Source organism: Dendropsophus ebraccatus, chromosome 4 (genome assembly GCF_027789765.1).
Source record: "Dendropsophus ebraccatus isolate aDenEbr1 chromosome 4, aDenEbr1.pat, whole genome shotgun sequence".
Taxonomy (NCBI): domain Eukaryota; kingdom Metazoa; phylum Chordata; class Amphibia; order Anura; family Hylidae; genus Dendropsophus; species Dendropsophus ebraccatus.
Genome location: NC_091457.1, coordinates 44,612,831 through 44,718,839, shown reverse-complemented (window position 1 = coordinate 44,718,839; position 106,009 = coordinate 44,612,831). Strand labels below are relative to the sequence as shown.

Genomic DNA, 106,009 nt, shown 5'->3' with positions numbered 1-106,009 from the left:
TTTACCAGAGCAGAAAGCTGAGCTGTGATTGGTTGCTGTGGGCAGTTTGCACCAGTCAAAATATTACACCCTTTAATAAATCTCTCCCATAGAGTTCAGTTGCTCCTGTATGCAAGATATGAAAACTTAAAGTCCGAGAGAGGCCATTGCTAGTGTAGGACCAACTCTCTGAAGTCACCTTAACGTGGTAAGTTGGTACATTTTGTTTGATCAAATGGTTTGCTAAGAACCGAACCTTTTAAAAAAAAAAAAAAAATTATAAATGGCACTTACAGTTTGCTGCAGCAAATTTTTGCTTTTGTCTATTTGTTAATCATGGCTGCGTGCAAACTGCACAATGTGATGTGATGGCTTTTGATTGCTTTTCTGTGTTGAGCAGGGACACTGCTTCAGCCGCTGATAGGCTGAGCTGACACTGGGGCATCATCATCTCAGCCAATCAGCAGCTGCAGCTCCAGGAAACTCCGTGTCTGCCACCTGCTTCCGCAAGGAAGGGGTCACTTAACCCCCTACGTTTTTGGAGCAGGTGCCCTTTTGACCCAAACACGGACGTCAGCAAAAAAAATGCCCGAATTCTCAACAGGAATTTCACACATAAAGTCAAAAATGGCAGAAAAAAAAACGCCATGCATCGCATTGGCATTTTTTGTGGAGTTTTTTTTTTTGCCATAAAAAACGCCCAAATGCTGGTACATGTCCTCATCATTTTCCACTTGGACTACTGCAACATCCTCCTCTCCAACCCATCCTCAACTCTGCTGACCAACTAATCCTCTTGCCCCCTCGCTCCTCCTCTGCCCTCACTGGCTCCCCATTGCCCAACAAATTCAGTTTAAATTGTTAATCATGACATACAAGGCCGTCCACAACCTTCTCGTGATACCACAGCTCTTGTAATACCAAGACCTCCGTTAATGCCCTTCCAATGTCCACTTTTCACTGTCTTCAAGATTTCTCCCGAACTTCCCCCATACTCTGGAGCTCACTACCTCAACAGGTCTGTCTCTCCACAATCACATCTTTTAAAAGGAAACGAGAAAGCCCATCCCTTCAGACTAGGCTTCAAACTACAATAAGGGTACTATTACACGGCCCGTTAACAAATGTAAACGAGCGCGGATCTGCTAGATCGGCGCTCGTTTACTGGGCCTATTATACGGCCCAATAATCGTTTAACAAGGGCTGCAGGGACATTGTTACCTATGTCTTTGCAGCCCTTGTTTAAACGTTATACATTACCTATCCATGCTGCAGGGCTCCTCTTCCTCTGTGCTTTTCCCCGGGTCAGCGCGCTCCAGCTTCAGAGTGTCTGTGTCAGCTGACAGGCCACTCTGAAGCTGGAGCGCGCGGACTCGGGGAGAAGCACAGAGGAAGAGGAGCCCTGCAGCATGAATAGGTAATGTATATCGCCAGTCGGCAGCCGCGCACCGCTATTACACGTAGCGGTGCGTGGTCGGCGCCTGACAATTATAGGTCAGGACCTATATCATCGGCTGATCATTGTCTTTATTACACAGAATGATAATCGGCCGAATCGGCCGATTATCGTTCCGTGTAATAGGACCCTAACTCTGCTGCCATCTCACCCCACTATGATCAGCTGCTCACCTCACTTGCTGTTTTCCTCTCCCTGTAGATTGTGAATCCTTTTAGGAAGGGTTCCCCCTCTCTTTGTACCCGTCTGCCATTTACTTTATTCATGTTGTTTGTATTTGATTTCTGCTTACCATTTGTTAACCCCTTAGCATGTTACAGCGTTCTGGAATCAAAGGTGCTTTAAAAACAATAATAATAATAATAATATTGAATGCAGAGGAAAACCTACTTTTTTATAGTTTATACATACAGTATATGCCAGTATTTCACCACACATATGTTACATACCCATGCTAGAGCCTTCAGATGTGTGCCTCAGCAAGAGGGCCATACAATGCCCATACAAGATACTGACAAAGAATGTGTCATTAGAGATCATTGTGACCCTTAGGGACCTATCTCGCGGAGCGATATTCAGCTGAATCAGATCGATTTTGCTGATTATCGTGCTGTGCAATAGAGACAACGATCAGCTGATGACTAGAGATGAGCGAACCTGCCGAGGTTCGGGTTCGTATGAACCTGAACTCTCGGCTTCTGACTGCTGCTTTCTGCCCGCTCCGTGGAGAGGGTGGATACCGCCGGAGGACCGCTTGGAAAACTGGGATACAGCCTATGGCTATGGCTGTATCCCAGTTTTCCAGACGGTCCTCCAGCTGTATCCACCCTCTCCACGGAGCGGGTAGACAGCGGCAGTCAGAAGCCGAGAGTTCAGGTTCATACGAACCCAAACCTCGGCAGGTTTGCTCATATCTACCGATGACATCCGCTAATTGTGTCTTTAGGTGTAGACCTAAAATCATCAGACACTGACCATGCATTGCTACGTGTAATAACGATGCGTGGCTAACGACCAATGATGAATAAACTGGCATACATTACCTCTTCATGCACCCGGTCTCCATGCTCCTGCTCTGCAGTTTCATAGCAGTCTTTGAGCTGACAGGCTGCTCAGCCAATCGAAGGTCCAGGCCAGTGATTGGCTTAGTGGCCTGTCAGCTCAGACAGGCTGCTTTGAAGCTACAGCTGTGGCACTGGGAGTAAAAAGAGAGGGCAAGAGAAGGCCGGAAGCGTGGAAAGGTAATGTATGCCAGTTTAGGGCATGCTAAATGAACATTGAGCCGTGTAATAGGCTCAGTAAACAAGCGTCGATCTAACAGATCAGTGCTCATTTACATTATTGATCGGGCCGCCATTGGCTATATGCTACAGTCAGAGGAGGTAAAACTTTTTTGAGGGAAACTTGGTGACATTATGTTGTCTAGTAGGTTATAATATGTTTTAATAAATGGCACTACTATTTATACTTTGATTATTGCTGTAAGTAAATATAGTTAATATAAGTGTAAAATAAGTATAAAATAAAACTGCAGTCCAAAACTGAATCTGTTCGCTCAGCCATTGATTTGCAAAGTCTGCTATATTTTAATTTTTTTTAGAAATTGTCTGTTTATTGAATTTTCCATTTTCAAGAACAGAGAAATAACAAAAAAAGAATAAATAAGAAAGGAATGAATGCAGAGATCAAATAATGCCTTTCGGGTATATCATGACATGATGGGACATCTCATGACAAGGCAAATCACCATTTGGTAAAATGATCTTGCATGAGGAATGGTGGGGTCCATCAGAGACACATCAGTAGAGCCACTACTAAATCACAAAGAAAGGAGGGAGTTATAGAAGAAGAAAAGAATAAGAAGAGACAGAGAGAAATGGGCCTAGGCGAGGGAGGGAAGAAAGCAAATAGGGCTACCTTGGATGCCAATCCCAGTACACATCCAAGGGTCCCATACATTGTTACATTTTTCCAAAATATTATTTAGAGTGGCCGTGAGAGATTCCATACTCCACACATCCCTGATCTGCTTAAGCATATTCATGGGAGACAAGGGAGAGGGGCTTTTCCTATGTAGGGAAATGAGACACTTGGCAGTCATAAGGCTGTGGAGGAGTATTCTGGTAGCATGACTTCCAACATTCTTGGGGGGGACACTCAAAAGGAATTTAAGTAGATTCATGGGAATTTGGATGTCCCAAATATTTTTGATAGTAGCTTGGACCATTATCCAATATTGGGAAAATCAGGGGGCAGATCCAAAAAATGTGGAAAAGGGTGCCAGGAGTGGATTGACACCTCCGACATGTGCTAGGAAAGGCGGGGTTAAATTTATGAACAAGCAGAGGAGTATTGTACCAACCCATTATTAACTTATTTTGTATCTCTTTATACTGGCTGCATAGCAAGGACTTTCCACTATGTTATCTGCCAGATGGAAGCGGGAATTGAAGTGCCATGTCCCACTCCCACTTGCGCATATAACCATGTCCTGGGGTGTCAGCTAGAGATGAGCGAACTGCTTGGACTTTTAGCAGTTCGCTCTCTCGTCATGCCTGTGATTCCGGCCGCATAGTTGCACTCCCGGGAGTATGCGGCCAGGATAGTCCAGGGAATCGATGTTGAAATCCCTGGAATATCCTGGCCGCATATTCGCGGGATCGCAACTATGCGGCCGGGATCACAGGCATGACGAGAGAGCGCCGATGCTGTCGGACCAAAAGTCCGACGGTCCGCTTATCTGTAGTGTCAGCCAGGAAGAACAATCAGTAAATATCCTGAAATAAACGCTTTGAGAAAGCACCCCTAAGGTCAAACAGGGTGGGACAAGGACAGGTCACCGAGCCCAGGTAGGAGCAGAAGTAGTCACAGATCTGCAGATATGAATTAAAAAAATATGAGATGGGAATCTGTGTTTTTCTTGCAGCCTAATGGTAGGATTAACCAGGTCATAGAACCAAAATAGTCCAGCGGCAGACCAGGAACAAGTCACAGGACGTTAAGCTGTCAGGGAGGTCAGGGGTAAAGAGAAAAGGCTCAAGAGGAGAGGAGGGAGGCAAATTTGCTTTTATTGTGCTGCAATTGCCCTGGGTGCATTGAAAGCAGAACTACTTTTTTGGATACTGAACAAACCAATGACAAAGCTATCAAATTCAGTTTAAGGCTATGTTCACACTACGTATATGTCCGGTCGCATATTTTCGCGGCTGGACATAAACGTGTTAAACTCCGGCCGGGGATTTACATAAGTTGCGGCTGGCTATGTACGGTCCGCAAACTTACGCCCATAGTCTACTTACGCTTCCCGAGCGCCCTACGTAGCGATCTGACAGCGGTCTTTTACTTGGAAATCTTCGCCTAGCCCCGGACACCCCACAAAACCTTTTGGATCGGCAAAGAAAAGTGCAAAAATGAAGAAATCACCAATACATACGGGACCGCATGTTACGCTACAGGCGTAAGGCATTTTCGTCCTCAAACAATGGTCTGGTTCATTTTTTACGGCGCCGCGTACGATCCTGGCGTAAGTTCTTACGTAGTGTGAACTGTGCAGCCGTACATCGTATACTTTCCATTGTACGCAAACTACGTAAATCTCCGGCCGCTTATTCAAGGAACGCGCTACGTCCGGAAACTTACGTAGTGTGAACATAGCCCCAGACTGAAGTTCTGTAGTTTTGTTCACCTTTGGTTATTATAAAGCTGTTAAGTTATATGGTAACAGAAAGGAGGTTGTGAAATTCGATATTTTATTTGATGTTAACAGGAGTAACATAAAAACTCGAGGACCTCTGGACCTTGGCCTAACCAGAGACAGCTTTCTGCCAGAAGGGCGGTCACCACTCCTGTCTCTTTGAGTAAATACTTGCAATGTCCATGAAATAACATTCCGAAGCATCTTAAAGCTCTGTGTGTGGCATTCTTTCATTATTCTTAGTAATGTTTGACTCAATAACCAACTGGGTGTTACCAGTCATAGGTATCCAATCAGAGCTGACTGTGTAGGGAGACACCAACTGGTAACATCCTGTTGCTTACTCAGTCATAGATTTGTAGTAAGAGTAAAAGAGGAACAGCAAAAAAAAGTGCCCAACAATTGTTATTTCATGGGGAAGTATTTACTAAACCAGACAGGTCAAGAGTGGTGAAAGGTCCTCTTTCATATCTGGACACCCTATAAGTACATGTGGTTGTAACCCAACCATATCCCCTAATTTAATAACCTAACCCCCTTTCTTAGTGATGTGTTCATTTGTAGATATATAGTGTGATGTGTTATATAACAACCTATAGTAACCAAATAATTCTACCCTAAGGTGACTACAATCAAGGTAATATGCCAACTGTGAAATAGATACACCTGTCTTGACGAATCCCCATGCCTTATCAAAGAAACATAGAAGATTGTTGGCAGAAAAAGACCACCTGGTCCATCTAGTCTGCCCTATTAGCAGGGGCGTTTCTAGGGTCTAAAACATCTGGGGCAGGGGCCCTCTGAGTTGCATCAATTTGCCACAAGTTTTTTCCACTAACTATTAAAAATAGAAAAAGGGCAAACTGATGCCTGATCTATTCTAGCCAATTTCAATTATATCTAAATTATAGTTCAAGACACAAAAACAAAATGTACCCTATAAAAAAAAGAAATTTAACTGAAAACCCTACTAAAATGAACAAAATAATACCGCCATGCCCTGACCACCTACTGACTAATACTAGAGATTAGCGAATTTACAGTAGGAAAGTAGCGAAGCCCTTCCTATCTGATTCAGCTCAGCATCATATGCCTAGCGACACCCCCGCCTATCAGTATTTCCTTTCTTATTATCTTAGGATAGATATATATTTATCCCAGGCAGGTTTACATTCAGTTATTGTAGATTTACAATCCACATCTGTGCAGATATTGTGCAGATGTCCCTCAAACTAAGAGAGAAATCACACATTCCCTATTTCTTGGAGAGATGTAAAGCTGAAGGCAGCTGATTTGTTGGAGGCTCAAAACACTTGGCGCAGCTGGGGAACAACCATTTGCCTGCATCATGTCAGGGGTGTAACTACCACTGTACACTTTTGGAATTGACCATTGGACCATACATACAGCCACGTCGCAGGACTCACATAATAACTGCAAGGACCTCACAGGTGTCCATCTTGGGCGTTTATTCACACTAGGCTTAAAAATGAGTGACGCGTTTCGGTGTCGGACTGACACCTTTATCAAGCTCCTATATACAATAACATACATTACTTAATTACTGAAGGAAGAGGGTGTTGAAGTCGGCACTCCTGGACGTAGAAGTTTAAAATTTAACTTTTATTCATGCATATTAAAATCTGGCGGTTAGCATAGCAGTACCTACGCGTTTCGCGCTACTGCACTTAATCATGGTTGAGACCATGATTAAGCGCAGTAGCGCGAAACGCGTAGGTCCTGCTATGCTAACCGCCAGATTTTAATATGCACGAATAAAAGTTAGATTTTAAACTTCTACGTCCAGGAGTGCCGACTTCAACACCTTCTTCCTTCAGCTAAGCTTTGCATACGGCGTCTGGCCAACGCCCTGAAGATCGAGCACCCTCCTCAGCCTTATCTGTTGTTGCTGCATCTACTAACTGGTGAGCTGTATCTCCCTTTACTTTTTTTCTACTATTACTTAATTACAAAGACAAAGATCCTCTATATAACTAAGAAACAACATAAAATGAGTACTAAAATCTATCATGCAGGACTGAACAGACCGTATGGCATAGACATAAACATTGCTAAGGACTATGGCTCAAATTAAAATGACTGACACAGTTAGCCAATATCAGGTCAGTTATGTCAAAAAGGTATAAACGGCTATAGAACACTCCAAAAATGAAACCAATTGGGCAGACTCAATACACATGACTCAATTCCTAAAGGTCAAATCGGCTATAGCAATAAAATCACAAAAATGCTGTGTGTTAGATTGGTTGTAAACTACTTGTAGCAATGTGCCAGCAACTTACCTCCTCACTGCTAAACGCCAAGGCTTGCTCTGAGAGCAGCAGCAGCCCCATGACATCACTTCCCCTGACGTCACCTGACTGACATCACCTGACACACATCAGGAGCTGTTAACCCTCACAGCACCGGGGCCTATAGCGGGCAGTGGGAGAATGTGGAGGAATGTTTATGTGACAACATTGGATAACCGTCTGGAATATTCATAGAATCCATTTGCTTTAAATGAGAGGTGTAAAGAGTGTATAAGATCATAAAATGTATATACAAAAGATATATATATGATTAAAATATCTTTGTCTATAGAGTAAATAAAGTACATATAAATAATTAAAAGGCTTGCTAGAATATAATAGTGGCCTGCTGATTTGATTAAAAAACAATTGTGAGATACACTGGAAAAGGTACAATACAAAAAAAATAATTTTTTACATGCAGAATACATATGCCCAATATTGGTGCAGAACAATAAACAGTTATATCCCAGATTCAAGTGCTTCATTTAGGCCCACTGGCATAAGCGTTTTCAACTTGAATATCCAAAAGGCTTCTCGCCTATTGAGCGTTTTTTGTCTATTGGCCTCTGTCGTTGGGACCTGTTCTAAGGGTATCACTTTAATACAGCTGAAGTCGCTGTGGTGAAATTCAAGTAGGAGCCTCGACACACTGTGTTTGGTAAAATGAGAATTGGTGTTAAAACAGTGGCCAGTCAATCTCCTTCTGAGTGTTTGCGTGGTCCTCCCAACATACTGGAGGCCACACTCGCACTCGAGAAGATAGATCACATAGTCCGAACCACAGTCGAGATCAGATTGGATGTTAAAAACCTCTCCTGTGATATTAGATTTTAACCCTTTAAGGACAGAGCAAATTTCGATTTTTGCGTTTTCGGTTTTTCCTCCTTGTGCATAAAAGGCCATAGCACTTGCATTTTTCCACCTAGAGACCCACATGACCCCTTATTTTTTGCGTCACTAATTGTACTTTGCAATGACAGGCTGAATTTTTGCATAAAGTACACTGCGAAACCAGAAAAAAATTCAAAGTGTGATGAAATTGAAAAATAAAACGCATTTTGTTTATTTGGGGGAAATGTGTTTTTACGCCATTCGCCCTGGGGTAAAACTGACTTGTTATATATGTTCCTCAAGTCGTTACGATTAAAACGATATGTAACATGTATAACTTATATTGTATCGGATGGCCTGTAAAAAATTTAAACCATTGTCAACAAATATACGACACTTAAAACCGCTCCATTCCCAGGCTTATAGCGCTTTTATCCTTTGGTCTATGGGGCTGTGTCAGGTGTCATTTTTTGCGCCATGATGTGTTCTTTCTATCGGTACCTTGATTGCGCATATACGACTTTTTGATCGCTTTTTATTACAATTTTTCTGGATTTGATGCGACCAAAAATGCGCAATTTTGCACTTTGGGATTTTTTTGCGCTGACGCTATTTACCGTGCGAGATCAGGAATATGAATAATTAATAGTTTGGGCGATTACGCACGCGGCGATAGCAAACATGTTTATTTATTTATTTATTTATTTACTTTTATTTATAACCTGGGAAAAGGGGGGTGATTCAGACTTTTATTAGGGGAGGGGGATTTTTACTATTAACAACATTTTTTTTTTAACTTTTACACTTATACTAGAAGCCCCCCTGGGGGACTTCTAGTATAAGTGCTTTGATCTCTCATTGAGATCTCTGCAGCATAGATATGCTGCAGAGATCCATGAGATAGGCACTCGTTTACTTCCGGCTGCTGCAGCCGGAAGTAAACGAGTGCCGAGCCGGGGACGGCGCCATCTTGGAGCGGTCCCCGGCCGGCTTCATTTACGGAGATCGCTCCTCCGGGATAACATCCCGGAGGAGCGATCTCCCCACTAGACACCAGGGATGACGCTGCGTCCGGTAATCGGATGCAGCTGTCAACTTTGACAGCTGCATCCGATTACTGTATTAGCGGGCACGGCGATCGGACCGTGCCCGCTAATACCTACGGTCCCGGGCTACACGCGGCACCCGGGACCGGCGCGGTTCAGAGCGGGGCCGCCGCGCAGCCCCGCTCTGAACTCCCTTACCGGCATCAGGGCGTAAATTTACGCCCGATGTCGTTAAGGGGTTAAAGATCGGGATTGGTCGGTTATCGTCTCACAACAGAGACAACCCCTGCTGCCACATTTACTCACAGTGCCCTTGTGTCCTCGTAATGGCTTGCTTGCCATATTGCTTTTCACCCGGCTGGGGGCCAAAATGTTTTTTAGGGTTTTGCCCCTTCTGAAGGTAATCTTTGGTCGTTGAGGGATGACCGTCCTGAGAATAGGGTCTTTTAGAAGAATTTTCCAATTTCGTTCTAGACTTTCCCTGATATTTTTGTTGTGTGTATTGTACCTTGTGATGAAATTAGATTTGAAATTCCCACTGCCCTTCTGTGTATGTTTATTTTTTGGAAATAGGATTTCGTCCTGATTTTCCGCCAGGTTAGACTTGAAAGCTGCAGATAGAATAGCATTGGGATACCCCTTTTGTTGGAATCTGTATTTTAAAACTTTACACTGTTTTTTATTATCTGCAGTAAGGCTACAGTTTTTTCGTATCCGCCTGTACTGACTGAAGGGTATATTTTTGACCCACTTTCTATAATGGGCGCTTCGGTGGTCCAGGTAGCCGTTTGTGTCCACCTTTTTAAAATGGGTTCTAGTGATGATTTTATCACCAGTGGTGCTTACTTCCAGATCAAGAAATATCATTTTCTTGGTCAACATGTGCTGTGAACTGTATGCCCCATGTGTTATGGTTAAGCGCTATTCGTTCAGCAGATGTTAAATGTAAAATGTATGTTATTGTATATAGGAGCTTGATAAAGGTGTCAGTCCGACACCGAAACGCGTCGCTCATTTTTAAGCCTAGTGTGAATAAACGCCCAAGATGGACACCTGTGAGGTCCTTGCAGTTATTTTGTGAGTCCTGCGCCGTGGCTGTATGTATGGTCCAATGGTCAATTCCAAACTGAATTTTCGTGCTTTGGCATCAGGACGGGTCCCAGGAGCAGAGAACCAGAGGCCAGGCAGCGGACTAACCCAACAAAAACGCCGACTAGTGTTGTGCTTATGATTTGCACAACACCACCAGGTTAGTTTGGTCATCTTACAAGTAATTTTCCCACTGTTATTGTTTATGCTACACTATATTAGCGCCCCTCTTTGTCCATATATGTTGTTCGTCTGCCTTACCACTGTACACTGAAGCAGCCATAGCGGCTGCTATGGGGCCCACCGCATTAGGGGGCCCTGTTGCCTGCTCCTGCAATACGCTAGGCCCCCTGAGCTGTCATAATTTGCAGCATCAGAAGGCCAAGCAGCCCTCCCAGACTCTGCAAATGTCCCTTTAACTACAAGCACTCCTGACGAGCCCTTACAGATATGACTAGACTTGACGGCTTAGTGGTCAGTTGGAGGGGGGGGCACCAATCTAAAGTTTGCTATGGGGCCCAGCCATTTCAATTTACGCCCCTCTATCACGTGTAACAGGGCCCTTAGGATGTGCCTTCAAACATGTCTCCAGCAGTAATTGTGCCCATATGCAGGGCTCCCTATACAATTTTCATTCACAACAAAAAAAGAAATGGCAAATGATGAGGAACCAAAATACAAACTTTATTACATAAGACCAGATGACCTTTTTATGCTGGTAGATAAAAATACAAAGGCTCATTTACTTAAGTGCATAGACCTTATATAAGGTGGCACACAAAATATAGACCAGTGAGTGCTGCTGTACGGTACCTCCATGGGGGCAATTATTCTTCCCTGGATGCAATTCTATAGGTGATCACACATGCATGATATCATATGTAATAAAGCATGCAACAAATCTGTTTCTCAATACAGAGAAATGATATGGCTCCATAGCCACCTACTGGCACCATATAATGGATCCCTATGACATACATTAATATGAATGAGGCCAAAGAGCAAAGCAAGTTAAACATATGGTTTAAGGCCTCACACTTCTTATAGTGTTTGCAGTGACTGTGATTTCTGTGGCTGTACAGGCTGTAGAAGTTGCTGGGATTGTGAAGAGTGGCAGTAACAGCAGAAGCTGGCACTCTAGTGTCTTGCATTTAGCGATAAGTGGGAAGCCTCACATTTACTACGTAAAGGCCCCACAGGCTGATTATTGCAAACAAGCTTTCCTAGTAACGCTCATTTAACCCAATAATCGACGGGCAGTAAAATCATTGTTATTGAACGGACATCTCTGTAAACAGGGGATGTGCAGCCACTTACTGTATTTAAATGGGCACATGAATAATACAGCGGCCCAAAAAGGCAAGTGAGCGCCGATCTCTAAGCTATACTCTGCTGTCAATCAAGTCACATAAAGGGAACTCTAAGGCTCTGAGAGTCCACAGGAATCAACTCACCCTGTCCCACCTTCAAAACAGTGTCTTCCCTTTGTGCCAACATAGTTTACCGATTAGCCACTGGCTTCACTGTAATGCAGTGTGCCTACGTCCTCCAATGACTAAAGTTTTAGTAGAAATTTCACCAGGGGGTTAAAAAAAAATATATAATATATATAATAATAATTAGATAGATAGATAGATAGATTCCCCCTAGGTACTGGACCACCAGGGCTTAGTAACAAATACAGCCCTGTATATTCATTGTTCATCACAACCAATCACAAAACCAAGAACATATACATTTATGAAAACTACCCCCTGTGCATATATCTCAATGCTCTCAAAACCATCAGTCTTGGGCAGATCAGATCCTAGAAAACATAGAGATGCTATGTTTTGTGTTACAGTTTTTACATCCCCAACCAGCCCCTAATAGTATTCCTCAGGTGAATGAGATTGAAATAAATGATGGTTATTGTGATCAGGAACCAGACTATGGTCAGGACTGAAGATGCAATGTTTAAGGAACGGGCCGTGGCTCCATAGCTTCTGGCTCCATTATGATTTCCAACCAATTTCTGATCCCGAGACTGCAGAAAAATGAACAAGAAATACATAATTTATAAAAACTATACAAAGACAGTATTCCATCCACTCAGTCCCTAGTAAACCTCATAGCTCAACAATATATGCCATTGTTGGGTATGCCGTAATGGGCATCTTGTTTCAAGGGACTTATTGGTGCCCTCTTTATCAGGTCCTGATGAAGAGGGCACCAATAAGTTCCTTGAAACGCTTTGTCCATTTTACCAATAAAAGAGTTGCTGTTCACTTTCTGTTGGATTCAGCCTTTTCTAGATCCTAAAGGGTAGGAGCGCCTTTGGAAGCCATCCATTTGTCTACTTCCATCCTGTTGATCTACTTACCGGCCCCAGGAGGGTGTTCCGGAGGGTGGTGGCAGCTCCCCATCTACCTTAACGCTGTATTAATTACTGATGTTGGTGAGCAATACAGAGCTGTATTGATTCTTAATAAGTTTTTAAAGGATCTCACCGCACATGCAAGCGTCCCTGCTTCATTTTTTTTTTTATATTATAGGGAGCATATTGCTTATATCAAATCAAATCAGCAGCAGAGAAAGCAGATTCATTTTTGAACCTAGTTAAAGTACTTGAGAAGACAAAGAAATCCTTAAAGAGGATGTTTAACTGTATGCAATTTTTTTTAAAAAATGCAGGCGTAGTAGCTGGAGCATACATAAGTCCCCCCTGTCAATTTTTGCTGTGATCCGCTAAGTTTTGGGGCCACCGTAGACGGTTTTCTATTCAGATGCCCAGATATTGAAATTAGCCCTGAGGAAGGGGACCAATCAGAAAAGACTCTCACTGCCAGGTCTGCCCAATGCCATGAAACGTTGTGTGATGTATTGGAGGACAAAATGGAGGACACTATTGTGTATTAAGACAACACAAATAGAATTTTTTAGAAATAAGGAACTCACTGGAGAGGGGGTCAAACTCAGGGAAAATGACCAGACAGGAACTGGAGGCACTTGGGTGGTATGTATAACTTTGGGAAAGGGACAGCAAGGGAGAAAAAAGTTTTAAACTGTACAACCCCTTTAAGGCTAAACCTATAACTATTATAGAAACCACAAAAGAGGTTAAGAAGTGCCATGATAATTCCTCCACAGACCATTTAAACCAGGGGTGTCAAACTCAAATACACAGTGGGCCAAAATTTAAATATTGAACAAAGTCGCGGGCCAACCTTGTTAATTATTGAAGCGCGAATTCAGCGGTCCTGGCACTGTCAGAGCAGCATGCAGTGTTCTTGGCACTGTCAGTAGTGTACGTCTCCCAGCCCTGTGCACATGATAAATGAAATGATAAATTGCTATGATATGATTAAACCCAAACCCGTGTAATAGCCAACCCCCCCAATATTGCCCCATGTTGTAGCCAACCCAACCAAAATTGCCCCACATATTAGCCAGCTGTCCCAATAGTGCCTTAATAGTAGCCAGCCCTCTCCCATAGTCTCATATAGTAGCCAGCCCTCCCCCATAGTCTTTTATATAGTAGCTAGCCCTCCCCCATAGTCTCTTATATAGTAGCCAGCCCTCCCCCATAGTCTCTTATATAGTAGCCAGCCCTCCCCAGTAGTCTCATATAGTAGCCAGCCCTCCCCCATAGTCTGTTATATAGTAGCCAGCCCTCCCTAATATTCTTATATAGTAGCCAGCCCTCCCCCGTAGTCTCTTATATGGTAGGCAGCCCTCCCCAGTAGTCTCATATAGTAGCCAGCCCTCCCCCGTAGCCTCTTATATAGTAGCCAGCCTTACCCAGTAGTCTCATATAGTAGCCAGCCTTCCCCCATAGTCTCTTATATAGTAGCCAGTCCTCCCTAATATTCTTATATAGTAGCCAGCCCTCCCCAGTAGTCTCATATAGTAGTCAGCCCTCACCTGTAGTCTCATATAGTAGCCAGCCCTCCCCCGTAGTCTCTTATATAGTAGCCAACCTTCCCCCATAGTCTCTTATATAGTGGCCAGCCCTCCCCCATAGTCTCTTATATAGTGGCCAGCCCTCCCCAGTAGTGTCATATAGTAGCCAGCCCTCCCCCGTAGTCTCTTATATAGTAGCCAGCCTTCCCCCATAGTCTCTTATATAGTGGCCAGCCCTCCCCCATAGTCTCTTATATAGTGGCCAGCCCTCCCCAGTAGTGTCATATAGTAGCCAGCCCTCCCCCATAGTCTTATAGTAGTCAGCCCTCCCCATAGACTCCTATATAGTAGCCATGGCGGGCCAGATGTAATTCAAACTCTGAATTGCCTGGCGGGCTAAAAATAATGGCACCACCGGCAAGATTTGGCCCGTGGGCCAGAGTTTGACATGACTGATTTAAACCATATGCTTCCCTTTTCATACCACAGTGGTCCCATTAATAGGATGGTGCCCCATCTACCGATACAGAATGCATTGCAAGTTTGAAATTTTTATCCTCCCCAGGATTTCCTCCCCAAACACACAAACCAATGCTCCTATTGGGATCTGCAGCTGAAGGATTCAGGATATATAGAATAAGACGCTACTTCAGAAAAGGCCAAGTACAAGACCAGAACATATCGCTAATATCAGCTGGAGAAATACGGACTGTGGACAAGAGTCGCAAGCACAAATTTTTTTGCAGTAATGTTGGTGTCCTATAAACTCCATGTACCAAACATATTGTGAGAGGCCATACTTCTCACACAAATAGCACATCAGTGAAAATTAAGCTATAAGTCATAAATGTGAACATCAATTAATCAACACAGGGAGGGTGTGGGGTGGAAAAGGTCTGCATGTTGTGGCTCAGCATCACTTCTGTGGCCCTTGAGCCTCCAAGGAAAAACTGAAGTTAATAACAGTGTAAAGGGCCATCAGCAAAGACAAAGGCAAAGACAAATCGTTTGTTTTATCTCCATATCTCCTATCTGCCTGTGTCTGCATCTCTGTACCTGGTACGGACCTGACAGATTCCCTTAAAAAAGGGAACCTGTCACATTGTTTCTTCAGTCTGATTTATTGGATATTTCAACCAACAAGTTACATTGAAACTTTTCCTCCAAAAGATATATGATTAGCTCTTTCTGTTCTATAACATGATGCTGATAGATTAGATGGCATTTGCATGGTGAGAGATTCCTTTTAAATGGAAACCTTCAACCTGCTAATAGGCCCCTTTAAACAGATCATGATTTTACCTTTAATGTGTATCCTGTGCACCATTTTTTGGTAAAATGCTGTTTTATAAATATCAAAATTAGGGTATTTAGTTCACAGATGGAGCTACATATCGGATGCCCACAGCCTCCCAAAAAGACAAACCTTGTCATTAGAAAAGTCTAAGGGGGACATTTATCATCCTAAAAAGGTATTTTTTGTCAGAAAATGGCCAGATGTGAATAAATTTTCACATCGGGACATTTTCCGCCTGATGCGCCAGGGGGGTGGGGAGTGGTTGTGGAGTGGGTGGAACGGTGGCGTGGAATCTGGGTCCGCTTAATTTATATTTTTTCACGTCGAAAAATGATAAGGAAACTCTGAGCTGGCGTAGGTGTCCTCGGTGCACACATTGGTGTGCACTGTATTTATGTAGAGGCAGTGCGTCTCTATATAAATCAACAAAGTGTTGGCGCTGGGGGGCATTTTCAAGCCTGACGCAGGAAACGCCGGACTTAATAAATGTCCACCTTAGTGTTTATGGTTGAATGGTCTGGAATTTTTTATGAATGACCAAAGAATAGTTCACTAAGTTGAAGATTCAGAAACAAGCAGCAGAGATTGGTGGCCACTCCTTGGTCAGGCATTGCTTGCCAGAAACACAATCTGTGATCTACTGTCATTAATCTGCAGGCTACAGCCTTGGCTAAAACCTGATCCACTGTTTATAAAGATATAGGCCAGTAAGACGCTGTTACCTCGCTTCATGAAAGACCTCCAACAAGGTTAGTAAGAGAGATTTTCTTGGCTGTTGAAACACCCCTACTGAGAGGCCATCAGCCCCAGGGACTTGTGGACAAGGTTTTACCTAGTTTCCCTGATGATAAATAGGGCCTCTAACAGCACTGGTGAGCCGAGGAAATTAATGTGGCATGCAGGTTTTTATGGAAAGCACCCAGAATCTCTACTGAATAAAAGATGGTGTCACCCATTTGATCTTTAATGCATAAAATAGATAAGGTGTTTCCCAATTCTCATCTGTCTGAAGAGAGAAGGATCGGACATGTTGGATTTCAGCTGCTCGATGCCTTTATGGCGCCTCTCTCTGTTGAGAACACAAAAACACTTGCCTGAATCAGGATAAAAAGATGCTGGCTGAATGAGAATGAATATATATATATATATATATATATATATATATATATATATATATATATATATATAGCCAGCTTTACAGAGTGTCTCTTAGCTCTGGCTTATGTTCCTACGAATCTGAAAAGATTGAAACAGTAATGGAAGGGAATAAACACAAGAAAGGAAATAATAATAACATAAATACCTATTTATGCAAAGTAAAATTGAATATAAAAAAGTATTTTCTGTAAGCTCATGCATGCGAGCAGGGCCCTCACTCCTCATGTATGGATAACTATATGTATCTCTGTAATGTCTGATTTTTGTATGTACCCCCAGAATTGCAAAGTGCTGCGGAATCTGTTGGCGCTATATAAATAAAAATTATTATTATTATTATTATTATTATTATTATTATTATTATTATTACCACACCCCGCTTAATATGCCCCTAATTTTGGTTACAAATCTAAAATGAAGGGCACATACATGCATTTTAAAGAGTTTTTTTTTGTAGTAAACAATTTTTTGGGGCACATTACACTTGGACAAATGTCAGTATGAAACCCACTCTTAATAAAAAAAACTCCCATTAAGTTTAGGTGAGGCAATTATTTTGTGACATGTATAATACAGATGATGACTGGGCATTGAGAAGTGGCACATATATTTTCAGAGGACATGCATTTTCAGATCCTGTATAATTTGCTATAGATTTTTTTCAGCAGATGTTGGAGAAGGTGAGACTGGGCCATACATGATTTTGCTTTTCCAAATATATATGGAGAAATATACATGCATTAAAATCCACTAGAAAGATTTATTAAAATCGAGCAAAAAAAAGTTGTGAATGCTGATTGGTTGGGATGGGAAACTTCTCCACTTTTAATAAACCTTTTCAGAGCTACAACTCCCAGCATAACCTGAGATCAGCACTCTCTAGGTTGTCACTGTCTATAGTGCTCAATATAACCTGGCACTGTACATGTAGTCAGTCAGGGCAAACATCTGGTTCTCTCATATAATCATGTTGGCAACCATAGTTGTGTTCTACTCACCTTGACAGAAAAGATAAGTGCAACAAGTCCGAGGCAGCAGAAGTTCATGTAGAAAGTGTTAAGTATGGACCAGATAACGTGATCTCTTACAGGAGCTTGATCAGGTGCAACGGTCACCTTGGTGGACTCCACTTGTATGAGTGTTTCTTTAAGAGGCATCATCTCTACCTTTAGTGACTCTTCATCTTTGCTGCCATCATAATAAAGGGACGACTTCAGTTTTTCAACCTGTTGAGTGGAAAAATCTTCCTGGGTTTCCATTTTCCAAAAGAAAAAGAGTGTCTAGCGACTTGATAGTGGCGATACTGTCGGTGAAGCTGTGGAATTAAACGGTTGGAGGAAGAGGAGGAGTAATTGACATAGGTTATTTTACTTTCCTTTTTGGATTTAGGACTTTCCAAAGCCAATAATGACACATGAAGTCATTCTCTGTAGCAAATCCCTGTTTTCCAGATAAAAAAAGGAGATTGTTGTGAAATGGAGCAAAGGCTAAAAGATAAGCTAATAGGAGAGGAGCCAACGGAAGACAAACAATAGGTTGATCATTAATGGATGAAGGTAAGGGCTGTCGATGCCATATTTACACTACATGAAAGATAACACAGTTGTGCTATATAATCAATACTGCAATAACTTACGAAAATCTATCAAGTTTCATTGTATGACATCTACATTCAGGACAAATAGATCCCTCAGACTGGTCTCTTCTGTTGAGATGGCCATAGACCTTCAATATCGCTCCCATCCTCCTTATACACAGGAACATTCAGCACAGCCACCGACAAATGATATCGGTGGAGATAGGGGTCAGGCATGATGGAAAATCACTGCCTGAGCCCTTTGATCTGACAGAGATAAGCTGCAGCCAGGTAGGCTGCCTAACAGAGACTAGAATTAATCAATTTCTAAACCTATATTTTTGCAGCACTTATTAGTCAGGTCATGCTTTTAAAGCGTAACTATAATTTCAGTAGCCAAAAAATGAAATTTCTCAATTAAAAAGCCCACGTGTTACCCTTTAAAAAGAGCCCTAAACTGAGATATCCCCAGTTGTTTGGCTCAGAATAATAAATGAATTTTTCTCCTGGCTGAGAGATAGTGGGCGTGGTCTCCTCCTGTCTGAAAGTGGGCGTGGCCTCCCTATCTCTCTCATCTTGCTGGGTACCTCCATCCACTGGCTGCTGACCAGCGCCATAGCAGATGGTATCGCACACACTGGACGGTGGGATTAGGTACAGCATCATAGCAGATGGTACCGCACACTGGACGGTGGGATTAGATACAGCATCATAGCAGATGGTATCGCACACACTGGACAGTGGGATTAGATACAGCATCATAGCAGATGGTACCGCACACTGGACGGTGGGATTAGATACAGCATCATAGCAGATGGTATCGCACACACTGGACGGTGGGATTAGATACAGCATCATAGCAGATGGTATCGCACACACTAGACGGTAGGATTAGATACAGCATCATAGCAGATGATATCGCACACACTGGACGGTGGGATTAGATACAGCATCATAGCAGATGGTATTGCACACACTGGACGGTGGGATTAGATACAGCATCATAGCAGATGGTATCGCACACACTGGACGGTGGGATTAGATACAGCATCATAGCAGATGGTATCGCACACACTGGACGGTAGGATTAGATACAGCATCATAGCAGATGGTATCGCACACACTGGGCGGTGGGATTAGATACAGCATCATAGCAGATGGTATCGCACACACTGGACGGTGGGATTAGATACAGCATCATAGCAGATGGTATCGCACACACTGGACGGTAGGATTAGATACAGCATCATAGCAGATGGTATCGCACACACTGGACGGTGGGATTAGATACAGCATCATAGCAGATGGTATCGCACACACTGGACGGTGGGATTAGATACAGCATCATAGCAGATGGTATCACACACACTGGACCGTGGGATTAGATACAGCATCATAGCAGATGGTATCGCACACACTGGACGGTGGGATTAGATACAGCATCATAGCAGATGGTATCGCACACACTGGACGGTGGGATTAGATACAGCATCATAGCAGATGGTATCGCACACACTGGACGGTGGGATTAGATACAGCATCATAGCAGATGGTATTGCACACACTGGATGGTAGGATTAGATACAGCATCATAGCAGATGTTATCACTCACACTGGACAATGGGATTAGATACAGCATCATAGCAGATGGTATCACACACACACTGGACGGTGGGATTAGATACAGCATCATAGCAGTTGGTATCACTCACACTGGACAATGGGATTAGATACAGCATCATAGCAGATGGTACCGCACACACTGGACGGTGGGATTAGATACAGCATCATAGCAGATGGTATCTCACACACTGCACGGTAGGATTAGATACAGCACCCCTGTAGGTGGTATCCCACACAGTGTGATTAGATACAGGGTTGCATTACAGTAAGGTGTGGGACACTATGCAGGGGAGTGGGGGCTGGGGGAGCACAGCACTCTTCCCTCTATGTGATACCTGACAGGAGCACATAGGACAGCATTGCTCTCCTGCTTACTACAGGAGAGCACCAGCACTGAAAGGGTGTCAGACTGACCGGAGGAGGAGGGAGGGGACCGGAGCCCTCCTCTGTCTGTGTGCTCTTACAGATAGCAGAGCACATAGAAAGAAAGTGCAGGAGTCGGGGGAGGGGGCCATAACACTCAGAGATACCAGAGAGGAGCCTGAGCTGCAGAGGAGGGGGCTGCCGTCCAGTGCTCCGGTGTTTGACCTGTCACCAGACACCAGGACAGTTTTGCACAAGTAGCAGAGAGACAAACACACAGCTAAGGGGACATTCTGCTTCATATATTTAAAAAACGGTTCAATTTACGTAATTAATCTAAATTGCAAAAATTCTTATAATGGCCTAAACTAACTAAAACTAAATTGAAAAAATATTTTATAGTTGCGCTTTAAGTAATATCCAACACAACCTATCAATGAAAGAAAAAAAGTGGGGAGGGGGAGGGGACACGGGGAAGGGGGACATTCACACCTTCTTCAGATACACTGCTCAAAAAAATAAAGAGAACGCTTAAACACCACAATGTAACTCAAAGTAAATCAAACTTTTGTGAAATCAAACTGTCCACTTAGGAAGCAACACTGACAATCAATTTAACATGCAGTTGTGCAAATAGAATAGACAACAGGTGGAAATAATTGGCAAATAGAAAGACACACTAAATAAAGGAGTAGTTCTGCAGGTGGGGACCACAGTCCACTTCTCAGTACCTATGCTTTCTGGCTGATGTTTTGGTCACTTTTGAATGTTGGTGGTGATTTCACACTTTTGGTAGCATGAGACGGACTCTACAACCCACACAAGTGGCTCAGGTAGTGCAGCTCATCCAGGATGGCACATTAATGCGAGCTGTGGCAAGGTTTGCTGTGTCTGTCAGCGTAATGTCCAGAGGCGCTACCAGGAGACAGGCCATTACACCAGGAGATGTGGAGGAGGCTGTAAGAGGGCAACAACCCAGCAACAGGACCGCTAACTCCACCTATGTGCAAGAAAGAACAGGAGCACTGCCAGAGCCCTACAAAATAACCTCCAGCAGGCCACAAATTTGCATGTTTCTGCACAAACAATTAGAAACCGACTCCATGAGGATGGTATGAGGGCCCGACCTCCACAGATGGGGGTTGTACTCACAGCACAACACTGTGCAGGACGCTTGGCATTTACCAGAGAACACCAGGTCTGGCGAATTTGCCACTGGCGCCTTGTGCTCTTTACAGATAAAAACAGCGGGTTCAAACTGAGCACGTAAAAGAGTCTGGAGACACCATGGAGAGAAATTTGATGCCTGTAACAGCCTTCAACAAGTCTGGTTTGGCAGTGGGTCAATAATGGTGTGGGGTGTAGAGATGAGCGAACCGGGTTTGGGTTTGAGTCCATCTGAACCCGAACAATCGGCATTTGATTAGCGGGGGCTGCTGAACTTGGATAAAGCTGTAAGGTTGTCTGGAAAACATGGATACAGCCAATGACTATATCCATTTTCCACATAGCCTTAGGGCTTTATCCAACTTCAGCAGCCAGCGCTAATCAAATGCCGTTTGTTCGGGTTCGGATGGACTGGAACCTGATTCGCTCATCTCTAGTGGGGTGGCATTTCTTTGGAGGGCTTCACAGCCCTCCATATGCTCGCCAGAGGTAGCCTGACTGCCATTAGGTACCAAGATGAGATCCTCAGACCTCTTGTGAGACCAAATGCTGGTGCAGTTGGCCCTAAGTTGCTTCTAATGCAGGACAATGCTAGACCTCATGTGGATGGAGTGTGTCAGCAGTTCTTGCAAGATGAAGGCATTGAAGCTTTGGACTGGCCTGCCCGTTCCCCAGACCTGAATGCGATTAAGCACATTTGGGACATCATGTCTCACTCTATCCACCGTCGTCACAACACAGACTGTCCAGGAGTTGGCGGATGCTTTAGTTCAGGTCTGGGAGACGATCCTTCAGGAGCATGCCCAGGTGTTCTAGGGAGGTCATACAGGCACGTGGAATCCACACACAATACTGAGCCTCATTTTGACTTGGTTTAAGGCCATTACATCAAAATTGGATCAGCCTGTAGTGTGTTTTTACCACTTTAATTTTGTGACTCTAAATCCAGGCCCCCAATGGTTAATAAATTTGATTTCTATTGATTACTTTTGTGTGATGTTGTCAGCACATTCAACTTTGTACAGAACAAAATATTTAATGAATTTCATTCATTCATTTCTAGGATGTGTTAGTGTTCCCTATTTTTTTTGAGCAGTGTATATAAGTGACAGGAAGATGATGAATAGCAGCAGTATTACTTTATTGATTTAGGTAAGCCATATGAATAGCTACTTCTGCTCAGTGTTTTCAGAAAGAGGCCTTCACAATCACAGTATGGGTTTAGCCCCAATGTTTTGAAGAGGAACTTGTCTATTTAAAGTTGAATAAAGCAATGGACCCAGATAGTGTCCACCCCAAGGTTCTTAAAGAACTCAAATCTGTGATTGCTCTCCCTCACAGATCTGTATAACCAATCCCTCCTAACAGGAGATCTTCCTGATGATTGGAAAACAGCCAATGTTATACCCAGCCTCAAGCAGGGTAGTAAAGAGCCAAGTAACTACAGGCAAGTTAGCTTAACATCTGTAGTAATAGTACAAATTATGGAAACTCTTCTATTGAGGGCAGATCATGTCAGACTAATGTCATTGATTTGTTTATGTCACAAAAGTGCTGGATGAAGGTGGTGCTGTGAATATCGCCTATATTTACTTCAGCAAAGCCTATGCTACAGTTCCCCATAAACCGCTAACAGAGAAGTTAGAGAAAATTGGACTTAAAATAAATACTCCAGCAAGGGCTTTTTTTCCAGTAATTGAAGCACATTACAAAGTTATATAACTTTGTAAAATGCTTCACTAACCTATCTGACCTCCTTCCCTGTCTTTTCTCCCTCAATCCCCTACCAGGAAGTGATGTAAACTCATTCTTACCTAATGACTGTTGACCACAGGCTGCTCTGTGGCAGCCATTTTGTGACAATGACATCATCAAGAGGTAGGCAGGTCTAAGCCCCGTTAGGCCAGCCTCCCTTTGTCAGATGATACAGGTTGCTCAGCTCTGATTGGCTGAACAAGATGTAAACCATCTAACAGTTTTACAGAGTCAGTTACACATCACAGGAGACAAAGTGCATCATGGGAAAGCCCAAACCAGGAAGGAAAGGGGGGGGGGAAGCCTCAGGGACCTGCAAACAGCAGAAAATTCGAATGGAGACAGACTCTGGAGGGATGGTAAGTGTAAAAACTATGTTTATGGTTTTTTTTTATCAGCGCCAGAGTACGCCTTTAACCCTTAGACGACCCAGGGCGTATAGTTACGCCATGGAAGTCTGTCCCCAGACGACCTAGGGCGTAACTGTACGCCCTGGGTGTTTCTCACGCTATGAAGCGCGCTCCGGAGCGGAGCGCGCTTCATAGCAGGTGGGGGCCGGCTGCAATCAGCAGCCGGGACCTCACCGGTAATGACACGCTGCAGCGATCGCGCTGCCGCGTGTCATTAAGTCCTTAAACGCCGCGATCGCGGCGCGACCGCGGCGTTTAAGTGTAAGTGACAGGGGGAGTCCCCTGTCACTTACCGATCGGGACCCCCGCAGTGTGACTGCGGGGGTCCCGATCGGTAAAACGGACCGCCGGAGCTCTCTCACCTGCCTCCATGCGGTCCGATCGGCGATCTGCTACACTGAGCCTGCACAGGCAGGCTCAATGAGCAGAGCGCCGATAACACTGATCAATGCTATGCCTATGGCATAGCATTCATCAGTGTAAAAATCCAAGTAGTGAATGTAAAAGTCCCCCAAAGGGACTTCAAATGTGTAAAAAAAAAAAAGTTAAAAACACTAACACACTACCCCAAAGCCCCTCCCCCAATAAAAGTTGAAATCACCCCCCTTTCCCATTATATAAATAAAACATATAAAAATAAATAAATAGATAAACATATAATATACCGTAGCGTGCGTAATTGTCCGATCTATTAAAATATAACAAGCGTCATTGCGAACGGTAAACGGCGTACACGAAAAGAGGGAAAAAAAGTGCGCGGATTACCGATTTTATGTTACATTATATATATAAAAAAATTAATAAAAAGTGATCAAAACGTCCGATCTTCACAAATGTGGTATTAATAAAAACTAGAGATCATGGCGGAAAAAATGACACCCCATACAGCCCCGTAGGTGAAAAAATAAAACCGTTATAAGCGTCACAATAGTCCCATTTTATTTATAATTAATTGCCAAAAAAAAGGATTTCATTTAAAAAAAAATATATAACATTAGAGAATCTGCGTAAACCTGCATATGGTTGTGTTCGTACTGACCTATAGAGTAATGGTATCATGTCGCTTTTACCATATAGTGCATTACGTAGACACAGGAACCCCCCAAACGTTACCATATTGCATTCTTTTTTGCGATTTCACCAATTTATATCTTCATAAATAATATATTTGGAATTCCATCATACATGTTATGGTAAAATGAATGACGCCATTACAAAGTACAACTATTCCTGTAAGCCCTTACATGGCCCTGTAGATAAAAAACTGAGAGTGCTGGAGCTCTTAGAAGGGGAGGAGGGAAAACCGGAAACACTAAGATCAAAATTTGCGCGATCCACTGGGTCATTTTGGGCCTGGTCCTCAAAGGGTTAAAGAGTCACTGTCGTATTTTTTTTTTTTTGCAGAAATCAATAGTCCAGGCGATTTTAAGAAACTTTGTAATTGGGTTTATTAGCCAAATCTGCCATTATCTGCATGTAAAAAGCCTTTTCCCAGGTCCCCCCCTCCTTCCTCTTTTTCATCCACTCTGAAAAATCTGAAAATTGTGACTTGTTGCAGGAGTCGTACCCTGTCTGCTCTAGGGAGAGGGGAGGGGGGAGGAGGAAGGAGGGAGTTAGCCGGCAGCAGAAAGCAGATAACAGAGGATTACAGGCACGGAGCTGGGTGACAGCTGTAATCTGAGGTCAGTGGTGATGGTCAGAACAGATAACGGGTGAGGGATTTGTAGATTAACTCTTTGTTGTCCTGTTTTGGTCTTTTCTTTAGCTCTCTCCATAGGAGAACAATGAAGACAGGGGGAGAGCTTCAAACTGCTTTTTCATGATAAAAATGCATTTTTCGGATAATAAACCCAATTACAAAGTTTCTTAAAATCGCCTGGACTATTGATTTCTGCAAAAAAAAAAATTCACGACAGTGACACTTTAAGCTCCAGATAGTTCAGTGGATTTGTTGTTGGCTGAAGGATAGATAGAGGTAGAGATAAACACATCATTCAGCTCAATGCAGCAAAGCACTCCACCCTGGGTGCTTGGGAAAAGTTGGAACCAATTCTTGAAAACTGGAAGTAGTTTTCCAGGATTAGATTCAGCTTTTCCCTGGAAGGAGTGGCAAGGAGCTGAGCACTGATCAAACAAAGCAATTCGCTCATCTCTTATCAGAGAGGAGTTGTTAATGGTGTTTCTTCTGGGCAGATCAGTTTTAAGTGATGTGCCAAAAAGGTCTGTTCTAGGTCCTATTTTTAATATGATTGCAAGTAATATAGGCGGTTTGGTAGGTAACTGATAGTACATTCACTTTAAGGATATGAATCTGTATAGTTTGGAGGGTAAAAAGATAAAGGAGAACATGATCAAAACCTTTAAAGGATAGACAAATGTAACCTTCTAATCTGTCCCTATTGCATAGGAGATTAAGAGGAAGGTATGTTTCTTACCTTCTTCCTCAGTGCCGTTAGTCGTGTGCTCCTCAGTCCAATGAGACCATTAGTAGCACTGCCCACTCCTTTCTAATGATAATGAACAAAGCAGGCAGGAGTGGTGTTATGGAGACTGGCAGTGCTAACAGCCGCACCAGACCATGGAACACACAACTAACTGCTCTGAAGATGAAAGTAAGAAACATTCCTTCATCCTTAGCATCTCCTGTGCTGTAGGAACATATCAGCAGGTTAGATTTGTCTAATCTGCTGATGTTTAAAGGGGTTATTCAGCATTACAAAAACATGGCCACTTGCTTCCAGAGACAACATGACTCTTGTCTCCAGTTCAGGTGTGGTTTGCAATTAAGCTCCATTCACTTCAATGGAACTAATGTGCAGACCCCACCCAAACTGGTGACAAGAGTAGTTCTGTCTCTGGAAGAAAATGGCAATGTTTTTGTAATGCTGAATAACACCTTTAAAGGGAAACACTGTTAAAGCACTTAATAAGGTTCAGGAAGGAAAAAAAAAAAAAGAAACCAAACTCAAAAACAAAAAAAAAAAAGACAATTAGAGGTTAGTTGGGGAAAAGACCAGAAGCAATGTGAGAAAATATTACTTTCCTGAAAAAGTAGTAGATACTTGGAACAAACTTCCAGCACACATGGTTGGTAACTTTAAAGGGGTAGTGCTACGTTTAATATTTATTCACTAAATAACATTACAAAGTTATACAACTGTGTTATTTAAGTGAATAGCCCTCTTCCCCGTGTCCCCCCCCCCGGGAAGTGTGGTGCATCACACTTACGTATTCGCTGTCAACTTCGGAAGGCCAGCCAGACCTCTCCAGCCATCCCTCACACCCCCCGGCCGCCATCTTGGGTCGATGACTTCGTCAATCCAAGATGGTGGCCGGGGTTGACAGCGAATACGTAAGTATGATGCACCACACTTCCAGGGTGAGGGAAACACGGGGAAGGGGGCCATTCACTTAACACACATTACAAAAGTTGTAGAACTTTGTAATGAGTTATTTAGTGATTAAACGCTGCACTACCCCTTTAATAACAGAATGTAACCATGCACTGGATAAACACTACTAAGGAAATACTGAAAGAGCAGACTAGATATATCAAGTGGTCTTTTTCTGCCACCAATTTTTAATGTTTCTGATGCTAGGGACAGAATTTCCTTAACAGGCAGTGGACAGCAGTTTAGAGGGAAGTGAGACACCTGGTGGCCAAGATTTTACCTTTTTTTGTCCTGGGGTAAGGTGGAATTTCATTTCTGATTGCTTATTTGATTTACATATATTAGAAATCAAACAGAAGAAAATAGTTTGATTAATGCGGTCATATTGTTACTGGTATTTCAAAGACTGCTGGAAAGGCTTGAAAAGGCCAAGACTTTTGAACTTATTTCCCTTGAGGCCAAAGTCTTAGATTCAACCACTACTGAATGAAGAAAAATGAGGACAGTTTTCTTAAAGGAGCATTAACACGTCCGCAATATTGCAGATGGGGAAGGTGAGTAATGGATTCATTCCCCACCGGGGAAGGTGAGTAATGGATTCATTCCCCACCTGGCCTGATGTGTCAATATCATGCCATCAGCAAGGAAACTCTTTGAGTTGTCATTGCTGTCATTATAGTGCCGCAGTACAAAGTTTTCTCACTGCCGACATGATATTGACACACAATGCCGGGTGGGGAACAAATCTATTACTCACCTTCCCCGTCCATAACGTGCACAAAAAGGCTCCTGCTATGTTATAGTGTTGCTGCACAGTGCTAAAAAGAGCAGGATGCTACCCGCCATGTACTGTATATTCTTGCAGACACTGGAAAGAGGGTACCTTAAACAATTGGTGTGTCCGGTAGACCCCCCCCCCCCCCCCTCCTCATATACTATATATAATGTACAGTACATAGGCGGCATCTTGCCCTTTTTAGCCCTGTGTAGCAGCCCTAGAACATACCAGGACAACAGGAACTGCATTGCTTATAGTCCTGCAGTTTCAAACACAAACTGTGGTGGCAGCAGAGGGGTCGTGTCACCCCCTTATTGCTGTCAGGCACCAGAAGCAAATAGAAACCCTTTAAATGGCATTATGGTACACCCAGCCTCATGGTGACTTTAAAGTTTTAGTGGGCCATGAGGGTAGCTGGAAAAGAAAAAAAAAGCCCTTGGGAGTAGTTTGAAAGAACAGCCACCATCGTGGAGGGGGTGATTGTGGAACAGAGGGGCTACAAAGGGTTGACAGACACTTTCAAAAGATATCCAGGATTTTGTAAGGGACTGACAAATTTAGGAAATAACTACATGCTGTAATGAGTGCAAACAAAACAAACTTTGTAATATCATGTGATTCAAAAGTTATCAACACAAAGTTGCAACTACAATTGGGAACATTCCCTTCCCCATGATCTACAGCTACTTAGCATGTTCTTCATGGTGCTGAACACAAAGCAACTTTCTGTTGATAGATTTGCAATCTCTCCTGTGGTTCAAACGTTAATTGCTCCTATTGATTTTAGAAACAATTCTGTCTGTCATATGCTGCATGACCACCCCTTTGCTTTCATAAGCAGCGATACAGGCCACATGGCTAAATACGGAGCCTCACAGTAGCTCTACACTGTCGCAGAGAACCATATCAGCACAAACATGCTGATTTTTTTTTTTTTTTTTTAAAGGAACAAACATTACAATGCAAAAATAAAAATATATTTTTTTTTTAACTTTGCTTTGGCAGTAGTAGTTAATGGCCCCAACCGCACTAAAACAAAAGGAGCAACTCCCCTGACCCACACTGATCCCCCAATCAGGCTCAAGTCCTTCTGACATGAATCATGTGCCATACTGAGCAGTGCTCATGCTTGGAGCTATGTCCTATAAATTGACATACTGGAAAGGAGTAGGGCATGTTACCACTCCTTTGTTAAACTAATATTAGCACAAGGCAATTTATTTATTTATTTTTTTTATTAAAATGTTTTCTTGTGATAAATTCTTGCCAACTAGATATGCTAGACACCAATTGTGACAACCACACTAAAATGAATAAACCATGGTTTTAAAAAGGGGAATTTGTCATGCTGGTAGCCTTTTAGACAGAGACAGGAAACCAACTTACTCAATTCTGTAGTGTTGCACATTTCAAACCCTAGCTGAAGCAGTCACTACACGCACACATGTTGGTCTTGTGGTTTTATTTACATTGACTTTGGGAAGTCTATAAAAATAATTTACATCTGAAGAGTCATCTGCACAGTACTCCACTTACTTGCATGCAGTAGTGCAGTACAGTTAGTACCGTAACAAAGGACACCACGGGGAGCAGAGGAAGGCAATAGAACCAACCACCACATCTTAAGTTTTTCTTTAATTATGTCTGAAAAAAAATTCTTGTTGTCTCTTGCACCTCCTTTATATGGTCGCATCTCAAATCTCCAGCATGACCTGAGCTCATGGTTCACCAACCTAATATATACCTCATTTTATAAAGGTGTCCCTTCCTACAACAGATTAGACAGAATCCATGGTGGATCTGGCAATGACATCCTGCCCTAATACAGTGAGGGGCGCGCACACGTTTCAGAAACCTGCAAAATAAATACTGTTATTTCTTTGTTCAGAACATTAGCAAGTGCAGTCAGGACACTGTGCCTACAGTAGGCACATCAAAACCATATCATGTTTTTGTGCCTCTTTTTGTGCAAGACTTTAGTGTTGGTCTTGCAGAATACGCCAAAGTTCGTCAAGGGTCTGTCAAGTGAAGCGAACATGTATAATTTTTCTTCCACCTTCCCATTCATAGAAGCTCCTAACGCACATCCACCCTGTGATTTTGAAGGCCTGTCAGCACTCCTGATGTTTCCAAATAAATACTTGCATTCTCCAGAGAACTATTCTAGATCTCGCCACTAAACATCCTCTTGCCAAGGGGAATGGTAACACCTAGTTGTCGATATAGCCATACATTTACAGGAGGAATAACAGTCACAAGAAACATGTGTAAGAAAATGACGCTCCATAACTATGTTAAAGGGATCGTAAAAAAAAATGACCGAAAACAGACATGAAAGTTCCTTGAAACACTTGAATACCTTCCCCATCACGTAATATTTAGGGACAGTCAGAAACAGACACAGTATAAAGCAGTACTGTATTGTTTGTACTTTATGAATACTGATATAAAAAAAAAAAAAAGGCAAATTCATAAGCATGCAACCCAAATACATCTTAAAATGAGGTAAAAGGAAACAATGCGCATATTTTCCTTTTTATTGTAGTATGCAATGTAATGCTTAGGCACGTTGCATGGGAGACTACGCCTAAAAATTATTGGCCTCAGTCTAGTTTTATTTTTTCTTTTAAAATAGCTGTCTAGGAGAAGTCTCACAACCCATAAGAATCTATTCATGAAATTAGACAAGATTTACATCTACTAAAAAAAGGTGTGCAAGAGGTGGACAACCCTTGTATCAGACTGGCAACTCAACATTACTTTTTTTCCTGCTTTAAGAAGGCGGACTGGAGTTTACAGGAATATAGAAACATTATAAATTACATAGAATTAGCTTTCATAATTACTACCTATGTACAAACCAGTTTCAGACAAGGAGGTGACGGGGGCTTGGGAGGGAACTGGTTCTGGACTTGTATATAAAAATAATTCACAGATCAGCACAAACAGATGACATGCAAATTTAAATTTGATCTGTATATTAAAAAATACAAAATTTATAATAAAATGCCAGTGCCGTTCTAAGGAAAAACGGACAAGCATTTTATTTCACATAAAAAAAAATAAAATAAAAATAATGTGCATAAAAATAAGCTAAAATGGGTAAAATTTCTAGGGGGAAGTCTTCGTATGAAGATTTTACCTGTTGCTTACGCAAAACAAGACCACAAAGCATATGGCTTTACATTAAATGTCAGAACTGTAGTAATAAATACTTAAATCTCTAATAGACTTTTCATTTGAATTGAAAAAAAAAACAGCAAAAAGGATTTCCAATAAACTTGCTGGTAGGGGGAAAAAAAAAAAAAAAAAAAAAGACACTGGACAATGTCAATGTGACTTTTGATAACCTAAGTACAATATGAACATTTACAGGAAGTTTTTATCAAAGAATATTTCTATTTTAAAAGGAAACAAATGTGGCTATTGTACAAAGTGGAAAACAAAAAGTAATGCATGAACTGGTAAATACTTTGGTCACACTAATTGTCAAATAGTTATGCTTTCAAATACATTAGATCTGTGTGTATACACTTTATAAAAACTATTTTTACAACCATTTTAACCATAGTATCACTATTACTGAAGTGGTGAGTTCTTATGTCGTAGGGCACCAGTCTTGTTTAGAATACAATACAATATAAACATACACAAAAGTCTTATTTCTCAATGTGCAATTTTTTTTTTACACTTTCAAGTCTGTACAACACCTTAAAATCTAAGGGGGGAAAAAAAAAAAAGTTGCTGGTCCTGATCCCTTGCAAAGTTAGTGCAGCAGTGACTGGCGTCGACAGGCTTCTGACGAAATCCTCAAGTAACTCCACTTGAAATCCCAAAGGGTTGCAGTCCTGCAATCTTCAGCTAAACATTAGGTATCACATCATACTGGTCCATTGCTAGAGACTCCATCCAACACAATTTGTTCAGATGTTCTTTGTACATAGAAGACAAAAACACAGCTCAGAACTGCTGACAAGTATGACTTCTATGACTAATTAGCTTTGATATCAATCCGCAGTTTTATTTTTTGCCTTTATAGCAGTAAACACACCTATGCACGCAGTCTTAACCCCCTTAAAGACCGGAGCAAATTTCCATTTTTGCTTTTTCCTCCTTGTGCCTAAAAGGCCATAGCACTTGCATTTTTTTTTTTTTTTTTTGGGGGGGGGGGGGGGGGGTAAAACTGTCTTGTTACATATGTTCCTCGAGTCGGTACGATTACAACAATATGTAACTTGTATAATTTTTATTGTATTTAATGGCTTTAAAAAAATTTAAACCTTTTTGAAAACATATGTCCCTTAAAATCGCTCCATTCCCATGCTTATAGCGCTTTTATCCTGTGGTCTATAAGGCTGTGTGAGGTGTCATTTTTTCCGCCATGATGTTCTTTCTATCGATACCTTAAATGTGCATACGCGTTTGATAGCTTTTTACAAGTTTTCTGGATTTGATGCGACCGAAAATGCACAATTTTGCACTTTGGAATTTTTTGGCGCTTAGGCAGTTTACCGTGCGAGATCAGGAATGAAATAAATTGTTTGAGCAATTAGGCACACGGCAATACAAAACAAGTTTATTTTTACTTATAAAATGGTAAAAAGGGGGGTGATTCAAACTTATTAGGGGAGGAGATTATTAATACACTTATACTAGAAGCCCCCCTGGGGGACTTCTATATACACACAACACTAATCTCCCATTGAGATCTATGCAGTATAGTAACACTGCTTAGATCAATGAGATAGGCACTATTGCTTTCGGCTGCTGAAAACAATAGAGTGCCGAGCCGGGATCAGCGCCATTACAGCACAGACTCCGAGACGTGGGGATCGCTTTTCCGCAACATCGCAATACCCCCCACTAGACACCAGGCATGGGCAAAAGCTGCTTTTTAAATGCAGGTGACAGCTGCATTTAGAAAGCCAATTAGCGTGCACGGTGATCGGACCGTGCCCACTAATAGCCGCAGTCCAAGACTGCAGAAAGCACCAGTGATCGCGGCAGTCCCCCTCTGAACTCCCTTAAGGACCTCAGGGCGTAAATATATGCCCGTGGTTGGTAAGGGGTTACTACTACTAGAGCACACAGTACATGGCAATACACCAGTACTGCAGTGTACGGTACAGGAGGCTGCAATAGTGGCCCAAAGAGATCTGTTGGCCATGCAAAGTAACTCAGCTCCAGGAGGAAAACAGATTGCTCTCTGGTGCCACATACTGGAGACAGCCAATTACACAGCCCCGATGTTCTGAGGGAAGCAAGCACCAACCTGTCAGCTCAGCACTCGCTTCCCCTTAGATCTAGCAGCCCATTAAAGTCAGCAATGGTCTGCTGCTACTGCTCCTAATAAACAGGGCTATACGTTGCAAACCATTGCTGACAAAATAATCTTTCAGCATGTTGAAAGACCACGATCGGCCTATATGCCAGCAATAACCTTTGCACAATACCAGTAGTCAATCAATAAAAAGAACTTACTTCTGTTCTGGACTGCTACTGTTTGGCTGTGAAGCTGGAGGATTTTCCATAGTAGAATCAAAGTTCTCTACCACATATTTACAAGCCGAGTCATTAGAGGTAGACAATTTCCCATCCTCACTAAAAATGAAGCAGAGAAACAAAATGAGAAACAAGACTTGAGTATAACAAAGTAGTAGACAGTAAACTCATGCACTGGGTGCAAATGATAGGAGGGACATAAAACAAAGTAATCTGCTCTGCACATTGCAGCATATTCACAATTAAAAAATGGTAAGTGTATAGCACAGATGCTTTTGACAGAAATGGGAGGGGAGGATTTGGGGGGAGTGAAAAAACAAGGAGCTTTAGGCATACAGGGAAACGTATGGAAAACCTGCACAGTGAGGATCTTTAAAGATACATACCAATAGGATTTCAACACTCTGAAGCCAATAGTGCGCAGTGGAAAGGGAAAGGAGGAGAAGCAGGCATAAACAGAATGCTACTTAGTATATGTGGTGTTGAGCGGTGCAGGAAGAGCTATATAAACACTACACATTAAAATCCTGCTATAGGTACAGCAGTGAATGAAAGTATATCAGGAAAATTTCAAAGTTTTTACTTAGGTAAAAACTAGGGATGAGCAAACAGTCGGACTTTTGGTCTTCACTCAATTAGTATGCCTGCGATCCTGGGTGCATAGTTGCGCTTCCGGGAATCTGCGGGCAAGATCTTCCAGGGAATTTAAGATACATTCCCTGGAAATCCAGCGAATGTATCTTGAATTCCCTGGAAGATCCCGGCCGCAGGTTCCCGGGAGCGCAACTATGCTCCCAGGATCGCAGGCATCGCACTGGAGTGAGCGGCTTTCGGACCGAAAGTTCCGCTCATCTCTGGTAAAAACTGCCCTATAATAGACAATGTGTATCCATTTAAAAAACAAAAAAAACCCCTGACCATAGAAAACATAAGACAGTTAAACCTAATGATCACAGCAGAATCAGCAAGCAATCTTATGTGTATGAGGTCTACCACCTGCCCCCTGATCGCAGATGTCAGGGAAAAGAGCAGATATGCTATTAACCTGCCACCATAGGATTGTGCATTTTATCTCCAGCAGGAACAGAAGCGGCTGGCAGCGGCTTACTTCCAGCTCTAAAGAGCATGTTCAGCTGACATGAGCATGCATATTTATTGTAGAATCAGGAGAAAAAGCTATCAGCTAAAGATGTACACTAAGGGCCCTATTCCACAGGAGCGATAATCGGCTGAATCTGCCCCATTCAGCAGATTATCGCTCGGTGGAATAGAGAAAACGATCAGCCGATGATCGTGTCATTGGCTGATCGTTTATCTAGGGCCAGACCTAAAATCATCGATCCCCCACTGCGCATCGCTACGGTGGAATAGCAGTGCGCGGCGGGCGACCAACGATTTGAGAAGTACCATATATTACCTGTCCGGGCTTCTCCTCCACTCTAGCAGATCGGCGCTCGTTCACATTGTCGATCGGGCCCTGCTCGGCCCGTGTAATATTATAGGTTTGGCGACCTTGTCAATAGCATAACACAAACTTGTAAGGGCCATCCCTTGAATAGATTTTATTTTATTTTGTGTTGGTTTTTAAAAGTATTTCACTTTATGATCTGACAGATGACGGAAGTTTTTATTGGTTGACCATTTACCAGCAAATAGCCTTTTTATAATAACCACCATTATTATGCGAACTGTCATTAGATGATGGCCATCTTTCTAAATGATGGACATTTCATACTGGTGTGTAAACATAATTACACACAGCTCTTTGTGGCGGTGTTTTTTTAGTCACTTAAGTCATGTGGTTATATATTTACACTTAGATTCCCCTGTGTGTTGATATCATTTGTGACTTCTCACACCATTTTATCAAGCTTGCACTCTCTCCCCCTTATGGCAGTTTGTTACTCAAAATTTATCAAATTGGCATGCAGTGTATGAGCATTTTTTAAAGCAGTTTTTGCTGTGAAGTTTGCACACCACCTCAAATGGCACTGTGCAAAAATATTTCAACCTATACTTAAAAAGTTAGCATTTAAAGCTTTTATGCTTTATCCAATAAGGGGAATATTATTTTTAGAAGTCACACACAATTTTTAGCAAAATGAGGCTAAATGAAGTTTTAGCACCACAAAAATGGTATGAAAGCCTTCCCTGGAGGACTTTACTATCAGCTGCCAGGAGGGGGAAAAGACAGATTCTGCCCACAGCCAGCAGCATCAAGGAGGACATTCAGAAGCAAAGTGTTATCAAAAGGTTTTTTGCTACAAATTCTATAAAACACACTGCAAAATTTAGAACTGTTGGTATGAAAATGATTGTATAGCCTTTACACTGGAGAGCCAACAGTGGACATTCTACTGATATCTGCAGTACTGATAAGGAACACGTTTAAATCAAGGTCTGAATAATGTTCTATACAGGGCAGTCGAACACCTCCCCTTCTATTTCATGCCAAGATTCACACACAAACCCTAGTGGCTATTCCAGCAGTATAACATTTCCGATGATGCCTTTTTTGGCAAAATAATTCTGACAAATTGGTTGTGCCTTTTTTAGCAAAATAATTCTGACAAATTGGTTATGCATTTTAGAAGTTACCTGATAAAGTGTGACAAAACCCCAAATAAAAGTTAGCACACAGTCTGTAAGTCAATGATAGGCAATCTGACATGGTTTCCATAATCATGCTGTCACACTGTTTACCTTTTAAAAACTGCAGTCTCTGTTTTTGCATCAACAGTAAGGCTGAGGGTTTCCTTCATGCTGCCATTCATCACAGTCTCTGTCATCTGATCGGCATTCTCAACTTCCTCTTCACCGTCAGAGCTAGCATCCATTGCAACTGTAACTATCAAAGTTTAAAAAAAAAAATTTTGACGACCAACAATAACTACCACAATCTTTTTTTTTACACACATTGGCCAAAGGCTAGAGAAAACCATGATCTACATATGTCATGTCTCCTGGCTTCTATAAAGTCCTGAAAATAAATAGGGTGTTTGCTTTGTATTTGAATTCAAGCTTTAGATTTTTTTTTCCTTTTTAAACAAGCGCGCTTACTAATTCTTTAAGCCCCAACTCAACACAGCCAGTGTCTTATGCACAGACTGCATATGGCTAAAGAAAATCCATGTGAGCAAGATGCTTGCAGTATTGGAACCTTGAAGTATTCCACCACACCAATTATGGAACAAAATGAAATAAGATGCATCTAAAAACGCATGATTACAGTTTAACATATCCCTTTATTTACTTTCAGTTTGCGCAGATGCATTAACACTCAAGGGATCCATTGGCTCTGTACTTGTTTCCATTTCCACAGGAGAGTTACTTCTTGCATTGTCTTTTGCTCTATAAAAATAAAAATATTTTCAATACATACACTTTTGTATGCAACATTTCACAACTGTTAAAAAAGGGTTGTCTAGAAAATGGTATCTTTGCTTATGTTTAACAAGCCCACAGCTAAATATGTAACTATAGTCTCTATTCCTAAACCTTCTGCAGATTTCACTTACACGCCCTCTGATCCCATCTGTCACTGACATCCTGGCAGCAGTGTCCCACCTCAGTCAGTAACTGGCTGTCCAGGCAGTTCAATCTGAGACGCTAGGACCCAGGAAATAGTGACCAGGATCGGTTTAAAAGGGTCATGGGATTTGCTACACTTGAGTACAACATCAGTGCCAAATGGCAAATACAGTATTATCTTAATGGTGCCAAAACATGGACATAGGGAAAACAATGTCTTTGCTTTGAGGCACTTAGTCCAGCCGATGAGCCAGAGGGATGCGAGAACTCCTCAGATTGGGCATATAGATATTCCCTACCAATAGAACTGCATGAGCACCAGTTTGTATTTAGAAACAGGGGTAAATGCCCACATAATTTATCCACAAAGAATGCCAAAAGCCTGCTAACCTATATATAAAAATTTGGAATGTTTAATAGAAACCCAAGTTATAGTCAAATTTGTCCAGGGAGACCTCAAATCTTAGTATCCTATTGCATACATTACCCGTGGGCACTTTACAGGTTTGCCCTGTTTTAGTAGGGTTCTAATAAAATCCTTCAATACTATTAAATATTAACCATTGCTGTCTTACTCAACTGACCCAACAGATGCTGTGAAGTCTGTAAATGAGGCCCAACCAGTTTCTTTAGCCGATAATGGCTCTTCTGTGCTCCATACATCAGATCCCACCGAATCCAGACCAGCTACATGTGCAGTTTCCATTGGGATATCAAAGTTTGCCGGCCAGTTACTCGCTAAAGAGAGACAAAAGTGAGAAAATATAGGCAGTTTTTCAGGTAGTCATTTTTAGTACAGTGGTACCTTGGTTTAAGAGTAACTTGGATTAAGAGAGTTTTTCAAAATTGCTTTGGTTTAAGAGCTCCCTGTACTGGGGGAGGGGCACGGTCTGCATAGTCAGGTCTACAGCACTGTACTCTGACCCAGGAAGTCTCCTTCACCTAGGGTTGGGCAATATTGGCCTAAATCAATATTGTGGTTAATCGCACATGTAGCTGCGATAACTGAATAATAATTATGACATGCCCCTTTGTAAGCCACACCCACTTGCCCATGCCAAACGGGATATTTGGTTTCAAAAAGTAAAAAAAGAAAAAAGGAACTCGCTGAGCAGCAACACAAGGCTGTGGATTTAGTCTGCTGTCATTATTAGTTCTCATTACTAAGGGTCTCCCCTCATCCGATCAGCTACAGCCATGTCCTGTTGTCCCATCTGGCTCTGACACTCTGGCACCCCTGCACATATAGCACAAAAACCTGTGAAATACCATAGATCCTGTCCTGGCAAAGTTGTGGCCGGTTAACCGACGCCAGCATCGGTATTTTCACGGTATACTGCCCAGCCCTACCCTCACTTTCCAAAGCATAGCAGATCCCCTTTAGGCTGGGGCTTACATCAGGGGACAGGACTGTAGAGGTAATCTCCTCATAGCTGTAACCCCTCTCTCCCCGGAAAGAGTGCTGCATTTATGTGCCCACATCTGCCCTGCTCATTCCTTCATGCTGCCTGCAATGTCTATAAGCCCTTGTGTTTCACATCATTTCCATTCTTGCTACAATGTGCCAGCACTAACACTCAGCTATACAAACTACTGGTATAATGTGCCTGCACTCACACTCAGCCATACACACTGTTGTATACAAAAATTTGTCACAGTCCTCCTGCACAGCTCTGTGATTCTCACTTCCTGATTGGTCCATGCTGAACACACATCCCTTCCCCACTGTGGTCACCTCTGACAGCAGCCCTGCTTATCTATTCTAGCCTGTTGTACAACGCTACTGCATTATGGTGATCTGCTGTTTTTTTCAGGTTTATGCACTTACTATAAAATATATACCACATGCTGATTGCTATACTGTACAGTAACTTATAATATGACAGCTGTTTCAAAATGTTTCATTAGTTTTACATGTAATTCAGAATAAAAAAAAATTTATGCAGTGTGGAACCAATTCTGCATTTTAATTTCTTGATGGTAAAATTTGCTTTGGTTTGAGAATGATTTTGGATTACAAGCACAGTCCTGGGACGAATTATGCTCATAATCTAAGGCACCACTATATAACTATATAAACGTCATAACAAATGTGGTCAACCTCCTCTATTTCCGTATTATATAGATCTTCTACAAAGACACTCAGGGGGGAGGAAGAAAAAAAAAAACAAAAACAAAAAAAAAACACCACATGGTTAAGAGGCCCTTAGTCATTTTGAAAAAATGGGGATTTACAGAAAGCCAAAAGAAAAAATAAAAGGTATAATTCAAGTCAGGGTACGTACCCCTTATGCAAAAAGATAGGATTCACATTGCAGGGTAGTCTGACTGGCAGGTCATCTTGTGATCTTGATAATGGAGACTTATGGTGACTTATGTTGAATGTGGTGGCAAGTTGCCCATGTATTATCTACAAGGCTGCAAAAACAGGCAGGTACAGTGCTTGGTTATCCCACCAGTCTGACCCACTGCAATCTAACCCCATTTAAACCCTACCTTGTGTATAGTTGAATCCATAACTTACATTAGAATACTCCTGCTATACAGCTCCCAGAACCATTTACAGTGCTGTATGCTAAGCCTATAAACTGGAAAAATGTAATCAAATGTCTTTTAGCACAAGGTTGGAAGCAACTGATTGACCACAGCTCCCACTTACCTTCATTAGCATCCACCTCCATCTTGTCCTCCTGGTTGGCTGTGCTCGATTCAAATAATCCCTGCTTAACGGAGTCTTCCTCCTCAGAATCTGTGCTCTCTTCACTGTCTGTGCTTCCTGAGCTATAAGCAGTTATACTGTGAGACTAAATGCATTTTACGTAAAGGAGCAACAAGCTTTGACATTTCTTGTTTCTTTCAGGCCTAAGGTATACATCCAGCATATTCCCCAATGTACTAATATGACCCTATGCATTGCTTGTTATGCCAGAGTGTCCTTTGACATACAATAAAAGGCTATTTCCCACTGTCTAAATACATCAGCAACATGGCCTAATAACTTTCTATGAAAAGAGCTTAAATGTATTCCACACAGTAGGTTTCTTTTCCAACCTCACAATGGGAGTCAGTGGCCAGTGTATGCATATGCAGTGGCATGCACCTGAGGCATACTTCAGGGCTTATATCTTTGATGTAACTAGAATAGCTGTGGGAAGGGGGCGGGGGGGTTGCTCAAGACAACAGGCATTTAGGAGCTAAGCTGCATTCAAGTACTAATGGCCCCATTACACTAAACGATTATCTGCCATATTTGGCCGATAATTGTCTTGTTTAATAGAAGGCAACAACCAGCCGGAATGTGGCCGCCGGGTCATGTAATATCAGCAGCGCGTGGGAAGCACACGAGCGCTGACAGCGATCATCTGCTCCTCTCAGTCGCCCCATGTAATACGGGTGTTCTATGTCTCCTGGAAAGAGTCATGTTATAGCTAGGCATAAGCAGAAAGACAAAGCACAAGATTTTACATATCCCAAGCAGTGACTCAGTCATATCTTTACATGCTGCCCAACACAACTTGCTTAAAGTGACACTGTCACCTCCATTTTGCATTCTGACATCTCTAACACAGGTTTAATGGGTAAATTTAGCGGTTTTTTTTATACCTCATTTCATTTCATACGTCATGGTGTTTGTTCAAGTAAAAAGTGTCCTTTTATCAACTGCAGATCGTATTAAGTGGGCGTGGCCTCGCTGCATTAGCGCCACTTAGCCCCGTCCACAACTGCACAGTTGGCCCCGCCCCCTCGCCGACCATTGGAACAGGCTGGCCGAAAAGTCTAGACCCCACCCCATTTACATCAGCCAACCAATGGGTGTCAACGGGGGGCGTGGCTAAGTGGCGCTAATGCCGTGAGGCCACACCCACTTAATACAATCTGCTATTGATAAAAGGGCACTTTTTACTTGAACAACCACCATGATGTATGATATGAAATAAGGTATGAAAAACCCTAAATTTACCCTTTACACCAGTGTAGAGATGTCAGAATGCACAAAGGGGGTGACAGTGTCACTTTAAGCTCTTGCCGCAATATTAATAAAGCCCAATTGCCTTTTAACTGTTCAGGACTGTGGAAATTCATAAGCGATTCAGCAGCAACTACCAGAGTGGTGCTCCATGAAGTCAGCTGAAAAATTACATCCAGCGGCTGTCCAAGAATGGTGCTAAAGGGGCAGGTAAGTATACTGTGTTTCCACACCCCACTGAGTTTAATTTTCTCCTTTAAATGGTGACACAAACAAGACAGCAATTTGTGTGGCCCAGCTGCCCTATTATTCCTGATCTTGCTGTTAGGTGCTCGTTTGCAGCTGAGAATCTTTAGGTGTAAAAAGACCCTAACCAATAAAGGCTTCTGTTAAATGACTAACAAAGATCTTGATGTGTAACCATCACGTCAGGTGACTTTTCAGGATATGCTACCCTGTGTGCACTCAGTTACAACCCTGTAAAAATGTGACTTTCATCCCCTTTTTTTTCCCCATTTACCTGCAGCATGTTATGACCAAAGTCAGTAATTCTGGACTTTCAAAACTCGCTCATTTATACCATTGACAGCAGGTTAAAAGATGTATTCCTTTTTATTGAGAAAATGAAAGAAAGGATAAGATTCCCATAGAAAACCTCTCCTCCTTTGGACAGTTCCTGTCTCAGCCAGAGATGTCAGCAGAGAACACTGTCAGAAAAACCATTTCCTGCATGACATACAGCAGGTAATAAGTACTGGCACACTTGAGTTTTTTTTAACATAAGTAAATTACAAGTCTATATAACTTTCGGACACCAGTTGATTTGAAAGAAAAACATTTTCGCTGGATAAGCCCTTTAATACTGGCCCCAAGTCTGCTTACTCCAATGTACATAGGACACTATGCAGCAGCTTAAAGGACATGTAAGGTAAAAGGTAAGGTAATACCTGGATCTTCTTTGTGTATCTTGTGTAAAGGCAAGGTTTTTCTCCTCCCAGATATCTTCCTCGTCAGATCCTCCATCATCAAACTGCTGTATTCGTTCCTTGCAGCACGCCTCAAACAAGGCTATGTTTGCCTAAAGCAAGAATGATAATATTTTTAGTTCAGCGAGAATTAGGTAGTAAATTTGAAATACGCAGAATTCTGTTCCTTTTATATTTGCAGCCAGATTTAGATCTTTACCAGCTGGCTTCCCTAGGTTATGTCTGAGTGGCAATAGAATCTACACGAGTATTATACTTCTACATTGCTGTATTATCCTATGCAGGAGTTCAAGGTATTTAGAATTTTTTTTTCTTGCCTTGGTTTAGCACTCCTACCAAACCCTAGTGTTATATTAATAAGTGTTCCCTCAGTCTTGTGACTGATAGCACAAGGTAAGGTTTCTTTTGGCCCTTTGTTTTTTGTGAGGTGTAGTTTCCATGCAGCGGCCATTGCTGTGGCTACACTGTGTATGCAGGTGGTGTGGCCCAGAGGCCAAAGGGGCTATGTCTAGCAGCATTCAGGTTGCTGAACACCTGGGCCACTTCCTCCTGTGGTGCGGTGGTGGTGGCGGCCGTGTGGGACTGCACCATTTTTAAGTTAGGGACAGATACAAAATCAGACTTATGCACTTTGATCAAATTGTCACAAACCTCTGAAGTTAGCATATAGTGCAGAGAAACAGAAGTTCAGTCATAAGTTTCCCTCTCCATAGGATCAAAAAGTTTTAAGGCAGCTCTGATTGATTCCACCCATATGACGCACTTACTCCTGCACTAAAAGTCCAGTGTATCTAGCCTAAACACAATGCTTAAAATCTACAAAATAATGCAGTTTGACACAACAGGCTACATTATGAATACGGTACTTATTCTATAAGCTCCTGCTTGAACTAAAAATACTATCAATAATAGCTTTTAAATATATATATATATATATACAAACACACACACACACTTACGCTTTCATTTGCATTGAGAGAGAAGTTTATGTCCGAGACACGGTCAAATGAAACACTGTAACAGAAGAGAGTTGTAGGCACAGAAGAATATGTGTGAAACAAATTCAACACACTGAGTTCTAGGCTCATAAGGCTTGCACAATGTATGCCATTCCTAAATATATACCTGTAGCTTTAGCTATAATAGCTGAAGATTAAAGCTGCAAATAGAATGCATGTAAATTTGGCATGGCTAAAATCCCATGACTAGATCAGCATAGGAGCAATTTTTAGACCTCTAAGCAAACCCCGCCACCATCTATCCAATCATAGAAACTGTTGCAATGAAGAAAAGGTGCTGTGATTAAAAGGAAAACCACCATTAGTTCGATTAAGAGCTGTGCAGCTTGTTTTAGCATCATTAAGCCAGGGGTGCCAAGACCCCCAAATTGATTTATCACACACCGATTAGTAAATGTGATTTTGATCTAAGCTGACAAACTAGTGCAGAAGCAAGAAAAAGCCCAGAAAGCTGCAACTAAATCACCAGACCCCCAACCCAGATGTTAAAACAACCAAAATCATACTCACTTCCCAATGTCATCTTGGTCAGCAAACTTTTCATCATTGAAGCCAAACTGGTCAATAAAATTGGACGTCATTTGTTGCATCTGATAATCAGAAAAGGCCTGGCAAACCCAGGACCAACAACAGTGGTATAACATATATTCTAGACTGCGCCTCAAACAAGCTATTCATTAGGTTGTCCCTGAGCATGTGGTAAATATTAAATATATTCTGAAAGACCATTTGCATCATTGAAAGCAACAGTGATGCTGCACAAATTAGTTATTTAAACATTTTACAAAGACACCAGTTCTTGCAATTGGGCATAAAGATCAAATTTAACAGGCAGAAGTACAGGGTAATGACTAGGCCACAATGTTTAGACAGTGATGCAGTGTCATGTGTCACTGCAAAATGCAGTCAGTCATTAAAGGGGTTACCCAGCGCTACAAAAACCATGGTCACTTTTCATCCTCCCTTGTCTACAGATTGGGTGGGGTTTCAAACTCAGTTCCATTGAAGTAAATTGAGCTTAATTGCAAACCGCACCTGAACTGGAGACTAGAGGGGTAAAAGTGGTCATGTTTTTGTAGCGCCGGATAGCCCCTTTAACTCACTTTGGAGGATAGTTTGCTGTGGTCTAGGCATATCAACTGTAAGACGTAGGATCATACAAGTCACTCAACCCTCCTCCGTAGTAACACTGCACAGAAAGCCAGCACAGGTTGCAGTAGAGGCTGTAGGATATTAGGCTGGCTGGGCAAGGGGCTGAGACAACATATTCTGCATAATAGGGCCCTGCTTTCATTCAATACGTATGTGTGTAATATAAAGGGGGTTTCCTTTTCTAGGGACACTGAAATTGTAGCTTTTCAAATATGTCCTGCCATACTGCAGCCAAATATGAAACTTTAAGATGATCCACTGTATGAAGTACAGTGGAAGAATCTAAAATCCTTGAAACGTGACATTTGTGCTAACCTGCTGTATGGAAGAATCTTGTGAGAATCCTGGATCCTTAAACTCTATTTCATCATCACTAGAGGAGTGGATGTGCCGTGTTGTTACCTAAGGGGAAGGAACAAATCCAAATAAACTATGGGAAATAAGGAAGTATTCGCACATCTGTTTTATGGTGTTTTGTTGGCACACGTAAAAGCACCATAACTGTCAGTTAACAGTATAAATTACATTATTACACCTACACAGACAACTATGGTTATGCCTACTGAGCCCAGACCTTTGGCTTGGGAGAGAGAGCAATATGCTCAGAACATACGGCGTTGCCAGGTATGTTCCATGCATAAGCCCTATTGAACAGCCCTACAGGTAGGGCTGGGTGATTAATCGAATTAATTCGATTAATTCGCCCAGAAAGTTAGAATCGATTCGATTTTTTGTGAAAATTGTAAATTCGATTTTCATAAAAAAAATCATTGCGGGCGGAGCGGTGCAGGGACGGGCGGCACGGTAAAGTGTCGGGTCTGCAGTGTCGGCAGCGCTGTGAGGTGCAGGGCCGGCAGTCAGGAGAGATGTGGTACCGGCGGCTCCAGCCTCTCCACAGAGCCACGGCTGACCTGTCCCCGCCCCTTACACGGCAGAGCCACGCTGATCTGCGTCCGGTTCCCTTCCTGTCACATGTGCAGGTCCCCGGTCTGTGGAGGAGGCGGCAGGGATTGCAGCAGGAGATAGCTCCAGGACCCGTAGCGACGCTATCTCCTTCTGCTGCAGTCCGTGCCGCCGCCTCCTCCTGAGACCGGGAACTGCACGTGTGACAGGAAGGGAACCGGACACAGGTCAGTGTGGCTCTGCCATGTAAGGGGCGGGGACAGGTCAGCCGTGGCTCTGTGGAGAGGCTGGAGCCGCCGGTACCACATCTCTGACTGCCGGCCCTGCACCTCACCGCGCCAGACCCAACACTTTACCGCGCCTGCCTTAGCCCCCCCCCCTCAGCTGCCCCATACCCCCCAGTGACCCCCAGTCTGCCCCATACCCCCCCCAGTGACCCCCAGTCTGGCCAATACCCCCCTCAGTCACCCCAGTCTGCCACATACCCCCTCAGTGACCCCTAGTCTGCCTCAGTCCCCCTCAACTGCCCCAGTCCCCCTAATCTATTCCTGTACTACTAAACCCATCATCCATACCTGTACTACTACCACACCCCTCATCTTTACCTGTACTACGAAACCCTTTATCCACTATACCCCCTAACTAGATGGAGGCACAAAGAAGATCTATACTATATGTGGGCACAGAGTACATAGGGCACATATTTGGGAAAACTACTTATATGGGACACAGAGGGGGCTTGTCTACTACACGGGGGCACAGGTGGAGCACTGTTACACTGGGAAGCAATACAGTTGTCTCAAACGTTAATAAAATAGTATCTGATGCTGCAGGGAGAAAAATGTTCTGTTTGTTTAGCAAAAAGAAAAAAAAAAAATGAGATTTAAAATCGAGAATCGTCCAAAATTTAACAAAAATCGAGATTGTATTTTTTGGCCATATCGCCCAGCCCTACCTACAGGTCTTCCAGTGGCTGAAGCAAATACATGATGATCAGGAAAAGCTGCATCCTGACAGATAGGTAAACCCAGACTTGCCACAATATTTCCACCAAGGTTATCTATTGTGTTTTAAGAGAACCTATCACCTAAAACTCACTGTCCCTATTAAAGGTAATCTCTCCCTAATTCTATTTCTGAAGATACAGACTACCTTTGCAGTCCGTATCTTATACTTTACCTAATCCACTTCTTTGTAGTAATGCCGGGCGCCGCCATCTTGATGACGTCACGCTGGAATGCACCGCTGGAACGCAAGTGACTTCATCGAGATGGCGGCAGACAGCATTACTGCACTGGAAAAAAGGAGTAGGTAAAGTATAAGATACAGACTGCAAATGCAGTCTGTATCTTTATGGAGGCTATTTATGAAGATACAGACTGCATTTGCAGTCTGTATCTTATACTTTACCTAATCCTCTTGTTCCCTTGCAGCAAGGCCGGCGCCTCCATCTTGACTACGTTACTTGCGTTCCACCGCTGGAATGCAAGTGACTTAATCAAGATGGCGGCGCCCGGCCTTGTTGCACCGAATAAGAGGGTTAGGTAAAGTATAAGATACAGACTGCAAAGGCAGTCTTTATCTTCATTGTGTCTATTTATGAAGATACACACTGCCATTGCAGTCTGTATCTATACTTTACCCAATCTTCTTGTCCGCTGCAGCAAGGGTGGGCGCCGCCATCTTGATTTAGTCACTTGCATACCAGCGGTGGAACGCAAGGGACGTCATCAAGATGGCGGCGCCCGGCCTTGCCGCTTTGAATGATGGGAGCTTCCTGTCTCACGCAGGCTCTTTTCAAAAGTAAAAAGTGATTACAAAAACGCAGCTATAAACATAATGAATTATATTTACAAATAAAATAATTTACATCTAATTAGGGGAAATTTTTTTTTTTTTTTTTTTTCCGTCCATGATTGGTTCTCTAAGTTATTTCATACAAACAGTGGAGAAACTTACTAGATCTACTGTGTTCCTCTTGTTTGTTTCTCCTAAGGAGCTCGTACAGAAAGTCTCCCATTTTTCCTGAGCTTCAGTTGGCAGTTCTGTGAGGAGAGAGAGAGGAAAAAAAAAAAAAAAAAAAAAAAAAAAAAAAAAAAAAAAGATAAATCACTCTGTGATGAAGGGATTACACTTCTACTCCCAACATTGCCTTTATGAGTAAACTTACACAAAAACACATTTTTTACACATGCCTAATTGCACAAGTGTATTGGGGTCAGAAACTGATAAAATATCTAAACAAAGGACCAGGTGAACAGTATGGGAATACCTTTAACAAGTTGATGTGCTAGTGTACTGTTTGGCCCCTTTTCAATGCTGTGGACTATACAATTTGCGATTCTTGTCAAGTGTCCCATGTATCCGTACCGTTGTCCTCCTTCTGACCTATTAAAAACAAAGTTAATTTAAAAAACTTGAACACATGCTAGATTTACAAACTGTAATACAACACTGCCAGTGTAAAGCTCCATTTTCCAGTTCAGTCTGCTGTGCCTCCTAGTGGTGAACTGAGAACTCTAAGCTTGATCACACACTGTATACATCCAGACTCAGGGAAGTATTCCCATCTGGAGTGGCTTTAATCGAACGAACAGCAAATGAACTGTAGCCAGTAATTAGTGTTAGTAAAAAAAAAAAAATCAATAAAAAATATATCCCATACATAGACGGACAAAATTGTTGGTACCCCTCGTTTAATTTGAGAAAAACCCACAAGGGGCACAGAAATCGTGTGAATCACTGGAGCAGTGATTCCCTATGTCCATGAGACTCCTCTCCATTCATTTGCATACTGAGCTAGCAGAAGAGACAAGGGCTAGATCTCCGCAGTGTGACCGGTAACGGGACACACAGAAGCGGGTATGTAGGCGGGGCTCTGTACAGGGTGACCAGTTCCCTTTCGCTTAATAACTTATTATTTTGCACAAACGTTTGAAGCAATCATATGATTCCTGTAATAGTTAATGAGACTTCTGCACCTATCGACAGGTATTTTGGCCCACTCCTCAAGAGCAAACTTCTCCAGTTGTCTCGCGTTTGAAGGGTGCCTTTTCCAGAGGGCATGTTTCAGCTTCTTACAAAGATGCTCAATAGGATTTATGCCAGGGCTCATCGAAGGCCACTTCAGAATAGTCCAATGTTTTCCTTTTAGCCATTCTTGGGTGTTTTTAGCTGTGTGTTTTGGGTCATTATCCTGTTGCAAGACCTGTCGCTGAGATGCAAGCTTTCTGACACTGGACAGCACATTTCTCTCTAGAAACCCTTGATAGTCTTGAGATTTCATTGTACCCTGCACAGATTCAAGACCCTGTGCCAGATGCAGCAAAACAGCCCCAGAACATAACGGAGCCTCCTTTATGTTTCACAATAGGGACCATGTTCTTTTCTCGATAGGCTTCATTTTTCCATTTGTGAACATAATGCGGATGTGCCTTGGCAGAGAGTAAAATTTTTGCCTCATCTGTCCATAGGACCTTCTCCTAGAAGCACTGTGGCTTGTCAACATTTGGTTTGGCAAATTTTTATGATGGTTCTTTCAAGAGTCCCTGTCGTGAAATTTCTTTTGCAGAAATCAATAGTCGAGGCGATTTTAAGAAACTTTGTAATTGGGTTTATTAGCCGAAAAATGAATTTTTATCATGAAAAAGCAGTTTGAAGCTCTCCCCCCTGTCTTCATTGTTCTCCTATGGAGAGGGGGAAATGAGAAACCAGAACCGGACAACAAGTTAATTAAAAGCTACATTACCCTCTGTCCTCTCTCCTCTGATGTCACCACTGACCTATCTGACCTCTGAATAGCACTCTGAATAGCTCCCCCGGGGTGTAATCCTTTGTTCTCTGCTGCAGACATTTCTCCTCCGTCTTTTTCCCCCCTCCCCTCTCATAGCACAGACAGGACGCGTCTGATTGAGATTTCCTGATTTTGAGGAGTGGATGACAGAAAGGAGAGGAGAAGGGGGGGCTGGGAAAATGCTTTTTAAATGCAGATAATGGCATATTTGCCTAATAAACCCAATTACAAAGTTTAATAAAATCAACTGGACTATTGATTTCTGCAACAAAAAAAAAATTCACAACAGTGACTTTCAACAATGGTGTCCTCCTTAGTCATCTCCCAGGAAGTCAATTTTGGCTCAATCACGGATGGTGTGATCTGACACTGATGGTCCTTGAAGTTCACCTTTAATCTCTTCACAAGTTTTTGGGGGCTCTTATGTTCCCATTTATGTTATCTGACTTATTTGTCAAATTTTTCCCCTGCAGCCACGTCCAGGGAGGTTGCCTACAGTCGCATGGATCTTAAATTTATGAATACTGTACTCACAACTGTAGTCACAGGATCATCAAGCTGCTTGGAGATTATAACCTTTAGGGTACAAACCCACTTGCCGGATCTCGCTGCGGATCCCGGCCTTATTCTTTCAACGGCAGACAAAATCGCAGCAGGGATATACATCCCTGCTGCGAGTTTGTCCCCAGCCCTCCCAGTTAACCTGATCCCGGCTCCGGCTTGCTTCGGCGGTTCACTGTGTCTTCAGCAAGCCGGAGTCGGGATCAGGTAAAGTATATGCTCGCTCCAGCCGCCCGCCTTGATTTAACATGTCCCTTTGGTCACATCTTCAGGGGTACCATTATTTTGGCCTATTGTGGGTTTCTCATTAAACAAGGGGTTCCAACAATTTTGTCCACGCGTGTGCGTGTGTACATACATATGCACACACACTTTGGCAATTTTTGGGGTCAAACACAGTAGGTCACAGGTATGCTTTTCGCCATAGTATTTTCTATTAAACTTAAAGCGAATGTACCGGCAGTACATTCGCTTTAAGTTTTTCACATGGGTAGAATCATGGATTAGAATCAATAGAGCCGCATCAGAGGGGCAGGGGTTTCCTCCCACTGTGGTCAGGCCAACTTGTCTCCATTGCTTCATCCCCGGCTGGTGCCCAGGAATAGAATGGCGCCGTATGCGGCAACTGGGCCACAGTTCGAAAAAAGGACTACGGCATCGGCGCCGTTCTATCCATGCGGAAAAAAAGCAAATGTACTGCTGGTACATTCGCTTTAAAATAAAAAATAACTACCACCCCAAACTGCTTGTTTTATCTACATTTATGTTACAAACATACTTGTGTGCGCTACCTATTAGTACTTACTGTCTCTTTTCATTCAAGGCCCATGCTTCAAGTATTCTATCTATTAAGTGGCATTTCAAAAAGAGCTGGAAGAGAAGTAGAAGACAAATAAGAACACTGAGAATGCAGAAGGGACAAATAGTATGCTGGCCTGTATGGAGACTTACATGTTTTAATAAAATGTGGTCTCCTACAGCATTCTGCTCACTAATGGTGCTGTCTGTATTCTCACCAGGACTGGCAAGAATTAAAGCAATACAGATTTCCACTTGCGTGTGAAGAAAATTGTTCCATGTGTACTTGAAAAACATATCCTATTGAGAAATGAAAACAAGATGAAATACACAGGAGAATTATATGCAGACATTACATGGAAACATACACCTAATACAACAAGAAGGTGCTTATCAAACCAAGTTATTGATTTCTGCCTAAAATTTTAAAAACTATTCCCTTTCCCTGGATTCACCCAGCATTTCCACTGAAAAAAATACATTGCAATTCTGACGTGAAAAGATTACTCATACAGAGTCGTATTCCACATGATTATTTTTGCAGTGTAATCTATATGCATTGCTGATTTTGTGTGGATACACTACCTTTTTATGCCATGTGTAAATGCAGCATTACACATTTGTGGCGTACCCACAGGCCCTGCACCTATTGGGAGAACGAATGTCCAATAGGTTTATGTAAGTGCCAAAATTTCACCCAAGTAAAATCCCTTTAATCTGCCACTCAATATCCATAATCATTCAAAACGCAGTTTCTGTTGCATTTTAGCCAAAACCATTGTTGTACCATGTTAACCAGTGGAGAGAATGGATTATAATAATGATCTCTCAATAGCTTATTTAAAGGAAAAAAAAGCAAATAGCAAGCTCACATGACTACATAAGTGTTTTTATCATCAGGTATGGTTTATACAAAAAAGGGACACTTTTCCCATGTCCTTTTGGAGTATAAAATATGTGGTTCTTCAGATCGTGTGTTAAACTATGCACTGAAAGACCTAGGTAGTCTACAATACTCTTTCAGCTACCCATGGTATGGACTATCGAGGGCTTTACATTGAGATCTATGACCAATTTATTAGTAAATCAAAAACCAACCATGTACCATAGATGCAGACAGCAATCCAAGGAGCTAAAGTCTGGGGGTCAACTGTCTTAACTGATGAAAAAACACACACACACACACACACACACACACACACACCAAAAACACACACACACACACCACTTACCAAAATAACGCCTATAGTGTTCAATTCAATTAATTCCATATTTATGCTTTTTGTATTAGTCTGTAGTAGACTGGCTATAAGTCTGATCACATGTAAACGAGTATTCCCTACAGGAGGATCCAATACTCCCCATGTTGTCTTCATGACATCAGTCTAAAATGAAACAAAACAAAAAACAAATTTTAAAAACAAATGTTCTCTTAAAGTCATAAGTAGTAATTGCTACAGGGACACGACAAAAAAAAAAAATACTTTTGGAGGGTCCAGGAGGAGCTGGTGAAAGGACGGAAGTTTTTCCTGAATGGCAGTCAAAACTGTTCTGTTAACTGAAAAGGCAGAATGGTTGAGGCCTGGAGGGCAAAGGTCTATGTGTCCTTCAAATCTGAAAGACATAAAAACATGCAATTAATTTTTTGAAACTTTAAGGCTGGGTTCACACTTTTTTTCATCAGATTTATAAAAAAACAAAACATGCATTTGTGTGCATCTGTTTTTCCATTGACTTTCATTATAAAATAAAAAAGCGTCAGTTTTTAGCGTACGCAAAAATGTGGTCAACCACGTTTGTACACATTTTTTATAACTGAAATCAACAGAAGAAAACGCCGATGCACGTTCCTTATGGTATGTAGGCCCCCAGACAAAAAGTTTGAACACAGCCTAATGTATTATTTTTGCAAATTACAGGCAACTTTTATTGTTCATTTTTGGTAAAGACAAGCTAGAGAGAGACATCTAGCAGTGTGAATAGCAAATATAAAGCATTACAAAAAAAACAAAAGAAAACTGTGGGACTTACGCTGGCCGTCTAGTTTCTAGCAGAGTAAGCAGTATTTGGATTGCACTGACAATAGCGGACTCATTCTTCTCTTTTAAAAATATATTTGACAATAGCTGTTCTAAAATTTCTTGTCTACAAATAGATACAAATAAAAACTTTAATGAGTAAACTTACAAAGCAATATTTATGACCATCTTTAGTGGCATGCATCTCTAAACTCTTGTGACCATAAAAAGATTATAAGTAACTTAATCAGCCATTCACCAAGTAACAGTCTTGTTAAAGGATTATGTGAAACACACTTCACAAGCCCTCAGAGATCTGCTGACTGGCTGTGAGGGATCACACTTCGGATGTTAGGCTGCATTCCCACGTTCCGTGATCCTGACAGATCACAGACGTGGAATGCATGTACCGGAGTCCACCCGCGCCCGGACAGCATCTGTAATTAGATACCGAGAGCGGGGGAGACTGTATTCATAAGCGCCGCGCTGTAGTAACAGCACCGCACGGCTGATTCATTACAGCACGGCGCTTATGAATACAGTCTCCCCCGCTCCCAGCATCTAATTACAGATGCTGTCCGGTCGTGGGGGGACTCCGGTACATGCATTCCACGTCCGTGATCCGTCAGGATCACGGAACGTGGGAATGCAGCCCTAGGGGCACTGTTTAGAAGATACAATTAGGGTATGTGGACACTACAGAATATACGCAGAGACTTCAAGCGCCAGCAAATTCCATCAATTCTTTAAACGGATGGCGGGGTATTCCGTAGTGTCCACATACTACTGAGTTGATTATAAGGGTATGGCCCTTTTAGGGCACAACACATGGGATGGCATGGAGTACATTGCCTTGCCTTCAGGGCACCCTCATAAATTTAAAGTAGTCTTACTGCTCCCCCCAAACCCACGCAGCGCTGCATCACAGAGCACCCAGCCCCCACCGGCTGTCATCTTCCGGGTACGTCACAACCTGTGTTCAACTTCACAGACAGGTGATTTAGCTTGCTCAGCCAATCAGTACATGCAGCGGTGTCCCGCCCTAGTAACTGACTGGCTGAGGGGCATCAGTCAGCCAGGTCGTGATGTAGCTGGAGGGGTCCAGGATTGGGACACTGCTCTGAGCCAGCACCAGGACAGGCGACTATTACCCCCACCTCCAGACCATAATGAATTGTTAACCCCCCAATTGCTCCAACAAATAGATTCATAAAAATTTCTTGCCTCAGATATTCCATAATCAAATGTGTAGGGGTGCTATGCAGCTCTATATTAACCTTTACCCATATTGTGTATAATAGTAAAGACATACTTTTCTAGTGTAGCCAGGAGAGGGTCTGGTTCTGGGCTGTTCTGGACTTGTAACATCTGATCTCTGCTCAGACGTATGATTTCACAGAGGGACTGTGATGCATTTGAATGTCTCTGCAAGACAGAAAACCAATGTTTACTGACAGATCACACTAAAAAGGGGAACTCCGGATAAGAAAAAGAAAAACTTTTCTATTAAAAGTACAATAAAAGTAAAAAAATATATGTATCTATATAATGTATTACCGTATCTGTGCGGTTCTGCCACAATGGTAGCTGAAGTCCAGGAAGTGAACAATGGCCTCTGTGCAAATCCACATTGTCTCCTGCTTCTTCAGCTCTCCCCCCCCCCTTATGAGACAAATCTTCCATGCCTCTGTCTCACATTGTGTGTGTTTGCGGAGATCAGGCTGATGATGCAGACAGGGTGCAGGGTATAATGTCACAGGAGGCTTGGCTGGATCCATCCCCCAAGCCCCTGAGTGATTCACCATCTCTGATCAGCCAGAAGCAAGTGCACTGATTTCTCTAATTGTGCAGAAGTGTGTAGTGAAATTAGGGCTGTGTTCACACATGTTGGAGTCTCATTGCGGTACTGCAGCATATTTACAAAAATGATGCATTAGCACAAGTAAATGATGCTAAACAGCAGAGAGGATCAGAGCCTTATTGTGGGGCTCAACTTCAAAGATAACAGATGCTTCATAATATGTGCATGGAAAAAAAAATTCAAAAAGTTCTTTACTTTATTACAATATCAGCGTTACAGGTAGAGAGTACTGCGTGCTGTGTGAGTGGGCCCACAATGAAATCAAATTACTGCAAATAATTTTGTGATTAATTATTGTCAATCTCCTTATTTATGCATGTTAATAAATATTGTGTTTTGTTTTGTTTTGTTTTTTCTCTCTCCTCCCCTTCAGGTTTTGATTTGATGAGATCCAAGTGATTCTAGCACTTGATACACTTTAATAATCTCCTCGTCTTTGTCTTTTATATGGTGAATTTGTCATGTATATATATGTATATATATATATTATATATATGGATTCCTGATTCTTTGCACTATATACATTGTTATTTAATCTCTGTGTGTATTCACACTACTGGTATGTCTCTTGACTTTGGGTTTTATATACTATGTTTACGTGTAACATTTTTTTATTATTTTTTTCATTTTATGCATTTATTTATTCCCTTTATTTATTTATTAGTTTGGACTATTATATTACTGCATGTATATACATATATATTTTTTTATTATGCATTATACTACACTGTGCTGCACTGTATTGCACTTTTTTATACATATGGGCTTGATATGGTTTGCACTCGTAATCTATATGTGTATTGATGCATATAGTCATGTCTATTATATGGTTTTATTCGTGTGTTTTCATACTTGATTTGTATTCACTCACACACTGGTTGCACATTGAGCAATCACCTAATCTATATTTAGATTTTGTATTTAGAATTGTTTTATAGATTTGGGTTTTGGTAAGTTATCGGGTGGGTATTTATTTACATTTATTCACTCATTCACGTTTGCACTTTATTTTGCACTTTTTGGCACTTGCACTTATGCTTTCTTCACTTCCTTATCACCCTTTATACTTTATCTATCATTCATTCATTCCCCTCTGCACTTTACATCATTCTCACCATGTGTTATATGTCTATGTTTTGTTTTTGTCTTATTGCGCATGTCCTCTGTTATGTGATGCGGTCTCGGTCATGTGACCGAGATCGTATACACGTTACCATGGTTTCTGCATCTTCCTGGGCATATTCTAGTGACTAGGATCTTTCCCGTCTTGCCCGGAAATGATGTAGACAGCCGAGTCACGTGACAACAGTCACGTGATTGTTTGCCGTTCATGTGACCTGTCGTCACTTCCTGTTTCTCCGGCACTTCACTGCATGGAGCCGCTCACTATGGGAAATAAGGTACACCTGAAAGGGGGAAGGTATTACAATCATGGAGAGATGTGTGATTGGTTGTGGCGTGATTAAGGAGTTATCGGACAGCTGCCCACAGTGTGTATGTGATTGGTGTGTGGGGATTTAAAAGCAAGAAGCAGTCTGACCACCACTATCCTTGATAAAGCTTATACAGCGAAACGCTGCGTCGGGTGAGTGGTAATACTTGGCAGCATACAGTGTGGACCCCGTGGTTTAAGTATTTTTTCTCTACTAGTTTACTTTATAACTTATTATAGCACATGCGACTTTGTATCTTTAACTGCACTTGCAATAATAATAGAGAGGTTATCTTAGCACTTTCTCAGTCTTTTGTTTACTGGCACTAGCACACTTTCTACCCCCGGGAGTCAATTGACATACCACTGTTTATCCAGTATATAGTGTATTGAACATTTATTTATTCCTGCCTTGTATACCATTTGATATATGTTATGTATCTTTTTGCTTCCTTTTTAATGTTTTTAAATATATTTTTTTGATATGTAATAATAAAGTATTCATTTATAAATGGTGATTTTGTTGTCCAGCATTTTTATATAGTTATAGGTTGTATATAATTTAGTAACACAACAAACTGCAATGTGTGAACACAACCTAGATGTTCTGCAACAGCTTTGGGCAGGGAATAGGCAGGGTGGAGAACTGTGATGAACAGCTGAGGGAAAGCATTGCATTTTGGAACCTGTAGTACTGTGTACAACTGATTAACCAGGAGGTGCAGAAACAAAACAGAACAAAACTCCCCAAAACAAATGGATTTTTGGTAGTTTCAAAACTGGAATAGGATAGGTAAGTAATGCTTTATGCTTCTGCAGAAGTTTCATTTTTTTAACATCTAGCTGGAGTTCCCCTTTAATAATAATAAATACATTAGGGCTCACTCATCTAAATTCACCTATGTTTTGGGTGTGGGAAACCCACACAAACATGGCGAGAACATACAAACTCTCTGCCCTTGGTGGGATTTGAACCCAGGACCCCAGTGCTGCAAGGCTGCAGTGCTAACCACTGAGCCACCTTGCTGCCCCCAAATAGATCTGTAAATTCAATTTGTTCCAGAAGTACAAGAAACCATTTACATTGTCATTCTAGGACTGGTTTACGTTTAAAAACATAAAGGCTATTTGGGACAAGTGTAACAAACAATTTAGTGTACCTTAGGGATGTCAAACTTGTGGCCCTCCAGCAGTTGCAAAACTACACTTCCCATCATGCCTAGATAGCTGTCCAAGTATGATATGAATTGTAGTATTGCAACACCTGAGGGTCACAGTTTGACACCTCAGACCTAGATCACTTTACAAGTAGCTTTCTGGGCTAATTGGGGGGGTGGGTGGGAAAAGTGGGAGAAATTAAAACCATACATCTGCTCCACATCTACCAGGGAGAAGTTCCTAATGATGCAGCATTTCAGAGTAAGCCATAGTGCACTACAAAGGGAGCATATACCAGTTTTATGCTCCCCATTATTAGGTCAAAAAACATCTGAAGGTTATTTTTAAAAGGTAGGTCATGTTGTTACATGCTGGTTTTGTGTTTGTTCCTAACAAAGTACTTCTTGAAAACCAAGTAGTCACAGCAATACTTTGCCCCCTCTACCCCACAACTGTACCTTGCCTTCTCCTCATTTGTCAGTATAATGTACCTTGCATCAACACATGAGCAGCACACTGCACTTTTCTTTAAAAGGGTACCTGTTATTATAGCAGCTACCAGATTAGCAGTGAATTTCCCCTTGTAATCGGAGTTACAGAAATGCAAGCAACCTCAACTTTATCAGAATAGCATGGTCACAGCATGGTTTGTTGCCATAGATAGCTGAACTTGCGGATTAGCAAAAGAATTCACAGCTGATGCCGCAGCAGTCATTGTGACAGGCTCTCTTTAAAGAGGTTTTCAAGAGGAAACAATTGATAGTCTATCAAACTGACCAGCAGGGTGCAGACACTGAACAACTAAATCAGCAGGGGAGCCAAATGTTGGTACCCCCCCCAAATCAAACATAGATTATACTACCCTTGGCCATCTTTTTCCCCCCACTTTAAAGGAAAAGTCCGGCGAAAAATGTTATTAAAGTATTGTATTGCCCCCTTAAAGTTATCACCAATATACACTTATTACGGGAAACACTTATAGGGTATATTCACACGAACGGGCTCGCAGCGAGATTCTCGCTGCGAGCCCGGCAGGTCCTGGCAGTTCCCATACACTACATACTTGCTGCGGTCTAAACTACCGCAGCGAGTATGTAATTATACCGTCCTTAACCCCTTCTGCTCCCCCGCTGTAAGCATACTTTACCTGTCCTTGCTGCACGGGTCCGGTGTCCTGCTCTCCTGTCCGGCCAATCAGTGTGTTGCCCAGCCGCAGCCACTGATTGGCCGGGCGGGAGAGCAGGACGCCGGACCCGTGCAGCAAAGAAAGGTAAAGTATGCTTACAGCGGGGGAGCAGAAGGGGTTAAGGGTGGTATAATTACATACTCGCTGCGGTAGTTTAGACCGCAGCAAGTATGTAGTGTATGGGAACTGCCAGGACCTGCCGGGCTCGCAGCGAGAATCACGCTGCGAGCCCGTTCGTGTGAATATACCCATAAAGTGTTTTTCCCTGCACTTACTACTGCATCAAGGCTTCACTTTCTGGATAAAACTGTGATGTCACGACCCAACTCCCAGAGCTGTCCGGGGCTGTGGCTGCTGGAGAGGATGATGGCAGGGGGACACAGGGGACTGAAGGGACACAGTATCCCCCTGCCATCATCCCCTCTAGCAGCCACAGCCCTCATAAAGCTTATAAAAACGCATGCAGAACCCAAACTCCTAGTTATACTTACATCTTCATCCTGAGTTGGGTGAACTAGCTCTACAAGTCTCTGAATTATCTTCTCTTCATTTAGCCACTACAGAAAAAAAAAAAAAGATTTTAAATGGAAAACAAAAAAGTATTTATGCTGTAAAAATGTAGAAAAGATCAAATGCATTATAAAAGCTTTTTAGGGAGTGAATTCTGTTTGTCAATGCAATGCAAGTTAAAAACAAAAAGACAAAACCCCCTTTACTGACCACTTCAGCTCGCTGCTGCTCTACGTGACACTGCAGCCAATCACTAGACAGGTCACTAAGACATTCTCGCAGAAAGAAATCTGAAGGGGCAGCGAGTTGAAGGGTAACTTTGTGTAAGTTTTGCATTTACCCACGTAGAAACAAACTATTTTCTAGTCCTACTAACTTACAAAAGGTAAAAGGGTCAAGGCAGTAAAGCTACAGCTCCATAGTCTTTCCATTCACTCTTACTGAAGCCAGACTGCTTTAAAAGAGGTTTTTAAACATTTACATGCATTTTTTTTCCTCCTTGCCACAAAACACTGGTATCTATATCTATAGATGAACAGATTAGGCACATAGAATAAAAATACAATTTCAAATGCCTAATATTCATTCCTTCTCAACAAACACATATATACACACTTATTTATACACACACACACTCTTAGTAGTTGCTTCCAAGTCAGAGTAATTACTGCATTACATTACAATCCAGAGCTTAACAATAGCAACAAGACCTGGGAACTTACATTCAGGACTTCTTGCCTTAGTTGTGGTGGCTCAATACATGTGAGAAGTCTTAGCAGCAAATCCATAATAGCAGAGGTTCCTATATGTTTTATGATTAAGTCAACAAAATCATCTTTCTTCTTTAAAAAGGCTACAATCTGCAATATAAAAGACAGGCTTTAGTCCTGACACTCATGTAGACTCCCATCTCAAAAATGCTAACTATTTTGCTTAGGAAAAATTCTATCATAAATTTACAGTTCTCAAATATATGCCGATTTTTAAGTGTGCATTTACATGCTACAATGAGAGAAATTCTGGACTAGGTAGAATCTAAGTTTGTTTGATCATTTAAAGTCTCCATCTGTGATGAAGTTACATTTTCTGCTCACAGTCTCCCCTTTAAAAGTACTGCAATACAAGGGTTGGATCCCCCTTGGACTTCAAATGAGTTTTTCTTAAAATAATTTACAATACACACCAATGATCTGTAGGATCCCAATTCTGGAGGGACCACCACCCACCGCTAATGCACTTTCTGCCAAAATCAACAGAAAGCAACCAGGTGCTGCAGCTCACACGGCAGCATAAAGGGGCAATGCCATGGGTACAGATGCCCCTATTTCTGCAAGTAGCTGGGAAATCTCACTACTTCGTAATTTCTTTAGCGTCTTAATTGTTCTTGATGAAGTTTTGGCCAGTTTTGGTTTAAAGCAAAGTCTACAAACGGACTAACTACACTTCGTGCCACTAAATGAATAGGTTACACATTTTGCAGACTCCACCTTTTACAAATTGTAAAACCTCATTCAAGAGAGTTTCCTGTAAACGTAAGTACATAGAGCCCCAAAATAACAGTAACCTGCAGCAATGTAAAGGAGGTCTGTTCTGTGTGCAACAGAGCATCCAATGCTTATTTGTATAACCTATCACCACAGAACCTTTATAATACAGAGCAGACAGAGGAAAGGGTTTCACTAATACCTATCATAAAGATATCCTGCAAGTACGGCTAGGCGATATGGCCAAAAAAATTACTTTAAAATTTGATGATTTTCGATTTAAATATCGATTTTTCCTTTTTGCCAAATGCACAGAACATTTTTCTCCGCGCAGCGTCAGATACTATTTTAATAACGTTTAAGACAACTGTATTGCTTCCCACTGTAACAGTGCTCCCCCTGTGCCCCCATGTAGTATAGGAGATCTTCTGTGCGCCTCCATATAGGTAGGGTGTAGTAGAGAAGGTTTAGTGGATAAGGGGTGTAGTAGTATAGGTAAAGATGAGGGGTGTAGTAGTGCAGCTACTAATGAGGGGTGTAGTAGTAGTACAGGTTATAGAGGGAGGCCAGGGGTGATTGAGAAAGGCTGGGGGTGACTGGGGGTCACATACCCTGTATTCCCCCTCCTCCTCTCACCTCGGGAACACTCATCTTCCTGATAGCACACGGAGGTCCCTGGTCTCTTAAGTAGGAGGCGGTTGCAGGGACAACTAAGTTCGGGTGACTGGGGCAGGGGTAATGGCGTCGCTGCGGGTGCTGGAACTGTACAGCAGGATCAATCCTACTGTTCACCTCTGCCCCAGTCACCCAAACTCAGGTTGTCCCTGCGGTCTCCTCCTACTTAAGAGACCAGGGACCTCCGTGCACATCGCACTGCCAGCCCCGTACCTCCGCCGTGCCACTAGCCCACCCGCAATGATTTTTTTGTGAAAATAGCATTCACAATTTTCACGAAAAATCAAATAGTTTTTCAAATTGTGGGAGAATTAATCAAATTAGATTAATCAGCTAGCCCTACCTGCAAGAAAACAATGTAGCTAGCACGATTCAGACAAACTACAACAAAATGGACACACAGTATATACCTGTTCGGGTTTCCGGCTGATTAAAATGCTTAAAACTTTGCTAAAGAAGCTGGCAAGCAATGGATTCAATGGTGAATCATTTAAAAGAAAACTGTAAAGTCTTTTCAGTAAAGACTCGTCTTCACCAAGTCTGTCATTTATCTGTGACACATCTGAGGTCAGCAACTCACAAGATAAATTGGGGTACCTATAGGTGGAAGAATACAGAAACATTACCAACTCCAATAGCTTACACAATTTCTGTATTACATAAAATGTTGAAACCAGATTTGCTTTTAAAGATGACCCTTCAAATCTCCAGATACGTCTATCTTGGTAATCACTGTTTCCGATAAAAACTAGGTGCTATTTCACAGTTATTACACCTAGTAACATGTAACTAAATAGACAGCTGTGTGTCACTAGTCCCTTTGAGAGGTAGGTGTCCTACTGGACATTGTCAAAGCAACTCGTTAAATTTTCAAATTTAAAAGCACCATCACGAGAAAAAAAAGGGAAAAAAAAACAAACTTTTGAGATGTCAAACATTTTGACCAAGCAGGGTCTAAGTGTTACAGCATGGGATATACGATGAACAGCAACACTGGAAGAGACGCACACCCTCAACTGGTTGGCCAAGAAGCACCATGTCATTAGATCAAGAGCATTTATAAGCCAACAAACGATTCATTAGGTGTGTTGGCAGGTAAGCTTTTTACCCCCTATTTTGGGTTTTATTAATATTTTATCTAACTTGTTGCAGTTAAACTTTGACAAAGTTCTGTATTACTGGAACTGGTTTACAGACACGTTTACATTGATAACACCTAAGCTGACTAAGATCACAAGCTTACTTGTAGCGGATTTTTTCGTCCATGTCTTGTGGAGGTTCCTCAGTAATGAAAGTTACCAAATCTTCCAAACATTCAGATTTTAATAAAAACTCCACAAGTTTACGATTCTGGGCCTTGCATTCTTGCAAAATGTCCTCCTCATCCATCAGCTCCTTTAGTGTCACCTCATCTCTTTCTAAGAGGGTGTCTATGTGAGATGAAGAATGCAGGTCGAACTTCCAAAACATACTTGGCTGATGAGAAAAAGTTACATTTCAACATCTGAAATATCAATTATGCTGCAAATTTATTAAGCATAAAAATGTGATGCAAAACCGTTGGTAAGCAGGAGTGCAAACTATGAGGTCAGCAAGTTTTTACGAAGTAAAACAGGTTAGAGTAAGAAAAACCATGTAAAATATCAATCCCATCAGACAATTACACAAATCTGAAAGAAAGACAAAAAAAGGGCAAGAGATTAAAACTGGGACTGGCCAGTTAGCATCACATTATAGATAAGGTATATGCAGGGGTGAAATATTCCACATTGTAAGGGTTCCTTCACACGTAATGGGTCGCAGCGGATTTCTGCTGTGATCCACTACGTGTGAGGGCACCCTGAAGCTGCATTCACACATTCTGTGTTCCAGACGTGGAAGGCCTGTGCCAGTCTGTCCCCCGCACTGCAACATCTCTGATACGATGCTGGGAGTGGGGGAACTAAGGATATGTGTGGCTCTAGCATAACAGCGTGGCGCATATCTGTACAGTTCCCCACGCTACCAACAGCATATCAAAGATGGTGCCGTGCGGGGGACAGACTCCGGTACAGGCCTTCCACGTCCATGTTCCCTACGGAACGTGTGGATGCAGCCTAAGACAGGTTTATCACTTCAACAGACCTGTCCGTGCCACGTGAACATGGACACTGAAGATGTTGTCATTCCATTTTTTCCAGCACTTGGGATTGAAATAATCCAATGCTCACCTGTCTAGTCCTGGCCCAGGTTAGCCCCTGGAGTGACGTTGGGTACATGGGCATGCATATTCTACAGTTATACAAGTATGGCCATGGGGAGAAGCTAAGCAGCAGAGCAGATTAAACCCGCATACTTTTAAAAAATGTTTTTAGCACAATTCCAAGCAGCGTTTTTAAATAATCCAGAGTGCACAGAGTGGGGCAGCTTATCAAGCAGTTTTATAGTAAAAATGGCCTTTGTAGCCCACAGGAATAAGATCAGCTTCATTTTACCAGGGATCATTTTAAAGTGTTCTGTACACCGCCATGATCAGCGTCCTGTACACCGCCATGATCAGAGTAAAATCCACAAAATTCGGTTATCCATAGATCCAACCACCCTGGGTTGGTACTGTGCATAAGGCCTACCATGATCTAGACTTGGCGTGCTCATATCCATGGTTCCCTGGACTTATGGCGGAGGAATGAAGCCAATGAGGTCAGCGTGCACCATGACAGGTACACTTTAAAGCTGAGCTCTGATTTGTTGCTATGGGCAACAAACATTGTTATTATAAGAGCGCTAGATAAAATTCCCCAAAAGCGTGGAAAAAAAAAAAAACCACACGCACACTGAACAGGAAGAAAGGTTTGCTGTTCTCCCTCAGCTGGCAGATATCTCCCCATACACAAATAGGAAGAATAGACCCATCAATCAGCTGGTAAAAGAAGCAGCGGGAAAGTAGCCACCCAATGGACCTCTGTCCCATGGAGTGTCTGCATTTCCATGCTCTACAAAGCTTACTAATTAGCTCAAAATTTATCAAACTGTAAAACAGAAAATGGTGTAATCTGCACATTGCAGCCAATCACAGCTCAGCTTTTATTTAGGCTAAGCCAAAAGCAGAGCTGTAATTGGTTGCTACAGGCAGTCTGAGTTGCCAACATTCATGGAGCGGTCACTCTTCCACGAAGGGATGTGAGCAAAGGAAGTTTGTGTTCCTTTGCACAAAGTCTGATAAATCTCCAGTAACTCTAGTAGGCAACAGCACTTCATCTGTATGGAGTCTGCTTATGTATATGCATAGTGTTTTTGAATACAATGAATGAGGGAGGGTAGACTGCAGTGTTCTCAGATAAGTGCTAAAAAAATAAATTAGCGCTCATTAGAGATGAGCGAACCTCGAGCGTGCTCGAGTCCATCTGAACTCGATTGTTCGGCATTTGATTAGCTGTGTCTGCTGAAGTTGGATAAAGCTCTAAGGTTGTCTGGAAAACCATGGATACAGCAAATGACTATATCCATGATTTCCACATAGCCTTAGGGCTTTATCCAACTTCAGCAGCCACCGCTAATCAAATGCCGAACAAATGGGTTCGGATGGACTCAAGCATGCTCGAGGTTCGCTCATTTCTAGCGCTTATACATAAATCTTAAGAATCATGTCTTATGTAATAAGTACATAAGTTTAAAGGACAAGTGCCATGAAAAACTTTTTCCCAGTAATTGAAGCACATTACAAAGTTATATAACTGTGTAATGTGCTTCAATCACCTATCTGCCTCCCTTCCCTGTCTTTTTCCCCCTCCACCCCCCACCAGGAAGTGTCCTGACTCACACAGACCTGATTACTGTCGTCAGCGTCACCAAGCTCTTCTCTCAGCTTCTTCTCCTGTTACACTAGCCTACCCCCTCCCCTGCCTTGTCAGGTGACAGGCTTGCTCAGCTCCCATTGGCTGAACAACTGCAAGCCATCACTTGTCACTTGCTTATCTTCCCTCAGACTGACTCCGGCACATAGGCAGCTCCCCCCTCCCCTCATACCCTCTTTACTGCTGCCGTGGACTCAGTGAAGGAGTCATGTCACTAGAGAAGATAAGCTGAGCAAGCAGAGTCACCTGACAAGGAGGGGGAGCGGGAGGCTGGTGTAACAGGACCTAGAGCAGCCCTCCTGCTGATGACTCATCCTCACAAGAAGGAGCTGCCTGGTGACAGTGACCACAGTAATCAGGTCTGTGTGAGTTAGGACACTTCCTGGTGGGGGGTGGAGGGGGGAAAAGACAGGGAAGGGAGGCAGATAGGTGATTGAAGCATATTACACAGTTATATAACTTTGTAATGTCCTTCAATTACTGGGAAAAAGTTTTTCATGGCACTTGTCCTTTAAAGATTTGCCAGCCAGCAGGGGCTTGGGGGCTGCAGGGGCTTGCCAGCCAGCAGGGGGCTTGCCATGCTCTCACCACTACAGGACTCCTGCAGGGCTCTGGAATCTCCTGTGGTAGGCTGCAACTTCCCAACCCAGTTGATAGACCCAGGTCTGTGGAGTGCGTAAGCCGCAGCTCCACAGCCCTGCTCCTTCATAAATGGACAGTCATATACCAGGGGAGTTATTTATCACACTGGCTCAGCAGCTTCTCAATGTCCTACATGATCCTGGGGCAACTTCTGAGGGAATAAAGGAATACTGTATATAAAGCAGATTCTCCTGTGGATGCAGCCAGTCTCCAGCCTCCATGTCCTGAACTACACACAACTAGACTAGATGGAGCAGGTTGTCTTTTCCTGATAGTCTTTTATGTTTCTAACTAAATATTCACCATACACACAAACGCTGCTAACAATGCCAGATGCATGTGATAGAGGTCTGCCACAGCGATATAGAGAAGTCACACAGTAATATAGAGGGTTCACTGTGGGTGTGGGGGCACGCCATAGCGCGCACACACACACACACCTGCTGCAGCCATATTATTTACACAAACATACACAGCCTGCTGCGGCCATAGCATACACACACACAGCTGCAGCCATTCACTGAAGAAAACCCCACACTGAGAACAGAGGTTACTGCTGCACTACTTATGTCTTCTCCTCCTCCTCTATATTACACAGGATATCTCTATATTACACTGCTGCTCATATACAATCATCCAGCATTCAGGAAGAGAACAGCACAGATCTCCCCCCACACAATGGACTCTTCCAGCTCACAAACAAACTGGCAAATAGTTAGCGGCAACTTTTCCTCGACCACCCTTATGTAATAGGGTCAGTGTCCTATTAGAATGTTGCTCATAATATATATTGATGAGCAAAACTTATAAAATTTATATCAAAACTCAATTTTAAATTGTTCTAAGATTTTTTGCAAACAAATTTTTTATTGTTTTATCCAAGAGCAAATATCCATGCACATAAAAGTATTAAGGCATATGGAAAAGAGCTGCCATGCAGCCTCCAACAAGGTTAACAGAACAGCAGATAATACAGCCGCACAACAATAACAATAACTCCCCCCCCTCCCCCCCAACTTGCTCGTGGTGTGGAAAACCCTCAGTCACAACGAGGCCAATGCCCCTCTGTGCTTCTAGGAAGCAGACTGTAAACGCAATAGCCCTCAAGTATCAGCCAGATCAGCACTCATGTACCAGGCTGTATTACGAAACGGCCCAACCACTCTCTTAATCTCCACTGGATCCAGGAACGCCCCTATGAACTTCTTCCATTTTTTGAAGAAGGTCTTAGCCCTGGTTTCCCTAGATGGCTCAGCGTCCAACTGATCCATGGTAAGGTATGTTTTGACCTGGTTTATCACCTGCTCCACGGTAGGCATCTCCTCCGTTAACCAGCGCTGCAGAAGGCAACGTTTAGCCACTAGTAAAATAGTATGTATTAGACTTGTGATACGTGTATTATCAGGAGGTATATGAAGAACCATCAGGTGAGGGTCTACAGGGATACATATGTGCAATTTACTCTCGATCAGGGTCGCCAAGGCCTGCCAGAAAGAGCGTACCCTGGAGCAGGTGAACAAACCATGGAACAGATCTGTCAGATTTTCCCCACAATTGGGGCAGGCAGTTATTCTCTCGGGGTGGGCCGGCGTCCTGGGGAAACTAAACCCGTAGGTAGCATGGTGGACTAAGATTTTGTTTTTAAAGCTGGAGTCTGAGTCGGTACATTTTTTCCAACTCAAACTCCAGCCAAAACTAGTTCCGACTCAGACTCCACAGCCCTGGATAGACCGCCTGCTCAGCCAGTGACTGGAGCAGGACACCGCTGCAGTCACCGAATGATGTAGAAAATGCCTTCTGGCGGAGGGGGTCTCAGAGCACTTTACGGGAACGTGGTTGAGGTACGTTAATGAACAATGTTATGTTCCCCCAGGCCCCTGCCAGCAAACAAATTTTTAAAATCTCAGGACTTCTTTAAAGGGGTAGTGCGGCGTTTAAAAATTATTCACTAAATAACACACATTACAAAGTTATACAACTTTGTAATGTGTGTTATGCAAGTGAATGGCCCCCTTCCCCGTGTCCCCCCCATCCCCGGAAGTTTGGTGAAGTTTACAGTCAACCCCATCCACCATCTTGGCAATAACTGTGCTCAGCCAATCGCGGCCGAGCCGCTGATGACGCGGCAGAGGGGGGCCGGCAGAAAGGACGGCTGGGGCGGTCCGGCCAGCCTCCCGAAGAAGACATTGTTTAAACCAAGATGGTGGCCAGGGTCGACAGCCGCACTACCCCTTTAAACAAAAATTCAGCCAAAAAGGTTAGAATAACCAGGTTGGAATAAAATCATTTATTTATGAAGCCCAGGTAGTAACTTGGCACTCTAGTGTCCTCTGCTTCTCATGCCATGAAATGAAGCATTGGTTTCCAGTCACTGAATATCAGTTCTGATAAATGGTTGTTCAAAGCCTGAAATCTTTGACATTAGAGCTATATACGGTCTTCTCCCAGATGACTGGTATCTATAACTCAAGGGATAGTGACCAGAATGATACAGTAATGATCTCTCTATATCTTGCAGATGTATAAAAAGCAATTTCTCACAGGTTTCCATAAGGGCCATTCACTGTGAGAAAGGTGACCACATACAGTGTCACAAGACCAACAAAAGGCAGATTTTCAGTTTCATTTCCAACCCAGGAACAGGTCACAGATTTAAAAGAAACCCGTACAAGCTCATAATATAGCTGTGTGAATCCCTTGAAGTTAAAGGGGTGCTCCGGCGGGGGGGAGGGCAGGGCACTTTTTTGGGGGGGATCGGGGAGGAGGTGGCTGAAATAAAAGACATCCACTCACCTCCCCGGTTTCAGCGGCAGGTCCCGCATCACGGCGCTCTGGTCCCCGGCCGCTTCCGGGTGTCTGACGCGGCCTAAGACGCTACGTCTCAGGGCCGCTCAGCCACTCAGTGAAGGAGGCGGGATCCGAGCGGACTTCAAACGGATCCCGCCTCCTTCACCGAGTGGCTGAGCGGACCTGAGACGTCACGTCTCGGGCCCGCGTCAGACACCCGGAAGTGGTCGGGAGCGCCGTGACGCGGGACCCGCCGCTGGAACCGGGGAGGTAAGTCAACGTCTTTTATTTCAGCCACCTCCTCCCCAGTCCCCCCAAAAAAGTGCCCCCACGCTGGAGCACCCCTTTAATTAATGGATCTGTCTATTCTATCCTCATTGATTAGATCTTTTTGAACCGTGTACATGACTATATAAAAAAGCACTTATAAGTTTCATCTATAAAGTGCCACTTTAGTATAAAGCAGCTAATATAAACTTGAGCTACACGATGTGACCAACAGAAGCATTTGGGGTACATACCAGATTAACTTTCTAGCCCTTACTTATTACTACTTTCCAATTTAAGTGTTAATATTTCTAGAAACTTGTTATGTTGCCTAGACAATCCTAAAGCCAAAGAATTATGGCTGGATGAAGCTCTCGCCAGTACGCTCCACTCCCTGATGCATCACAGTCAATCAGGAAATAGTCAAGAGGACTGGGGTGTCAATATAACAGCTGTCAGAGGCCAGGGCAGGAACATATAGGTTTTTTTTTTTTATATTCACTTTTCCCCACCCCTAATCATACAAACTTATTTCAGCCCTGGACAACCTCTTTTTTTTTTTTTTTTAAACACACACTACAAAGTTTTGACTTGTTTGCAAGCAGTTATCTTTCAGGACATTCACACTCCAAAATAAGTCAGTCATTCACTTAAAATTGAGCCATAGCTGTCACTATGTTTTGCCTCTTACCCTAACAGTTCACAGGGGAGCGACTTTGTTATGCTGGGTGATCAGGTTGCCAAGAAAATGGCCCATGCCTGGCAAGTTCTATGCATGAGCCATATTCTAATAAATAGGGCTTGGGCGCAGAACCTTTCCTCAGCAGCCCCCTGGCATGAGCTGCATTTTCAGGTGCGCAGGTACACTTAAAGCGCTACAAAAACACGGCTACATTTCCCCCTCTCTTGTCTCCAGGTCAGATGCGATTTGCAATTAAGCGCCATTTACTTCAATGAAACCAAGTTTGAAACCACACCCAATCTGGAGACGAGAGGGAGAAAGTGGCCATGTTTTTGTAGCGCTGGATAACCCCTTTAAAGATGCATAGGTTAAGATTTAGATTTGGCACAAATCATATAAGGCAAAAAGCATTAAAAATTACTGCAATGACTGACTTATTGACTAAAAAAGTTAAGCACTGACATATTTAGACATGAATTTGACTGCCAGGTCTAAATTCCAGAATGCAAAGTAGATTGTGAAGAATACACGATTAATAGCTCAATAAACATAACATATCACTGAAGCAATGCACAAATAAAAATTTTAAAAAATATGAGAAAGTGAGAAGTGCTCGTACTGCTGCAAACATGTTACTGTGAAAGGTCAGAATGTTTCCTCGAGGCAAGATGACATTAGGGGGTTCTCATTCAACGGGGGCAGGTGGAGGCAAAGATGATTAGTCCATCAAACTCCAACTGAAAGCTGGATACCCTTGGAATAAGGAAAAACAAGACTGTGAAAAGTGATGAAGACGAATGAAATATATAGGCTATGTTGATACAATCAGGATTCCACACGCTTTCAGCATGGAATACGCAGCATGCCCTATGTTTTGCCGCAAACTAGCCCTCACTACACAATGTGACCAATCCTTGTGTGATCTGTTGACACTCAGAGGAAATCCAAGAGAAAGCCTTGGTTTCTCAATTAGTAGAATACACGTCAAGATTTGACAGAAGGGGAATCTCAACCATGTAAACACAACACTGAAGTGTAGCTTCACTGTGAATCTACAACCACTACTAGCTACTGTAAACATAGCCCCTTCCCAGCTACATTATAGAGCAATGAAATCCTTCATGAGCTGTTACACACAAGGACCTGTCCGCCATGAATGGTGCAAGGAAGCCATGAAGGTGAAAACAATGCCTAATGCAACACTGGAAGGAAGTCATTGTGCCCTAGCTTGGAGTTACATGTGTGGATACAAAAACCTAACGATTATAATCAGCGGCCACATTCCCACTCTGGATACTATGATACTACACAGACAGACATCGGAGTTACGTGCAATGAGCATGGAGTAATTACATGTTAGTCATACATAAAAGTCTGAAGTGTAAACTGGTTAATGCATGGAAAAAAGTACATACTTTAACATGAATGGGGGGGGGTAATACTATGAAAGGCATTTATAATCACTAGGAATTCTCTCTTTTGGAAGTGAAAGTTACCATACCTGCTTCTCTATGCACATCTGTGGATTAAAACCCAGTTAATACACAGCAAGACCTTTTCAAATTCCTTTTTAGGTTTGTAAATGTTTCAGTAGACAAGGAAGACAGGACAACTTTCCACTTACCTGTTAAAATTAGTTAAAAATGTTAAGAAAATAAAACAATTCTTAGTTGCTTCAACTTCTGGCCCATTACAGGGTGTCCTGACTACATTAAAGAGAAATCTGTACAGAACACTTCTGCCTAAAATAAGAAAAGAAAAACAGATTAGTCGTCATTTCCATAGAGTCTTATACAAAGCTAGAATATATCAAACTATTCACTCCAAGCTCTTGCAAAGTTTGTCTGACATACGGAAAACATGGCTACTTTTTTCAAGGAACTGTGCCACTCCTGTCCTTGAGCAAGGTCCGGTATTGGTGCCCAGGTGGGGCTGATCCAAAGAGTAGGGCAAAAAAAACTGCTAGAACTTGGCATTTTAGTCACATGTTCAGCCAAGTTCCTTTAGAACAAGGTCTAGATGTTTGCCATAGCTTCTTATTGACATTCTCCTAAGCTCTCTCAAGTGATATGCGTCAATCGGGATCACATGCTCTAACTAAAGCTCATTTTATAATAGGAGCTGCATCAAGTAACTCCCGCCAATATTTTACCATTGTTTTTGCAATCTACACTATGTCTGTTTAGGTTTGTAGTCAGAGGTATGTCAGATAAAACTATGTCGTACGTTAGGACCAATGGTAAGACTGCAGAATAAAACGCAACTCTGTTCATAGTTTCACCCAGTACAGTACATGGACATGCCACATAACAAACTGCCTGCAGTCTGGTCCAATCTCTGACAGCTACTGAAGCCCAGACAGTCTGCCCTTTATTTTTCATGAGCATCAGCATGTCTTTGGGAACCCACAAGTATGTCACTGGTTAAAGGGGTATTCCACTCCAACATAACTTTTGATGTGTCGCTTCCCATGGTGAGACTAACTATTCCTTCCTTAATTATCTATTCAGTCTCCTTCCCCCAGTTCTGAGCTGCAGCTTTCTGCTGAAAACACAAAAATCTGTGTGAGCCCCCCTGTCTTGTCTCCCCCTCCCTTCTGAGATGGCTGATGTAAACAAGTCACTGGCTGGCTGTATCTGCAACATTGTTGCTTCTATGTAATGCTGAGAGTCACAGTGACTCTTAGTGTCATCAGCAACTTTACCTCTGAATAACCCTCCCAGCATTACAAACAGGTTACAATGTTGCAGATAGAGCCTGCCAGGGACTTGTTTACATCAGTCGTCTTAGAAGGGAGGGGGGAGGAAGGAAGGCTCACACGCAGATTGTGTCTTCAGCAGAAAGCATCAGCCAAGAACTGGGGGAAGGAGACTAAATAGAAAAGTATACTGTAGAAGGAATTTTTAGTCTCACCATGGGCAACATATCAAAAGTTATGTTTGAGTGGAATACCCCTTTACCTGGTTGTCCTTGCTTGGATTACTTTCAGTAGGTACTGACTTCCACATACCAAGATCACTCCCCAATATCTGTACTTTAGGTGGCTGGGTCTGGGAGTCTCCAAGTCATCACAATTTTCCCCATTCAGATCCTTATGGTTATCCTTCCTTTCTGCTTCAAGAAATGACTGCTCACTAGCTGCTGCCCAATACAATGGTACCTTGGTTCTAAACCAATATTAAAGGAAATTGTTTGCACTTAGTTATGTAGTTTTGTGTAAAGTTGTGTGGCAACACAGCACAGATTCCACACACTGACACAGTGCATGTGTTCTGTTAGTGTGTGGCTGGCTGCACAGCTTTGTATTGCCTTGTATGCCACCTGACAGCCTTCTCTAGTCCTCCCCTCTCTACTGGCCATCTTCTCCTGCAGATGCCACAAACCTGCAATATAAAGAATGGGGTGGGAGTCCCTGCTTGCACTACACTGAACAGGGCCCAAAGCTGTTAGCTCTGTTGACTGTGTAGCGGTAACGACATGTAACCATCTCAGCTGAGCTGCAGTAACCAGGTCCAGCAACTACTCAATGAATGGAGCATCATTCACTGTTTTACACTAAGGGCCCTATTACACAGAATGATTCTTGTGTGGAAAATAGTGATATAGTTTGAATTTAAACGATAATCGTGCTGTGTAATAGCAGGCAAAGATTGAAAAATCGTATGTTGTTGAGCGCAGATTTAGATCTGAACCTAAAATTATTGTTAATCGTTCGCTGTAATATCACATTCGTTCGCTCAAGTTCCGCATTTATCACTAATCGTTCATTGTAATTGCACATTGTTTATTATTTTGCTGGAATCAGATTGAGTAAAGGATCATAGTAATGATCGCAATAACGATCTTAACCAAGGACCATCGTTCTGTGTGTAATTTGGTGAACGATTTCAGGTTAACGATAAAACAATCTCTTTTGCGACCGTTGTTGCTCCATGTAATAGGACCCTAAGGCTACATTCACAATACATTCATGCTTTTTAAAATATTTGTGTTGGTCTATTTGTGCCTGGTCTGGCAGCCGCTGCTAGTACTGTGGAGCAGGCCTCTGAAGTGACAGGCAGCACAGCCAATCACAAGCTGTCAACCGCGCATCACTAGAACAGGTAGGGATGTGCGCCTAGCGGCTACCGGTTTAAGGACAAGACCTAAAGACATAATCAGCAGATGATTGTTGCCACTGGCTGATTGTTGTCTTTATCACACGGAGCAATAAGGCTGATCGGCAGATTGTTGCTTCACGTAATGGGCCCTAACAGTCTCAGTAGGGCTCCAAAGGACAAAAATGTAACCTTCGCAATCAAGTGTCAGCATTTTGTCTCAAAATGGAGGTTAATGAACCTACCTGGATTTTACACGCAAAGTGTGGCATCCCTGGGCAGAAGTTTTACTACAATGTACCTCTGAACATAGACAAAGTGAAAATATATGCCAGCTCAGAGCCAGAAAAGATTTGAGGCTGCTGCACGGATGGCTGGCTAAGTACAAGATGAAACCAACAGCCTACAACCCTAATTCAAGTCAATGGGAGTTATGTCAACTGTTAGTCCACTATGTCAACAGTGCCCTTCACAGTGCTGTGTGTTCTGTTGTACTGCTTTTATGTAATGGATACCTATGGGTAGGCTTACACCAGGCACCCTGCGGATCAACTGCTGACAGAGCCACTGTACACAGTAAGTGGAGCTGGAAGAAGTCGGCTTAGTCATTGTGCAGTGGAAGTGTTGAGTTAATGCAGCTAAGTTCCCATTGCAGTTAAGGAGAACCACTGTGCAGAAGCTCAACCTGGCCACTACACATTGAACAGTGTTCCTGCTCATTTTACTGTTCATATCTGGGTATAGCAGTACTGCATAACAAATGACCAGGAGGGGGAAAGGGGGTGGGTCATCCCCCCACTGATCAAATATTCACGGCCCTTTCCCCAAGAGTAGACCAATAATGCAAAAAAAAAAAAATTATCCTGGAAAACACCTTTGAAGTGTGCGCCCGCACAGGGATGCAGAGGTCCTTTTTTTTGAACTGTGGCCCGATTTCCACACATGGCAGCGGTCTTTTACCGAGCACCAGCCGGGCATGAGACACCAGGGGCGAGCCAGCCCCCCCTAGTGAGAGGGTACCCTCTCCCCTCTATGACATGGCTCCATTGATTCCACCTTGAGCTCAGTAATAGAAGGGTGCCATGGGCGGGAACCAGGCCACGGTTCAAAAAAAAAAAAAAAAAAAGACCGTGGCACCAGCCTACCCTTGCCGGCGCAGTCTTGTTTATGTTAAAACCAAAAAAGTGATGTACTGCTGGTACATTCGCTTTAAATAAAGGATGCCACCATATTCCTCCATCTAGCAATTACCATAGCAAATACTAAAAACTCAAACCATTTTAGAGGCAATTTTATAGGGTAGGGTGTTGCTACAGTCTTTAAAAGTACAATTACTGAAACGTGCAAGGAGGGAAGGGTTAGATTCACGTGTACCTATGGTACTTTAGAAGGAAGCTGCACAACACCCTTCCTCACTTCACTGTTATCCACATACTGTATAAAGGTCCAGGAATGTAAGTTTGCCCTCCACTGTAGTCCAGTCTCTACCTGTTACACTGTAAGGGCCAGTTCACACTGAGCAAATTGGGCAGAATTCCGGCTACCTCAGTGTCCAATAGAATCTGTATGGGAGGGCTTGCGCGCCTTGCTCCCAGCGCAAAGAAATGACATGTCAATTCTTAGAGCGAAAAAGAGATGAAGCGGAGGCCCACGAGCCCTCCTACACAGACACTATGGGACACAGGTTGGCGGGATTCCATGGCGGAATTCTGCCAAATTGGATCAGTGTAAACTGGCCCTACAACCAAAATTAGAGCAACCAGAAGAAAAAAAAAAAAAAAAAAAAAAAAAGGAGTAATTAAAGGGGTAGTGCAAGGCCCCCCTCTGAACTCCTCTTGCGGACATATGTTGCACGGGTACAACATATGTCCCTAATAGGTTAATGAGAGACATTTATAAAATTCCTATGAATTCTTTTTTTTCCTTTAAGTTGGTAAATTTTTTCTGATTCCAATCAAAACTAGCTAGTTGAAAAAAAAAAAAAAAATTGAATTGGAGTAACCATGCTGGAACAGCACCAGATCAGTGGCAGGAGGGTAAAGGTTTTCCATTTAAAAGGAACCTGTCACCCCCCCGTGCCGGGGTGACAGGCTCCCAACTCTCCGCTACAGCAGCAGGATCAGGTGAGTATAGGGGGCTGTAGCGGGGGGTCGGGAGCCTGTCACCCCGACACGGGGGTGGCAGGTTCCCTTTAACAGTTTGGGCATTTTAAAATGAAGGGCTGCATATCTCCCTGTTTTATGTTCCCAATACAGAACACACAAATATTTTAAAGCGGAGGACGCACTGTGGACTGCATGAAGTATCCCTCTGAGTCAATGATATTCTCAAGCTCAATCAGCTTGAGAATACCATTCAACATTTACCAATCTTTGTTATTTATGGTGGTTCAGCCCCGGCTAGACTATTCTGGCATTTATAGAAAACAATTAAAATGCATACACACCTCTCCACACTCCCCCAATGTCCTTGTGTCTGGTTTCTGTGTTCCTCAATCACTGCAGCCACCTCTGACACTTTTGAACCAGTCTCTGCAGTAACAGCCCAGTCAGCCAATCACTGGCCGTCGCACTGTCCCATCTCAATAAGTGACTGGCTGAACTGCCTGTCATACAAGGACAACATTGGTTAAAATCATAAAAAAAAAAAAAAAAAAAAAAAGAAAAAAAAAAAAAAAGATGTATACTTCTCCCTGCTACCCCCACCATTGTATACTTCTCCCTGCTACCCCCACCATTGGCCACACATCAGCTATGAAACAGTGATGCACAGCTGGCGCCCAATGATTTTATTTTTTAACTTGTTGAAAAACAATGATCAGCCAAGATTGACTCCTTAGATGATCCTTGTCTTTATTACACCCGATTTGGCAAATTATCCAGTGTAATAGAACCCTACACAGTTATTTCAGGATGCACTGTTGTGTGTGTATACGAGTAGCAGAACTATATCTTGTCATGCTATCACATGCCATTTCCCCCTGCAAACTTCCTATGCTCAGCTGCAGTGTGGATGCAGACTAGACTCTGTGCGGCCTCCTATGCACCATATACACACTAAAAACAAGATCCTGCAATCCTACCTTACTGTAGCAAACCTTCAAAAGTTTCCAGACCAGCATAACATGAATACAGCAATTTCTTTTGCCAAATAAAATACACTGCATAGTTTCTTATATTCACCACTGATTTCAGCAAAGTTGTTTTAAGTGACAGTAACACTAAGATTTTTTTTCTCACTTTGAAGGGGCATAGTTTTCAAAATAAATAAACCATACACACCTGCCCCAATGCTCCACAGCTGCTGTTCTGATCACTCTCTGCCCTGCTGCTCACTGATTCCAGTGACGTTTTCTTCCTGTAGGAAGGAAACGTAATCAGAAGCAGCGGTAAGCAGCACTGACTGGAGGCAAATGAAATGGCATCTACACACACTTGAGCCTCACTAAGAAGCAAACATTCAGGATAAAGACTGAACACAGTAAGTTAGGCCTGTTGTCAGTATACCATGGAATATGGCAGCAGCAGTTTTGCCAGGTGGCCAAGGTATACCTTCAACATACCGGAAAAAGGTGATGTGAACAAAACAGTCTAAACTACTAATATCTCCCACACAGAGTTCAGAGGATAATGGGAAGAAATTCTGCGCTTTTCTGTGTAATTAGGAGTTTAATCTTTTAAAGCTAATTTAAGGTTCTGGAGCACTGGGGACTGGACTACCGCAGAGAGCAAAGGGCCAGGGTGAAAGGCTGCTTAGGATATGGCTGTAGCTGACTAAGAGGAGGAGGGGGGGCGTCTACAAAGGGGCTTACTACAGTGCTACAAAGAGATACAAGGGGATTGAGGGGTGGCAGGGAGCGAGTTTATGCCAGCAAGTTTAGCTACCTACATGGGGGAATACAATTTACTGGGGGGACCAACTACTAGGATAACTATAACATGGGGGATTCTACTTACTGGGTGGGCTAGCAACCAGGGGGCTACCTACATGAATGCACAGAGAGGGCTCAACAACCATAAGAGGCACAAAGACCCTCTATACTACATGGAGACACAGAGGGTACCTATATTATATGGTGAACAAATTTTGGGCATAGCTGCTTATATGGGATGCAAATGGAGCACCGTTACTGTGTTACACAATACAGTTGCTGTCTCAAACACTATTATAATTGTATCTAAGCCCACCTGCAAATTGAAAAATGTTCTATTTACTAAAAGAATAACACTTCAAGGGCTACATGGAAACGTAACACTACAAATGTATTTTAAAATAAGTTTTCCCATCAGTTACATTGGCTGTGGCATTATATGAGCAATTGCTGGTTCCAGTTGTCACATGGCACTGCTCGTCCATTATCAACGCACTGCGCTCTGATAGGCAGACCCCCGTGTCACCCCTCTCCCGGCCTTGCGCAGCATAATAAACCCCCCCCCCCCCCCTTTATACAGCTACTGCTGCAGCTGATATGTTGTGTGAGCTGCACAGTAGCTCTATACTGTGCTGCAGGGAACCATATCGTGCTGACTGGTTCCCTTTAACAGGCCATAGCGCTTGCATTTTTTTAAACCTACAGACCCATATGAGTTTTTATTTTTACACAAATTGTACTTTGCAATGACACTTAATTCTTCCATAAAAAATGCTCCAAAACCAGAAAAAGATTTGTGCAGTAAAACTGAAAAAAAATCAGTATGATTACAACTTGGTAAATTTTATTTTTGTTTATTTTGACAGATTATAAAAAATTAACCTTTAAAAAACAAAAAAACCTAAGGGGGGCATTTATTGTCATTATCTCTGACTCACGGGACAATGATGTGTGCAGGGCTGCTTTCACTGCAGCGGTCCCACACACATCAAACCCTTCTCACAGTCAGGGACGTATGTATACTGATTAAAGAATAAAATGTTTTAAAAGCCATCAAATAAAATAAAAGTTATACAAGTTACATATTGTTATAGTCGTTCCAAGTTGAGGAACATTTATAACATGCCAGTTTTACCCTCGGGCAAACGGCGTAAACACAGTCCCCTCCTCCACCATTACACACAATTTTTTTCTGGTTACACAGCATACTTTACGCAAAAATTAGGCTTGTCATTGCAAAGTACAGATCGTGGCGCAAAAATAAGGGCTCATGTGGGTCTCTACGTCAAGAAATGCAAGCGCTATGGCCATCTTTCATTTTTGCCTAAGGGTATGTTCACACTGAGCAAATGTTGGGGAATGCCATGGCAGAGTCCTGTCTGCCTCAGTGTCAAACAGCGTCTCTATAAGAGGGCTTGCACACCCCTGCTCAAAGAAATAACATGTCCGCCGCAGAATTCCACCATATTTACTCAGTGTGAACATACCCTAAGGGTGCAGCTTCCGCAGTCCCCCCCAAAGGAATGACATTAGAGACGAGCAAACCGGATTCGGGTTCGAGTCGATCCGAACCCGAACAATCAGCATTTGATTAGTGGCGGCTGCTGAAGTTGGATAAAGCTCTAAGGTTGTCTGGAAAACATGGATACAGCCAATGACTATCGATGTTTTCCACATAGCCTTAGGATAGCCTTAGGGCTTTATCCAACTTCAGCAGCCACCGCTAATCAAATGCCGAAAGCTCGGGTTCGGATGGACTCTAGCATGCTCGAGGTTCGCTCATCTCTAAATGACATGTTATGCATAGGCCGGAGGCGCCCTACACAACATTAGGAGAGTGAAGCAGGCAGGATCCCGAGAGGAGTCACTGGAAGGGATTCCGCTCAGAATTTCCCCATTTTCCTTAGTGTGAACGTACCCTAAGAAATTTCTAAGGTGACAGTGACATTTAAGGCAATGTTCACACGGTATTTTTAGTTAAAATCAGGAGTGGATCCAGAGTTTGCTTGTTTGTTAGTCAATTACTGAGTCTTTTACAGAGCAATAACCAGACAGCTAAAAACAAAGGAGCAGTAAATCCCCTCTCCGCTGCCTCACTGATGCTTTAGTCAGCACCCCATCTTCCTTCTGGAGCAGACAACACCTGACCACAGCAACCAATCAGTGGTATCAGAAGTCACAGGCCTTACTCCTGGCATCACCAGTTAAAGGGGAAGTTCACAAACAACTTCTTTCAAATCAACTGGTACCAGGAAGTGCCAGAGATTTGTAATTTACTGCTATTACAAAATCTCAAGTCTTCCAGTACTTAGCTGCTGTATGTCCTGAAGGAAGTGGTATATTTTTTTTGTTACTGCTCTGGACAGTTCCTGACATGGCCAGAGGTGGCAGCAGAGAGCACTGTCAGACTGGAAAGAATACACCACTTCTTCCAGGACATACAGCACCTGCTACATACTGGAGAAGTTGAGATTTTTTTTTAAATAGAAGTACAGTTCAAATCTCTGGCACTTTCTGACACCACTTGCTTTAAAGCAAACCAATCACAGCAATCAGTTTAAGGCTAGGAGCGGCGCCAGAAATGCTTCCTTACCATATCTTCTGACTTGTAACTAGTCCAGCTCTGCTCGTCTCCCGCGCCAGAACAAGCAGCATCGTTTCAGCAGGTGCAGTCACTACAGGAGCCACAGAAGACATGGTAAGGCAGCATTTTAGTGAGTCTTTCCAGTGCTTCTTTAGCATTGCACTGATATTTGCCTTGATTGGTTCGCTTTAAAGGGAACCTGTCACCCCCATGCCGGGGTGACAGGCTCCCGACCCCCCGTTAGAGCCCCCTATACTTACCTAATCCCGCCGGGTCCCGCTTCTGGAGGTGGTCGGGTGACGGAGATCTCAGCCGCTGCAACCCGGCGCGCGCGCTGAGAGATGAGTCCAACACCCATAGAGAATGACAGGAGAGTCCAGCGCTCCGTCATTCTCTATGAGCGTTGGACTCATCTCTCAGCGCGCGCGCGCCGGGCTGCAGCGGCTGAGATCTCCGTCACCTGACCACCTCCAGAAGCGGGACCCGGCGGGATTAGGCGAGTATAAGGGGCTCTAACGGGGGGTCGGGAGCCTGCCACCCCGGCACGGGGGGTGACAGGTTCCCTTTAAGTGATGGAAGCCATGATGCCAGAAGTATGCCTGACTGGCTACAGTGGTCAGATGACATACACGCCTGAAGGAAGACCAGCAAGGTCACCAGAGCCCTAACGGATTATCAGCACAAAATGGCGTTTCTTATGTCTAGTTGTTTAGGGGCCTTTCCAGGCTTTAAAAAAGAAAACCACTTTAAAAGTTGTTCAAGCTGGCCATACAGAATCAGCTACTCCAAGCGACGATGAACAATTTTCCTGGAAACATTCTGAGCATAATATTCTTTCCCGAAAGTATCCTTCATCCGACTATGACCCATAAACTTCCAACCTGGACGATTTCTTTTCAGATGATCGTGAAAAGAATGATCATTTTGGTTAAATAGTTCATCAACTTTACCCTAAAGGCCCTATTCCACAGAACCTTCATGTCGGCTGATCGTTTTTCAACATGCTGAAAAACAAGAGACTGATATAGCAGCGATCTGCTGCCGTTGCTCCGTGGAATAGGAGCGGTGGCAGCAGACCAGTGCTATCCTCTATGGGCTGCCCAGAAAATCTAGCAATCACCCGGGCAGCCCCCCGCTTGCTGCCGCCGCGTGGGATAGCAGCAGCAAGCAGGTAACGAGGAGCAAACAAGCGCTAATAGCTCCTCATAGTCGCCCCGTGGAATAGGGGCTTTAGGAGTACAGGAATCTTTAGGCTCTTCACATTGCATATACCACTAATGTATACGACACCAGTCATACATAGGTTCAGACATTTCTGCTGGACGTGATGCTCTTCAATCCACCAAACACATGTAATCCCTGACAGACACACTTTCAGCCTCCGTCATGTAAATGGGTTCTATAAATACATTTATACCATATGTGCCTGGAGCTTCTCCCAACTCGTACAGCAAACATGGGCTAATGCTAGCCATTTTCCTGAATGAAGAGCTAACATTTGTTCTGCACAACAATGGTCTCCAACTTGCGGCTCTTCAGCTACAACTCCCAACCTGTTGGAGAACTAGTTGGACTAACACTGTTGTTCCATATGAGTTACATAAGGTACACCAGGACATATACCCATCTGCTTCTATACACTATCCGGACACATCATGTGGTGCTATAACAAATCACGCTGTTTCATGAGCTTAAAGAGGTAGTGTGGCGGTAAGCAATTATTCACCAAATAAAACCCATTACAAAGTTAAACAACTTTGTAATGTATGTTATGTTCGTGAATGGCCCCCTTCCCCGTGTTTCCCCCCCACCCACGCTAGACCAAGAAGTGTGGAGCTCTATACTCACCTGATTCGTGTCGACCCCCATTCGCCATCTTGTGACACTGATGTCATCTTCGGGCAGCCGGCCGAACCGCTCCGATCGTCTCTAGTGCCAGCCGCCCTCTGCCTTGGGGGAGGGGGGTGGGGGGTGGTTGGACACGGGGAAGGGGGCCATTCACTAACATACATTACAAAGTTGTATAACTTTGTAATGCGTGTTATTTAGTGAATAATTGTTTAGCGCCGCACTACCCCTTTAAGGCTTCATTGCCTTGGCCCAGCATCACTTGACAGACTACCATAACACCAGCAGCAGCAACTTACATATAGATGTTGGTTTTGACACAAAAGAAGTTGAGCATAAGCAACTTGTAGTTCCTATGAAGATGTAAGGGCAGACATGTGGTTTGCAAAGTACAGGGCTACACTCACCTTTTGGGATGCTATAACCAGGGCTGTGGAGTCGGAAAAAATGTACTGACTCCAGCTTTAAAAATGAAGATACCCTGTGCAACATAGAGGAGGAGGAGGAGAAAACATTAGTGTAGCAGTAACCTCTGTGCTCAATGTGTTGTTTTTCCTTCAGTGTTCTATGGCTGTAGCTGTGTGTGTATACTATGGCTGCAGCAGGCTGTGTGTGTATACTATGGCTGCAGCAGGCTGTGTGTGTGTATACTATGGCTGCAGCAGGCTGTGTGTGTGTGTGTGTGTGTGTATACTATGGCTGCAGCAGGCTGTGTGTGTATACTATGGCTGCAGCAGGCTGTGTGTGTGTGTGTATACTATGGCTGCAGCAGGCTGTGTGTGTGTGTGTATACTATGGCTGCAGCAGGCTGTGTGTGTGTGTATACTATGGCTGCAGCAGGCTGTGTGTGTGTATACTATGGCTGCAGCAGGCTGTGTGTGTGTGTGTGTGTGTGTGTGTATACTATGGCTGCAGCAGGCTGTGTGTGTGTGTGTGTGTGTGTATACTATGGCTGAAGCAGGCTGTGTGTGTGTGTGTATATACTATGGCTGCAGCAGGCTGTGTGTGTGTGCATACTATGGCTGCAGCAGGCTGTGTGTGCATACTATGGCTGCAGCAGGCTGTGTGTGTGTGTGTGTGTGTGTGTGTGTGTATACTATGGCTGCAGCAGGCTGTGTGTGTGTGTGTGTATACTATGGCTGCAGCAGGCTGTGTGTGTGTGTGTATACTATGGCTGCAGCAGGCTGTGTGTGTGTGTGTATATACTATGGCTGCAGCAGGCTGTGTGTGTGTGTGTGTGTGTGTACTATGGCTGCAGCAGGCTGTGTGTGTATATACTATGGCTGCAGCAGGCTGTGTGTGTGTGTGTATATACTATGGCTGCAGCAGGCTGTGTGTGTGTGTGTATACTATGGCTGCAGCAGGCTGTGTGTGTGTATACTATGGCTGCAGCAGGCTGTGTGTGTGTGTGTGTATACTATGGCTGCAGCAGGCTGTGTGTGTGTGTATACTATGGCCGCAGCAGGCTGTGTGTGTGTGTATACTATGGCTGCAGCAGGCTGTGTGTGTGTGTATACTATGGCTGCAGCAGGCTGTGTGTGTGTATACTATGGCTGCAGCAGGCTGTGTGTGTGTATATACTATGGCTGCAGCAGGCTGTGTGTGTGTGTGTATACTATGGCTGCAGCAGGCTGTGTGTGTGTATACTATGGCTGCAGCAGGCTGTGTGTGTGTGTGTGTATACTATGGCTGCAGCAGGCTGTGTGTGTGTGTATACTATGGCCGCAGCAGGCTGTGTGTGTGTGTATACTATGGCTGCAGCAGGCTGTGTGTGTGTGTATACTATGGCTGCAGCAGGCTGTGTGTGTGTATACTATGGCTGCAGCAGGCTGTGTGTGTGTGTATACTATGGCTGCAGCAGGCTGTGTGTGTGTATACTATGGCTGCAGCAGGCTGTGTGTGTGTATACTATGGCTGCAGCAGGCTGTGTGTGTGTGTGTGTGTGTGTGTATACTATGGCTGCAGCAGGCTGTGTGTGTGTATACTATGGCTGCAGCAGGCTGTGTGTGTGTGTATACTATGGCTGCAGCAGGCTGTGTGTGTGTGTGTGTGTGTGTGTGTGTGTGTGTGTGTGTATACTATGGCTGCAGCAGGCTGTGTGTGTGTGTGTGTGTGTGTGTGTGTGTGTGTGTGTGTGTATACTATGGCTGCAGCAGGCTGTGTGTGTGTGTGTGTGTGTGTGTGTGTGTGTGTGTGCGCGCGCGCGCGCGCTATGGCTGCAGCAGGCTGCGTGTGTATGTATACTATGGCTGCAGCAGGCTGTGTGTGTGTGTACGCTATGGCTGCAGCAGGGTGTGTGTGTGTGTGTGTGTGTGTGTGTGTGTGTGTGTTCGCTATGGCGTGCTCCCACACCCACAGTGACCCCTCTATATCACTATGTGTGACTTCTCTATATCACTGTGTGTGACCCCCTCTATATCACTATGTGTGACACCCTCTATATCACTATGGCTGACCTCTATATTACAGGTATCTGGCATTGTTAGCAGTGTTTCTGTGTGTATGGTGAATATTTAGTTAGAAACATAGAAGATTGTCAGCAGGAAAAGACCACCTGCTCAATCTAGTCTAGTTCTGAGTTGTTCAGGACATTGAGGCTGGAGACTGGCTGCATCCACTGCACACACAGGAGAATCTCCTTTATATCTTTCCTCATTCCCTTAGAAGTCGCCCCAGGATCATGTAGGATATTAGGGAGAAGCTGCTGAGCCAGTGTGATAAATAACTCCCCTGGTATCTGACCAGCCATTTATGAAGGAGCAGGAGTCGGTCCTGATAAAATTTAGGAGTCTGAGTAAGAGCTGCGGCTTACCGACTCCACAACCCTAGCTATAACATTGATTATAACTATTCAGCTATAACTGCAGTCCAGAGTTGTGTAGACTACAGCTATCACTCAATAGTTAAAACCAATCACAAAAAGTCCCAGCATAGATACGACCTAATATATAATAACGTGTGTCCACCACTGTATATATGTGATCGTCAGTATATATACTCACACGATTACGGGTATATATACTAATGGCTGATTGGGTATACATGGGGTTGCAGGTAGGGACGAGTGAATTTACAGAAGGAGCAAAGAGAAGCACTTTGTTCCTATCTGTATACCGCTCATCAGGCTGCAGGCTTTAAAGTCTGCTCCGCTGTGCGCCGCTCCTCCCCGGGTGCTGGGAAAAGATGGATTCAGTACTGGCAAACTTCTCCCAGTTTCCCAGGACTGGATCCATTTTTTTTCAGCACCCAGGGAGGAACAGCACTGAGCGGAACAGCACTCATCCCTGGTTGAGCGGAACAGCACTCATCCCTAGTTGCAGGGATATATATACATGCGTATATTTATATGACCACACACGGAGGTTAGATATTTGTGTGTGATCTACATATACACAGCTGATTTTTGGAGGTATACACATACACGTGACCTCTGGTGTGTGTGTGTGTGTGTATGTTATATATATATATATACACATATACACACACACACATATACACACAGTGGTACCTTGGTTTAAGAGTAACTTGGTTTAAGAGCGTTTTGGTTTAAGAGCTCACAGTTTTTCAAAATTGTGACTTGGTTTAAGAGCATTGCTTTGGTTTAAGAGCTCCCTGTACTGGGTGGGAGGGCGAGTGGAGGAGGGGCATGGTCTGCATAGCGGGGTCTACAGCACAGTACTCTGACCCAGGAAATCTCCCTCACCTTCCAATCATAGCAGATCCACTTCAGGCTGGGGCTTACATCAGGGGACAGGACTGTGGAGGTAATCTCCTCATAGCTGTAACCCCTCTCTCCCTGCACAGAGAGTGTTGCTATACAGTGCCCGAATCTGCCCTGCTCATTCCTTCATGCTCCCTACAGTCTGTCAGCCCTTGTGTTTCCCATCCTCTCCATTACTGTACAGTAACTTATAATATGACATTCTACTGTTTCTGATGTTTGTTTCATAATTTTAACATGTCATTCAGAATAATAAATCATTATTTTTGGGGTGCAGAACCAATTGTCTGCATTTATATCATTTCTTATGGGAAAATTTGCTTTGGTTTAAGAGTGGATTTGGATTACAAGCACAGTGTCGGAACAAATTATGCTCATAATCCAAGGCACCAGTGTGTGTGTGTGTGTGTGTGTGTGTGTGTGTGTGTGTGTGTGTGTGTGTGTATGTATATACACACCAATGACCACCTGAGCAGATATGTCTCAGCTTTCATATTGGTCTGCGTGTGTGTATGTATATATATATATATATATGTATATATATATATATATATATATATATATATATATGCAGACAGATATGAAAGCTGAGACATACACACATATATACATACACGCAGACAGATATGAAAGCTGAGACATATCTGCTCAGGTTGTCATTGGTATATATATATATATATATATATATATATATATATATATATATATATATATATATATATATATATTACCAATGACAACCTGAGCAGATATGTCTCAGCTTTCATATCTGTCTGCGTGTATGTATATATGTGTGTATGTCTCAGCTTTCATATCTGTCTGCGTGTGTATATATATATATATATATATATATATATATATATATATATATATATATATATATATATATATATATATACACACACACGATAGCGGAGACATAGACGCTCATGTGGTCACTGGTATATATTATATATACACACAGAGACATGATAGTGGTTACATAGACATTCATGTGGTCACTGGTATATATTATATATACACACAGAGACATGATAGCGGAGACATATACGCTGGTATATACTATATATACACACACAGACACTGGGTGACACATGACTGCTGCACTAGTAAACACTAGGCTCAGTACACACAACAGGTCCTGCTGACAGGGGAGACCTTAGGCCCATAAAGTGACACTGAACTAGTTGCTGAGCACAGACAGGGACTGGAGCGCACAGAGAAGCCGCAGACATGTCTGACCTGTGACCTAGCAGGGGGCTGTCACTACAATCCCCGAGGAGTGGGCCCAGCACAGGGCCTAGCCAGCACGGGCCTGGAGGGGGCAATGGCTCCTGTGTAACTGCGTTAGAGGAAGAGCTCCCCTCCCTTCCTTCTGCTCCATACCCAGCACCACTATAGAAAGGTGCCCTGCGCCCCTCACAGGACAAGTTACCTTACCGGACGACGGAGCCGTTCCCGAGCGAGAACCTAACGGCCCAACCCCCTCCTTACGTCAATATGTAAAAGTACCGAAACCACAGAAGTCCATAGTTACCTTCTACGATAAAATAACCCAATCCAGTCAGGCGGGAAAATTGCTCAGCACTATAGGCGACTTTTCAAGATGGTGGACATATCAACTCTTGCAAACCTCCCCCTCCTCCTTCAGGGGACACCTCTAACCAATCAGAAGGGAGAGCCGACCTTCGCTTTTAACAAGTGAACGGTGATTGGATAAAGCTGCTGTCTGTCAACAACAACCGCCTTGTTGTGCAGCTACGACGATCGCGAATAGGCTGGTGTTGCTGTCGATCAAATAAAAATGCGTGACGAAGATTATCAGGACCTTATTGGTCGCCGTTCAATGGAGTCAAACTTGAACTCTGCCAATGGCCCGTTATGGCCGACGCCGCTACAGCCTCCTAGGCCTTAGCAACAACGCTACGTATAAGTGACTGACAGCTCTCTCGACCAATCGTTTGACGAGAGTTCAACACAGTCGCCAATTAAAATTCACAGTTGACTGTACAAGTAAGCGAATGACCAAGCTTGGAGGGCGGGTGGTTCTGGCACTGTATCGGGGCAGAAGTGAGGGGGGATGGGACTGCTGGGGTTCCCGTCGCTTGAATAGTCACCATCCACAATCATAGAGGATAATAGTAACAGCTGAGCTTCCCACACCGGCCCCTACCCGCGAGTATATGCAGTATACAGCAATGTCTGCTTATAGTACTGCCGCACTGAGTGACAGCGCTGTGAGTGGGCTGGGCTGAGAGATTCCTAATAGCAATGCGAGGGAGGGACGAGGAGAACTGTGCACGGGGAATTAGCTCAAATGGTAGAGCGCTCGCTTAGCATGCGAGAGGTAGCGGGATCGATGCCCGCATTCTCCAAAGGTTTATTTTTTTTTTATGTAATTTTTTTGTACTGTGACATCACTGTGCTTATATCTGTATTATGACATCGCTGTGTGTATTATCCCTGTACTGTGACATCTCTGTGTATATTACCCCTGTACTGTGACATCACTGTGTGTATTATCCCTATACTGTGACATCACTGTGCTTATATCTGTATTATGACATCGCTGTGCTTATTACCCCTGTACTGTGACATCACTGTGTGTATTATCCCTGTACTGTGACATCACTGTGCTTATATCTGTATTATGACATCACTGTGTGTATTATCCCTGTACTGTGACATCATTGTGCTTATTATCCCTGTACTGTGACATCACTGTGTGTATTATCCCTGTACTGTCACATCATTGAGTGTATTATCCCTGTACTGTGACATCACTGTGCTTATATCTGTATTATGACATCACTGTGCTTATTACCCTGTACTGTGACAGAATTGTGCTTATTACCCCTGTACTGTGACATCACTGTGCTTATTACCCCTGTACTGTGACATCACTGTGTGTATTATCCCTGTACTGTGACATCACAGTGCTTATATCTGTATTATGACATCACTGTGCTTATTACCCCTGTACTGTGACATAATTGTGCTTATTACCCCTGTACTGTGACATCACTGTGCTTATTACCCCTGTACTGTGACATCACTGTGTGTATTATCCCTGTACTGTGACATCACAGTGCTTATATCTGTATTATGACATCACTGTGCTTATTACCCCTGTACTGTGACATCACTGTGTGTATTATCCCTGTACTGTGACATCATTGTGCTTATTACCCCTGTACTGTGACATCACTGTGCTTATTACCCCTGTACTGTGACATCACTGTGCTTATTACCCCTGTACTGTGACATCACTGTGTGTATCATCCCTGTACTGTGACATCACTCTGCTTATATCTGTATTATGACATCACTGTGATTATTACCCTGTACTGTGACATCATTGTGCTTATTACCCCTGTACTATGACATCACTGTGCTTATTACCCCTGTACTGTGACATCACTGTGCTTATTACCCCTGTTCTGTGACATCACTGTGTGTATTATCCCTGTACTGTGACATCACTGTGCTTATATCTGTATTATGACATCACTGTGCTTATTACCCCTGTACATAGCAATGTGAGGGAGGGACGATGAGAACATGTGCACGGGGAATTAGCTCAAATGGTAGAGCGCTCGCTTAGCATGCGAGAGGTAGCGGGATCGATGCCCGCATTCTCCAAAGGTTTATTTTTTTGTATGTAATTTTTTTGTACTGTGACATCACTGTGCTTATATCTGTATTATGACATCACTGTGTGTATTATCCCTGTACTGTGACATCTCTGTGTATATTACCCCTGTACTGTGACATCACTGTGTGTATTATCCCTATACTGTGACATCACTGTGCTTATATCTGTATTATGACATCACTGTGCTTATTACCCCTGTACTGTGACATCACTGTGCGTATTATCCCTGTACTGTGACATCATTGTGCTTATTACCCCTGTACTGTGACATCACTTTGCTTATTACCCCTGTACTGTGACATCACTGTGCTTATTACCCCTGTACTGTGACATCACTGTGTGTATTATCCCTGTACTGTGACATCACTGTGCTTATATTTGTATTATAACATCACTGTGCTTATTACCCCTGTACTGTGACATCACTGTGCTTATTATCCCTGTACTGTGACATCACTGTGCTTATTACCCCTGTACTGTGACATCACTGTGTGTATTATCCCTATACTGTGACATCACTGTGCTTATTATCCCTGTACTGTGACATCACTGTGCTTATTACTCCTGTATTATGACATCACTGTGCTTATTATCCCTGTACTGTGACATCACTGTGCTTATTACCCCTGTACTGTGACATCACTGTGCTTATTACCCCTGTACTGTTACATCACTGTGTTTATTATCCCTGTACTGTGACATCACTGTGCTTATATCTGTATTATGACATCACTGTGCTTATTACCCCTGTACTGTGACATCACTGTGTGTATTACCCCTGTACTGTGACATCACTGTGCTTATATCTGTATTATGACATCACTGTGCTTATTACCCCTGTACTGTGACATAATTGTGCTTATTACCCCTGTACTTTGACATCACTGTGCTTATTACCCCTGTACTGTGACATCACTGTGCTTATTACCCCTGTACTGTTACATCACTGTGTTTATTATCCCTGTACTGTGACATCACTGTGCTTATATCTGTATTATGACATCACTGTGCTTATTACCCCTGTACTGTGACATCACTGTGTGTATTACCCCTGTACTGTGACATCACTGTGCTTATATCTGTATTATGACATCACTGTGCTTATTACCCCTGTACTGTGACATAATTGTGCTTATTACCCCTGTACTTTGACATCACTGTGCTTATTACCCCTGTACTGTGACATCACTGTGTGTGTTATCCCTGTACTGTGACATCACTGTGCTTATATCTGTATTATGACATCACTGTGCTTATTACCCCTGTACTGTGACATCACTGTGTGTATTATGCCTGTACTGTGACATCACTGTGCTTATTATCCCTGTACTGTGACATCACTGTGCTTATTACCCCTGTACTGTGACATCACTGTGCTTATTACCCCTGCACTGTGACAACACTGTGCTTATTATCACTGTACTGTGACATCACTGTGCTTATTACCCCTGTACTGCGACATCACTGTGCTTATTATCCCTGTACTGTGACATCACTGTGTGTATTATCTTTGTATTGTGACATCATTGTGCTTATTACCCCTGTACTGTGACATCATTGTGCTTATTACCCCTGTACTGTGACATCATTGTGCTTATTACCCCTGTACTGTGACATCACTGTGCTTATTACCCCTATACTGTGACATCACTGTGCTTATTACCCCTGTTCTGTGACATCACAGTGTGTATTATCCCTGTACTGTGACATCACTGTGCTTATATCTGTATTATGACATCACTGTGCTTATTACCCCTGTACTGTGACATCACTGTGTGTATTATGCCTGTACTGTGACATCACTGTGCTTATTATCCCTGTACTGTAACATCACTGTGCTTATTACCCCTGTATTGTGACATCACTGTGCTTATTACCCCTGCACTGTGACAACACTGTGCTTATTATCACTGTACTGTGACATCACTGTGCTTATTACCCCTGTACTGTGACATCACTGTGCTTATTATCCCTGTACTGTGACATCACTGTGTGTATTATCTTTGTATTGTGACATCATTGTGCTTATTACCCCTGTACTGTGACATCATTGTGCTTATTACCTCTGTACTGTGACATCACTGTGCTTATTACCCCTGTACTGTGACATCACTGTGCTTATTACCCCTGTTCTGTGACATCACTGTGTTAATTACCCCTTTGCTGTGACATCACTGTGTGTATTATCTTTGTATTGTGACATCATTGTGCTTATTACCCCTGTACTGTGACATCACTGTGCTTGTTACCCCTGTACTGTGACATCACTGTACTTATTACCCCTGTGCTTTGACATCACTGTGTGTATTACCCCTGTACTGTGACATCACAGTACTTTTTATATCTGTACTGTGACATCACTGTGCTTTTTATATCTGTACCAAATTATCCCTGTACTATTATTACCCCTTCACTTTGCTTATATCTATACTTTATTATGTTCTGACCCCGCCTCTGGCCCTGGATTTTTACTTTTCACAAGATGTTGATAAATCTCTAATTAGAAACATGACATTGAATTTATTGTGCACAAAGACCTTAGTAAATAATTTTAGTAAACCTGGACTACTGTGGAAAATTTCCTGACTGAAATTTGACCTGCAGTGTGAATTATATAATCTGCAGCATTTCATTTAACAGATTTTGCAATGGGCAGATTTTCTATGTAATAAAAATCTCCTTTGAAGTCAGAGAGAACACACACACACCGTATAAAGTAACGACCATAATTAATTAATTACAAACATCTAAATAAGGACCATGCTTACTATTTATCATCTGCAAAAAAAAAAACAAAAAACTTTTTTTTTTCACCTGTTCCACTCAAACTGCTAAACACACAAAAATCTTTGAGCTTTTCTCTCCATCTCTCCCTCCTCCCCCCTTCCTTCCTAGGCAGCTTATGTAAACAGTTCCCTGGCAGGCTTTATCTGCAACTTTGTAGTTTCTTTGTAATGCTGGGAGGGTGAATCTGAGGTCAAGTTGCTGATGAACTCACTGGGGGAGATTTATCAAAGGGTGTAAAATTTAGACTGGTGCAAACTGCCCACAGCAACCAATCACAGCTCAGCTTTCCTTTCAGCACTGCCTAAAGCTGAGCTGTGATTGGTTGCAGTGGGTAGTTTGCACCAGTCTAAATTTTACACCCTTTGATAAATCTCCCCCTAAGTGATTATACCTCCTGGTATTACAGGTTAAGTGGTGGATGAGGTACTTTACGGTTTCCCCTCTAGGTGTCAGTGTTTTATATATTTATATGTCTTTCTATACGCAGCTGAAGGGAGCAATGGGTTAATATTTATGTGTACCATGTGTTATGTGCTGAACACTAGGAGGTTCCCTTTTGTTTCTACCTTCCGCTTTATCCTTTCTCCTGCACAGACTCATCGCCACCACTCCCAGGCAGGCACACAAAGGCCCCTGTAGGAGGAGTTACTGGTGGAGAAAGTGCAGTGCAGTCCTACTTAAGATTAGATTCTCAAAGAAAGAGGACAAAAACTAAAAATGTTCCTACAGAAGCTAAGCCAGGGCCTGGCCTTTGCCAGGACCCCTGTCAGGGACACTAGGTGAGTTCAGACTAGTCTTCAGTGTAAGCAGATGGAGCTAGAGAGAAAGGCTTCTTCTACAGCCACTACTACTTATACTATGCAGTGTTAAGCACAAGTAAGGGAGAGTAGCCACCAAGGAACACAAATAAAAAGTGCAGGACAGACTCCTGATACGAGAGAAGCTTGTCTTAGTACGACAAAGCTACCGGGATATAAACGTCTACCTATTCTACTGTGCAGTGCAGGTAACTGGGACACCTTGGACACCTAGCTACACCCAGATAACCATGGCTGGGGCTCGAACTACCCTGACAGAACGAGTAGCTTGCAACTGTAGGGCAGAAGGCGGTCAGACACAGTCTAAACATGAGTATGAGTATCACTTAGAGAATCATGGCAGAGTGCAAGGCTACACTGGGCTCAGGGCTCCTCTGGCAAATTCCTCTCTACCTTTCTATAAAGCACCACTACAACTACTTATTCTACTCCTTTCAACCACCTACCTCAAGCACAGAGTCAAGCACTCAAGTGTATGTCAAAGATTTATACTGTCTGTGAAACGTGTACTGTAAACCTGCCAAAGCTCTACAGTAAAGTTGTTTTATTTTTATATCAAACGCAAGGGACTGTTCATCCCTGTCCGCACCAGCACCTATACACACCTTGTGTTATTTTTCCCCTTGTCCTGTACATGTGAAAGCACCCTTAGGCCATGTTCCCACTGTGTAAGACACTGGCCATTCCGCAACCCTACTGAGTCATGGAACGGCTGGTGTCAGAGAAGATCATCCCGGCCGGTACTGCAGTAGCGCCCAGATGATCTTCACTGCCTCTGAATTCGGATGTGGGCACACCCGTGGGCGCCCGAATCCGAATTCCCTGCCGCACGCTCCATTGTGTTCACTGACAGGTTTTCTGCGGCTGCTTTTCAGGGACATGTCAGTTTCTTGCGGCACCGCTAGGGATCCCGGCCGGAGTATATACAGTGTGTATACACTCCGGCCGGGATTCCTTAGAAGACAGCACTACTTAATATCCATAGTAATCACGGCTGTTGTTACAGCGGCCGTGATTATTATGAAACTTACGTAGTGTGAACATAGCCTTTAAGGAGAAGTGCCGCAAAAATTTTTATTAAAGTATTGTATTGCTCCCCAAAAGTTATACAAATCACCAATATACACTTATTACGGGAAATGCACATAAAGTGTAAACCCTTTAGGTGCAAAGTGTAAACCCTTTAGGTGCAAAAATTTAAGCAGGTTGGAGGAGAAATTAAAAATTTTCATTTTTTTTTGGCAGCTATTCCATTTTAATCCATTTTTCCCCTAACACTGCAAATACTAATTCAATATGGAACTCAATACTTATTCCCCTTATTACAATGTTTCTAGAAATCCCTCATATTTGACCGCAGTGCGTCACCTGACTTAACCACAGGCCTTAGACGGGCGTAGGTAGGATTCACGGGGCCCCAAAGCATAAAACTTTAAGGGGCCCCCCTCTCCTACGCACAACACAAAGCACTGCGTATATATATATATATATATATATATATATATATATATATATATGTATATATACTACAGGGCCGCTTTAACCAGAGGGCACATGGGGCACGTGCACCAGCCACCAGCCTGCCAGGGGGGCGCCATCGGGATAAGTAAGTTTACCATCCATGGCGCCCCCTGCAGGGCCCCCCCGCCTGCTGCTGCGCTCTGTACTGTAGCTATGAGCGCTCGTAACGAGCGCTCATAGGTACAGGCAGCAGCAGCGGCACTGACAGGTCGGGAGCTATTGGCTCCCTCCCTGTCAGTCACGCTTGTGGCCGCAGGCAGTGCTTTGCCTGCGGGCACAAGAGGCCGCTCTTCGTAGTGGTATCGGCGCTGAGTGACTCTTCCGTAGTGGTATCGGCACCGACACCGCGAGAGGGGAGAGCAGCCTCTTGTGACCGCAGGTAAAGCACTGCCTGCGGCCACAAGGGTGAAGTGATGAGAAGAGGACAGCGCGGACCCAGGTGAGTATAAAGTGTTTTTTTTTTTATTTGGTATATGGGAGGGGGGAGCACAAAGGGGGGCAGCATACAGCGGGGGTCTATACTACTAGTGGTGCCACAGGAGGGGCCTATATACTACTGGGGGGGGCACACAGGGGGTATATATAACTGGGGGGTATATATAACAGGGGGAGCGCACAGGGGGGTATATATTACTCGGGGAGGGCACAGGGGGGCTATATACTACTGGGGGTGCATAGGGGGTATATATAACTTGGGGAGTGCACAGGGGGGCTATATACTACTGGGGGGTGCACAGTGGGGTATATATAACTGGGGGAGTGTACAGGGGGATATATATAACTGGGGGAGCGCACAGGGGGTATATATAACTGGGGGAGCGCACAGGGGGTATATATATAACTGGGGGAGCGCACAGGGGGTATATATATAACTGGGGGAGCGCACAGGGGGTATATATATAACTGGGGGAGCGCACAGGGGGTATATATATAACTGGGGGAGCGCACAGGGGGTATATATATAACTGGGGGAGCGCACAGGGGGTATATATATAACTGGGGGAGCGCACAGGGGGTATATATATAACTGGGGGAGCGCACAGGGGGTATATATATAACTGGGGGAGCGCACGGGGGGTTTATATAACGGGGAGCACACGGGGGTATATATAACTGGGGGAGTGCACAGGGGGGTATATATAACAGGGAGCACAGAGGGGGGCTATATACTACTGGGGGGTGCACAGGGGGGTATATATAACGGGGGGCGCACGGGGGTGTATATATAACTGGGGGGGCGCACGGGGGTATATATATAACGGGAAGCGCACAGGGGGTATATATAACTGGGGGAGTGCAGAGGGGGGCTATACACAACTGGGGCGCACAGGGGATATATATACAACTGGGCGGTGCACGGGGGGTATATATAACTGGGGGCGCACAGGGGGTATATATAACTGGTATATATAACGGGGAGCGAACATGGGGGATATATACTACTCGGGGGCGCACAGGGGATATATATATATATATATATATAAAACTGGTGGATGCACAGGTTATATATATATATATATATATATATATATAAATGGGGGGAGTGCACAGGGGTTATATATAACTGGTAAAGCATACTGGGGGGAGCACAGGGGATATATATACTACTGGGGGGTGCACAGGGGGACTATATACAACTGGGAGAAGCACAGGGGATATATATACTACTGGGGGCTGCATGGGGGGTATATATACTACTGGGGGATGCACAGGGGGTATATATAACTGGGGGAGCACCTAGTGGTCTATAGTACTGGGGGAAGCACACAAGGGGTCTATATACTACTGGGGGCAGCACAATGGGGTCTATATACTACTGGGGGGTGCACAGGAGGTATATATACTACTGGGAGCAGCACCTATTGGTCTATAGTACTGGGGGCAGCACACAGGTGTCTATATACTACGGGGGGCAGCACACAGCTGTGGGGGAGCACAGAGGGGTGTAACTACTATATAGGGGTACATAGGGGGGTAACTACTGTATAGGGGTACAGGGGACCTTACTACTGTATGTGTTGGAGCCTAAAATGTTTCTCTGGCAGATTCTGGAGAGAAGATTCACAGCCGGGGAAGACTTCATGGTGGCCCATGCTGGATGGAGCGAAAGAAAAGGTGAAAGACTCTGATGAGAGAAGACGCCCCCTGTGAGTAAATGGATGTAACTGTTATAGGGCTGTAGTGATAGTGGTCATGGTGTGGCGGTATTATATAATGGTATCATTGGTGATATCGTTATGAGGTAACTACCGTATGTATTGGGGCTCTTAATACAATGTGGGGACATTTTCAGGGGATTATACTGTGTGTGGAGCTCCGATTCTGATAACGCTGGGTTGGGGGGGGGGGCACTCTTGAGGCCTGTGCACTGGGCCCACTAATGTATTAAAACGGCACTGATATACTGTGGGGATCTTCCCGGGGGATGGTGTGTTTGGACACAGTTCACAGCAGACTTGGACTTGTAAAATATCAGCTTGGCATTTATTTGCAGCAGAAACAGTCCAGCAAACAGAAATACAGCAGCACCGTGCTTTAAGAATAAAACAAACAAAAAGGTCTTGCCCGTCTGGGTGCTTACTAACAGGTCTTCTCACCTATCTGACACTATACCACAGCGTCTTTCACCTGGATACCGCAGGGTGTATCTTAGCTCCATCCGTGGCTGTATTCACAGCTTCCACCAAACACACTGGCTGAGAGCAACCACCTGCAGCTCTGCAGAGCTTTTACCTTTTCCAGGCTCATCAGAGCACACCTGATCACAACACCCAAAGTGGATCGGGGGGAGGGAATGGCAAGTCCCACTACCAAAACCTACCTGCCATTCCATGTAAATCCAGGCCCGGTAAAAATAAATAACAACTCAGCAGCATAACACTGCTGAGCAACAGATCCCTCCTGGACTTACCATCTCACCGTGTGTAGCAACCTAGGCGAGATGTACACCCCCTCGAGCACTTCACCTGTGACATGTCTACATATCCCCCCCCTCTTTTTCAGACCGGAGGGCTGAGCGTTTCGTCCCCACAGACAGTGTACCCGTGATAAGGCATCAGCATTCGCCTGTAATTTCCCTGGCCTGTGTTCGACAGTGAAATTGAAGTTTTGTAGGGACAGAAACCCATCTAGTCACCCTTGCGTTTTTCTCTTTGTTTAGCTTCATCCATGTTAGGGGGGCATGGTCAGTCACTAACTTGAATTTCCTGCCTAGTAAGTAATACCTCAGGGACTCTAGGGCCCACTTCACTGCCAGACATTCTCGCTCCACAATGGCGTAGTTTTTCTCGGCCGGGGATAGCTTCCTACTCAAGTACATCACCGGGTGCTCCTCGCCATTCATGACCTGTGAGAGGACGGCACCTAACCCTGTGTTGGAGGCATCTGTCTGGACCAGAAATTCTTGCCTAAAGTCAGGGGTAACTAGCACAGGTTGTTGGCACAAGGCAGACTTAAGGCTTTGAAAAGCCTTCTCGGCCTCTGGAGTCCATGTCACCATTTCTGACTTTCCTCCCTTTGTCAGGTCAGTTAGTGGGGCTGCAACTGTGGCAAAGTTTGGTACAAACCTACGGTAGTAGCCCGTAATACCCAGGAAAGCTCTGACCTGTTTCTTTGTGAGGGGTTTAGGCCAATTCTGAATTGCCTCAATTTTATTTAGCTGTGGTTTGATTAACCCCCTCCCAATAATGTAGCCCAGGTATTTGTTGTTAACCCTGCATCTTTTGTCCCTGCATTTTGTGCCGCATTTATGGTTAACCCTGCATCGCTTATGGCATCCAACACTGCCTGGACCTTACAGAGGTGACTTTCCCAAACGGGGCTAAAAATGACCACATCATCGAGGTAGGCAGCGGAGTAATCACGATGTGGTTGCAGAATCAAGTCCATCAACCTCTGAAAAGTGGCAGGGGCTCCATGTAACCCGAATGGCATCACTACGTATTGGAAGAGCCCATCAGGGGTGGAGAATGCAGTCTTCTCTCTAGCCTCAGGAGTGAGGGGAATCTGCCAGTAGCCCTTTGTGAGATCGAGGGTGGTTATGTACCTGGCATTACCCATCCTTTCTATTAACTCATCTACCCTGGGCATGGGGTAGGCATCGAACTTGGAGATGCCATTTAACTTTCTGAAATCATTACAGAACCTCCAAGTTCCATTGGGCTTTGGGATTAACACAATCGGGCTGGACCACTCGCTCTGGGACACCTCAATGACTCCTAGGTCAAGCATACGTTTTACCTCGGACGATACCGCCTCCCTACGTGCTTCTGGTATCCTATAGGGCTTGAGGTTTACTCTGCTTCTAGGCTCAGTTTCAATGTGATGATGAGATGTGTACGCCCTGGAAGGTCAGAAAACTTGTCTTTATTTTTCTGCAAAAATTCCTTAACCTCCTGCTTCTGTGACCCAGATAGAGTGTCACCAATCTTGACCGGAGGGGTTGGTTGTGACAAATTATTAACAGAGTTTGTCGCCACCAAGGATTCCCTGTCTTTCCAGGGTTTGATCAAGTTTATGTGATAAACTTGGAAAGGCTTCCTTCTACCTGGTTGGTGTACCTTGTAGTTTACCTCACTGATCTTTTCTACAATTTCATAGGGACCCTGCCACTTTACCAAGAATTTACTTTCTACAGTGGGAACAAGTATGAGTACCCGGTCACCTGGGCTAAATGTCCTGATTCTTGCAGAACGATTGTAAATTCTACTTTGACCCTCTTGCGCCCTCTGGAGGTGTTCCCTTACTAGGGGCATTACAGTGGCTATACGGTCCTGCATTTGTGCTACATGCTCTATAACACTCTTGTATGGGGTGGACTCACTTTCCCATGTCTCTTTCGCTATATCCAACAAACCCCTAGGGTGACGACCATAGACCAACTCGAAGGGAGAGAACCCTGTGGATGCTTGGGGCACTTCCCTAATAGCAAACATCAGGTAAGGTAGTAAGTGATCCCAATCACGACCATCTTTTTCCACTACTTTTTTTAACATATGTTTCAGGGTTTTATTAAACCTCTCCACTAACCCGTCTGTCTGGGGATGATATACAGAGGTACGTAAGTGTGAGATTTTAAACAGTTTGCATAGATCCTTCATCACCTTTGACATAAACGGGTTACCTTGGTCGGTCAAGATTTCTTTGGGGATCCCCACCCTGGAAAACATATAAAACAACTCACGTGCAATTGTCTTAGATGCAGTGTTTCTTAGGGGCACAGCCTCAGGATAGCGGGTCGCATAGTCTAAGACAACTAAGATGTACTGGTGTCCCCTAGCCGACTTTACAATGGGACCCACCAAGTCCATTGCAATGCGGTCAAAAGGTACCTCTATGATGGGGAGTGGGACCAAAGGACTGCGGAAATGTGACACTGGGGCGCTAAGCTGACATGTGCGGCATGACTCGCAGTACTTTTTAATGTCATCATAAATCTCAGGCCAATAAAACCTCTGGAGGACTCTCTCCTGCGTTTTATCCGTCCCCAAGTGGCCCCCAAGGACATGATTATGGGCCATGTCCAATACCTGATGCCGGTACGGCTTAGGAACCAGAAGCTGTTCCACAACCTCGTCATTAATCTTAGTGACTCTATAGTAGAGGTCGTTAGTCACAGAAAAATGTGGAAATCTTGTTTCAGCTTCGGGTTCCTGAGGTACCCATTCATAATAGCAACCTGCTCTCTCGCATCTTTGAGAGTGGGGTCCTGTAATTGGGCAGTACCAAAATTATCCCTAGACACCTCTAAGTCTGGAACATTCTGCTCAGTAGGAGGAGCCTCTTCCTCACCAGCCAGGACCTGCAAAGAAAAAGCATCATTTTCATCCTGTACATTTTTATCATTTACCGTGGTTAATGTAATAGACTTAGGGGTATCCTCACTCCTTTCAGGGGATTTTCTTTTTTCCCATAGAGCCCAGAACAATGGAAAATCACGCCCCAATATCACATTATGCATAAGGTTTTTAACCACACCCACTTCATATTGTACAGCGCCTAGTTCAGTCCCGACATTAGCCAGCACAATAGGGTACACTTTTGTATCACCATGTATGCATACCACAATCATATGTTTGTTTGACACAAAGTCCCCAGCCACCAGACTGGCATGCACCAAGGTGACAAGGCTTCCTGAGTCCAGCAGCGCCTTAACAGGAAAGTCATTGACAGTAATGTTGCAGACTTGTAGTTCAGTCTCTAGTTTAGGGACTGCAACACATGACTGTTCCGCAAATAGCGACTGACGCCGGCTAGCGTCACACTCCATGGGCTCACTGGTAAGAGGGCAATGGGCAGACATATGTCCCGTCTCATGGCATCTCCAGCACTGGATAGGGCCTGGTCTCCTTGGCAGGGAGTCCTTTTTAGGACCACTTAGCCACCTGGGACCATCACCAGTCTTTTGCCCCTGAGACACCTCCTGAGCGCTCTTCCCTCTATCAGCACCCCTCCACACTCCCCCAATAGATGGAAGTCTCTTACCAGCTGAGGGCACAGATCTGGCACTCCGGGGAGGTGAAGGTGCTGCAGGAACATCACGGAGGTAGTCCTCAGTCGCCTGGAACCTCTCCACAAGGTTGACAAGTTCGTCGGCACTCTTAGGGTTGCCTTGTCCCACCCAGCGTTGCAGATCAGCAGGAAGTGCTCGGAGGTAGCGATCCATCACGACCCTCTCTAGGATCTGGGCAGGAGTAGAGGTGTCTGGCTCCAACCACTTTCTTGCCAAATGGATCAGATCATACATCTGGGACCTCGCTGACTTGTCCAGACTGTAGCTCCAGTTGCGGACTCTCTGGGCACAGACAGCAGCAGTAACTCCTAGTCGGGCAAGTATCTCTGCTCTTAGCCGAGGATACTCTTTGACCTCTTGCTCACTGAGGTCATAGTAGGCCTTTTGAGGTTCGCCTGTTAACCCCTTAACGACATCGGGCGTAAACTTACGCCCTCGCGCCCTGGTACTTGGCGCATCAGGGCGTAAATTTACGCCCGATGTTTCCCCAATCGCTGCGTGTTCGCACACAGCGATCGGGGAAGATGGCCTGCTATAAATCATAGCAGGCCATCATAGCTTCTCGGCACGGGGGGTGGTTAACACCCTCCGTGCTTACGATCGCCGCTATAGGCTGATAAATTCAGTAATGGTGGTCACCCGGCCGTTCACGGCGATCGGGCCGGTGGCACGGCGATCAGAGTCCCACAAAATAAAAAATACCTGCCCTGGACCCCTCAGCTAGGTAGCTGAGGGGTCCAGAGCAGGTATTTGTACATTACTCACCTGTCCCGGGGTCCTGATCGGCGTCTTCCGGGTTTGCGGCGTCCTCCGTCTTTCCGGCGCGTCTTCGGATCTTTCCGGCGGTCCCCGTCGTCTTCTTTCGGCTATTTTCGGCTCCAGCCTCGTCATTTTCCGGATTTTGCGCTCTGCTACCCTCTAGCAGCTGATATGTGTAATACACTTATCAGCAGCTACAGGGATGTTCAGAATGTAGAAAAAGTTTTTATTTATTTTTTTCTATTTTCCGCACCCTATCGCCGCTGAGTGTTGATCAGCATCGCACGAAAGTGCGCTGCTAATCAGAAACTCCTCCTTTTTGGCGTAGGGTGTTTTTTTTCTATATTCTACTGCCACGGTCTGCTGATAAGTGCCGCGCATAAGTGCGGCATTTATCAGCAACTCCTTTGTTGGCGTAGGTTTTTTTTTTATACTTACTGTAAAAAAAACCACTACATTACACCACACTACATTGAATAAAGTTTGACACTACACCACTACATACCCCATATACTAATCCCCGTATAAAGATGGCCCCCAGGGTGTTTTCGGTGTCGGACGCATACGTTATTATTGCCTCTGACACCGAAACAACCAGTGAGGATGAAGGGGGGGGATCCTTCTTTCCTCCATTCATCCTCATCATCCTCATCATCCAGTGACGTGTCTGGGGGTAGCGTAGCGTACGCTGCCCCCCAGATACGTCTTTTCCGCCAGTACCGTCCCAATAAGAGATCACAGTATGGTGTGAAATTCTACAAACTCTGTGAGCGTACCTCAGGGTACTCTTACAGATTTAGGGTACGTGCACACTGCGGAATGGCGAAGGATAACCCTTCGTGCATTCCGCAGCTGGCACCCGCCGGCGGACTGATGCGGGCGCGCTTCTCCACCTGTGTCATAGACTCCATTCTATGCACGGACGGATTCAGTCGTCCATCCAAAGAATGAATACGTTGGACGGAGAGCGGAATCCGCCCGTGCATACAATGGAGTCTATGACGGACGGAGACGCGCGCCCACATCAGTCAGCCGGCGGGTGCCAACTGCGGAATGCACGAAGGGTTATCTGTCGCGATTCCGCAGTGTGCACGTACCCTTAGAGTGTATGTAGGAAGGGACACCCGAATCCAGCCCCCAGATGCCCCCTCCCCCCACCATCCTCGGAACAAGTGGGAAGATCGTCCGGGAACTGATCTTCCCACTGCTGGATAAAGGTCACCACCTGTACGGGGAGGACTTTTATACCAGCACCCCCCTCTTCTGGTCCCTCGCTGCCCGAGCTACTGTAGCTTGCGGCACGATCCGAACATATCAGAAGTAGTAATACCAGCCCTAATATTTAGCAGCCATGGAGCGGACCCAGGGGTGATTCTAGCCTCTCTGCTGCCCGAGGCGAACTATAGAATGACGCCCCCCCCCCCGTCAATCCGCCCACATTATAATCCACTACTGCCCCCCCCCCCCCCACTGCTGTCCCCAATAAACATAATGTTTGGTCCCTTTCTGCACAGAGGATGTCAGGAGAGGAGGGGGCTGACTTTATAGGAGAGGTCCCAGCAGCACAGAGGATGTCAGGAGAGGAGGGGGCTAATCCTATAGGAGAGGTCCCAGCAGCACAGAGGATGTCAGGAGAGGAGGGGGCTAATCCAATAGGAGAGGTCCCAGCAGCACAGAGGATGTCAGGAGATGAGGGTGCTAATCCTATAGGAGAGGTCCCAGCAGCACAGAGGATGTCAGGAGAGGAGGGTGCTAATCCTATAGGAGAAGTCCCAGCAGCACAGAGGATGTCAGGAGAGGAGGGTGCTAATCCTATAGGAGAAGTCCCAGCAGCACAGAGGATGTCAGGAGAGGAGGGTGCTGATCTTTTAGGAGAGGTCACAGCAGCACAGAGGATGTCAGGAGAGGAGGGTGCTGATCTTTTAGGAGATGGTCCCCCTCTTCCCCCCTTATAGATGGTCCCCCTCTTCCCCCCCTTATAGATGGTCCCCCTCTTCCCCCCCTTATAGATGGTCCCCCCCCTTATAGATGGTCCCCCTCTCCCCCCCCCTTATAGATGGTCCCCCTCTCCCCCCTCCCTTATAGATGGTCCCCCTCTCCCCCCTCCCTTATAGATGGTCCCCCTCTCCCCCCTCCCTTATAGATGGTCCCCCTCTCCCCCCTCCCTTATAGATGGTCCCCCTCTCCCCCCTCCCTTATAGATGGTCCCCCTCTTTCCCCTCCCTTATAGATGGTCCCCCTCTCCCCCCCCCCCTTATAGATGGTCCCCCTCTTCCCTCTCTCTCCCCCCTTATAGATGGTCCCCCTCTCCCCCCCCTTATAGATGGTCCCCCTCTTCCCTCTCTCCCCCCCTTATAGATGGTCCCCCCTCTCCCCCCCCCCTTATAGATGGTCCCCCTCTTCCCCCCCCTTATAGATGGTCCCCTCTCCCTTATAGATGGTCCCCCTCTCCCCCCTCCCTTATAGATGCCCCCTTATAGATGGTCCCCCTCTTTCCCCCTCCCTTATAGATGGTCCCCCTCTTCCCCCCCCTTATAGATGGTCCCCCTCTTCCCCCCCCTTATAGACAGTCCCCCTCCCGCCCCTCCCTTATAGATGGTCCCCCCCTTATAGATGGTCGCCCTCTTTCCCCCCTCCCTTATAGATGGCCCCCCCTTATAGATGGTCCCCCTCTTTCCCCCCTCCCTTATAGATGGTCCCCTTCCCCCCCCCTATAGATGGTCCCCCTCTTCCCTCTCCCCCTCCCTTATAGATGGTCCCCCCTTATAGATGGTCCCCCTCTTCCCCCCCTACCTTATAGATGGTCCCCCTCTCCCCCCTCCTTATAGATGGTCCCCCTCTTTCCCCTCCCTTATAGATGGTCCCCCTCTTCCCCCCGCCTTATAGATGGTCCCCCTCTTCCCTCTCTCCCCCCCTTTATAGATGGTCCCCCTCTCCCCCCCTTATAGATGGTCCCCCTCTTCCCTCTCTCCCCCCCTTATAGATGGTCCCCCTCTCCCCCCCCTTATAGATGGTCCCCCTCTCCCCCCACCTTATAGATGGTCCCCCTCTGCCCCCCCCCTTATAGATGGTCCCCCTCTCCCCCTCCCTTATAGATGGTCCCCTCTCCCTTATAGATGGTCCCCCTCCCCCCCTTATACATGGTCCCCCTCTCCCCCCTCCCTTATAGATGCCCCCTTATAGATGGTCCCCCTCTTTCCCCCTCCCTTATAGATGGTCCCCCTCTTCCCCCCCCTTATAGATGGTCCCCCTCTCCCCCCCTCCCTTATAGATGGTCCCCCTCTTTCCCCCCTCCCTTATAGATGGTCCCCCCCCTTATAGATGGTCCCCCTCTTTCCCCCCTCCCTTATAGATGGTCCCCTTCCCCCCCCCCTATAGATGGTCCCCCTCTTCCCTCTCCCCCTACCTTATAGATCGTCCCCCTCTTTCCCCCCTCCCTTATAGATGGTCCCCTTCCCCCCCTACCTTATAGATGGTCCCCCTCTCCCCCCCCCCCCCTGCACAGCAGATAAAACAAAAACAACAAACAGCACACAACTCACCTGCCCTCCGTTCCCCCGTCGAGCCTCTCTGGTCTGGTCCCGGCTGATGTGCGGCTGCCCGGGGTGTCCCGTCCTGTCCCCGGCAGCGCGCGCATCAGAGAGCTCCCCGTGCGCCTGTGGCTGTGACTTCCGGCGCACGGGGATCTCTCTGATGCGCGCGCTGCCGGAGACAGGATGGGACACCTCCGGCAGCCGCACATCAGCCGGGGGACTAAGGCTGCATTCCCACGTTCCGTGATCCTGACGGATCACGGACGTGGAATGCATTTACCGGAGTCCCCCCGCGCCCGGACAGCATCTGTAATGAGATGCTGTGAGCGGGGGAGACTGTATTCATAAGCGCCGCGCGGCTGATTCATTACAGCGCGGCGCTTATGAATACAGTCTCCCCTGCTCACAGCATCTCATTACAGATGCTGTCCGGGCGCGGGGGGACTCCGGTACATGGTACGATCAGTGGCGGATTATAATGTGGGCGGCCGCCCGAACCGCTCATATTATAATCTGCCACTGAATGCCGCCCCCATGAAGACAGCTGGTGGCGCCGCCTGAGGCAGACGACTCAGGTCGCCTCATGATTGCGGCGCCCCTGAGCGGACCCAGCGCTTCTGGATATGAAGGACCCCGTATCGCACCAGGGCAACATTTTCCAGGTGACGTCCCCCACACTGGAGAAAGGGAGACCCCAGAAGAAGTGCAGAGTGTGGCGTAACAGGGGGATCAGGAAGGACACCATTTTCCAGTGTGACACCTGTCCTGATCCCCCCGGCCTCTGCATGCTGGATCGCTTCAAGGCGCACCACACGTCATTGGGGTTCTACATTATCTAAATCCTTTCCCTTATTCCTATTTCAGGGGTCACGTTGATCCGGGGATTATTCTGATCGCCATTATGGAGTCGGGAAGGAATTTTTCCCCTGTGATGAGGCTACTGTTGTCTGCCTCACAAGAGTTTTTTGCCTTCCTCTGGGTCAACACAGGTTGAATTTGATGGACACCTGTCATTTTCAACCTTATAAACTAATAATTGCCCTAATACCCCCAAATAAATTAGAATTGTCCCTTTTCCCCAGCTAAATAGGTATGGCCGCCATTCCAATTAGAGGATACCATGATGCAATTACAAAGCCTCTGTGCGGCCAGGACAGTAGAAACCCCCCACAAGTGACCCCATTCTAGAAACTACACCCCATAAGGAATCTAACAAGGGGGGCAGCGGGGATATGGCCCCCTGGTGACGGGCACATTTGGGATGTGAAAATGAAAAAAATTGTATTTTATATTTTCTCAGCACATGTTCTACGTAAGTGACTGTCACCAGTGGGGTCCATATCCTCACTGCACCCCTTGTTAGATTGCTTATGGGGTGTAGTTTCCAGAATGGGGTCACTTGTCGGGGGTTTCTACTGACCTGGCAGCACAGGAGCTTTGTAATTGCGACATGGCCTCCATCCTCCATTCCAGCCTCTAAATGGCGCTCTGTCCCTTTGGTGGCTTGCCCTGTGCCCATATGGCACATTATGCCCACATGTGGGGTATTTTCGTACTCAGGGGAAACTACCCTACACGTTTTGCTTTCATTTTCTTTTTTAACCCCTTGTGAAAATGGAAAAAATCAAGGCTAGACCAACATTTAGTGTAATTTTTGTAAAATTTTTACTCTAAATCATTAATCTTGTCATGATTTTTTCATTTTCACAAGGGGCTAAAAGATAAAAAAAAACAATAAATGTGTAG

The 106,009-nt window shown here is 44.0% G+C and overlaps 2 protein-coding genes and 2 non-coding genes across 13 annotated transcripts; 2 read left to right on the top strand and 2 right to left on the bottom strand.

The window, feature by feature from the left end:
- Positions 1–11,073: 11,073 nt before the first annotated feature.
- LOC138789618 (dispanin subfamily A member 2b-like) lies at positions 11,074–18,205 on the bottom strand. The gene is made up of 2 exons (XM_069968351.1): positions 17,746–18,205; positions 11,074–12,436 (listed from the first exon to the last, which is right to left on the bottom strand). The coding sequence occupies exons 1-2, from the start codon at positions 18,004–18,006 to the stop codon at positions 12,257–12,259; spliced, it is 441 nt and encodes a 146-aa protein (XP_069824452.1). The 5' UTR covers positions 18,007–18,205; the 3' UTR covers positions 11,074–12,256.
- Positions 18,206–29,134: 10,929 nt separating this feature from the next.
- Positions 29,135–86,570, bottom strand: PPP6R3 (protein phosphatase 6 regulatory subunit 3). 10 transcript variants are annotated; one of them, XM_069965752.1, is made up of 27 exons: positions 86,217–86,567; positions 75,937–76,012; positions 75,102–75,260; positions 70,183–70,300; positions 69,178–69,311; positions 61,591–61,823; positions 60,758–60,944; positions 58,911–59,048; positions 58,170–58,235; positions 53,354–53,466; positions 52,055–52,168; positions 51,508–51,637; positions 51,256–51,408; positions 50,177–50,323; positions 50,031–50,095; positions 47,144–47,259; positions 46,831–46,916; positions 44,284–44,370; positions 43,327–43,424; positions 42,757–42,811; positions 41,759–41,889; positions 39,504–39,625; positions 37,429–37,582; positions 36,567–36,664; positions 36,017–36,161; positions 33,293–33,412; positions 29,137–31,743 (listed from the first exon to the last, which is right to left on the bottom strand). In XM_069965752.1, exons 5-27 carry the CDS (start codon positions 69,187–69,189, stop codon positions 31,692–31,694), a joined length of 2,622 nt encoding a protein of 873 aa, XP_069821853.1. In that variant the 5' UTR covers positions 69,190–69,311; positions 70,183–70,300; positions 75,102–75,260; positions 75,937–76,012; positions 86,217–86,567; the 3' UTR covers positions 29,137–31,691. The 10 variants fall into 10 exon arrangements, with proteins under 10 accessions (XP_069821850.1, XP_069821845.1, XP_069821849.1 ...); XM_069965753.1 differs by having other exon boundaries at positions 43,327–43,406; XM_069965754.1 differs by having other exon boundaries at positions 43,327–43,373.
- A 411-nt stretch (positions 86,571–86,981) lies between these two features.
- On the top strand, positions 86,982–87,054 carry TRNAA-AGC (transfer RNA alanine (anticodon AGC)). The gene has a single exon. It is a non-coding gene; the product is annotated as a tRNA-Ala (tRNA).
- Positions 87,055–88,248: 1,194 nt separating this feature from the next.
- On the top strand, positions 88,249–88,321 carry TRNAA-AGC (transfer RNA alanine (anticodon AGC)). The gene has a single exon. It is a non-coding gene; the product is annotated as a tRNA-Ala (tRNA).
- The last annotated feature ends 17,688 nt before the right edge of the window (positions 88,322–106,009 follow it).

Excerpts from the sequence above, each read along its gene's own strand:
- PPP6R3 (XM_069965744.1), bottom strand. Across the intron at positions 60,945-61,590 it reads GACGAAAAAATCCGCTACAA|GTACCCCAATTTATCTTGTG; the intron begins GTAAGCTTGTGA and ends TTCCACCTATAG. Across the intron at positions 50,324-51,255 it reads ACACTATAGGCGTTATTTTG|GATATGTTTTTCAAGTACAC; the intron begins GTAAGTGGTGTG and ends ATTTCTCAATAG.
- LOC138789618 (XM_069968351.1), bottom strand. The coding sequence starts at position 18,006 with ATGGAAACCCAGGAAGATTTTTCCACTCAACAGGTTGAAAAACTGAAG. Across the intron at positions 12,437-17,745 it reads CACTTATCTTTTCTGTCAAG|TCTCGGGATCAGAAATTGGT; the intron begins GTGAGTAGAACA and ends ATTTTTCTGCAG.